The 114,787-nt window shown below is 38.1% G+C and overlaps 4 protein-coding genes across 4 annotated transcripts; 2 read left to right on the top strand and 2 right to left on the bottom strand.

Annotated features, from left to right (window-relative positions):
- Positions 1-21,803: 21,803 nt before the first annotated feature.
- LOC108672767 lies at positions 21,804-41,970 on the top strand. Its single transcript, XM_047880698.1, has 8 exons — positions 21,804-22,167; positions 23,173-23,305; positions 24,051-25,919; positions 26,335-26,426; positions 31,748-31,896; positions 37,322-37,443; positions 37,876-38,030; positions 38,540-41,970. Exons 1-8 carry the CDS (start codon positions 22,089-22,091, stop codon positions 40,555-40,557), a joined length of 4,617 nt encoding a protein of 1,538 aa, XP_047736654.1. The 5' UTR covers positions 21,804-22,088; the 3' UTR covers positions 40,558-41,970.
- Positions 41,971-44,861: 2,891 nt separating this feature from the next.
- LOC108672777 (dolichol-phosphate mannosyltransferase subunit 3) lies at positions 44,862-47,809 on the bottom strand. Its single transcript, XM_018160507.2, has 2 exons — positions 47,676-47,809; positions 44,862-46,765 (listed from the first exon to the last, which is right to left on the bottom strand). The coding sequence occupies exons 1-2, from the start codon at positions 47,748-47,750 to the stop codon at positions 46,556-46,558; spliced, it is 285 nt and encodes a 94-aa protein (XP_018015996.1). The 5' UTR covers positions 47,751-47,809; the 3' UTR covers positions 44,862-46,555.
- Positions 47,810-51,341: 3,532 nt separating this feature from the next.
- Positions 51,342-72,139, top strand: LOC108672768 (egalitarian protein homolog). The gene is made up of 8 exons (XM_047880697.1): positions 51,342-52,982; positions 65,305-65,385; positions 65,867-65,986; positions 66,365-66,489; positions 66,891-67,088; positions 67,270-67,371; positions 68,135-68,276; positions 69,124-72,139. The coding sequence occupies exons 1-8, from the start codon at positions 51,435-51,437 to the stop codon at positions 69,580-69,582; spliced, it is 2,775 nt and encodes a 924-aa protein (XP_047736653.1). The 5' UTR covers positions 51,342-51,434; the 3' UTR covers positions 69,583-72,139.
- Positions 72,140-72,281: 142 nt separating this feature from the next.
- LOC108672769 (unc-112-related protein-like) lies at positions 72,282-108,960 on the bottom strand. Its single transcript, XM_018160500.2, has 13 exons — positions 108,473-108,960; positions 85,047-85,283; positions 84,724-84,842; positions 84,144-84,254; positions 83,120-83,328; positions 82,604-82,814; positions 81,821-82,008; positions 80,987-81,215; positions 79,425-79,586; positions 77,274-77,309; positions 76,132-76,368; positions 75,316-75,405; positions 72,282-75,017 (listed from the first exon to the last, which is right to left on the bottom strand). The coding sequence occupies exons 1-13, from the start codon at positions 108,678-108,680 to the stop codon at positions 74,907-74,909; spliced, it is 2,148 nt and encodes a 715-aa protein (XP_018015989.1). The 5' UTR covers positions 108,681-108,960; the 3' UTR covers positions 72,282-74,906.
- Positions 108,961-114,787: the final 5,827 nt, after the last annotated feature.

The following is a 114,787-nucleotide window of genomic DNA, read 5'->3' on the forward strand; positions in this document are numbered from 1 at the left end:
CAAAATTTTCACCTCTGACCTGAACTTGAAATTAGTGTTTTCCGTTGCTGACTGTTCGATTACCTCTGCTATAGCGAGTTGTACGAGTCATCGACATCGGGTTTTCGCTTCTTACCGATCTGCTGTACTGTCATCTCATTTGATGATTTTTACCTTATGAAGGAGGCAACGTACGATAAATTGCGCTCATTCGCCCGGAAATATCGCCATTGTTACTGCTGAAGGAAAGGAAATAGCACCAGATCATCGCTCTCATTACCGTAGTGCCGTTGCCAGCCGCAGGAGGTGTACTGGACACGAGAAAAGCAGTAACTTCGTCATCATCATCAGTGTATGTTGCCGCTGGCCATAAATAAAAGTTTTCCTCTTGTACGAATAAAAGCGAGGTGCCTGCCTGGGCGTAGAGCTTTTCTACTTCGCGAAAAAGAAATGAATAGAAAAGAAGTGTGATATCGGTGATGATACCAGAGATATTTTGGCGTGAGCATAAACACTCGCTAGAATTTTGGAGGCCGAAGAAATCTTCCTTGGCGCTGCAGATTCAATTTTGTCCAATATAACGACATAAAATAGAGAATTTATATATAATTGTATAATTATATTATTTAACTAAATATATAATATAAAACTGTCACCAACCTAAATTATATAATTTATGAAATTCGATTTTATTGCGAAACTATTTCATTTAAAGATACGCTGTAATTGCATATTAGTTGCACATTTTTAAGTTGGATGTAGCAAAAAGAACTAGTAAACAACTTCCCCGTGATGTCGTCTGCTAAAGTGGAGCTAGTGTGCGTATAGTGCAGCACCGCTACATTGTGATCGAGTGTTGAGTGCACCACCCGCACGGCGTTACGTGTATAGCGGGACGCTCGTGCTGACCGCACTGGAGGCCGCCACGGAGCATCCTGTGCTCGGGGTAACAACCCATGGTAGAAATTAATACTTGTATATTAAAATATCATGGTTAATGAATTTATTTTTAAACTTTATCAACATAATTGATACAAGAATCTGGTACAAATTATTCGCTCCACTTACTGTTTTCATGCATCGGTTACAAATATAGGGTGATCAATATGTACCCGTATACTTGTACGTAAATTCCACCGACTGTCTTTAGTAACACATGTAAAATCAAGTGGGACGATTAATGGAGATTCAGTTCTGAGAACGTTAACCCCATATGTTATCCATTAGTTCAAGTGGTGCTATATAAGCGCGTGGAAAGAGAACTAATTCACGAATCGGATGCCGGGGCATTCAACGCTTTGCGAATTTCTTCACTAGATTTCTCTGCATTGACTAGCTCAACAATTGCTTTTCATCTAATTAACAATGTAAGTTAAGTTTACGTTTTTGAATGTGTAAAGATCCGTTATAACGTTTAAGAAATGTTACATTTGAAAAATGATCAAAATATCGTTTTTGATTAAATGTAAGAATAAATAATGGTAACCTGTGGATGGAATTGATCAATTGAAATACTCGTAGATACGTAGTCAGTTCAGGCCTGATCATGGGCTTCTCTTTCCAGAGTTTCCGTATAATTGTTAGTTTTTCTCGCCGCAAAAATCAAGATAATCTTTCTCCAATGAGATTAATCGATAATAAGTAAATTTAAAATCGTCAGATGGGTTGGATTTAATCTTGTTTGAGCGTTTTCTAATTAATAGCGTCATTCAGCCTTAATACAAATAGCGTCATGTGAAGCTGAGACCAGGACAAGAGATATGCCTGCCTGAATGGAATATCTGGTAAGGTAATCATTTGTTGACTTTGGGCTGGAATGGATCACTTTATGTGAGCATTACACTAGTTTGCTTGAGGATGAGTTAATTTGTGATGCCTATTTGAAGAGCATAAGTGCTTATGAAATGCGGTCCACATTAAATAAAATTTCAATCGCACTAATATTTTTTCAGATTTTTTTTCTGCATTGGGTTGTTTGTTTGCTAACAAACTGCATGTCGACAACAAATAACTGTTTCTGATAAAAGCTTTTTATAATGAGCTCAACAGTGAGCAATGTTTGCATAATGTCATTTTTGACTTGTTCACTCAGTTGAAAATCTCCATAAGCGGTATATCTTAATTCAATTTATCATACACGTATGTTGTATAAATTTATATTGTTGATCAACTGAAGTTCTGAACGTGTTTCAAAGTAGAAAAATAGTGATGCTGAGCTGTGTGAAATGAAAACCATTAATAAAAATTAACTAATCATAATTTATGATCCCCTACTTGTTTCAGTATTTGCAAATTATTAGCCTGCATGAGCTTTAAATTTGTGATGTACTTAACGGATTGCATCTTTCAATTCTAAATCCGTAAAAAGTAAAAATAGACATAAGTACATTTAAAAACCAAGTGTAATATCCACCATTACTTCGATTATTCTTTAAGTTATAAAAGTTAAAACAATATGATCAAGGTATATTGTGATTTGTGGACCATTGAAATTATAGAGCGTATATATGATGACTTCAAAAAATCCATCCCAAGAAACCGTGACCAATCGGGATTTATTGGAATTGATCTGGAGACAAAGACGGCCATCCTCCAGGGTACCGACGCGCTAATGAAGCCAATCAACTTTCTTTAGATCTAGTTTTTTTTATTCTACTACATTTTCATCTCCGAGACGCTCGGGGGAAAGCAATCTGGCCAATCAAGTGAGTTGTTCGGCAGATAACTTTCATACATTTGCGGTGCCGCCAGCCTCACTTCCCACAACAAAACGCCGCGTGAGAAAACTTCACCCTTCTTTTTATTTAGGAATTGAGGTTAAATGCGGGCTGAAAACAAGCGGGAAGGAACCACTTGTTAACTAGATCGCGAAATTATACAGAGGCAATTTCTTAGCAGCCTAAATTTTCGGTTGATATTTTTTCGGCTACGGTATCAAAACTTCCAAACTCATTCTCTGCATAAATCAAGGTCCTTTAGAAACAAGCGGGCGTGCGGAATTTGTTTTTTCCATTGTTCTGGAGAATTGTACCATCATTTCACTCGACTTTCTTTAGTTTTGCGTTTTGTCAAGACCCTAAAGCGGATTTTCTTGAAACGTAATGGTCTCTGAGGCGTTTGCTCTTACAAACGCCGCAGCTTTTGTAGCTGTTATGCTCAGATTCAAATAGAACCATTCGTGAATTGAATTAATAAATTTTTGTTTTCTGGTTGACCTAGATGAATCTTCTTTTCATAGTTCACCTGTCTCGCATATTAAGTTCTCTTCACGCATATTAGACTCATTGAAAACGTGTCACTTATATTATTCCTTTGTATTCATTAATACAGAGAGTTAGGTTTTTGTGAACATGTCGCCGACCAGAGTTTAAATAGTATAGGTACTGTCTAGGCCTGACGTCGTGCTTCAGAAATTTCTCTGTGTTTATTTCTGTATATATTTAATTAGCCACAATACCGATCGCCTACTAACTTTATTCGTGCCTATAAAGTGTCAATAAATAAAGACATGGCAATCTTCCTGCTAATTAAATCGCTTTAATTTTAGGCGTTGACTGTTGACAAGTGAGCGTAGAACTTAGTTTCTAGTAAATAAAATTCTAAATGGAAATTTATTGATGGGTGTATTTTTAACTGAATTTTTCAATATAGTCCTCGATTAATGCATATTCAAAAATCTTCAAACCAATTATTTATTTCTTTGTAAAATAAACGCTCAGTTAATGCAAGTGACTAATAAGTATACACTCAATATAATATCAGTTAAAGGAAATTCTTTTTAATTAAAATATTTTTAGGGCCTTATTATATGAAGTCATGTTTTTTTATTCAATAGTGAGCTGGTGTTCATAAATGGGGTGATTTGTGAACGTTGTTCGCTAAAAGTTCACAGCTAACCCCTTATTGCAGCCTCTAGCTTATTGAACGGTTATGAGATTGTTCGCATAATTGCTAAAGAAGATAAACAGTGAACACAGTCCGAACGGGAAGCTTGAACCGAGTTTTTCTTGGTGTGAAGCCGCGTTGGATAATAACGAGACTGTCGGCGGAGACGAGGTGAGCCCTGGCCAATTAAGTTCATCATACACTTATTGTAAGCTGCTTCCAGTTGGCCATGATTTCTCAGGATTATAAAAGACCGTGAATAAGATACTTCTAGCAAATATTTTGCGTCCATTAACGGCTGATTAAAGTCGTACTGAATTGTTACGGCCCAAGCAATTGCTTAAAATTTCAAACAACTGTAAATTAAAATTCTGAAGGTTATTTTTCGATAACGCCGAGTAATTTCTCGGGCACTAATGTAGAACGCTTCCAACTCCACGGATGAAAATAAAACTCGTGAAGATAATCGTTTATAATTACTGGCTAAGTATCTCAATTCTGCTCTCTATTCTCTTTGTGTCGCTTAATAGTTCCCGAGGCTCCGGTATCATGAATTGCGTTTAGATGAGTTAATTGGGCGTGCGCTGGATTTGAACTCATTGTCTACCGATGCTCGACGGCACAACAGCATCTCTTGAGAGGCGTTCTCGGGACTCGCTAATCAGTCTTGCGTTTAATGTTATTGCAATTCTGTAACAGTAACTGCGCTTAATGAAATTAATTTCATGATGGCAGCGTTTTTTTTATCATGCCTGATTTGTGATATGATCGATGTCTGTGTTCAGAAATTGGTGTTGCACTGCAGAGTTGAATGGGATTATTGTTATAAAACTGGGACTACTTTCTTTCATCGTTTCATACTGTATATAGCAGGTTCTCTATTATCGTAGCATATCATTAACAACGGCAGGTTTATTCCATTGGCTTTTACGATACTGTTCAAGTTTGGGTCAACTGAAATAAATCTTGAATAATTTGTATCTAAATATTTTATCTGAACTCATAAAAATGTATTTTCTTTAAGGTAAGATATTGCGTTAATGATGTACCACTATGTTTTAAAGGTAACTATTTACATTATACAGGGTTATTCACGGAAAATTTCAGTTTTTTATTTCGCGTCCAGCAGCCAGATGTTGTAGGAAAAGGGCGGGAGTATTTCGTATGAAAAGCAAGGTCATGAAGTTTAATGTCCCACTTAGTCAGTTGCCACTATACGTTGCAAAAGTGAGTAGCGTGCTTTTGCTTTCGCGATGTACTTTTCTAGTGGCCGTTCCATTATCTCAACGAGCATTCCGTACTCGGTTCCGTATTTGTCTTTCAGGTCAGGGGAACACATTTAGGGCAAGATATCTTGAATCAATTGTTTACGATGGCTGTCCAAGGACCATACCTCATTTGGAGAACAAGATACGCCGTTTAAGCCATCGCCTACATACCTAGCTGTCAATATTCTTCAGTGAGTTGTAAGGAACTTGAAAAATCGACTAACTGAATGCATTGACAATGGGGGCCATCATGTGTCCGATGTCATCTTCAAAACTAAGTGGTACAAAAATTAATGTAATGTTTTTTTCAAAAAAATTTATGTTGTACTGATATCTTTACTGTTTCTTTTTTATTAATTTTTCAAATAAGCCAGTTTCCATGACTCATCCCTTTAGTTTATAGCAACGCATTTTAAACGATCGTCTACGAAACCCGTCTGTTTATTGTACATCAAATAAGTAAATTGCATTGAGAAACATTAAATGTATTACAAATGCAGGTACGAGCAATTTCAGTAAGTACAAATTATACAATTGAAGGCCAGAAGAAATCTGTCACAAAGCGCAGAAAATAATACGTTATGAGCTCCAAAAAGACGCAATAATACGTTATAAGCTCCAAAAAAGGCGCAATAATACGATATGAGCTACAAAAAAGACGCAATAATACGTTAAAAGCTTCAAAAAAGACGAAATAATACGTTATAAGCTCCAAAAACACGCAATAATACGTTATAAGCTCCAAAAAAGGCGCAATAATACGATATGAGCTCCAAAAAAAGACGCAATAATACGTTAAAAGCTCCAAAAAAGACGCAATAATACGTTATAAGCTCCAAAACAAGCGAAGTAATACGCTATGAGCTCCAAAAAAGACATAATAATACGTTATAAGCTCCAAAAAAAGACGCAATAACGGAGCCGAGGTAATACGTTATGAGCTCCAAAAAAGACGCGATAACGGAGTCGAGGTGACGAGGGTGTGGACCGTCTCTGCCGTAAACATCGTACTCGTGCTATCACGCGCTCAGCCGTTACTTGGATTTATAGAACTCGTGAAACCTTCACCGCTGCTCCCCTTGTGAATTTGCAGTCCCGCGCTGCCATGCTTCGAGCTGGAAACTGTACCGGTGCATAATGGCCTTTGTCAAGAATAATTAATTGGCTCCTTTGAACATTAATTGTTCTAGATTGAAGATTTACGTGACGTATGATGTAATATCGACGATATGTTGAGGTTAAAATGCATATCATAGTATAAGTTCCAGAATTTAGAGGATGCTCTAGATGCGGTTGAACGAGTAATTTTTTTATTAAACCTCTTAAATGTTTTAAAACTGTTATACCATGATAGCGAGATTTATTCATTCATGTTCGATATGCATTTGAATTCAAGTCTGTTGTCATTCCAGATTGCTCAGCTTCACAGAAAAAGATTTCTAATTATATTCCCATGAATTTGGCACATGATATAACATAATTCACGAGTCTATCCATCGACTAAATTCTCATAGTCTCGGGTGTTATATGCATCAATCCCGGCGTTCTGACGGCTACACATGAGCGTCTGTTTTTTTTTTTTTGTGACAGGTTGACGGCTGTGGAAAAACATGAGCGTTCCGCTGCTGTGATAATTCCTAAGAGAATTGATACCGCGTAGATATTTCCTCTCGTTGCGAAGGCGTGAATGGTTGTTGTATATGTTTCAAGGAATATAAGAGTTTGTGTCTGTTCGCAGCTACAGTCTTGAATGACGTTGTTGTATCGGAATCGTAGCGGTATGGATGACTTGACGTATCGCGAGGCCGTTATTTCGCGACCCGTTGCCCAACGGATGGAGCCGTTGCGGAGATAGCTGCAGACCATACCGGCGTGACGGTCACCACAGTAGAACAACCTTTTGGCGCGAATTTTAGATTCCTATAATATAGGCTGACGTCGCACTAACATAAGCCTACCGAGTGGCGCCGCAACAGTTACTAGTCCCACAAGTGTCAACCCTTTCGATACCCTCGGCCATTCCGAACAATTAAAAACTCGCTCCCACGGTAAAAAAAATCGCTTCCAGTATCCCAACTTTGCGGTCAAGTCACATCCTATCACTATAAATGCTCAACATCGCACGGGCCTTCTTCACCACTTGATATAAGCTATGTTTAATGAACTGAATTTAGAATTACTCACCTAGTACTCTTTATTCAGTCTCGCCATACTTTGCATTGATATATGAATAATATACTGTTATCGAAGCTCAACTTGAATTTGTATCACTGAATGGAGTTTTGATGCCACTTGAGTAGGTACATTTGATGATGTCAAGGTAGATTAGTGAAATCTAAGATTGAGAAATATCATACATAAATTTTTCCTTTTTTATTTTGTTTCATTATTTTGTTCATCTTGTTCTCATGAAATGTTAATGCAACTATTAATATCTAAGCTCCCTCAACCATAGCTGGAAGACTGCATAAGTGCTAATTCATAATATTCGTTGTTTAGGAAGTGCAATTTTCCTCGCCTCGCTCATTGTTATTCACGCTTCGGTTACCTGCGGCATGAAAGCTTCTATGTAAAGTTCCGCGAAAATTTAATCCTTCGAGCTTTATTTACTTGCTGCGCGGCTATGAAATTCACTTTGCACATTACGGATGAACAAAAGAGCTCCTGCGAATTTGGGCTCGCTTTTTAAATCAAATTTAGCATCAACGATTAATGATTTAAAAACTATTGTGATCATCGCTTGAAGTTTTCATTTCTGATTAATAATTATCAATCAGACCATATTTTATAATTTTTTTCTCATTTTTCGAGTAAATATTGTTAATTCGATAATTTTGACAAGTTGTCTTACTGTCTTTCAAGTAGGTTTTAAAGATAACATACTTTCTGGTGAATATTTACCAACCAAAAACATCATCGTATACTGGGAAAATGTTGTTTCACCGTGAGCACACTCTTGCAAGTTCCTAAAATTTAGTGGGATACATTGATATATAAACGAAAACAATTTACTATCCCATTAATTGGAATCCTAGCACAACCAGAGTTATCTGTGCCTTTTGATCCTTTCAAGTCAAAAGTGGATATTGTGTTATCGAAAACATTTATCATTTGTCAACATTTTAAAAATACACGATAGGTGTCTGTTTATCAGGCTCGGCCTCCGTTCTTTAGACGTTTTGAATCTGGTACGTTCTACATGAAATAAATACAAGTTTGCAGACAAATCTAGTGTGTTCAACGCAAAATTATCCGATTTCAGTCCTCACGAATTCCGGTTTCACTTCATTCAAAGACGCACCGGGGGCTTTGCACGAGGTACGCTGTAGGTTTTTGGTTCCAAGGTTTAGGTTTCAAACTTTGTGCCGATACTCTCAGCCTCGCTCATTGTTATTCACGCTTCGGTTACCTGCGGCATGAAAGCTTCTATGTAAAGTTCCCCGAAAATTTAATCCTTCGAGCTTTATTTACTCGCTGCGCGGCTATGAAATTCACTTTGCACATTACGGATGAACAAAAGAGCTCCTGCGAATTTGGGCTCGCTTCTTAAATTAAATTTAGCATAAATAATTAATGATTTAAAAACTATTGTGGTCATCGCTTGAAGTTTTCAGTTCTGATTAATAATTATAAATCAGACCATATTTTGCCATTTTTTTCTATCATTTTTCGAGTATTTATTGTTAATTCGAAAATTTTGATAAGTTCCCTTACTGTCTTTTAAATCGGTTTTAAAGTTGACATCATTTCTGTTGAATATGTACCAACCAAAAACATCGCCGTATACTGGGAAAATGTTGTTTCACCGTGAGCACACTCTTGCAAGTTCCTTCAATTTAGTGGGATACATTAATATATAAACGAAAACGATTTACTATCCCATTGTCCATTGATTGGAATCCTAGCACAACCACAAGAATCCTAGCACAAGCATTGGAATCCTAGCACAAGAGTTATCTGTGCCTTTTGATCCTTTCAAGTCAAAAGTGGATATTGTGTTATCGAAAACTTTTCTCATTTGTCAACATTTTAGAAATGCATGATAGGTGTCTGTTTATCAGGCTCAGCCTCCGTTCTTTAGACGTTTGAATCCGCTACGTTCTACATAAAATAAATACAAGTTTGCAGACGAATCTAGTTGAACGCAGAATTATCCGATTTCAGTCCTCGCAAATCCCGGCTACACTTCATTCAAAGACGCACCGGGGGCTTTGCGCGAGGTACGCTGTAGGTTTTTGGTTCCAGGGTTTAGGTTTCAAACTTTGTGCCGATACTCTCAGGTCCTTTGTCTTGCCAATTTCAAAGGCGACAAAGCAGGGCTACACTGCAGAATTTTATGCCTGAAAATTCGCTTAGAAATTCTGTTTGTAAAAAAGTTTACTCGGGTAACATTTGCCCGCCAGCGGATTTCTGTGGATGCGCAATCTTAAGCTTTTTTCATTAAATTATGAAACTGAATAATTTAGTTGTCTTGAGCATCATGTATTATATTTTATTGGGAGTAAGTTGAATTTTTCATACATATTTCATACTATGTAATTGTACGCAAATTCAATGAAGAATATTTTCTCAGATAAGAAATATTATGTGCGGTATTTTATTTCATGCCGCATTTTAATCATGTTATTGTAAGCAAACAATTATGTTTCTTTGAAATTATAATTCAATTTTGTTACGGCACTGTCAATTTCTGTGTAATGTTTTGGTATTTATTATATTATGAAAATATTTCAATGCTATAGATCGAGTGAAAATATAAATTTTGCGACGACGCAATGCTGCGAGATCGAGTAGCAAGCTTGGCACTGTATGTCGTTATTATTTTACGGTGCGAAAAGCCCGGAATATTTCATTTAACGCGTTTTGAAGGCTTCAAAACTCGAAACTTTTTGATAGATTCACGTGTTTTTTATGGGCTAAGTCTTTCATCTTTTATCAGTTTTACTAATTTTGTACGATAAATTAGGTCTCGCGAGCGCTTAAGATACTTTTGTTTCTGACTCTCATGCGAATTTTTTCGATGTTTACCTTCCTTCACTGTCGTGTGCTCAGCACTCTAAAATTTTAGCGAAAATGGAATTTGAAATCAAGGACTTCGTGAGTGGAGAAAACTTTTATTTTCGCCAGTCTGGTGTTGAATTAAGGTAGAATTTATTTTGGCTAAAATTCTCCCATAGAGATACAGCCAAGATAATTTACATGCAATCAGAGGCGCATTTTCTATGCTCTTTGATGCACGGCGCTCGAAAATTGTATTGGAAAAATGTCCAAAATTTACCACTACTCTCTTTAATATACGAGTAGTAAATTATCAAAGAGCCTCGATATTTCTTTCTAGTGATAACGAAATTGCTTATTGAATGCAGTGATAATAATACCGAAACATTTACATAAATGCTTTTGCACTATACAAAGCCAAAACCATCTAATCATCGGGTCGCATTTTGAACGCTGGACTGGGGATCTCTGTCATGTTGGAGGCTTGATTCAATCCTGTTTAGTATATCCATTCTAGTTTATATTTATGATCATTTGGTGGTGCTGCTTGACCATTTTCTCCATAGCGTCGTTTTTAAGTTTCATTAAATCTCGCATTCTCCTCAAAGCTGCACTCAATTTTTAGGAAACATGACGTCATCATACAAAACCGAGGTCATTAAATATGACAAAACCGGGTCTAGTGTGCAGAAATGCTCGACGAACTGACATAATAATCAATAATTAGCTTCAGGATTTTTTTTTAAACCTAGGAATTTTATCCATTAATTTTGACGATTATCTGAAAATTTAACGGCTTAGTCAATATACTCGAAAATGATACCAAAGTTACAATGTGTTTTAATTCACATGACCCAAAGTCTTCAAAATTTCTGTTTTAGATCATCGCCCTGGTCCTGAATTTTCAATGTAGACGTCCGAACTTTATAATGAGCTCTCCATCATTCGTGCGCAGTCGTTACTGATCTGACAAATTCTTTCTGCTTCCCACATTTTTTATTTTATTCTCTTAATTTTTCCCGCATCCTCCTCCATTTCCATGCAATCATATTTTCAGGGTTGCTCTTAATTTTTTCAGCGCAACTGGCACAATAATTGCAAGCAAACAAAGCCGGCAGCTACTGACGCTCTGCGCATTTGAATATCAAAAGATTCGCGCGACTTTTGTGGTGTCGCTTCTGCTGCCGCCGTCCAATTTGCGAATTCGATATTCCCTCCTGTTTTCTTCTTTCTTTTTCCGTTTTGAAACATTTTTTAAACACCATAAAAATTTCACGTATTAAAATGAGTCATCGTGACTCTAGAAAATTGATGATAATGTTGATTTGTCTCCTATAGCTGAACAACTTTGATGGTATCAAATATACACTGATCGAAAAAATGAGATACTGAAGAAAAAATTATTTATTTAATAGCACTTTTCGCCTTTATAGCCGAAAATTGTTGACATTGAGTTATTTTCAAGCGAATGAAGCCTCAAACTGTTAGAAAAGCACTGCTCTGACGTGCGTAATCGTTGCCTTGCAGGTACCAGACTGACACGTACGCTTTTTCACGAGGGTAAAAATTTTCTTACAAAAGCCTCTTTTCGGAAGTGATCGTCGTTGATGACACTCGACCAGCAATCTCTAGACTGAAAAATTCATTCTTTTTGTAATAGTCGGTCGCAAATCAACTTGCAGATAAGCCCTTATTTAACGTTATATGATATCACAGTTAGTGTTACTTCATGAAGAATACATTTTGTCTTATTTTCGAAAACGGAATTGAGTCATTTGTAAAATTTAGTATCATATAAAGTGGCAATGATGTTCTGCGGATATGCGTTAATTTTACTTGTAATTCTTAGATGAGCTACGAGCTACTAGCAAGACTAATCGCATTTATATAGCGATAAAGAATTAAATTAAAAATAGTAGGTATTCAATATCAAGTGTCACCTCGTACAGGTGAGACGTCCCCATAGAATGGAATCTTCGGCAGGCAATCGACCGTTAATTAGGTATGCACGCAGGCTTTGTGTTCACTTCTTTTTATCCAATTCTTTGAGACTTAATTAGGGCCTAAAGCCTTCGTTTACGCTTGATTTAAGAGATGCCACCCGCATAACGGACAAAAATGCGCACGTGAGATCCTGTATCGTTAAGGACTGTTATTGAGTTGGTGTTAGAAGAGCAGGCCGCCCAAGCCCGTCATTTAATTATACACAAAAGCAGCATGTTCGTCGACCGCGCCGCTATGATTCGTTCTCCTTTGAATCTGTGATATCGATGGTAAGCAGTTATACTCGTATTAGCAAACTATTTCAATTTTTCCTATATTATCATTGTCATTTTTGCGATAATAAATTATTATTTTTTCATTTATTTCGCACCATTCCAAGATATGCCGACTACTAATCTTCAATAACTAAACTTGTATCTTTTATTTTAAAAATTTTATCGCCTGTGATTTTTTTTTGCCAACAAATTTATCATTGCCGATGAGGAACCTCCCAAAAAATAAAATCAACCTTAAAACTTATTTTGGGTGAAGCAAAGTTCAACTTTGATTAGATTTAAATGACAAGACAAAAGTTGTCCTAAATTTTTTGACATAATCAAGCATGTACTCGGGAAATAATGTTAACATTGACTCCGATGGCCGGTGTTTGACTTCATATCCATAGAAAATGAAGTTGCGAAAAAATTGAGTTTTTCTTATCCGCTTTTTCTTGTGTTGCCGTAATAAATTATGCGCACATACTGTATGTGCTAGTTCAGGTTCTACGAGAAGAATTGTAACTTTATTGCAAAAGGAATACAAGAACAAGAAAATTATTTTGAATTTCTTGTGTCAAAAAGGAAGACAAATATTTTACTCCCGATAAAAATAATATGATATTTTCTGTTGATTCTTCTCAATACTTCTAGACCTTCATCAAAATCCAATGGCGTTTACCGGTGACAAAATTAAAACTTATCAAAACTTGCTTCTTGTTACGGTTGACAAGAAAATATGGCCAGCACTCAACAAATTCTCTGTTGTTTCGGTCAAAGTTTGTGAGTGGGACCGAGCTCCTAACTTGTTCAGTTAAGCTACGATAGTCAATAGCTTCATCAAAAATGAATGCTTGTTTGGGTTTGAATGTGGCGCCAATCATGTTTTCGAATCAATGTTGCTCTTCATCCGATAGCTTCTCCATTTTATTTATATCATTTTTAGAAAAGAATGCCAGGAAATTATTTAATGAGAAATCGGCAATCTCGGTGCACTGCATTCTACTTTGAGAATTATTTAGATCTGCTAAATAATCCGTGTGATGACGCTTCATTGCAGTATTTCACATTGCGCTTTTTAAATTATATTCAAACCACGCAGACCGCGTTTTTTTAACCATAAATCTATCCTCCAAGTTTTGATCGACTTGCACTCGAGTGTTATAGGAAGGATGGAACAGACGAGCCAAACCACGATCACTGATGGTAATTTGATGGTAATTGAAGACAGTTCCTGTACACTTTGATATCGTTCAACTACCAGAAGTGGATAGCAGGAGTAGATGCAGTGATACCGATTAGAAGGGGTTGAATGAAAGCAAGTTAAATATTCTGAAAACGCCATTAATGTGGCATGATATCATCACATTATTTGTACAGACCACTGGCCAGGCCTGCAACTTTTCATCCTATAGCCAATAAAGAGAAGCTCAAGCTGGGTCGCATAATGCGGGAACGTTGAGTCTCGATGCTCCTTTTAATAGTCCTTGCTATTAAAAGGGCTATTAAAAATAAGGTAACCAACCACTCTAGCTGATAAGGTCTCTTTCTTATTATTATAAACACATATATATTGTGAATAAAAATTATGTCCTGTGATAAAAAGAAACATAGTTTTAAAAAATAACAGTAAAACTAAAACCATATTAAAACAGTATTTTTTCAAATATATGGTTTATATAATAAAACTTTTGTTGCAGCCATTTGCGTGTGTTCGAAGCCAAAATCGAGAGTAGCATTTGATTAATGTAGTTACTCGCCTGAATTGAAACGATGTTGCAACAGAGCCGCCATATCAATTCCAGTAATTTACGCTCTCGAAAGTGGACACATCGTCTGTGTCGCTTTTTTGTATTTTTTTACGAGATTAAATTGTAAATTCAGCGTATCTCGGGTATGGCAACCGCTCTTATTTTTCTCGGCAAAGAGAAAAATAAGAGTGAGAAAAATATTTTTATAAAATAATATTTTATAAAAATAAGAGAAAAATATTATTTTTATATGCCGGCCCCTAATTATTGATCATCATTGTTCTAAATTTATCTGCCGCCAAGCAAGAGTTTGCCTTTCCTAATTCATTGCAGACTTCCCACAGGGACCCCATTATTATAACTTCAACGGGTGCCTCTTGACGGCCGTCGCTGCCCCTGAAATATCGGGCACTTGTATGGCTGCGCAAAATCAGAACGTGGCCAGCAAGCATGATGACATGAAGGAAACTGTTGAAATGTTTATTAATTACTTTCAGTATATTTATTGTTTTAGGTATGCAGCATATTATATACGTATTTATCGTGAACAGTGAAAGAGTGTAAATTGTATAAATTGCTTAGGCAAGCCTTTTATTTTAGCTGGACTGCTGTACACCAAAGCACTATCGAAAGGTAAAGGAAACCCATTTTATATCACTTGTCAACATTAATCATAAATGTATTTACGAAGATGACGAGTTATAATTATTAATAACTCCTCGAGGGCAGTGTACAGATTTAAAATAGAGCACATTGTTTTCAATAGGTTTCCCACATAGGTTGATTTTTAACTGTAAGGACAAATCTCTCTATGGCTCCTACGTGGGAGTTTGTTATTTGGTACTTATTAACTTGTCGTGTATTTGCTAAGAAAATGCTTGTTTATCAAGCTTTCATTTCTCCTTTGTTGAGGGACGGTAGCAGTATCATAGGTTATGTGAGCGAATCGATTTGAAGTCGTCCTGCCTCAACTTAATTAGCATATTCCATGCATATGGGATCAAAGCTCCTAACTCCTTATTGGTTTCATGCTTGAAATGATTATCGAATTTAGATGTTGTTGTTATGATCGAATTTTTGTTATGTTAATTTAGATAAAAATTCACGGTGGTACGCAATTGCCTTTTGTCTCCAAGCTACAGCTGAGAAAACAGAAGACTGGTGATCTTCACTCTTTATTAATTTAAATGAGATGAACCTTTGTACATAGAATTTGTAAGGTCCATGCTAAATTAATACATAATTTTGTTCCCTATTAGTATGCCCTATTTAGTTTTTAATTCGAAATTACCTTAGGACATGAACTCTTTTGTTTGGTGTATACTTATGTAATATTTATAATAATATAATATTGGAGTATGCAATATTTGTGTTTATGCGTACGGTACATTCTGTTTACTCGTAATTTCCTTTCGTCAAATCTATTTTCATGTAATTTTACAACCAGTTTTGAATTAAGTGAACAATGTAAACTAAATTGATTCACAGAGAGCTAAGTAAACAGCGCTGGGGGTTTACTTTAGGTCTCGGACGCAGTCACTTGTTTACTTTCCAGGAAGAGAATAATATATACTGGAGCCTTCACTCAGAAAACTTAGTGCGATTTTGTCCAGATAGCGATGTATTTGTTCCCTTGCCGAGGTCATCCTGGCCCTGTATGGCCGGGCAAAAAGTGCGTATCAGTGCTACGTACAAAAAGTGTATTTGAACAGATACGATCCATTGATTTTTTTAGTGCTGGCCTCGACCGATGGAAGTTCCTCCGGTAACTCATCCTTCAACTTTGAAGGATTCTGCAAATATTCTTAAGCCTTTATCACATTAATTGTTCAGGACTCAGAACGAAATCTAAATGAAAGCTAGAGTGTAGCTTTCAAAATTATTACATGCAACTGCAGGAGCTACACATTGTCGAAAATTTATTGTTATGTGCAATGAACCGAATTTCTTAATTGATGCTCCTGAGTTCAGCAACTGACTGATAGACGTTCGTATTTACGTTGTAAATTATCTACAGAAGGTCTAATTCCTGCACTGTTGTTATAACTTTCATTATTAGTTGACTCATGTACTCCTACTGCTGGAAAAAAAATTTCCAGGGCAGTTGCTGATATTTGCTTTCTGTACCCAATTTCGAGTCGTAACGCAATACTCATTAATGATTATCTACCATGTTCACTGCCTTATCCAAAAGAAATGCTGTAGTTCTTCAGAAAATGCAAAAACATAGGAGAAACTTTCTTGCTGCTGATAGCAGTTACCCTTGTTCTGACATCACCATTGTGCAGTGAGGTAAAATATCTTGCCATTACAATTCATCTCAAGCTAAATGGTCATTAAACAAGTCTTCGAGCCAAAAACATTGAGCAGTGCTTTGGAATAAAATGCCTTCTACACTTACGGCTATACTGCCCCTCACAAACTCACTTCATGAGGTGCACTGCATGGTGATTCATCAAATCCATCCACTACCCTTATCATTGTGCACTGTGCAGTGCCGTATTATATCTGACTACTACACTGCACCTTACAAACACCGCACACGGGATGGTGTTTCAATAGGTTATGTTCAGTGCTGTATAATATCTGGCTACTACACTGCACCTTACAAACATCGCACACGGGATGGTGTTTCAATAGGTTATGTTCAGTGCTGTATAATATCTGGCTACTACACTGCACATTATAAACACCGCACACGGATCGAGTTGTAACCCTAAAAGTCTTCGACGCTGAGCATGCAGGCGGCAGGAAATTTCTCAGCGCGCGCGGCAATTTTAAGGCGCACCTGCGACTTGAGATTAAGATTAACCACCAACGCGCTCCTATAATAACCCATCACAAACGTTAAACTATAAGCGAGGGAAAGTATTACGTAGTGGCAGATAATGGACTTTAAAGCATGTCATATGATGATACCAAGTTTGTGCCGCTAGTTATTGCATGTGACAAACTATAAGGCAGTCTAGATGCTATAAATCTCTAGCCAATTCTTTACGATTGATGAATACATCTAGCGTCCTCTACAAATTAGTGGAGAATAATTGTTTATATTTATTTTTGGGAAGCTATTTTACGAGCATGAAGCTTTCTTATTCATGAAGTTGCAGCTCAAATGTTTCTGTAAAGACTTCTTTTTGACAAATTTTTAACTTCATCATGTATATACACATTCATTCTGTCTAAAAGTTATCAATTGTTTCACTTGAATTATATTTAACAGCATCGCTAGCCGTCTCACTAAATAACCATTTATTTAAATTCAGTACATAATCGATTTTATTGCTGAACTTTTTCGGAACAAGAGAACTTTTTCGGAACAAAAATTATTTATTTCCGGGTCGCCTGGAATGTATTTTATCGCACCGCTAGTACGAAGCGAAGAAGAACAGCGCGCCTCAAAATTACAGTGCGCCGCCCTGCTCGGAGGACGTAACGTTTCTTTACGACTTGCACGAGAACTAAGACTGCTCTAATGGGCAGCAACGTAACGTTTCTTTACGACTTGCACGAGAACTAAGACTGCTCTAATAGGCAGCACTTAGGATGAAACAACTTATAAATATGATTGGAGAGCTGCCGAGGAAACTTCTTTACACTGTCGCCTCAAGTCTGGCTGATAAGAGTAAAAAGTTTTTTCCTGATTGGATTTACTCCCACAACTGAACTGTAAGTTTTATTCGATTTTTTGACTTGCATTTGATTATTTATGCATCATGGAGAAATGGAAATAAATTGATGCTGTCACGCTCATGACGCATGATATTTGATCGACCGCAATTTAATGGCAAATGTTTTACCGATGCACTTTGATTTAACTTGAATATAACATGAAAGCTTAGGCCTTGCAGTTTATATTCAATGTTGCTAAATTAATTCCATCTTGCGGCTTTGTGACTTTGATAAACTGCGACAAGATTGACTTTGATGGTTAATTTTAAAGTATTTAATATTTCGAATTGATGAGACTAGATTTTTACACCTGCCACTTTCTAGTATTGTCGCGATTGAAATGTCAGAAACAGTGCACTCACGAAGTGCGAATCATCTTTTCATGATTAATGAATAATGTTCAATAATTTTCGGGAATCCATAAGCCTTGCTCGCCTCGAATGCGCGTCGTGGATAAACGCATGGGCAGCGTTGTCCGTACGTTGACAAATGCCGCGAGTTTAGGTTTAAGCGCTCAGCAGTCATGCGGGCTTCCTCCAAAGATTTCTCACCCCGGCCAGAGTTACGACAGAAGTTGAGACTCGTAGCAGTGACGCATGCCGGGCTTGGTTTTCCAGCTAATTTTGCACCATGATTTGCTTTTTAAAATTAAACTTGCATTGTGTCATTCATTGCATTGTGCATACCAGGCATAAGTTATATATATCATCCTGCTGAGGAAATAATGACCGAAATTTGACGTTTCTTAAAGACTTGTTGTGTTTTGGTTTATTAATGGTAAAAAGAGCAATGCGTTGTTTGGAAATTAGAATACATTGAGCGGAAGGACATCTTAATTAGGGCATTGGTGATCGCTCGTCTCTCATTGCCTCATTAATGATAACTGCACTGCCTCATTGAAAGTTGATCTCGACGTTCAATTTAGTCTCTTCTTACAAAAAACCTTGATTGAATTTCCCCCTTCAGACACAATCCAGCGCTCAAAATACGTGACCGTGAAGCACAATCGCAATCCGTTTACTTTGTGTCTCAATCTCTGTGGTACGGAAAACAAAATAGCTTGACAGCTTCTCCGATTTGTCTTCTGAAGAAGTCATGTCGAATCTCTTCCTTCACTGAAAAACATTTAGTTGAGTATCGAGCAGTGTCCTCATTCAAAATTCAATTTGAGAATCGGGGAAAGTTGGCAGCTCTGATCAAATAGACGTCGAGCACTCGCGATGAAACAGAACCAAGCAAGTTATTCCTGAAAATATTGCCGTATGAGAGTCAAAATCTTTCTGGCATTTAATTGGAGTCTTGTGATTGAAGCCCGAGATACAAACGTTGCTAAACTCTATCTGGGGTTCTTAAAGCCATTTTAGATTCATGTTAGCAGTGTTGGATCCTTCTTTTATTTAGCTCAAGTTTTGGAAACAATTTCAGCAATGTCTGACATCCGAATTTTGACAATGTGTGAAACGTCAATCTTTGCAAGTAGAGCTCGCGGTATGAAGTTAAGATGAAGCAATATTATATATGATATTGAAAGCAAGATTTCAGAAGTTATTTGTTAGAACTGCAGTTTCGAGTCTCCGAAGTTAGTAGCCTTCCAGCGATGTAAGTTGTGAAGTTTTTTCCTCGTATCTTCGAAAAGAAAATTGTTTCCTACTAATTTTATGTATGGTATTATAGATAATTAATTTCCGTTTCAACTTTCAAATACATTTTTTTTCAAAGTCGGGATGCTTCCAATAAGTTGAAGGTCAAATTCTTCGCAAGGACTTGCAGCGCTTGCTTTTTGGGCCCGCGTTCGGTTGGTTAACTTGAGCAAAATTTCCGGACTCTCATTCCCACTCACCGGAACTTTTTTAACGGCTGTGCGGGTGACAGCTGCCGGCACAGCTGACGCTGGTAACTGTTCTCATCTGAGCTCGCGGGTTATTATTGCATCGTTAGCAAATAAATTGAATCCTGATTGAATACACTCTCATGTTGATAATTTTGTTTTCAGTGCCATATTCAGATTTTCCCATTTATTTGCAAAATCTGAAAGACTGAAATTCAGAAACTATTCACGCAGATATCTAGTTGCGTAACTAATAAGCGAAACGCAGTTGTTGAATCTTCGTCAGAATAACGATCAAAATTAATTATCAAAGCCATTTTCATCTGTTCTACAGCTATCTGTTCTCTCAAGCAATTATAGCCGATAATTTGATAATTATATTCTTAATAGTGACCGCTACGAGCATTGGAATAACGATTTTTATTCAGTGCCATCCCACTAATTCCGCAAACCATAGGACCTGCACACGAGACGCGGTATAGGCCTCCCTTTCCTATATGAGCAATAAAAACTGGCGTGAAAAACTCTCACCGGAAAGAACGGTTTCAGGGAGCATGAAAGATCCGCTCGCGCGCACACAGATGCTCTTGCACCAGACTGAGAACTGAAATAACTTGCGTGGTCTTCGTTGAGTTTTGGTCGTGAGAAAAGCTATTAAATTGTGAGGTTGATGAATTAATTCGTAGCCTTTGTGTTCGAGAATATATTTCAAGCTTATTGACAGCTACTATCATGGAAGTAATTTTTGTTATCTTAATATCGTTGTACTCCTCATTCCTGTCGAGTTATACACAATAGTATTACTGTATGTAAAATGAAGCCGAAATGCGCAGTCAGCGTTCACAATAAGTGCACGAACAAAAGAAATCGGTAGAAAGTATTTGGACCGAAATTAATGATCAAATAAATATTTCGCTAATAAATAATATACGATAATATAAATAAAATTCTACGTCACAAACCGGACCTCATCAGACTACAATTAATAGAATCAATTCGAATCGTGTGCAATAATCCACATACAAACACCTTATCAACTGGATCTCAATGTCCTTTGAAGCTTTGCAGCAATATACCTGCTTACACGTACTAGACTGTACAAAAACCTTGCTCTTTCTTCATTCACTACGTCAATTTAGTCTTTCATCTGCAGATATCCTAAAGCTATTCGCCTACGTAGCTGTTTTTATTTTTACATCTTGAAGAGGATCTGCGATTTTATAGGCCTCTCCCGTCGCCTGAGTTAATAGGCCTCTTATTTGGAGAAATTTTTCTCGTTGACTCTTCCATTGTACCAATTATTAGACAGCTGGAGAAACTACTCGTAAACTGTATAGCAGTTTCAAATAATAATGACATTATTTTTAATTAAACTTGTCTGAATGAAAACGCTACCTTAAGAATCCGAATAAATTAAATAATGTACATACTATAATAAAGAATAATATGTTTACATTTCATTTACTGCCGTAATTAGGAATTCAAATTGAGTTGAGCGCATGCAATATGGCGTTCAGTTGCATTGCCTTGCGATTTTGAAGACAAACAAAAGCCGAGCAGTTATACCGAGTGTCTGGCGTCGGTGAGCACAGCCTGCGTGCAGAGAATAACTTCTTTGTCCTGCTGTTTATCTGAGCGAGAACTGATGTGTACGGGTTCCCGTGACTTTTTTAATTTGTGTTAGGTTGTTATGCTTTTTTTTTCTTTTACGCTAAAAAATCAAGTCGCGGGTAATCTTACTGTATGTATTGATAAGCTATACTACACTATAACTTTATATAATTTTCATTTTTATTTATGTAAATATTATAATTATATAAAACTTGTTCTTAAGAAAAAATCACGCAAATTATCTTTTGGTCAGAAATTCTCTTTCGTCATTTGTTGATTCATCAACCTACTGAAATTTTGTGTCTGACATGCAATGTTTTATTTTCAGAGTCTGCGTAAGCCGACTAAACTGTTTTAGCTCATGCCTCCTAAGTGTTTTAAGCTAAATTTTACTGGAGTAAAAGATTACGTTTAATAGTCTTCAATCTTAATTAAAATGACGCAGGTGTAAACAATTAACAAACTTTGGTAAAAATCTAACAAGGAACTAGGAAAATTGAGTGACGTTCAATAATTTTTTCAGTGAATGAATGGAATTTTTTAAAATGAAAAATTAAATGTGATTCATTGTGAATCATCTGTTCAGTTCAGTACATCTTCAATATTAATTCATCTAAAATAATACGTGTATAAGGATACTTACCCTAGATCCTCCATTGAAACACAGTGTACTTGGAACGTATAAAACTCTAGAAATTTGTTGAATCGTAACGACCCGAGAATTAAAGCAAGCTAGGCTATCGAATTAATCAATTATTATTGTATTATATTAAAATAACCAATAATTATCAGACATTCTGAAGTATCTTGCGCCAAAGTGATTTTGAAACTTCCGGACATGCTTCACGTGGAGCGACTCTTCATCCTCCCGCTGCTGCTTCCTGTCATGTTGGACGCCTTTGGTGCTACCTATCCTGGTGGGTACAGCTAACATAATACGCTTGATATTCTCATTTTTGTAATATTATTATTAGTCTGTTATAAAATCATTGAAATATAAATTTAAGAAAAATGAAAAAGTGTACAAGAATAATACCGTGAATGGGATGATGGTTGCGTGCAATAATTACATAATAGGTTTGCGTCATTCAAGCAAACTTAAAACATTGTGCATGAACTCTCGTCGTACCTCTACACAATATGTCCCGACTTTATCCGTCGACTGTTCTCCCGCAACAGTACCGTAATGCACAGTTTGAGCCTGCAGATCTCGGGCTGATTGGCTTTGCGGCTGCAGCAGCTCTTGATAATCTGCTGAGCTCAGCAGCTGTTGTTCATTTATTGCTGCCCTTATTCCTGCTGCTGCTAATTAACTCTCGTTAATTGATGCCCTGCATCGCATTGCATTTCATTAAATGTTATTTGATACGGATTTATCCAACTCTGAACCCTCTTTAAGAGAAGCGGTTGTGCGAAACCTCGCTGCAACGCAGGCTTTGTACATACATTGAGGCCGGGTTCGCAACAAACTGCCGGGCATATGCCTGTCACGATCCAGTATAATATTCTTAAATGCATTTCTTTTGAAGCATTCACACCAGCCGTTCAAGGCACCTGCCATGCCCATGGTGTGAATGCTTCTATAGAAATTATTAAAGAATATTGTACTGGACTGTTACTGGCTGATGCTTGGCACGTGCCCGGCAGTATGGTATGAACTTAGTGCTCGTGTAATAATGAAGTATGTTGCTGTGATGATTGTTAGTATACTAGCTGATGTCAGTCAGAGCTGATGTTCAATGACATGAAGTTCCTCGTTAAGTGATGATGTTGTAGTGCTATACGTGGATGATGGTTATGGAATGACCCTCATATTTTCATAATTTACGACGTACAATTGCGTTTTTTTCAACCCTCGCAACCGACGCTGATGGTTTAATTATGTACAACGATACTTATGTGATACTATTTTTAATTCTCAGGAAGCTTCTACGGGATGCTGCTACGTCTGGGCCAAGCCCGGGACCGTAAGCTGGCCCGCACGGCGCCCTCTCCCGCTCGTATCTGGGCCTACCACGACCCTCACTTCTCTGGCCACGACTCGGTTTACGACAGGTGAGGCAGCGGCTCAGCGCTACAGATCATTTAATATTCATTCTGATGTCTAATTACATTGAAAATGGAACCCTTTTTCACATCTGTATGTTAGAACTGTATTTATTAAGCGCAAATCTATGCGCGAGAATAGACGAATTTAACGCCCACGAAAGTCATAAGCGTGTTAGAGACGTTGCGCTGCACTAAAAAAGGTTTGTTCATATTGTCAAAATTTCTAGGTCATAGGTTCTAGGTCAAAATTTTCTGATACGCACTTTTGCCGAGCCAAGCTGAGAGATGTCCCACACCAGAATAGAAAGCGCATCGCTACTCGGACAAAGTCACACTCATTTTTCTCGGTAGAGAGCGTCGTCATAGCTTTAGGTCACTGAGCCCAAATATTGGCAGGCCTGATGGGCGTCAGGCAATTCAGCGATCATCCCTCGGCTACCAAAATGAGCGGGTGATTTAATTTTCTTGTGACTTTGTCCGGTGAAATGTTGCGCCCAGACATTTAGTGTATTTTGTGGTAATAATTTGTGACTTTGTTAGTTAAGTTTGATTGCTGTAATCGAATGACATGACCGTTCAGAAATTGGCTTATGACATCTTCACTTACTGATTTATGTGTGACTACCGATAACTGCTAAGAATCTCAGCATTATTATTCGAGCCAACGCAGGATTATTACCATGTCCATCATTTTTTCAGTGTGATGTTATTCTCTGGCTCCGGATGTCAAAGATGTAATTGGTTTTTTCAGAGCCACAGAAGAAGCGCGCGGCATGTCACCAAAAAAACACCAGGCTCCGACCATCCACAAGCCTGCTCGTCTTCGTTACAATTCTAAGAGTGATGCCGTCTACTCGCAGAAAAACAAGCCCATCGTTGCCTCTTCGATAAAGTCGGTTAATGGAGGCCATCATGTTATTGGGACGAATTTTAAGGACCTGCCCGAAATATTAATGAAGCCTGTCTACAAAAATTCTTCTGCCACCTTCGGAGCTGATGCGAATCATTTTTCTGACAACTTTTTAAATTATACCAATGTTGGAGAAAGCGGCGCTAACGTTGGAGGAAACTCTGTAGATGTTTTAGGGAGCGGAGGCAATGTTGCAGGAACCGCAGCTAATATTGGGGGAAGCGGTGCCAATGTTGTAGAAATCGGAGCCCAAGTTGGAGGAACCGAAGTCAAAGTTGGAGAAACCGGAGCCAAAGTTGGAGGAACGGACGTCAAAGTTGGTGGAACCGAAGTCAAAGTTGGAGGAACCGAAGGCAAAATTGGAGGAAGCAAAGTCAAAGTTGGTGGAACCGAAGTCAAAGTTGGAGGAACCGTAGCCAATTTTGGATACAGCGGTGAGGATAATGCTGAACGTTGGAACAATGCAGCGTCGTCGCCCGCAATGCGGCTCAGCCTCGATAACGTGGCAGCAAATGGGTTGGGTTTGGCCCTGAATAAGGACTTGATATCATCAACTTCTTCTTTCACTGTACCAAACAAATCGACGTTGGAGAGAGCTGACTTGATGTCAACCATTTCCAGGCCCCCTGTAATCTTTGAAGCAATTCCTGCCACAGGAATTGCTTCTCAAAAATCAGGAAATTTTTCAACGAATGTAAAACCTTCGGACATTTCATTTTCTGTGCCTGAATTCCCTATCAACATCTCTAAGCGGCAAAATCAAAAGGAAGAGAAAATAAAATTCTCAAACCAGCTGATGCACGACCGCCGAGAAGTGCCAATTTTTCATCCCCTTCGACCAACTTTAAGTCCCTCCGATATACAAAAACGAAATGAATTCTATGAGAAATTCAAGCAAGAACAAGCTATTCAACTCAAACAAGCAACCGATGAAGCACAAATGAAAGTTACCTCGAGCAGCAGCGTGCCTGTAGGCGACCAAGACGATACGAGTGCAGAATTGCAAGTTGCAAAAACTAACATCATCAACGAACAAATAAATCAAAATAATTCCCGGAACTTAGAGAATCAAATTCTGAAAAAGAGGTTGAAAATAAATGATGATAATTTTGTTCGTAATGACGTAGAGAATGGCGAATCAGATGAATACGACCAGCTAATGTACTTGCAGGAACTGAAAGAAAATCAAAAGCAGCTCATCGAAATTAAAAACAAAACTTTTCACTTCTCGCACAGCGGAAGCATTAATAAGACTCTAGTGAATAAAGATTCAACTAACAAGCATGGTAATATCAACCATGAAGTTTATGGGCCTATTATAAACAAAGATCCATCAGAATCCTTGAGCATCCACTCCAATGCGTTTGAACGTGACGTTGATAGCCTTTCCGAAGACACATCGACCAACATTAAAACTTTACGCCGGCAGAACTTGCACGTTCCCCAGAGCTTCATAAATTCTGTCCCGATTACCAAGAAGGAAGTTCCAAATCGTCCTAACACAAACTCGCATTTAGTTTCTCCAACTGACGGTATTGACAAGGAATCGTGGATTCAACGTAAGCAGCTGCAATCTTTGAGCGCGTTGCAGCAAGACTCGCTGCAACAGTTGGTGCTGCATCGGCAGCGCATTGCTTTGCAGCATTTGCAGCGTAATGGTCAACCCCAAGACGATGGCGTGTTGCCCATCAAACCCTTCCTCAAGGGCAGGTCAGCCGGAATTATGCATTAGGTTTCCTTTTTCCCTGCTGCCCGACTCTCCAGGGGCGGAGTACGCAAACTTTTTGATGAATTACCTATGCTTATTCTTTGAACTATTAACGGAGCTTTTTCGATATTGGTTCATAATATTTTTGAGAGAGCTCTAATAAATAATGTTTTACTAATATGTTATTAAATTATTATTATTCGGTAAAATATTTATTATTTTCATTATATTTTTGAGATTAATTATGAAGTTGCCACAGCGCGCTCATGTTCTTAATATTTTGTATCTCGTTTAGTGTCAATTATTTCCATCGGTCAAGAGTTTTCATCTAATAGTTAATATCTAGATCAATATTAATCATTAGCAGTTTGTATAAATTGCCGACGTTGTACTGAATACTGAGCTTCCTGTCTGCAGTTGGTACAGACGAGCAGAAGACGCTGAGCAGACCAACCCTCTACCTGGCGACGACATTACGGACAACTCGGTGGATCTCCCTGATACGAACGGTGGGTGTACCTTGCTTCTTAATTTGAATTTACTATTCGAATTCTAATTTAGTATTCAGATTCGAATTCGAATTTAGTATTCAAATTCGAATTTAATATTCGAATTTAATATTCGAGTTCAAATTTAATTAATTGTCGCAATCCAAATTACAATAATCAAACTTGCAAACCGCCATAAATCCCCATTGTTTTTACCTCATTGTTCCGCTTGATTTTCCGTGTTACACGAAAAATGTCAAAAAGGTTACATTTTCAGGTACCTACTATTTTTCTAGCTCTAACGATGCCGTAAATTATTTGAGCGTCTCGAGCTTTTTCGATATTGGTTCATAATATTTTTAAGCGAGCTCTAATAAATAATGTTTTACTAATATGTTATTAAATTATTATTATTCGGTAAAATATTTATTATTTTCATTATATTTTTGAGATTAATTATGAAGTTGCCACAGCGCGCTCATGTTCTTAATATTTTGTATCTCGTTTAGTGTCAATTATTTCCATCGGTCAAGAGTTTTCATCTAATAGTTAATATCTAGATTAATATTAATCATTAGTAGTTTGTATAAATTGCCGACGTTGTACTGAATACTGAGCTTCCTGTCTGCAGTTGGTACAGACGAGCAGAAGACGCTGAGCAGACTAACCCTCTACCTGGCGACGACATTACGGACAACTCGGTGGATCTCCCTGATACGAACGGTGGGTGTACCTTGCTTCTTAATTTGAATTTACTATTCGAATTCTAATTTAGTATTCAGATTCGAATTCGAATTTAGTATTCAAATTCGAATTTAATATTCGAATTTAATATTCGAGTTCAAATTTAATTAATTGTCGCAATCCAAATTACAATAATCAAACTTGCAAACCGCCATAAATCCCCATTGTTTTTACCTCATTGTTCCGCTTGATTTTCCGTGTTACACGAAAAATGTCAAAAAGGTTACATTTTCAGGTACCTACTATTTTTCTAGCTCTAACGATGCCGTAAATTATTTGAGCGTCTCGTGTGCTATTGTTTCTACACAAAAAAATGTATCTCCAATTCCAGTTAAGTTGCAAACAATTATTCCTGTGTCTCCAGGATACCATTATTCCTATGCTCAAGCTGTGCTGGAGGTACAGCATCCCAGAAATTTTCGACGCTCGTTTGTCACTTTGGTCTCCTCTAGCGAAGGGTAAAAATTGAGATCTGTGGAAGCGGGTGAGGTGGTGCTGTCGTAATTCAATTTGTTTGGGGGCTTCCAGCTCGTGTGTTGTGACGATAAATTGCGTCGTGTACAACCAAGGATTGTGGTTCCTTTCGTAAATAGTGTGTGATTTGTATCTTTTGCATTGGACCTAGAAATTTTATTATTCTGGGGGTTGATTTCATCAAACCTGTACATTGTATTTAAAATGAATATTATTCTAGCAATTCAATTAGGTTAAATTCAAATGCGGCAGTTGAGCTAAAATATGGCTTAATGAAGACAGTATCTAAATGTAATTCAGCTATTAAAGTTTTTAATTTATTTTTCTATTGGAAATATCAATGAAATTCCGTTTTTTAAAAGTTCTTATCTGGCTGAACACGAAGAGCTAATTTTAAGAGGGGTAATCGTGTGTGATAAACTGTGGGTTGTTGATCGATTGACCACCGAATAATCTGCCCATGCTTTCCTATTGCTTAATTGATTTACGCTAAAAACAGTACTGTATAGAGGATGAATTGCACCGCAGCCATCAGTCTTTGTGTAAACTCGCATCACGAGGCAATTAACCAAATAATCTGCGCTAAAAAACTACTGTATAGAGGATGATTTTCACCGAAGCCATCAGTCTTGGGGGTGTAAACTCGCATCACGAGGCCCTGAAGTCTGCTTCTTGGGAGTTGGTCTTCTGATCTGCTCGTTATGAGGTTTTTATGAGTATTGGATCGCAGCAAAGATCGGCTCCAAATTACACATCACGGCGTCCGCACGTACTTGACGGAGGCATTCATGTAGACCTATTTCACTCTTTGCCTCACTGCAATTTTTTTCAGGACGAAATCTCCGGAAGATGTACTCGATTGCAAATTACATAGCACAGAATTATAGTAAAATAAACCTGCTGTTCTATTGACAAGTCAGGTTCATCGGATAGCTGCGTTTTTATTTTTAGTTTGTATATGTACATTTTGTTTTAGCCGTATTTTGTAGCGCGAACTGTTTTTTTAACTGCTGCTATCCTATCACGGCTGCTACAAAATGCCTCCCGTTCTACAGCTGCCTTATACCACTGACTAGATGTACTCCAGCTATAGCGATGCTTGTGTTTAGGTGTAATGTGCACGTATCGAGTTAACAAGTTTATTGCAGTCTCTATTGGTGTATCAGCTAGCACCGTACGCTGCCCCGCATTGCAAGCGTCCCTGTCAAAGCGACTCTCAGAATGCAATCAGCGATTCCCTTTAATGCCTTTACTTGTCAGCGACGACATCTCTCTCCCTACAGTCTCTTGCCTGAGCTTCCTGCCATAGTCTTTTTATTGCTTCTTGCAGGACTTACAAATAACTTATTATTGCGCTCGTGAGATCTTCTGGCTTCCGGAAAGTTATCTTTGATTTTACCAACCGGATTTGATACCGAATTATTTGCATGTTGACATTCTTTGTTCATGTTTAAGGTTGTTCTTTGAGTAATTACCCTGCGATCGATTTCTCCGGCGGTAGTGTTTTGTTTCTGAAATATTACACTAAGCTACTTAGCATAGATTTTTTATACCGGCACATAATTTAAATTATAGAATTTTCATTTTTTTCTCAAGATGTAAACAAACATTTCAAAGTAGTTGACGAGAAACTCTCAATTGAACGAGAAACTGAATTCAACGATACCAGACTGGTGAATGAATTTCAGCTTATTTTATACATGCGACACTTTGTGAGGCTGCAAGTATAGATAAAAAAGTCGAGTCTTGCTGGCTCAGTAAGCTTCTTTATCCTAATTCACTCGAGTGTTCTCCCTGGAGCCTCTGGTCAATGTCAATTTCAAGCTATAGTTTTCCGTTTCTATTTGCTTATTTGCTGTGGAGCCAGAACTTACTGGGAAAAATTGCAAATTTGTCTCGCTGGCGGAGAGCGAATGGCTTGGCGTATGAGAGGGCAACCGCTTATGTAATTTTTCCAGTTCTTTTTGCATCGCAAGCACAGTACATGAAGTCGACGTCTCTAATTCGATTATAGGGATCAAAAATGACGTGAAAATATTAACGTGAAAAAGAATTGCCAGCAGTGAAAAACCAGTGATCATATTAATATTTTTTAATCAAGACATCCCCATACGCTGAAAAGTTACGAATAGCTTTCATTTTTAGATATTGTCATTTTATAGCTTTCTTTTCCATTTATTCCATTATCAATGGAATAATAATTAATTCCATTATTCAATAATTAATCATTATTCCATTATTAAATCAATGCAGGGAGAGACTGAATAATAATGCGTTGTTGTGCTAGTGTTTAAATTGAAGTATATAATATAGATTTATGACTCAAAGTTTTTGCTTCATCATGCGTTTTCTTGAATAATTCATCTGACTGCAGCTGAGCTTCAGAATGAATCATTTCGTATTCACTGCGAAAGGATGGACGGCTTCTTTCGACGTGTGCGCTTCCTCGTTTCTTTGTGTTAAAGTTCACGAAAGATTTTCATTGCTTAACTTTAGACCATTAAAATCGTAGCGAAGTTTTTTCTAGCGTTGCTTTCTGAGTGCACAGAACAGAGTTCCCCCTAAAGACTCCGTACAATATTTAAACAAACCTGGCTGCCCAGACTTGTTCTTCATAGACAGTAAAAATAACAGCGAAGGAACATTCACTAAAAAGATTTCGGCAACCGTCTAGAATAAACACACTCTGATATTAGCGCATAACGATGCCTTTACAATTGTTTGTGACACACACGTTCATTTCGACCTGTATAGGACATGCTTGGAGGGATCTGTAAATGTTTTAATTCACATCATGGTCGGATGGCTCTGCGTGTCTGCTGACGCACGTATTGTTCTCGTTCATGGCTCAAGCGACGATGTTCTACTTTGAAAGAACAGTTAACACCTAGGGAATTAGACGAGAAGTTCTGTTAGCCTGTGGCGGCAAAATTGATTGATCTCAATACAGATGAGCTATAACAATGATATTTCAATTATTGAATATAATAATATATTATAATAATAATAATACCTTGTCAAAATTTTGTCATTTATTTAGAAGTCCAGGAAATGTACAGGAAAATGCAAATGATAGACTTCCAATATAATCATTAGTGTACGTTCTAATAGCAACTAACTATTGCGATTCGCATGTCGCTGATTCTTAACATCGTACAACATTCACAGCTTGTGCGTCAAATTTCGCAACTCACTGCTCCAATTTTGCTGTGCTTAACCGCCCGGCCTCCTTGCCGATTCTGACCAGAAACTGACGCACAGAGCTGGGATCGAACCCGCACCTCTCTGCTACAATCTATAGTACTCTGAACTGCAGTGGTGGGCACAGCTAACCTAAAAGCTAGCTTCGATAACCGCTAATCCGCTAACTGAAAAGTTAGCTTCGATAACGCTAAACCGATAAATCACCAAAAAATGTAGCGGAATTTAGTCTGCTGACGCACGTATTGTTCTCGTTCGTGGCTCAAGCGACGATGTTCTACTTTGAATGAACAGTTAACACCTAGGGAATTAGACGAGAAGTTTGGTAGCCTGTGGCGGCACAATTGTTGATTGATTTCAATATAGATGAGCTAAAACAATGATATTTTAATTATTGAATATAATTATATGATATAAATAATAATACCTTGTCGAAATTTTGTATCGGGAAACGTACAGGAAAATGCAAATTATAGTGTTCTAATATTATCATTAGTGTACGGTCTGAAAGCAACGAACTATCGCGATTAAACGGCGTTCATATAATAATAATAATAATGGTGGTTTCGGCGTTTATTAGACCGTAGGCCTGTCACTGATTCTTAACATCTCCGAACATTCACAGCTTGTTGCGGTCTCGAACTCGCAACTCACTGCTCCAATTTTGCTTTGTTTAACCGCCCGGCCTCCTCGCCGACTCTGACCAGAAACTGGCGCACAGAGCTGGGATCAAACCCGCGCCTCTCTGGTCCTATCTATAGTAACCACTGGGTCTCCCTCCTCAAATCCTGCATTGCATTCTAAAGAATTCATAAATTCAATAATTAAATATTAGAATACTAGTTTTTATTAATCCATAAAAACATTAATTTGATTAATACACAATTATAAATTTTATTCCGAATCCCCTATATGACCCGCAGAGTGTGGAGGACAGTTCCTATTCGAGTTGGACCCCGTCAAGTTCTCGGCGCACCCCCACGAGCGCGCCTTCTTTAGGAGCCTCCACACTCCGGGCTACGGCTCCAGGCGCCCTTACCAGGCCGGCCTCGTCTGCTCCTGGACCGTCCAGGTAATTACTAAATTTCAACGGTATCGTTATTTACTTGCTGTCTGTCTATTCATCTGTTGTTATTATTATTAAACGGCCGGCCTCGTCTGCTCCTGGACCGTCCAGGTAATTACTTGGTCTTCAATTGCATCGTTATTTACTTGTTGTCTTTCAATTCATCTGTTGTTGTTGTTATTATTATTATTATTATTATTATTATTATTATTATTATTAAATGACTGGCCTCGTGTGCTCCTGGACCGTCCAGGTAATTACTTGGTCTTCAACGGCACCGTTATTCACTTGTTTCTTTTATTTTGCTTGTCTCCTGTTGTTTTTATTAATATTGTCAGGCCGGCATCGTCTGCTTCTGGTCTGTCCAAGTAATCAATAAGTCTTCAATTACGTTACTATTTATTTGTTGTCGTTCAATTCATCTATTATTATTGATATTATTGTTGTTATTATTATCGTTATTATTATTGTTGTTATTATTATCAGGCCGGCCTCGTCTGCTCCATAGTTATCCAGGTAATCTCGTTTCCGTGCTTTATTATTTATTCAAATATCATTGCACAATGACAAAACAATATTGAAATCCTAACAAAGAAGTGACACAAGGTTCCCAGTGAATGCCCATGCATGTAAGCAGATGAGCTTTGCATGTATATCTTGTGGCTATATGGAAAATATGCTCATTTTTGTAGAGAGATGTCTTAAGTGTCGACATTTCTGCAGTATTCCATTAACACAGCGACTCTTAATTCAATCTTTAGTGCGCCTGCAAACTGTGCTAAGATTTGTAATTGAGTATTATTAGCTCTTTACGTCGTAAATCTTCTGAGTGCAGAGTGAACCGATATTTTCTTTTGACTTAATTGATTGTCTTGCATTTTTTAATGAAGCACTGAAAGAAAAGTGAATAATTGAACTAAAATTGACGCATCTTGACAGTTGCGAGTTTTTTTCTAGCGATGAATTGCAGCGAGTGGCAATTATGAAAATTTCTCCTTCTATTTTTGCCGTTGAATAGCCATAAAACTTGAAGCATCTGCTTTCGTCTAACTCATTACACAAGTTTTAATATCCTGACGGATACTTTCTCTTGGAAAGAACCGTTGAACATGCACTGCTTTCGAAATGTGATATTGAACTCGTCTCGCTTTCTTGAGCTTGCCGCCAGCCACACATTTAAAGATGAAAGACTTTTATGCTTAATCAACACGGCTTTTTTCCTAATTACTCAATAATATCCCATTTAAAAGAAAAGTAATGAATAATGAAGTAATAATAAATTTTTTAAATGAAAAGTAAGTTAGTTCTCAAACATTTTTCAGGCAAAGGTGATCATGAAAATTGTTACCATCTATCGTTGACCCAATTTAAAATTACAGAATAATATTGGCACGAAATAAACGAAGTCTAGGTTTCAATATCTTAGATCATGCATTAGGTATGCAAGTCGGCCATTAGTGGCGTGAAAGCCTGCGCGGCACTATATCACTTATTCTGCAGCTCTATTATAAATGGAGAAGCTGTAGGCAGCTTGAGTGAAAACTCTGCTGGGAATAACCTGGTCTGAAGAAGGTCTCGTCAGCGCTTACCTGACTGTCGTAACGAAACATTTCTGTCGGAAATTTCGGCCTTGAACTTTTTCCCTTATTAATGCAAGTGAATGGCAGGAAACCGTGTAAAATATACATGATGTGTGAATGAATAATAATTACGCGAGAGTGCATTCATGTCAGGCTTATAACCATATTTGAAGAGTTCATTTTGAATAATAATTGACATAAAATGAAGAGTGAATACTTTGCTGATCATTCTTGGATGATAAAAGCTGTAAATGTCAATAGCGACCGTGCTGGAAAATTAAATGCAAATGTTACATTTCCTGGGTTTAACTATAAGGAGTCTATCTCTGATCTCCGCTTTCAATTTTTCCGACGATTTTTATATTGATTTATCTTCACGTTCGCCTCCCATCAGTTGGAATTGTATGGGGTTTTCTGGTGGAAACTTGAGGCTTCTCAACGTTGCTTTGGACGTACGAGTAATTGACGTGGGGGTAGCTCCATTGTTTGCTAGCTTCTAAAGATTCTTTGCCTCAAAAAGTTGATGGTCTGCTTCAGGGGTTGGAAGTTGCCTCCCATGTTGACGGAGTTTGTTATAAAGTTCACTTAGAACTAAAATGTGCGCCTGTGGTATTGATACGTGAATGACACGCGGCTTCCTTTATGCTTCTGCGTTATGCCCGAACTCCGCGCCAGCCATCGATACAATACTCCTGGTTTGTGGATGTAATGGTCAGCCAGTGATGCATCCTCTGAGGGCTGTTTCTGTTTAATTCGACCATTTTTTAATACCGACGCCACACGAGAGGTCAAAACTTGAGGCTGCTTAGAAAAGTCTCTTGATGCCATTATTCAAACAGCGGGAATAACGCGCGGCTTCCTTGAGGCTTCTGCGTTATGCCTGAATGCTGCGCCAGCCATCGATACAAAACTCCTGCAGTTTGTGGATGTAATGGTCAGCCAATGATGCATCTTCTGACCAGGCAATACTGTTTCTGTTTAATTCGACCATTTATTAATACCGACGCCACACGAGAGGTAAAAACTAGAGGCTGCTTAGAAATGTCTCTTGATGCCATTATGCAAACTCTGATTCTGTTGCAACCTGAACTGAGTTCTATCTAGCTGTAAAATAGTTTATTTCAGTAATTTTCTCGTATTTGAGACGCACGCATGTCTGCTTATCGTTCGCCAAATTAACTCCTGAGCTTGTTTGTGTTTATCGTGTAAGCAAGCGTATAATAGTCATAATATAATATAATAGAATATAATATAATAATTATCGTGTAAGCAAGCTCAGTACACTCGCATCTTAGTCGTAGCGACTAGGCCTTACTTGTTTATACATGATATTCACATTCGGCTGCAATTGCATCTTGTTATTTCTGAAATCGACTTCATTTAATCGTGTGTATTTCCCGACACTTAGCTGGATGAATAACGAGAGAAATTACTGCAGAAACTAGTCTCATCAAGTCGCTGAATGATTAATTACGTTATCCTCAGTCAAACGAATAATACGTAAATGCACAGTTGAATTCGTCGAAAATTTGTTCGCCTAAATTGTATGGAGTTTTCCACTTCAAATTATTCGAATTAATCCCGAAAGCGAATTTTTGCGACTTTTGCTCGCATCGCACCCTAATTGAGGAAAAAACGACCCGGCGCTCGTCTTTTACAACCAGAGTCTGTTTCCATCCTTTGATTCAATAGACTTCGTTAAAAGCAATGAAAAGACTTCTTCAATAGTTTTTTTCAACAACATTAATTATATTGCCTGACTCGTCCCGACGGGTTTTATTATAATCAATCTTTAACAAAACTTGCTTAAGAGAAGAAATTCTGCCAGCCTATACTAATATTATAATCAATCTTATACGTATTTTTCAAAGCTTGTGTTCGTTTGCGTGTTATAGGTCGGATGCTAGGAGTATATGAAATTTATAATCAATTATTTATATTATACGATCCTTTTGGGGATATAATAAATTTTGCCTCAAAAAAGTCTTGAATAGCGTATCTATATACGATAAGTGTATATACGCTATAATTATAGCGTATACGCTATAATTGTCGAGCGCGTATCCACGATACTTGTTGCATTGCTATATTATCATCCAAATTTTATTTGTAGACGTTCAATTTTGTGACATTGATAAATTAAGAGTTTATATTTATAAATTGAAATTTAATATTTATTTTGGGAATTGCACGTTTTTTCGTGAATTATAAAAATTTAATTTTCCACTATATTTAAAAAACAGGACTGTGAAAAAAGTTTCGTGCTAAATGTTGGTTTGAGCCTTTATTACTTTAATTGCGGTACATTAATTTCAAAATTAATAACTGTATTCGGGATGATGGATTAGCGAGGAGAGGATTTTGAATATCGGGATTCTCACATTATAAAGATAATTTATCTTGGCCAAGTCCGGACTGACCTGCTAGTATAATATTTACGAGAGTCTAATGTTTTATTTTGAAGTCTCACTCCGGAATTCTTTATACCATCGTCGTTATACATGCTTTCATGAAAATTAAATAAAGTCGTAATTTATTAGGAACTCACCCCGAAGGATGGTACATAATTTTTTCATGCAATTTTCCTCCATTTCCACAAATCTGTCATAGTTTTTTTCAGAAATTCATTTATATTTATTGGAATTTTTCGTATATTTACAATACTTTCTTTACATTTTCCATTTTCTGCAATTTTCGAAACATTTCACCAGCATTTTTCCAACTTTATCATCATTTCCTTATAAAGGAATTGTTCTCATGCGTCACAAGATAAATTTAAATGAACAACTTAAACTAGTTTGCGCTGTAAATAGTTTATAACGTACAATGCGGATTTGCTTCTGGGAAACATTATTTAAAATTAAGTTGATTGCGAACTTGATTGTGGCAGTATTTATTAAACTCCCCAATATAAATCTTATTTATGCTCTAGTGCAGCTATTAAATTATTAAAACCACAAACACAATTCTCACGTCCAGTTGCAACCCTCTTATCAGTTTTCACGATGCACGTCTAGATATTTGAATATATTTTAACAATAATACCTCGCGAATGTTCATTTATACATAGCATGATGCGCTTCTATCCTTTGATGTTCATTCGCGCTCTGTTTTTAATCGTACTTCAAAGGCTCGGATTTTAAGCAAACTGGAAACTCAAAAAGGGAATCCGGGTCTGTTTGCACTGCGGATTGCGCTGGGGAGGTACGGAATCAAAGACTTGAAGAATCAAGGACTGTGACTGTAGATAAAAAGGTGTTGGAGATGCAGGGCAGTGGTTGGAAATATCTCAGGGTATTCATAAAGAGACAGAGTGAAGAAAACACCTTTTGAGCAGAAGGAAAGTTGTATGTTATCGCCGTTGTTAACCGAGAATAATTTAAGCCTGAATGGTTACGAACTTATGACATCGTTTGTACATTTTGAGCCACTAATCAAAATGAGGAAATTAGGTGATGTATATTTCCATTGCCCATTGGTGGTCACGCGATCGACGCTCCAGAAGAGTAATTGCAACGCGTAAAATTGGGAGGTTTTCGCTCAGATTAACGGCTGATCGATATGGTTTAGGCCTTGGGGTGAATAAATTTTAAATAAAACAGGAATTGTAAACTCGACATTAGATAAGACTTGCTGCACAAGATAAGACTAGGGCACAAAATTCGGTCCAGATATAGAATAAGTTTGTAGCTACCATGCTTGATAAGAAGGTGAGTAGCGGTTTTTAATTCAAACTCACCTTCGCTTTAGCTCCATTTGGTCCCAGGAAAAAGTTTTCTCAAAATATTTTTACCTTGTTCACACTTTCATTTTCATTCATTGAATTTAACTTGAGCTATTTTTTTATTTAGATCGGGCCTAGCTGCGAGTATGGCATGCTGGTCTACTCCCTCGCCCCGAGCTTCATCAGGCGCTCCCACGCCTGTTCTGAAGACCATCTAGACGTGGTCTATAACGGAGACAGAGTGAGCAGGTAATGTCTTCATATAGGGTCGGTTGCTCTGAAGACCATCTAGACGTGGTCTATAACGGAGACAAGAGTGAGCAGGTAATGTCTTCATATAGGATCGGTTGTAATTTGAGTTACATATTGGTCGGTTATGACTTGGGTCACTTATCAGTTTTTTATGATTAGGGTTACGTAGTAGTGTACAGGCCGCTTATTTGGGCATAATCCTAAGGAACCGATACCGGCTTCTACAATAAATCACGTCAATTTAATATGAACAAGGCACAAAAAGGAAAAGAATCAGCGACAGGCCACATCAGGCCTCTACTTCAGCGCTGACATCACTATGTTATGTTATGTCATGTTATGTTATGATCGGCCAGGTATTAGGATTATCCGTATATTGTTCTATAAAGCGACAATATTACGTTCGTTAACAATATTTCTGGGACGTAGGTACTGCGGCCCCTTGTCACGTCAGCAGAAGGTGTCGGGGGCACAAATATGGTCGACGTCAGTCCCGAAGAACCTGACGCTGGTCTTCAGGTCCGCCCCTCGCAGGAGGAAGATAAGCTCCGAACACAACTGGGGGGTCGGCGTCGATGTCGCTGGTGACTAAATAAACTAAATAGTTAGATTTATTAAGTTTTTACCCAATATGTGCTGCAATATTCTTCACGTTATGAAGCTACATTCATAACGCCTACATTGCATGAACGAAGGATTTTAGAACTTAGCAGGCAAAATACTAACATTAGTTGCGGGCTCTTGCTTTAAAGCCCGCGTATTAAAATTTCAGCAATGTTCAACTCTATTCACATTAAGTCTATTTCAATAGGAGGGTATATTTCTATACCCTTTAATTCGCAATATTTTTGTTATCAGACCCTAAAAAATTGCGACGTTTTGTTAAAGGATAAGATCGAACCAAAGAAATTTTCTTAACGCATTAATTACGTCACGCATAAAAACGTAACGTAAAACGTCACGTATATGTTCCTGGTGAAAGTATAGTGAAATAGACGAATTTGTGTCTAGAGCGGTAACCTCCGTAAAGGATGATTGTGTAAATTTATCTCTGCATTGACGGGATCATATAATTTAATCGTTCTATTTTCAGCTTTTTGCTGGGGATATTCCGACGCCTTCAAGAAGCAGCTGGCGGCCTTGAAAGAAACTAACTACATAATTACACCGACTTCAACTTCAAAACCAATATTGACGACAGGTTTGATCTCCGCCACCGATAATTTCACGGAAGAAGTACCTACAGCAACAAAAGCCGAAAATGTAGCAATCGAAGAATCTAAATTACCTGAGGCTATTTTGAATGTTCAATTCACTGATGACTTTGACTTCTCTACAGCGAGTTCTACATCGCCAACTACACCCTCTACAAAACAAACCTCTACACAAGTTACGCCACTTGTCGTTTTATCGGAAGACCCCAACGCTGAAACAACTCACCAGAATCCAGGTGACTCAACAGATTCTATTGAAGCTTCGAAGGTATCGTTAACAACTTCTAGTTCGCTTACAACAACATCAGCAAGCACTGGAGTTTCTAAGGAGCCGAACATTGTCGAAAATCTAGCCAACAGTTCAGGTCATCATAAAGCTCCTACACCGCCAAAAGTGACGGATGCAGTCGTCACTATTCTGGAGACGGCACCGCAAGCATCCCACATATCACACACTATTCAGGCTCACACAGTCCCCATCGATAAAATTCAACACATACCCATTCATGTGTTCGAAAACCAAACTCCTTTGCCACATTCCTCTATGGACTTAGCTACTGCAGCTGACTTATTCGACACGACTTACGTCAATATCAACACGAATTTCGTACAATTCCCACCATCGACGAATACTTCGATCAAGACTGGATCCATCGATAATAATCAACCTATCCATTTTGGCAGTGAAGCTACGACTGAGTCGACAAACGTGATTAAGATCACCGTCGATTACTCTCATGGTGATAAGGTCCCAATCAAAGAACTGGCCGCTGATTCGTTTTCGACGGCAATCGACTTGACGACCCTGAGTAGCGTGTTAGAGGTAGAGGGGAACACTCTGCCTGAAATTTCAGATGTTCTAAATCAAAATGAAAATTATAATGTAAAGGGTGAGCAGGATGAGACAATCAACTTTGAGTCTGGCACTCATATTGTTGCAGCAGTTCCCACGGTATTCACGATGAAAACAAAGGTAAATGCGACTTCCTACTTGGCAGAAGATCTTGCTAGTACCGGCCTTGGTTCCACAGTAACGTCAACTGATGAGTTGGATTTAATATCAACATCTCAGAGCGGAGGCTCTCTACTCGCTACGCCGAATTCGCCTGATTCCATAATTAATTCATCTAACGAAGTTGCTCAATATGATGCTGTTGTTATTGAGGGACAAGGCCCAGGTACCGAGGCTTCGACTTCTCACCACACTGAGTCATCGGAATCAATGGCCACCGTGCCCGAATATTCGAAGCACACTTATGCGAATATTAATGATACTAAAGCAACTGCAGCAAAAACTCCGACGAGGATCGTATCAGTAATTGTGCCAACTGAGCAATTCTTTGACGCTCAGCACCACACACATGCGTCAACTGTCCCGGTAGTGAAAGAAAATGCACCACAAATTCACAAAATCACCACCGTTTTTACAGCGAACGCTTTAAATGTCCCTAAAAACCCTGATGAAGGTATCGTTCATAACGAAGTAACTAATGCCATAGAGAGATTTGAAGGTGTCACTCCTGAGGTCAACAATGAAGATAAACTTGATTCGTATGAATTCGGTGCGCAGATTTCAAATATATCGGAATTAATCCATGTAGGCACATCTCAGACAAGCGTTGTGAACTCTGACCTTGACCCTGACCTCGAACTGAACAAAACTACCGAAACAACCGCTGACCATCTCGAGATAATCGACGCAACTAGAAAAACTGATGTCGAGAACAGCGCGGAAGCAATCAAAATAAAAAATCACGATACTATCCCAATCAGAGTGAGTAACAAGAGAGTAAACAGGAGGGATCCTGATCGCGTATTGCGCGGCACCATGCACGGCAGAGGTCCTTTGCCGGGGCTCCTTTTCGACAGTCACAGGTTTCGTCGATTCCCGTGGTGAGACGAAACGATAAATGCCCCATGAATATAAGATTCATTCATGTTTTATTTTATTGCTAATGCATTCTGAAGTAGGACGAGATGACTGTTTATAGATCAGCCTTACCTGCTTACTTTATTTTACGTATTCTGAGAAAGCCTCTTTCGTACTACTACTGGAGCGATGAATGCCTGGAATTTTATTTGGGAATTGTACGATCAATGTCAAGAAAATAGTTTAAGATTCCCTGCGTAATTCTCATCTAATTTTTGGCTCACCTATGCGAAGACAGGCATCTGCCATACGAACTCTGTAATCATTAAATCTCGGAACAGAAGTTTGCATTCAAAATAGTGCATTCCTATCAAAATGAGGGTATTTGAGGCTTATAAAGAAATGTGTGTCCGACAATCTGGGTTGAAAGACTCCTTGCTGTATGTATGTCAGCGCTGATGAAAGTTATGCCGACTCATTGGATGATTCGCTTAATTATACTTAATTATAATTATTCTCCATGCAAAGACTTCATTCCGAGGTTTTAGTATACAGTTCTCTTATTATAAGCTGACAGCCAATTAAAACTCAATGTGCTGGATTTGTTTAGGAATTTTATGATTAAATTACTGTTACGAATTTTATGAATAAATTCTGTTTGTTAGCATAGATTATTTTTAGAGGCAACATAAACTCGACGATTTGGGGTTTTGCTTCGAACATTTACGGAAGCTATATTTCATATAGGAAATACTCCGAGAAAATTGTTGTAACAAACTATTTTTCATGATAGTAACGTTTAAAAAAATACGATGGAAATTTTCATAATTATATTTTCAGTTTCATCGTCATTTGTTTTGCTTTAATTATTCCATGGAAACGATAAGATTTGAAGATTCCGTGGTAACATTAATAGATCCCTAGAAATTTGATTGAGAATAATTTAATTCACGCGCTTATTAATATGTAAATTCCTTCTAAACTTGTACAATATCCCCAAGGGACGCAGATGTTATCGTCTAGATTTTGGATCTTGCAAAGCAAGAGCATCTGCTGCATTATTGAACTGTCGTATTTTCAAACATCAAGCAAGGATAGTTCTGGAGCCAATGTCTCCTCAGAATTATTTAGAGCAAATACTCGAGAATTTCGACGTCTCACGAGAATTTGATCAGGTATTTATTCGATCATATCGTCGTTATGTTGTATGTCCTTGTGAAGTGTATATAGCGTTCTCGCTTCAGTCGTGGACACGATAATAATAGTTAATTATTGTGGAAAATAGGATTTATTTCTTAAGTTAGAAAAACTTTTATCCAGATCTGTATGAACATTTAACGACATCAAAGATGCTTACACAAGATCTTTAATTAAATTTAAAAAAGTTTCATTTCCAGATTTAATAAAAAAGTTTAATTTGGAAATGGTCTGGGTTATGTATAAGAGAATTCCCTGCGTAATTCTCATCTAATTTTTGGCTCACCTATGCGAAGACAGGCATCTGCCATACGAACTCTGTAATCATTAAATCTCGGAACAGAAGTTTGCATTCAAAATAGTGCATTCCTATCAAAATGAGGGTATTTGAGGCTTATAAAGAAATGTGTGTCCGACAATCTGGGTTGAAAGACTCCTTGCTGTATGTATGTCAGCGCTGATGAAAGTTATGCCGACTCATTGGATGATTCGCTTAATTATACTTAATTATAATTATTCTCCATGCAAAGACTTCATTCCGAGGTTTTAGTATACAGTTCTCTTATTATAAGCTGACAGCCAATTAAAACTCAATGTGCTGGATTTGTTTAGGAATTTTATGATTAAATTACTGTTACGAATTTTATGAATAAATTCTGTTTGTTAGCATAGATTATTTTTAGAGGCAACATAAACTCGACGATTTGGGGTTTCGCTTCGAACATTTACGGAAGCTATATTTCATATAGGAAATACTCCGAGAAAATTGTTGTAACAAACTATTTTTCATGATAGTAACGTTTAAAAAAATACGATGGAAATTTTCATAATTATATTTTCAGTTTCATCGTCATTTGTTTTGCTTTAATTATTCTATGGAAACGATAAGATTTGAAGATTCCGTGGTAACATTAATAGATCCCTAGAAATTTGATTGAGAATAATTTAATTCACGCGCTTATTAATATGTAAATTCCTTCTAAACTTGTACAATATCCCCAAGGGACGCAGATGTTATCGTCTAGATTTTGGATCTTGCAAAGCAAGAGCATCTGCTGCATTATTGAACTGTCGTATTTTCAAACATCAAGCAAGGATAGTTCTGGAGCCAATGTCTCCTCAGAATTATTTATAGCAAATACTCGAGAATTTCGACGTCTCACGAGAATTTGATCAGGTATTTATTCGATCATATCGTCGTTATGTTGTATGTCCTTGTGAAGTGTATATAGCGTTCTCGCTTCAGTCGTGGACACGATAATAATAGTTAATTATTGTGGAAAATAGGATTTATTTCTTAAGTTAGAAAAACTTTTATCCAGATCTGTATGAACATTTAACGACATCAAAGATGCTTACACAAGATCTTTAATTAAATTTAAAAAAGTTTCATTTCCAGATTTAATAAAAAAGTTTAATTTGGAAATGGTCTGGGTTATGTATAAGAGTACGGTATATATAGTCTGGGCTTTGTATAACAGTATATAATACTTATACATGTATAAATGTATAAGTTTTCTTTGTTGTATAGTTCGTATTAGAAATTTTTCGACGGAGCTGAGTAATCTGATAAAATTATTCTATCGACATTTTTGGACGTAAAATGTTGCGTTATCTTGTTATGTTATAAAGGCACCGCTCCGCATTGCAATAATACTTCGGGCATGGAAAACTTATCAAGTGTACGGAATGTTCTTTGTTTGCCAATAGATGTGCATTTTGTAGGCATTATATTCCTTAAGTATAGCAGTGCAACTTAGTTTTATTATTTGAAATAAATTGTTAAGTATTCACTGTAGCTAGCTTACTCTTATTAATCATATTAAGGACGTGATTTTCTCCTCTCACTGCCAAGCTACTCCTCCATTCCTTGGAATTTCTCGTTCAAAACTTGTTTTCTGTCTTACATTTTTCGTTCATATTTATTACTGTCAATTTCATCCACTTTCAACCTCAGCTTCCCTGGATGCAGGTAATTGGCCAATTTTTATTTAGTCCTTTAAATTAATGAGCAAGTCATCGATCAATAATTAGCGTGGCACTATAAAGCGCAAGCAATGAATTATTAGCAGGACTTATTATCCGCTAAATTATTTGATAAATGTGCAGCTGATATCGCCTGCCTAGTAATTTGTTGAGATGAAAAAATAGTCAAACATCAAGTCCACATCCTGTCAACTCTCCGAAACATCGCCGGACCTGAAGCCAACATTAATGTTAGTCCCGCCTACATGTAACTTACGATTTCCGAAAAAATCTACCACGAATCACGGTCACAGTGCTGTTGTTACCCAAACGTTAGCCTCGGCATTCTTCATATTTATTTTTCTCTGCTGTATGTATATACTTTGTTACTAGCTACTCTAGGAAATTATTATCTATTAGTCTATTACCGATATATGTGCTTGAGTGGCGTTCTATTATGAAATATGTATGCAACAATGAGGTAATATAGTCGGTGATTCGTAATTTAAGTCAAGACGCATAATTTCTTGCATAGAGGTCATTATTGTTCTTCTCGGTATCTTTCACTTCCGTTTCGCCTTTTCATTCAATAACACCTATTCATAATTGCAATTTGATTAAAATTTTGTTCAACGATGAAGCAAATCATTACATTTCATGAACAAGATATTAGCTCGAGTTTCGCATCGATATAAACATTAATTACTATTACGAACAATGTAGTTTTTATTGCTATCCACTTTGAGCTTTCAAACTAATAAATCTGAAACACGTCTGACTGTCTTTGTGATTTCAATAATTAAATATAGCCATCAATAATTATACCGCTTCTCATTAAAACGTACCATGCATCATTACCTAAATAAATTACTGATCAATTCTGAGCAATATCCTGCACCGAATCTATCCATGAACGATGGCCAATTTTGTGATGGCAAGACTACAGTTGTCCCCTGAGGTACAAAATAAATTTGTTACAGAAAAATGACTGCACTAACTTCGCCAGGTCTCGCCTTCAATCAGTTGGTCAAGTGGCTCGTAGAATATCCCAATGAATTAGCTGAGAGACACGTAAAATGTAACCTTTCCTTCATTAATCATAAGCCACTAAAAATTCCCAAGTTAAATAATCCTACGTAATTCTACGTAGTGCAAAAAAAATTTAGACCGACCTTGGATGAAAATTTATTTCGGCCTTTGAGCTCAAGAGGATATAAAAACCCTTGATAAAAAATATATCTTTATGAGAACTAAATGGAAGCTCTGGAAACATTTTTTTCAATGTAAGAGTGATATACGAATAGTGTAAGCGCCCAGATAGCGACAACGAATTTTCAGTGGATTAGTCCTGCTGTATTTTTCATTTAATTTTAAGGAAAACAATCCAGCATAGCTGCGAAATTAATATTAAAAATATGATTTATATTCGACCAAAAAGGCATCAGTGCCTCAAGTGCGCGTTCAGATCAACAAAATACTTTCAATATTGCAGCACATTCAACACTTTCCGGGGTGCCATAGACTAAAAATGCGATTTCCCATAATTCGATGGTAAATTCTCATAAAAAAAATAGAAAACTGCATGGCTTGCTTGCTTTCCTGCCAAAGGTTAGCCTATGACACAGCAGTCACTATACATGCCATCAGTATAATCTAATTATCGGTCAGTATTACACATGCGAGCAATATCACCAAAATATACTCGAAACATAGTCGGTTGGAACCCCCAGATCTAAAGCCACGCTAGATAAATGTGAGCAATTGGCTGGTGATTTAGCCCATAACCCTGGATGAAATTATCCTTGTTCGTCCTTTTAATTAAATGAACGAGTTAAATAAAATCCAATGGTACGATTCTATTTGAGGCAACATAGAATTTTGACCTCGCCAATTTTGAACGCTCTACTGAAATATTAATGAACAATATTGATGAAACAATAAAAACTTGCACTGCACACATTTTTAAAGAAAATTGAATCAGTTCAAACGTTTCAGTGAACTGTATTAGAACAAACTATTGACCCGCACGACATAAAAAATAATTATTACAAATATAGCGAAGCTATAAAATATACACCATTCTTATCTATCCCGAGCTACCGAGCTAAAGCAATTAAGTTACTAACAACATCACGTCGCATTCCTACACAACTGCTCACCAGAGCCCTCCTGCAGGCATTTACATGGAATATTTAATTGATAAATTAATAATTGTCCATGAAAAAGCATATTATAAAATTGAAGTAATTTCTCCCAATTATAATATACATGAGGAGATGGAGCAGCTGGTCTTACATAAATAAGCCTGGAAATTGTCAGAAATCAAGATTGATTTGATATTAACAATATGTAAATGTAGTGCAGAAAGATAAAAAAATAAAAATTGAAATAAAAATTCTTGCCTAACTGAAATTGAAAATAAAAGTAAGCAATATTTCAAATGAGTGATTGTTTATTGTGAGCCAAGCCAGAATTCAAGCAATCAGGTAAATGATTCAGGATTCAATTGCAGCTATAGAAAAAAATGTCAATCATGTACTAATGAGCACCCAACAAAATAATGAACGACCCCAGGAGTTTGCAATTTAGCTAATGACAAATTTACAAAAAAAAAAACTTATTCAAAACCAACCAAATTACTAATGAAAAAATATTTGCCATATTAATGGTGATTAAAAACTTGATATACTGGTATCTAATATCTATATATCCTTTTTTCCAGTTAATCACCAACACAATGTGTTTTGGTGGTAAATTTTTTATATTTTCTACTTCTTTTGAAAATATAAGAAATTTTCATTCATTATATCCTATGTAACAAGATACATACTGTCAAAAAACTTTGTTCAAGTTAATTTTAATGTTAGCTGTCAAATTTGAAGCCCTTCCTTTTGAGGTCTTCTTTTGCCTCTTCTATTTGCTGCTTAAGCTCTTCTGCAGCATCTTGACAATCATTGAAGTTGTAGACTCTGAAGGCAATAATACCTACAGATATAAAACCAAAAGCAGCTACCAGCAGCAACGGCAACAAAAGAATTTGGGCGTAGAACTCACGGGTGAAGCCACTCTCAAACTGCACAAAGCACAAGATTTTACATTATTTGGCTACAGAGTTTCACTTGGTCAAACTAGACTATCTTCGCTAGCCTATGGTCATTAACTCAAAAATCCCAATTATATAAGTTTTATTGAATGTACATGGCTTATGTTCATGGCTTAAGTAGGAGCAAACTCAAATCATGTAACAAATAGTTTGACAAATTTAAGTGATGAAAGAAATTGATTGAGACAAGAACAAAAATTTATGGGAAGCCTTTTCTTCCTTTACCAGAACATTGAGAAAGAAGAACCTTCATATGTAAACAAAAGAAGAAAATTCCCTGCTTGTGACAAGTGCATCTCCTGAATCAAATCAAAATAACAGAAGAATCAAAATCAAAATATCCGAGACCTTTCTACTCATCTAGGCAAGCATCTCATCAGCTTTTTGTACTTTGAATTGGCATTCACTGATAATAAAAAAAACTATTGCTGGCCAGATATTAGCATCCACATAGAATAGCATGTCTATTTGCAATCACAAATTGTGACCAAATGGAATTGAGAGTCCAAAGTTTCTGTGTACAACAATCCATCTCAACCATAAGTTCATAACTCAATGATGCTTGTTAATAATGGCATGAAAAAAATTCACTACATAAAATTGTTATTTCTAATGTCTACTTGCATCACCTAAACCTTGGTGTCTTTGGGATAGTGTCAATGACCCTTTATGTGCATATAATAATGTGCCATACCTAATGGTCTCATAAAAAATAAATCTAAGGAAAAATTTTATCGTCATTAAAAATTTTTATTGTATGGACAAATAAATTGTCATGTTTGCCTTAGAACTAGGTCAATATATAAGAATTAGGATTTTAAAAATGTACAACAATAATACTTAGAGTTAGAATGAAAGAATTACAAATAACTAAACTTACTTTTTTTGTCACAATAGCCAACCAGGGAACTAGAAAAAGAGTTCCAGTCATTACCCACTCAACAAGCTTCGTCATTGTGATGGTATTGTAATTTGGAAGCAGAAGAGAGGTGGGAGAGATTGTGTGCCAACTCTGCTATTCTGTAAATTGAAAAAAATAATGTATTAAACAAACATTTGCAGTTATTGTAGAATGAGCACATTTTATATATATCAGTATTTTAATATTTTTATGAATAGTTAATAGTAGTGTTCCATGAATAGACAAGGACAAATGTTACCAGTTTGTCAAGGTTTTCCAAAAGCGAGGTCTGAGATCAATTTTTACACAAGATGAGTAATTTATCACAACAATTTTGATTTTTGAGCACACTATAAAATCTGATTCAAATGCATGCACATTTTACATTTACTACTTGGCTAATTTTTAGCAAAGCACAGGCATGGAAAATATCCATTTTCCAAGCTGCAATTTTTGGAGCAACTAGTCCTAGATTCTTGCTAGATGAATCATCTCCTATCTAATTTGTAACAAAAGTGCATAATCAAACCACAAGATTTGATTTTGCTTCTTAGCCACAACTCACAACAAAGAACATTGAGAAAGAAGAACCTTCATATGTAAACAAAAGAAGAAAATTCCCTGCTTGTGACAAGTGCATCTCCTGAATCAAATCAAAATAACAGATGAATCAAAATCGAAATATCCAAGACCTTTCTATTCATCTAGGCAAGCATTTCATCAGCTTTTTGTACTTTGAATTGGCATTCTCTGCGAATCAATAAAACTATTGCTGACCAGATATTAGCATCCACATAAAATAGCATGTCTATTTGTAATCATGAATTGAGACCAAACAGAATTGAGAGTCCAAGGTTACTGTGTAACATGATCCATCTTGACCATAAGTTCATAACTCTATGTTGAGTGGTAATAATGGCATGAAAAGCATCCACTACATAAAATTGTTTTTCTAATGTCAATTTGCATCACCTAAACCTTAGTGTCTTTGGGATAGTGCAAATGACCTGTTATGTGCAATGCTTTACACTCTCAAAAAAAAAAAATAATAATAAATTTCATTTCATATTTTTCTTACATGGACAAATAAATTGTTATTTTTACCTTAGAACTAGGTCAATATAGATGAATTATGAATTTCAAAATGTGCAACAATAATACTTAGAGTTAGAAATGAAATAAATACAAAAACTAAACTTACTTTTTTTGTGACAATAGCCAACCAGGGAACTAGAAAAAGAGTTCCAGTCATTACCCACTCAACAAGCTTTGTCATTGTGATGGTATTGTAATTTGGAAGCAGAAGAGAGGTGGGAGAGATTGTGTGCCAACTCTGCTATTCTGTAAATTGAAAAAAATAATGTATTAAACAAACATTTGCAGTTATTGTAGAATGAGCACATTTTATATATATCAGTATTTTAATATTTTTATGAATAGTTTATAGTAGTGTTCCATGAATAGACAAGGACAAATGTTACCAGTTTGTCAAGGTTTTCCAAAAGCGAGGTCTGAGATCAATTTTTACACAAGATGAGTAATTTATCACAACAATTTTGATTTTTGAGCACACTATAAAATCTGATTCAAATGCATGCACATTTTACATTTACTACTTGGCTAATTTTTAGCAAAGCACAGGCATGGAAAATATCCATTTTCCAAGCTGCAATTTTTGGAGCAACTAGTCCAAGATTTTTGCCAGATGAATCCTCTCCTATCTAATTAGTAACAAAAGTGCACAATCAAGCCACAAGATTTGATTTTGCTTCTTAGCCACAACTCACAACAGTTATTAATAGGTATTAGGTTTAGGTAGGAATCCTTCAATCTCAACATAGCACAGGCCACAGAATGACAAAATTAATTCTGTTGACCTAAGTACCACATGCCAAGATTAAAAACATTTGCTTATTGATTACAACTTTCAAAAACTGTGTATTTTTTATAATGCTCCTAGCAAACTTTGCATGCCCAATAGATTTTTATTGATTTTTTTTGTAGTTGTTCGTGTCAAAGAGTTATCTTTTATCAACAAACTGCAGCATGGAAATAAATATCAAATGCTTAAATATATTATGAAAAGAAGATTATTTCTTTTCTTGAAAATTTGAGGGTATCTTATGAATGTATACAGTATAGAATAAAATATACCAGGTTTGCCCTTTTTGCCAGTTTTGGCCTTTGGCAGTGAGTTTGTGGCTCAAAAATTGTGTTCCACGGTTTAGAACATTAATTCATATTTCATTGCCTTGAAGATGAAGTTGAGGCTTGAAGTCAAAATACTTTATCTAGTTATTAATGCAATAATTATCAAGTATTGCCTCGAGTCCAGACCTAGGCTGGTAGGGGTAGGCCCTAGTATCTGCCTGGCACTGGGGGATAGATACGTTCCACACTTGCTTGAAGTCAGGCATGGAATATATCTACTTGGCGAGCCATGACTGAATTTTTTGAGCTGTGGTTTCATGGATTTGCCAGCCGTGATTCCATTTCTTCAAGCCGTGATTCCATTTCACCGAGCTGTGAATTCCATATCTGGGCCATGAAAAGCCATTTACGAGGCATGAATTTATTTACAAAGTCCATGCACGTGTTACCCCAAATATCTAATTTTACCCTAAAACAGTCAAATGGCAAAGATAAAATTTGTCCTTACTGTAAGTTGAGCATGTGTTAATGCAGTCTGACCACTTTGACATGACCGCAACAATGTGCGATCTTCAAGAAAATGTTTAGTTGATTTGTTTACATTATGATGTTTATGTTTTTTTTTCTGCAGGATATTTTGGCAGGAACGGTAAAGCAATGCGGATTGCGGAAGTTGAAAATTTTATGAAGTGACAAGTTTGTGAAGTGCAAACTGCAATTTTTCAATCAAACAAAAATTTATGACATTCAAGCCGCGAGATTTCATACCTACTGAAATCCTATATGCATAGTGACAAACCAGAGATTTTTTAGAATCAGTTCATTTTTAATCTCCTCATTTACTCAAGATTTAAACCAATTTCTTATGTATGATAATGCTGAGACATGAAATTGAATCCATGGAAAAATGTGTCAATGATACACACATGAGAAACAAACAAAGTTAGTTTTACTTACGAGAGTACCGCCGAGAACTTGAAGTTTGGTAAATTCAACAATGTTGTAAAGAAAGTTGCTGGAGTGGAACCCAGCAGATCGCTTCCTACGGTCCTACGCTAGATTCAATTCAAAGCCGATTGTTGACACGTCGCGACTGTCAGGGGCATGGTGTTTACTGAAGAATTTTCAAGGTAACATGCAATTTCTAGTCTTGACATAAAAAATTTTCATTACTCTGCAATAATTTCAAAGGTATTCAAGTTTAATTGGTTACGTGGGATAATTATATATATATAGTATGCAAACGTTTTATGTTTAAAGGTTTTTTTGCGAAGGGTAATCATCAGTTCAGTGTGCATTTATCGGTTAACTATAAAATAAATACTTGTGCTTATTAAAAATCCAGATGAATGTGATGATAAATGATTCTGTTAATAAAATTTGCATCTTCTAAATTAAATAAGCATGTTACCTGAGAAACATAAATGTAGCCGAAACATCTAACCTGCAACTGAATTGAACTGATGGCATTCAGACTTCAGTAGAAACTAAGCCGTGCTGGTGGGTGGGTGTGCGCTTGGAATGCTGTAGGTGGTTTGCAAAAATTCGTGTATTTTTGTAAGGTGTTTTTTATTTGAATACTTTTCGATGAATCTGGATTCAAAAGATTACGACCATGTCAAGAATCTTACCCTTTTGTTCTTCCTTGACCGTCTTATGGACAAAGGGGAGCCACGAACCCTGCACGACCTCAGCTGTCAATTTGGTACTAGAGGTTTTACTAAAGAAATGCGGCAGATAGCTGGAGGTTCCCAATCAGGTCTCCGAAAGTTTATGGAACAATATCCGTCCTTGTTCACAATCGATGGTGACTACGTCACAGTTACAAACTATAGCAATGGTGTCCATAACCCAAGTGATCCCGTAGCACGTTTAGCCGGTCGCGATTATGCACAAGAGGCAGTTGACTACTTCATTGGAAAGCTTCGTCAGTATGGGCCTGGCACGGAAGTCCCCATCAAGAGCCTTCTGGGACACAGGTCTCAAGCCTCGCCTGAAGTGCGTCATGTATCAGGCCAACACAGTAAAGAATTCAAAGAATTTCTCATGAAATATCCTGATGTGTTTGTCATTAGGGAGGAAAATATCATACTTAAAGAGTATGAAGGTGCCACACCTCAACCATTTAAGGAGCTTGAACAGCCCCAGGTGGACCCCAGATTGATGCAGCAAGTTATGCAATATTGTGCAGCTGCTCTGCTTCAAGGGCCTCTCTATGTGGAGGCATTGTTTGATGGTCTTGCTTCTGCTTGCCCTTCCAATGTATGGCCTAAAATTTGTCGCACACCCAGTGACCTCTGTACATTTCTGAAAATGCATGGTAATACATTCAGTGTACAAAGCAATTGTGTCCACTTATTGCAACCCCCTAAATCTTTGTTTGATGCAATGGAGCCATTCACAGACCCAACACTGAGTTCTCCTTCTCCAACGTCTTTGCCATCCGTGACATGTTCTCCTCGAATAATGTCTTCAAATGAAGCTTCTTCTCCACCAGTTAGTAACAATCTTCCTCCTGCCATGAGTGAGTCTTTGCCTCCTTCTGTGAATGGCAATTTTGGCCCACCATCATTGCAAAGGCAAAAGAGTTCTCTTACTCTAAAGGAAACTCTAAATGCAGTGAACAAAGGAAAAGATAATTCAAAGAATAATAATGATTGCACCTCACCCAGTCCACCTCCAGGAAATGATGAAGATGCAACTTACACAAATGGAGGCTTGAAAAGTAAACAGAAGAGTCACACTCTGAAAGCTCGTTTGGGAACAATACTCCGTAAAACCATTGCTGATAATGAACGAGAAAGGAGTGGCAATGCCAATGCTTTACTACCCACACCGTCCCTGATAGATCCTGCTAACATGACAGAAGAACAGTGCAGCCAGAGACTGCTGCAGAATACTGAAGTGGTTGTCTCTGTGCGACGTTGTCGGCAAATCACCAACTGGATTTTGGCAACACGCAAACCTGTGGCCCTGGATGGAGAAGGGGTTAACTTGGGTCCTTCTGGGCCAATGACACTTCTTCAGCTTGGTGTTTATACTGGACAAATTTACATCTTTGACCTGCAAGTGGAAAGCCAATTAATGAGTCAAGGAGGATTGAAACAAGTTCTAGAGTCATCTGAGGTTATTAAGGTAAATTTAGCTAATTAGTGATTAAATCATGGTGAATTAGTCTGTGTTGCAAGGCATCTTTTAGAAATCATTATATCTTGTGTTGTTGAAAGGTGATGTCTTTTCTATTTTAATGGGGGTTAATATTTTATGCAATTCAAGGTGCAAATACAATTCAAAATTCACTTTTTAATTCCATGATAATCCCTAGAAGGGAGAATTATGCTGTAACACTATACCATTGTCTTGTTGACATCTTATCAGTTATATAGGTACACTTCATGAAGATAAAAGTCAAGTGCTCATAAAGACTCTGTTCTATACAGCTTCTTATAACGATCTTTATCTGATAAAGTACTCTGTGCATATTTATAATGAATACAATAATAATAATTTAAAATGTTTTTGCATAATCGTTATACAGATCATATGTAAATTAAACTTCTATTTGTTTCAATGTTATTTACGGATTAAAATATGGCTTGCTAAATCGTCCCGTCACATTTCTCTACTCTGTCTTGATACGAATTGCTGTCGTGTGACTAGTGTCTCATATTAGATTTATGAACTATAACTGGAACGAAGTGAATACAGCTTGCACGTTCCATCTGCATTCTGCAAGCCTTTTGACCTTGGGCTAAGTGTGACCTGAATGTCTTGACAGAGTTCGTCAATACGACGACTAGCGTGCGGGGTAACTAGGAATCTTGTAGCACCTCTGCGCCAGCTGAGCACGTGTTTCGTGTAGTCGTACTGTTAATCGAAAGACACAAAATAATGCTGAAGCGCTGCCAACGTACGCACAAGATGTGCACTTATTTAGATGTTGAGCGCTGCCGACATTTTAGATGCGAGCGCTGCCGAAATTTCTCAGGTTTTAATTTCAAACAATTACTTTCCTAGTGCTGGACAAATTTATAGATAATTTACATAGAAATTATTTGCCAAAATATGACTATAGGTTCTCGAAGGTAGTGTTAGGCTAAATTAGCTAACATTTTATTTCTGCATTTATTTTTTTCAAATATCGTCTGATTTTATTCATTTGTAGCGCACGATTTACACAAAGTTTTGTGCTTAAACATTGCATATCACACTTTTTCTCGAAATTACATAAATCTACGTTCAATGAGTACTTACACTTTCTTAAAGTATATTAAATTGACCAAAGCCGCTGCTGCTACTGAACACCCCACACGCATATCGTCATATGACCTTGACAGAAAACCAGTTACAAGATCGACTTGTGGTTCCCGGCTGCAAGCATTGAACTCAAATCGTCCTCTAATCTTAAGGTAAACACCGCTGAGTTATTTGGGCTGTACTTTCATCACGTCTAGTAGGGTTGTAGTGGGTGAGAAACCTCGTTCAGAGGAAACAAGGACCCTTAGGGGGCAAAGGGAGAATTTCCGCTCTATCTTCATCGCACCGCAGCTGTCTGGATAACACGGCGGCACCGTGGCGTTTTGATTACGAGTCGTTAAGTTCGTTCGCGCTAAACGCGTTTCCGATCTTTTTTATGCTGGAAACAATGGCGTCCGTGGATGTTCCTCTCACATCCAACGTCGGTACCCAAACCATGTAAACACAAGCGACGACTAGGACAGTGACTTGGACGTTCACATTTATCCTTTTTAGAGCGAAATTAATGCTATCAGTACAATCGTCTTATGAGATTTTAGTTACTTAACATCATATGTGGACGTTATATGACGCCACATTGAGCATAGATTCATATGACTTATGAGCAATGTTTTGCATATTTTGCTCTGGTTCAATCGCATCTTTAATTGTGGTTTCATTGATACGTTTGACTGATTCATCTGAAACTCTTCAATTTATATAGATGCAGTGTATGTATATACTATACCTACTGTGTTTTGTATAATTCTGGGTGAAATTACGTTCATCCAGGGATCGCTGGGTGAATATGACGGGTGAATATCTAATTCTTAGACAATATTCATTTTAAAAATTGTAATTGAGATTGTCTTGAGAATGTACGAGGCATCCAGCACCGCATTAGTCACGATTTTCAGTTTAACTTTATTCGTAATGAAATCGCCTTTCACGTTCAAGAAGCAGTCTGTTCTTCAATTCATTGCTGTCTCTTAACAAGTCTATCACTATCAGGTTGCCAATGCGTATGGTGTGTTGTGAATGGCCCGTATTGAATTAATATGCCATCGTATGGTGCAACACTTCACATTCTTGAAACGTATCATACCTGCGGCGTGTCAAAGGCACATATACGATGTTGGCCAACTGATATTTACAAGGACGTTGTGGTAAGGGCTTATGGTTGAACTATAGACATTATGTACCGTAGCTACGAAGACATTGTTAACCCTATACATCGGTAGGAAGAAAAATAAATACGAATCGTTACGGAAAAAACTCGATGAAATTCATATCAACATTCTTTTTTAGCGCATTTTCTCAATTATGGAAATGAGGCGCTATTGTGCTCGCCATGCCTGTCCGTCTGTCTGTCTGTCCGTCCGTGGCTTCACGTTTTCGTCGACGAGAAAATGCGCTCATTGTCACTCACTGCAGTGAGTACGGAGTTATATTTTTTATGAATATTGAGTCGTAGCGTTGCACTGTTTCTTGAGATTATCCTAGCGTCATGCACATCGCAACGTTGAGAGTATTTTTTTAGGTATCATTCTAATTACTAAACTTATTGCTCTTCATTACCCCTAGTAACTCAGCCTGAACTTTTTTATACTTTAGTTTACTAAAGACTAAACTTTTTAATTCTTGAATTCACTAAATGCACTTCCTGTGCGCAAAATTAAAATCAGCATTAAGGATCATTTTGCATCAGTTAAGAATACTCAAGGAATTTAAAAGCAAAGAAAACGCCAAGAAAATTCACCATATCGATATTGAAAACGTTTCGGAGTCCAGCTCCATCATCAGTTCGACTAAAACTAAAATGAATAAAATCACTTCAAAAGTCAAAATTCAAAGACAGACATAAAGCCTAAACAAGACCTATCATTATATCGAAATAAACAGGACTAGTTATGAACAACTTAGTCCTAGGGGTACGACAAGAATATAAAATCCTAGCGATTTACTATTTCCAGATTAAATGAGCTAAACGCATTATTGAGACATGGTTTTCGCTTGAAGATAAGTAGAGACTCCAAAATTCTCAAATCCGAGCAGCCAGAAGTGGAACCGAGTATCCTGAAATCACTCTCACTCTTCATTACCCCTAGTAACTCAGCCTGAACTTTTTTATACTTTAGTTTACTAAAGACAAAACTTTTTGATTCTTGAATTCACTAAATGCACTTCCTGTGCGCAAAATTAAAATCAGCATTAAGGATCATTTTGCATCAGTTAAGAATACCTACCTGAGATGTATCATCTCTTTCTCCTTCTTAATCTCTTGGAAGTGCGTAGTACAGTAAACATTTTTTTTGTCGTTGATCGTCAACATTCCAATTTTTTGTGATATCAACGATGACCGGACTTGGCCACCTGCCTGCCTGCACGAGGCTGACCAAATTCTTGTGCATGTGTCGTGCCTAAATATGTCAGTTTTTTTGTTTAGCTTTTTAGCACATTTTCTCATTTATGGAAAAAATTGCACTATTGTGCTCGACATGTCCGTCTGTCTGTCCGTCCGTGACTTCACGTTTTCGTCGACGAGAAAATGCGCGCTCTGTCACTCACTGCAGTGAGTAGTGAGTTATATTTTTTCTTAATCTACGAAATTTGCGTGTGTACGCGAGTCAAAAGACATTTTCGTGTACGGCTCTCTGTATATCTATCACAACTTGAAAATATGGCAGAGCTGGCGGTCGTTTAGTAGACGAGTGTTGGCATTGCTTCCCACGTAGATATACAAGCATCTTTGCGCTGGGATGGTAGCTCATTCATCGTTACTTTTGTATGCATATATAGTATACGTACGGAAGTTAAAGCCTTTCTTTTGATTCTTTCGAATATTGCGCAAGTTTAGTTGAATGTATTTTTATTGACACACAACTGTGTTCACACTCATTTTCTCCACGCAATTTAGAAAACGTTTGACATAAAATGAATGTGATACGTAGTTTTCATACATTTAGATTTAAACCTTTTCCATCCTATACTATTTTAAGATCACTTTTCTATTCCTATTCCCATTTAACTGCTAGTCTGTTCATCTCAGCAGCAATTTTCCGGAGCTAAACTGGCCCCGTTTAATCACGTTTATCCCATGTCGCGTCTGGCTGCTGCCCTGAGCTGGATCACCCCAGTCACGGGATGGAAGTAGCTGATCGAGCTATCAGAGTTTATTTCAGTCTTCGAGAAACAACTATCAGCAGTTTATTTTAGTCTTCCAGAAAGAAACTATCAGCAGTTTATTTCAGGCTTCAAAAAGAAGCTATCAGCAGTTTATTTCAGGCTTCAAGAAAGAGCTATCAGCAGTTTATTTCAGGCTGCAAAAAAGAGCTATCAGCAGTTTATTTCAGGCTGCAGGAAAGAGCTATCAGCAGTTCATTTCAGGCTTCAAGAAGGAGCTATCAGCAGTTTATTTCAGGCACCCAACGACGCCGGCAAGTGAGTTGCCTGGTCATTTGTGCGAGTTTTGCCCGGCTTCTTGCAGCCGACATTACTTTGTTAGTTTATTCCTTAATTCCAAGCATGCTTGCTTTATTCGCAACCAAATAAATTAATTTGTTGCAGTACTGACTTTTTTGTGGCTCACAAAATGTATAAATGTTGCGACTTCCTTGATTTCTAAGAAACTTCTCACATTATTTCTGTAGAGATGATTCGAATACCGTACTGTCGACGATTAGATTGCTTATATATTAAGTAGGGTTTACGTCCCCATCACAATCAAACTTATGTTATGTTTTACACGGTTTCAATCACTTTTCCAAGTAGAAAATTTAATACTTTTAAAAATTTCGTTGTTGTTGCTGTTGTAAACTTGATAGGTTTCCCGATAGTCATATGAAATTCAACCTGGTTTGAATTGCCTATTTTTATGAAGTCAAGTTTCTTTTATACAAATGCTCACGCGAATATGAATCAACTAATCATGCTAATGCTCAGGAATAGTCAATGGAATATATGTTTCTGTAATGATGAGCCATTGTTTATCATCGGCTTTTAGTTATTTTGTGACCAGACACGAACAAGGATGCGAGGGACGATGTCAAATCAGGCACGATGGCCTCTATAACATAGGCCTTTAGTGGCGCGTATCCATGCTACGTTTGCACGCCATCGTCCACAGCTTGCGTCGTCCATTATACCAATGTTTTCCTAACCCTGCCTGAGCTTGCCGTAAATATAAACTTTCTTTCCATACTTTGGTGTTCAGTTATATATGTATATTATATTATTATTTTCTTTTATTTAGACGGATGAAATGACTAGAGCTAATTTAATTCTAGCTTCTATGTTTGAAGCCACTATAACGATATCATGTCACTCGTTTTTACTCAGAATTTCAAAGTCAATAAAATTATAATACATTTCACAATATCTGCTCAGAAAACAATATGGACCCCAGCTACAATATCCGTTAAAAGATTCTATAATACGAGAATGAACAATCAATTAGCACAATCGAAAGTCACTGGAGACATTAAAATTTAGAATTGATCATTAAATGACATGGTATCAAGCAAGCTTATTTATGTTAAATTTTAAGTGAATAACAGCTATTGGCGGCTTTCAAACTATTCTAATTCAAAATAATTTCTTCATTGATGCATGGAGCTAAGCTCCGAAATGTTTTCTAGAAAGATATAGTGAATTTTTGGGGCATTGTCTCTGTTAGCAAACTCTGTCAAGTAGCGATTAAAGCAGTCGAATAACTTTAGAATACCGTATATACTTTTTTAAAGTGTTAATTTTCAATTTCTTATGCCATAAATTGTACATTAATTTGTTCATGTACAGAAATTATTACTGATTGATGTAAGTTTTTCTTAATATTTGGGATTCAGTAAATCGCAGGGATTTGTTTGCGTGACGGTCGAGCTCTCACCGGGCCTCTCATTCTTGCGAGCACTTCACTGCTGGCCTGGTTGTGCTATAATAAACAGAAAAGGAAGCTTAACTTTACCCGCTTTGTGACTCGCTTTGGGCTTGCGGATGCTGTAATAGCTTGCGTCTACGGTTTAATTCGTAATATATCAAGTACCGTACGCGTTCGATTCACTATCATTTGAGAATATATGTTTCAAAATGATTGCTGGTCCATACAAATTTTAATAGATGAGTGTTAATTATTGTCTAATTGCTTCGATTTGAAAAGCAAGTTAAAGTTGATTACAATTCATTACCCCCGAAAAAAAACCAAAATGCCTAAAAACCAAAAATAACCCAACGTTCAAGGACAACCAAAGTTCGATTACGAATGGGACCAACGGTTTCAAATTAACTAGAAAGGCAAAATAGGCCGCCCGGAACTCAGTGGCCCCGGAAAGTTGGTTTCGGCGACAAGCACTGCGGCATGGTTGCCTGATTCGGAATAGAACGATCATCGTCAGGATTACCCTTTATATCCTAAAGAAGCTCAGAGCGGGTAGCATGTTCGATACTGGCAATCTATAGCCCCTGCGTGTGACCCCTCGCGTGCCTTGTTTTCCCGCGTGTGTTGCCCACAATGGTGGGTGTTTAATGCAAGTCTCGGATCAAAGGGAACAGTCCTCTAATAGTCAGTCCTTGGCCGAACTCTAGGTGGCTGGTATCACGGATATTTAGTTGATATATATTTATTATTTTCAACTGCTAAATAGCACTGATATCTTGGAAAACAGCGAAATAATTCGGTGTCTATCGTCGTCTTCATCGTTCAAATCTCAGTTCGTTTCTTAATGTTCTAATCTGTAAACCACTGCGGTCCTTGGCTATTAAATTCCTTGCAGTTCCGCGTGCATCTTTTTTTCTATCGTTAGTTGCAACTATTACGCCCTAACTTATTTAATATTGCAATCTTCTATTTAGTCTGTTATAGTTTATAGGCTGTAGTAAAATGAGTTTCATCTATTTTTCTCGACGACCGAAACGGTTTTTTTTACTCGATTGCCAGGCGTTGCGTGGGACAGAGCCTCTGGAAACAGTTCTGACCCGAGTCACGATTAGCCGCGACAAAAATGTTCCCAGAATTTTATGTTGCATCTGAGTTAACCTAAATCATCGTTATTTAACAACTCCTCATTAGATATGATCTCTGTAAACAAGTCCCATAATTCTGTGAAAATAGGCTCGGTTGATGCAGGCGACATCAGTGACTATATAATCAATCACAGTTTGTGATAATCAAGTTCCATACATGTGACAGTGAGAATGACTAGTCATCCTGTACTAGTGCCGACGGTAAACAGATCCTGGCTGACGGTCGATGGCTCTGCTCTACACATTCGTGCCCCGAAATAAATTGAGATAGGCTTCATATATTCGACCTGTAAACTCGACGCATGTTCTGCTCTCTATGTGGCTCGTACGCTGCACTGCTGCCAAACTCATCTTTCAAGTCATCACCTCTCGTGTAGATGCACGTATTTGTTACGTAGGTAATAAGCATAAATATCGTATGCTTCATTTTAATCGGTTCGTTTTGCCTGCAATCAAGTCTAAAACTGCAGGTGTGATTTAGTCTTCTTGAAATCTTGTTTATATTAATCTATCAACTGATTTTTCCCATATGCATGATGTCTTTCGTGTGTTATGTTATTCCTTCCGGTAGTATTTAAAATGCGTCAAATGATTCATACATTGATGTACTATGTTTACAAGTCGACTCCAGTCTGAAGTTTCATTTTCTGTGTTCCTGCAATTGCCCCTATTATTCTGTCGTGTGCTGATTGCTTGCGGCGTTAAAATTTGATCGTGCTGGAATTTCTCACAGCCTTCACGGAGTGTCCGGCTGCCATGTACAGCCGTGCTCCAGTTTTTTCTGCTGTATAGTGGAGACCCTCTCAGCCTATGTTAGTATTCTTAGAACGTATAGACTGTGTCGAAGAACTGGCGTCTCCATCACTAAGCTTATGTATTAATTTGGGGCTAGGTCTATTTTTACAGAGCATGTCAGTGTCAACACAGTCTACGTACGTATTTATCTGTGGCTATACGTCTGTACTAACTGAACCTATGTGTGTATTCGCTGACTTCGTCTGAATTTACTGCGAGAATGAATGCATTCATTTAGGCTACATCTGTATCTACAGAGCGAGTATCCGTATCTACCGAGACTTTTTTGTATTTAGTGTCAGTGTCGGTATTTACCGCGGCTAAATCAGAATTCACATAAAACAGTTCAAAGTCATGGCAGAGTCACTTTATACATCTGTATCTGCAGAGCCTACGTCTGCCGTTCCGTCTAGATTATGGTTTGCATTTTCCATTTAACGGTAATGCATTTTTCTGATAGTTATTTTCGTTTAAACCCTGAACTATTGTCATTAAATTGCTCATTGTCTCAGAAATTATATCAGTCGGTTTTCAACCTCTGTTTATAGAGAAATTAACAAGTTTTTATGTGAGATTTGTTATGTTAAATTTTCGTCGTATGATTAGAAAAATATACCTTTTAATCTGAATTAGAGTTAGCCAAATTTCATGAATTATTCCGTTCTGTCTAACCTTTCATGCGTGCATTTTGTGTTAAATATGGCGGCAGGAGAAGTGGCCGGAAGGAAGTTAGTGGAGCAGCGGTGGTGGCGAAGTCATTGTGGATGGAATTTGCTGCCGCAGCTGCTGTGGTTAACAGCTGCTGTGTGTCTTTCCCCGCACAAGCTCATTAATGAAAAGATATTTACGAGTGAAACTAAAACCAATTTAAAGTTGTATTAAACAGCCCCAGTGAGAATATTGAAATTTCAACAGCATGTTTTTGCCTCAGCCTACTCAACGGCAATGTGAACATTTTAGTTAAATGATTACTGATTAGACTTTTTTGTGTCACAATTCTACCATTAATTGTGTAATAATTGATTGTCCACTTTTATCTGCGTTTGACATCATTGTTGTTATTGTACATATAAGTCTACCGCCTCGCGCTCGCTGTGTCGTCACCGAGACTTGTTTGTTATTTGTCACTAAGAGCCTTTCAGTGTTGCCATCCTTGGCTCTCTATCTGGCGCTTAGCATTCTCCTATTGTGGTAACAGGAACGAGCGTGAGTCCTTTGACTGTAGCGCTTCTGGTCAGACTGTCCTATGGAGTGCGCACGAATACGTCTACAACTCGGTCGTTAATTTGATTTAATTGTCGGGCAATTTTATGTGGGGAAATACGCAATTAAGGTCTTCCAGATTTTTTCGTTGAATCAGGCCTTTGATAGAAAAGAAATTATATTAGGATCTCACAAGTTCTTGATCCTCGGTTTATTGGTCCGCGTTCAGAATTAACAAGTTTTTCCTCGCGGACATGAACTTTGAGATGACCTTGCACCTCACAGGCGTCGTGCATTGTTTCTGCAAGCTGCTTTAATTACAACGCTTTCTTCCGTTAGCGATTCGTATGTTGCTCGACAACTGCTTTCGTCATACTCGACTACTTTGCGTTGCTAGTATATTCAGGTGATGTCTGGTCCTTACCTACTTCATTTCACCGGACCTAATTAAAGTAAAAGCAGTAGAATTTGTTTCAATTCCTTTATACTATTAATTTGATGCTGCCATATTACTTTACTTGTTCAATCTTACCATGATTTTAAACCCTGATCATTACCTATGCTAAAACACATTTACAACGCATTTTCCTTTCATGGAGTCTGTGTCGTTTCTAATGAATTAGTACGTATTCTTCTTATTTTTTACATCGATTGAGCGCTTGTTCGAGACGTACGTTTCGTGTGTTTAGATATCAAGCACTGAACTGGTCTCCCTGTCAAGTCGCTTGAAAACGTTCGTTTGCAAACTGTTCTGCATTTATTTGTTACAACTTTTTACATCGAGTTGTAGTATCCTACAATTTTTCTTTCATCGAGTTGTAATATACTACATTTTTTTATCGAGTTGTAATATCCGGTCTGGGAACATATGCTCTTCCTCGCGTTGGACTCTCCTTTTTTTTAATTACGGGGTGACAAGAACAGCATGTAACCTGTCCCATGTACTTACGCACCTTTTGCGAATATATATTTACATAAATGGACTACCTGCTTTACTATTAGAACAATACGTAGCTTAGAAGATGCGCATAAATATCTTGATTTTTCTATAAAAATAAGGATTGTTTGTTTACCGTCGTAATAGATGTAAGCCACTAGGTCTAGTAAAACATCAGTCTTGAATTTATGCAGCATAATATTGTAGGTAATGTTTGTAACGTGTTACTTGTGTCTTAATAACGACATCTTTTATATAGTGTTCTGACAGTTATTTCCAGGGGAACCTATTTTATTGAGAATTAGTTGCTAGAAATAATAAGGCTCCCAGTAGAACTACGTGCAATAAAATAGGTTCCCCTAGGGTCGGTAACTATGGATAGTATCACGTCAAAGTATATGGCTTGCTTGCTGCTCAGCTTTCTGGCCTCTGGACGCGGTGTGGCTTACCATTAATTTGAATGCTGTACAGTGTACACCTCATCTAACGGGATGTCGTGGGTGTCTGAGTTGGACTTTCTAGTTAGCTGCTTGGCCTGTTTTGTGGATACCTTGCTGTAGTGTTGAGCCGTCAACCTGATGAATTGACCAGAATATTTGTTAATGCTTGTTTGATGGACATTGACGTCTTTGCCACTTTTTATCTAAGAAAATTAATATTTTAATTAATTTGGAACCACACTATTGGAATTTGCTCATGTCCTTCCATGTTTACTGACCTTAGAAACAGTGTATTATTATTATTATTATTACCATGCTGATCTTAAAAATGGTGTATTATTTCCTCCATTCTCATAATCCCATAAATATAGTAAAGTAATAATTAATCATTAGAAATATCAGCACTTAACGCTAAATCATGTGTGTAGTTGTGGTTTACATGCATTATCCCGTTGTTCCGGGCTTCACTAGAACTCTCCTGCATCCACATTTCATGATCAATGTGTAGGTACTGTCCAATGTGTGAAAGTAAACGTGCTAAAACTGACTTCTGTTTCAGAGAATGTTGAGTCGTGAATACTTCTACTGCCTAAATTTGCATTTACCTGTTTCTCATGTACTAAATTTCAGGCACAGTTAAGTAGACGGCTAATTCCGAAATAAAGTCTGACCTCACACTTTTGATGCATTATTTCTCAAGACTGAGTTACTTTCTGGAAGCTACTTTAAGACATCACACTCATTCGAGTTTATACCTTCATTAAGACCAATTACACTATTAGAAAACGGTGAAAAAACGGTCACACTGGCGTTCTAATGGCCGGTCGCCCCGTGAAAATAAACTGTTTCGCCGTTTTTATCAGACGTTTTACGGATTTCTAGTGTTAAATTTGAATAAAAACGGCGACACGGTGTTCCTTTTTACGTGCCGACCGGCCACTGAGACGCCGGTAATACCGTTAACGGTAATTTTTCTAACAGTGTATGTACAAGGAATAGGTATTTCTTGACATGGAAATTTGCGTATTGTGTGATTGTGCTTTGTCTACAATTTGATAATTTTTATAGTCGGTGATTCAGTGTTGAACCTATTGTTGCTTTCTGCATAACTTATAGCAACATCCGTGTTCTGTCGAGTGAGTGTCGACATCATGTGAAGAAGTCGTCAGCCTGAGAGAGCCCCTGCAAGTTGCTGCGAGCGGCCGGAGGCGGTTGTGCCCGCGGCTTACGGTCCGCACGGAAGCTACCATCATGTCGGCAGATTTCACGCGGCTGAAGCTTCGTCATAGATTTGTGACGTTATTCATCGCGACCATTTGTTTCCTCAATATTCATCGCTTTTTAAGCAGGCTCTACTGGGTGTTTTTTAATAAGCTCTATTTGAATTGGGTGGTCTTACATAGGTAATAGGTATACTGACATCATGCTACGAAAACAACACCTACCTCGAAATAGAATTTATATTTTTGTTTATCAAAGGTCTTCTCAAGTCAATCACAGGCTAAGCTAGAACGGCAGGTTGTGTTTAACCTATTTTTCCTTTTCGAAGAAGCATTCTACATTTCTGCGAAAATTCCTGTCACAAATAACTGGTGTAAGGCGTGCTGCGTCCAACTAACACGAATTCATCGCAGGGACAAAAAAATGACGCAAGATACCAGAAATTAAACAAAATTAAAACTCAATTTGCCAATATAAGCATAAAGTGTCGCCTGTGACGGTATCACCACTAGCTTGCCAACGTTGAGTACTTCTATATTTCTAGATGTAACATTTGATTGTAGTAACAAGAAGTTACATTGTAATAACTTTTATTAATGATGTGCAGGTGACCCATGATTGTCGTGGAGATGCGGGAGCTCTGTACAACCAGCACGGTGTTACTCTCGCCAACGTCTTCGATACTCAGGTGAGAGCTGTTGCTAAAAACTATAAAATTCATCATTCATCCTTTATTATTTATATACATTTACTTCATTAATACGAGAAGAGGTTATTCTCGTACGTAATTGTTAGTGCGTCGAACATTTTGGAGTAATACTGGTGTTGAATTTGATATTCAGCTTAACCATTTGTCCAATTCCAGTCAAAACACTAAGGTATAAGTAAAATTTTTAAATGATCATATATACACCGTCTAATATGTTAAAAGTGAACGTGCGCAAACGGGCTTCTATTTCAGAGAACTCTTAGCCGTGAATTTTTCTTCTCGCAGTGTATACGTATACCGTATCTACGTTTACAGTACTAAATTTCAGGCAAAATAAAGCAGACGGCAAATTATAAATAAATTCTGTCTTCTAAATTTTTGTACTTTAATGCTGAAGACGTTTAAACACATTCAATATATTTTAATTTAGATTTTATTGTATGTATTTTGCGCATTGCAGGCGGCGTATTCCATCTTGCAAATGCAGGAGACTGGCAAGCCTGTGTTCAAGGTGAAGTGCATCTCCCTGAATCATCTTTGCTCCTTGTACAACGCTCCCGTCAACCCTCGCAAGGACCAGGTGAGTTGAAAATTATATTCACCTTCTTTTATGGCCACCTGAGCAGGCTTATTTTGCCGGTAATTTGCTAATGCAGTCATTTACCGCAGTACAAATACAAAAACCAGTTCTTTTCGCGGGACCCAATTTTTTTCTTCACGTATGCCTCCTTTTTATTTGGGAATGTACACATATTTTTCATACTTATTGTTTTCTACGGATTAGAATAAAACCTTCCACCTTCACCTCATATTCATGGCTCTAAGTTGGTACCAATAAGATATAACGTCTATAATGCATGTCCTCTCTCCGTGTATCCTGTTTGATAATTTAAATTATACGCACTGTTCACAATTCTTCATTCATTTTTAATGGTTAAACAATGAATGTTTCCTGCAGATGAAGAAGATCTACCGCCGTGACCAGCGCTTCTGGTCCCGCCGGCCACTGACGCAAGAAATGATCTTATACGCAGCGTACGANAGAGTATATATTTTGACCACAAAATATATATCCGAACATCGGTCATTCCAGATTTGTAGAAATTATTACTCCATTTATGACTATAAAACGCAGAACCGTTCAATCTGTTGACACTTTAATAAAGCTTTAATTGCACAACGATGTATAACATATATTATTTTCGCCTTCATATAAATAGTTATTGAGTGTGGAAACTCATGCTCGAGAGTTTAATTTAGTTTCTGTTCTGGAAACTTTCAAGCAACTGGAGCTTATCACGACTTTCTCGAGTCTTGTTTCACGCTGTATTTTTATTACAATAACAATTCTGTCCCAGAACTCTGTGTAAAATAATTCCGATTCTTCGAGTAATTTTCAGTGCTCATGTTTCCCCATCAGGCAATTTTGTGCCTCTCAAAATTCATTTAGACAACGAAATTCATTCAGAATTCATTTTTTGCAGACGTCTGGAGCCGAATCTGATTGAGCTGTTCGCTGAGCTGTGCGAGGAGCAGGTCTTCTGGACCATCTGGCCGGAGGAGGTGAAGGAGACGAAGCGTCGTAGGAAAATGGAAACCGAAATAGAGGAACTCAAGACACGCCTTGCCAACACGCAGGCCAAGAGCATCGTACTTTCCAACAGGGAGATCAGGCTACTCAGGTACATTGTTTCTTTGCAGGATATTGAGTAGGAAATGATAATGTTTATTCGCAAAATGCTTAAAAATGAATCGAATTTATTTTCTCGATGCTAATTTATACTAGACCTTCTAAGGAATGCAATATAATTATATATAATAATAAATATTAAGGAATAGAATATTTTTATAATTCTTTTTCAGGTATCTAGAGCTCAGTGATGAGGAGAGGGAAAAATTGGAGGGCTCGTCTAAAGTCGTCAAGAAACTCGAACGTCTCCAAAACAAGGACAGCAACAACCTCAGGTTGTTTATTATTATCGTGTTTTCTTTATCTATTCGGGAGGAGCGCAGATTACAGATCTATACAGACGACAAAATTGCACATGCATCTCTATGAAAGAGGAGTATTTTGAGGCCGTTACTTTCGAATAAACTCCCAGCTCTCTTTTACTTCTTCTCTGTTTTTGCTGTGGAATGGTGAATTTAATATCTTATACTACGGTTCATGAATTCTGTGATTTTTAACAATATGTAATTCATTGTTACCTTGATCAATTATTTCCTTGGCGATTTTTTCCCTGGAATAAATTTCATGCGTTGGAATTTTTCTTATCATCACTATTTCAAATACCGACCACTTCTTTCGATGTCAGATACACACTTTAGCATTAATTTAATTTTAGCATCAATTTTACACGAGCGTCAGATACACACTTTAGCTCAACAAAATTTATGAGGATCGAACGTTTTCTCATGGTTCTCGAAGGATAAATGACCAATTTGTTTGTGCATTGTGTCCAGTTTTTACTTTATTAGTTTCTATGTCTAGTTTAGAATATGAATCCAAAACATATGTTTCATTTGAATGTGCTGAATTTTTTAGGTTTATTTAAACTAGGATGTTAATGACCTTACCTTATGATGAGATTGGGACTTCCTAGTCCCCGGTCACGGTGATGCGCTACCTTCGTCGTCTCGTCGTCCTACGTCTCCGAGTCGTCGCTAGGCAGGTCACCCCGCCCTCGGGTCCCGTGCTAATGCCTGCTACATTATATGTTCTCCACAGGGACAACTCTCCCGACAAAGAGGACGAGGACGACACGGAGTTCCCCAGCATCAGCAGTCTCGGGTCGGGAGGCTCAAGTGGTTCAGGCGGAGTCTTCTCTCCGCGCTCTGAACCTCCTTCCCTCTCTGAGCCCCTCAAGCAGGTACAACGCTTTCACTTTTCATCATTTAACAACAATTTATATAACCTAATTCATAACTGAATAAGAATAGCTTAGCAATATCGACGCTGAGGAATAGGTCGAATTGGCCTGTCGCCGATTCTTACAATGTTCTTAACTTGTCTCTTACAGATCTGAGAACTGGCCTTTTGACCAGATCTATTTAGATAATTTAGATTGATGTGGAATTTTCGCGCTATTTTTCCTTAACAATTTAGAAAATCAAATTTATAGCTAAATGAATGAATGAGAATGAAAGTAATTCCGCTCAGGTTCCTCAATCCCATGACTTATTTTATTTTTTCTTAATGAATTCTTTTATTTTTGATTAAACGTTTGAGGTAAATGCGTCTAGTCATCGCGTAAATTCTGCTTTTACTCTGACCGAAAAACGTGTGAATCGATGTTACTTCTAATTGTAAGTTAAGTTATTAATGTGCTTCTCCTGATCATCTAATACCTTCTTTCATGTATTTGCAAGGTTTTGATTATAATTATTGGAAAACTCCTATGGCTCGAAGTGTAGAGTTCTGAAAATATCGCGTTGCTCTCTTGTTGCTTGCGAATGTTTTTCCGCAAATGATTTTGTAAACAACGAAATGAATCACAGTCGTAAGAAGCTGGGTCGCCAAAGAAGGTAGATTGTGGGACATTTATTTTTTCTCTCAAGACGCTGGTACGTGCATCTAAACTACGTATGAATAATAATATAATACTCGACAGCAATCTATCTCATTGAATGCCCAAGTGATTTCTGGAAAGTATTTCGTGCTGTTCAGATTTCACGTGTTCTTCTTGACTCTTTGTAACGTTCAGTTTCTCGCTACAGGAACCGACGTCACTGACGGACAGCATGGTGATGGTCGAACACGTGCTTAATGACCAGACGATGGACAGACTCGAAAAAATCGGCCGTTTGGAGTCCATCTTGTCGGCTGCGACTTTGGACAGTGACCCTGGGGGCGACTGCGGCCTCCAACTCCGGGGGCCTAGTGCCGCTGCCTCGCCAGTACCACCTTCGACGTATGGGGATTTAATTATTAATGACAGGGACTGTTCATCGTCGGCACAACGATGCTGCAGCTGCAATTGTCACTCGACTGTGTCACGGTCCGTTGTCACGTCACCGGTCTACTCTCCTGCCATGAGCCCGTCACACTCGCTTCACAATTACTCCCCGCGGAAAGGGGGGAAGGTGGACTCGCACTGCCAGACCCTCAGCACTGGGGATATCGTTATCACTAAGGTCTATTTTCCTGATGGTGATAACTCTAAGGACTCAAGTTAACTTTTTCTTGTAATCTCAGGGTCGCATATGTTCTTATTTCCGTGTGGACGGGTGAAATCTTCGCTGTTCACCCAATCTCTTAGTAAAATTTTTTAGAGAAATCAGTGATTTGCCGTATTTCTTATCATGTTCTGTACCTAGTACGTTGTATGGCTTCGTTCTATTTGCTTAAACTAAACAATGCTTAATTTATGTCCTTGACAAAATCAGCGGACATTTTTGTCTCGTTATGAATTCTCGGCAATTTTTGCTGAGTGGAACAATTATTTTAGCGTAGTTGTAAGACGTCACATTTTTTAGAAACTCGATCTATACTTTTCGACCTGACAATCCAACTTTTCTTTTTTCAAGACAGTTTTGAATAGTTTTCTTTCTTTTTTCTTATTGAAGTCTTTTCTATGCGGTGATCATTGTTATCTTTTTTGTAAGTCTAAAGACTTTCAGGCAATAGTTGCGTCCATAATCTCAGCAGGATAGAATGTAGTTTAGCTTTTCGGATGCAGAATAACTGATCTTGTTTCTCTATGGGATACCATGGACAATAGCATATTTATAAGTGCTCTGACAATCACATTTGCCGCGTGTTGTTACCCAATCTGTCCTTGTTGAGCCTGTCAAATGCTTTGGCGGGCAATAGCTGTAGTGCAATGCCGTGTCTGTGATAGCCGCATTAGCGTTCAACTTCTTAGATTTGTTCATCTTCACGTTTCTGTCATATATTCACTCATGCTTTTCCTGTAGCAAATTTTGTCTCTCCTCCTTAATTGCTTTATTCTGGAATGCTCTTAATCCTATAAGGTTTACTTTACACCAAAATTGGATTATTGTGTCCCATAGTATTTTTTTAAAACCGTCACCGTCAATAGAATTTTGACGTGTATTGGATTTTAACTTTTTAGTTAATTTTTTGAATGAAAATTTATCAAAACTTATTTTAGTGATTGAAGCAACTTATTTAGATACTTTGTGCTTCTTCATGCTCTAATCATTTTGTGATTTTCATGTAGTGGCACAAACTCAAATATTAATGTAATGGTCGGTCACTCTTGATCATCACAAGCGTCGCCGCTCACTCACTACGCTGCTGCTCACGTACGAAATATCAACTACAACGAATGTTTTGCCTGCACGGCGCCTTACCTATATTATATGTTTTAATCTTGGCGTTCCTCATCCTTCGCTCCTGAAATAAAGTGTCTTCTTCACTCCGGCCATTTAGAACTAATAGCTGTGTAGCCTGTATTGTAACCTTTATAGTGTAGCTTTCTCTTAGATGACCTTTACGCATTTGCTGATCTAGGCTGGAAAATATCTTGATTTTCTCGCTGTTTTTATAGTGTTCGTACTTTCATAGATGCGTGGTTTTTCGCACCCTCCCTCATTTGTCACCGAGCCTCTGTTATGTGAAGTATAACTCACATCTGTTGTACTCCTGTGAGACATCGTCGATAAATCTGGCAATACTGAGTCGATAAATATGGCATCGCCTAATATGGCAATACTAAGAACAGTTGAATTTTGTAAAGCATCGACTGACATCACTTCCTCAGATGAAGTTTTTCGTCCAGTTGAGATATTTTCGTACCATATACAACACTTGAAAATTTTTTTTTGAAATGACCCATTGTGATCACCTACCTACATTTGGTCGCTTCGTTCGGTCACGTTTCTGCATCGAAAAGAAGTGTCGAGATTACCTGGTGGTTATTTATAAGACTGCTTCTCTCATTGTGTAAATTTTAAGGCGTTTTCTATACTCGGCCTATGCTGCCACGCAATTTCGTGTTCGATCACCTAAGACCGCATAATGAATTGATCGCTGTTAACTCAACGAATTACACCTTAGAAGATTCTGCTCGTAGTATTAAGAAATTAAGAGTTCATCGTCCAATATATTGTAGTAATCTCTCGTTTAAGTGATATTTTTCTTACGTCATTAGATGATCGCTTTTGTATGGCTTGCAAACTTTTCGTCCCTTTTACTTACCTATGCGGCTATGCGTTCTTGTCAGAACGCAGATTAGAAACCTAGCTCTTGCATTTTTCCTTGTCTTTTCAGCATCTTGCTGCACGTGGCATAACATTGCTCGTGAAGCTTCGCCCGGATATATAGATTTTTTTACTCCAGATGTAATGGTTGTGCCCTCGGTATCGATGTACTTGATTAATTTTCAGTGTTTCTCGAAGTTTGAAAATCTAGGATCATGAACAGTATGCCTTGTAATTGAGTTTTCCAGGCATGGATTCGGAAGTCATTTTTAACAGTAAAGTACACTTATAGAATAGGTTTTAACTCTTGCAATAGCGTTACTGTTGAACCCGCATTGCCGTTTCGTAATCTTAACTCGTAGGTTACAGTTTTAGAAAATATGATATATTGGCCTCTCACGTACTTCATTTTATTTATATTTTTAAGCTATATATTGAGATCCGCGATAGCTTATATCTTGTGACTAATCAAGCAAAAATTGTGTTGATTATTCATCGAACTTATGTACAATTGTACAGCTTGGTGTGTAAGTTGTACATATGTTTAACCAAGTACACGGATAATACTTAACTCTTGCTTTGCATTGCACCCAGTGAACAATGACGAGTTAAATTCGATAAATATTACAGTGAATAATCCAACTTTCGAACGATATCATTGGTTTAGATGAAATGCTGGAAACATCTTGATATCAATGAAACAATTGTGAGTCTGTAATTAATAGTTTACTTATATGACACGGTCAACATTAAGTAGATTTTGAGGTTTAACAAGAACGATGCTAGTTGTAACACGTCACATAGATCACCATCGATGAGGCTTAGCAGTAATATATCATACGCGTGCAATGTAATGAACCCGGTTACTCTTGCTTTGATTTTCTGGACAATTCTCATGGTTCTACCTCAAATCTGAAGACGGATAAATGCTTCCACAAACGTGAAGAACGAAAGATGCGTTAGCTGTGCGCTGCCAACTTTCTTTTTGCCCGTATATACAAAGATGTGGGAAGGTTGATTCAGGTCTGCTTAGAAATCAAACAATTTTTTTGATATTCAAATTGACTCATATTGTTACGGAAACATCTAAATTAAAACGAATTCCGGCAATTCATCAAATCGTATCATACTCCGTGTTATCCATATTTTGCTCGAGGCAAAAATTAAAGTCCCGACCGACCGACCGACACGACGAATAAAATAATTAGATAAATTTTCAGAGTTCAGGAGTTTGGTTTACTTCGCGGCATCTGACATTAACACATCTTAAAATATTATTTCTAACTACTTTAGTTAAAGACACCCTCGTTACGACACGAAGAAATTACAGAATAGGGAAGCACTTGTTTGAGACCAAACTTCGCGCAGAGTTAAATGCCGACTGAGCTCATGCGGGGCGCCATAGCCTCATGAATGAGTTGTCGAGAGCAGCTCGTGTTTCTCTTTAAAAGCAATAAAACGGTAACGGTTCCTCCCTTTTCCTAAGCTGAATGTAAGATAAGTAGGGACAAAAACCATAGCGTCCTAGTAAGTAGAAAAAATACAGCATAAATAAAGCGGCTGGGAGAAATCACGTCACAAGGCATCTCGGAATTACAGCTTTCAACTACGATCCTCATGACATCGCATGTGCAACTCAGATGAGAGGTCTGGAAATGCCCTAAGTCATATATAAGCAAGATTAATTGCACATCAATATAAGTTGAAAAAATTGGTGGCAAATGATACATCCCTTTTTGTGTTTGTATTGTTGTCTACCTAGAATGTAGATCGAGAATTATTGTATACAAAAAATTTATTAATACAATTAAAGGTAGAACAGAACAACCGCGATGAAGAAGATGAGCAAGAAAACAAATTCCAAACAAACATTATTTGGATCGTGAAAATATATGCAATACGAATAATGGCCAATGTTAGAATCAACAACAAGCAAATAGCAGATAAAAGAAGCACTTCTGTATGTTATTTACATTATTTACACAACTACAAATACCAGCACGGTTTTGAGTGCATGAACGTCGAATTGGGCTAAAAAGAGTACTTGGAACCCACACTCGCATGACGTACGAAAATTCATCAAATTAGCACGAGATTAAAATAATAAACAAACGACTGCGGTTTTACAAGCTATTCATTTGAAGTGACTAATCAGAGGCACAGGCATAACATTTAATGGCATGATTTTTAGAGTACGAAAATTGCACATGCAATATTTGCTACAACTTTTCACCCATCGGAATATCATTTAAATAGATTTTACAAGGATGAAGATCCAACAACTGTAGAGAGTCGTTCACTACGGTCTCCAGGATTATTCTGACTGCTATCAAAGTGGAGACCAGAACACAAAAAACTGAGCATCCGAAAGATGAATCAGGATTGTTGGACAGGCTACGGTAAATATTTTATAAACATCATTCTAAAAGTACCCCTAAAATGGAAGTAGCACGAGTCGTGAAGAATTGAAATGTTGGCACGAACATTGAGGCACTGATGCAAAGGCAGTACGGTACGTTTTAGGACGACACTATTGAAAACCTTAATACATATTAAATTCTCATAAAATTTAACATTAAAGTACGACTTCTTGTTTCGTTTAGGCGCACGATTCTGAAACCTGAATTGTAAAAGCGTACAGAATTGTATTGTGGGTAAACAGAAGTAAGCATTAATTCATATTTCAGCCTTAATAGAAGTCAAGTGTTCATAAATAAATTTGCCACAAGGACACTGAGCAGCTCGCAAAATTTGCAGAGCATTTAAGGATTTGAGTAGACTTTCAAAAACAAGAAACCAATGTTATAACTATATTATTAAACCACGCAAACGAATGGCTTCACTTTGTCGTTTTAATTACTCTTACCTTAGCCTATAAAGCGCATTTACAAAAGCTCACAGTTCGATTATTAAAACGCACAAATATTTTTAAGCATTTCAAGAGTTGCTAATAAATTGTGACCGAAGCAAAATAATATATTTCACATGTAATGATCTTTTCGCTGCATATTCAGAATCAAACAGTATCCACACTCAAATTTTAGTTCTGAGCAGAACACAGAAATATTTAACACAAAATAAATGACCGTAAGTTTTCCGAATACAACAAATGAGCAGAAATAAAAAAAAATAAAAATTGATTAATAATAAGTTTTAGTAGATAATTTAACCGGAGTTTGCCCATAAAATTGAATGGAATTTAAATCTGAGTACGCGTATCAGTGTTTGGGAATCCATTCCAATTTCAGGCACGAACGTACTTATGAATAAGAGGAAGAACTTTTCGGCTCAAACATTTGAGGTTTTAAAATAAAAGATGGTGGACAGCTGTGGGCTCAGGCCCAGCCGCCCGTCAGTTTGTGGAAGAGTTCGTCGTCCAAAGTTTGGTTGGCGTCTTTGGTGCGCATCGACAGGAAGATGTAGCCGCCGATGAACTCGTGCACCACCTGCACACAAATTCACCAATCAGGCTCAAAAGTTCACCAATCAGGCTCACAAGTTCACTAATTAGGTTCACAAGTTCACTAATCAGGCTCACTAGTTAACTACATATATGAGCCCTGCCCTGTGTGTTAAGTTAATAATTGTTTAGTCTGTTTTAATGATCACTTAAATTTGAAGTCTTACTGGATGAACTTGGGACCTGCTCACCTCGTACGGTTTTAATTTCTCCTTTGTTAAGGAATGCTATAAAATGATCACGTATATCACCAGATGAACTTTCATAATTTCACACTCACTCACCTTGCACTCGGCAGTGAGGCAGGAGAAGGTCAGGCTCTCGGACTCGGTCTGGATCATCATGTGCTTGGTGCCCCAATTCACATTCCAGGCCTGAGTTGAAATGATTCATCAGAACTTTCATACAAAAAAAAAAAAAAAAACTTTACGTAGTATTTTTTAATATTGTCGCAATTAAAATCAACTTATAATAAATATGAGAGCCAGTCATTTCAGAGTCTAGAAAACTAATAATTCTAAATTTTTCTTGACATTTCAATGATACGACTGGCACATCTGTTACCAAAACAAAATCGATTCACATTATTTATGTTGATGTAAAGAGTTAGAAGTAGTATGAAGTAATAACTTTCTAGCATAAATCATCAGATAGAGAGTTCATTTTGCTTCAATTTACTAGTCAAGAGCAAAGTGTTTCTGAAGATGATCTTGAATGGACATTGGGGTTTTGATTTCAAACTCATCCATGCTTGAAAATGTTGAAATTTTTAGTTCATTAGTCACTGTTGGAATTTTATTGAAAAAAGCCTCGTCGAGAAACTTTTAATACAAAAGAAAATCAGTCCACAAACTTTGATGGTGTTGTAATGATTGGAAAAGGAGACATTTTTAGTTCATCATCCATTTTTGGGTTTTGATAGAAAAAGCCTGGTCGAGAAAATTTATACCTAATAAATTGATTGCAGTCCATAAACTTTGATGGTCTTGTAATGATTGGAAAAGGAGACATTTTTAGTTCATCATCCATTGTTGAGTTTTGATAGAAAAAGCCTGGTCGAAATACTTTTAAACCAAATAAAATAATTGCAGTGTACAAACTTTGATGGTGTTGTAACGTATGGTCTTAAGGTGGTCGCTGGTAGCGAGATCCATCTTCATGATCCTGTTGAAGGCGACACCGAGTAGCTCCTCCTTCTTGTGCCCCATGTGCTTGACCAGGAACAGAGTGACGCCGAAGTCAGGCAGCGCCTGCCAACATCGGATGAACTGCAACTTGGCCTCCATCAGCCCCAGGTCTTTGAAGTTGCCGTGAGCCTCCAAGATACGCGTAGAGCCCTGCGAACGAGAGCAACATGGCATGGTTAGTATAGATCGGTATTTAAACCTCGAATTAACCTGCTAACAAGAACAATATGATTAGTATTGATAAATGAAGTTCGTTTTTAAGCCTCTAATTAACCTAAAAAATAGAGCAACATGGTTAGTAGGTATTATTATATAAAGTTCCTACCTAAGCCTCAAATTAACCTGCAAACAAGAGCAACATGGTTAGTATAGCTTTATAACGTTCGTATTTAAGCCTCAAATTAATCTGCTAACATGAGCAACATGGTCAGTATTGCCTTATGAAGTTCGTATTCAAGCCTCACATGAACGAAAATGAAGCAATAACCAAGAAATCGTAAACTCGCTCTAGATTAAATTCAAACACTGAAAAATTACAGGCCGGAAAATATCCCTTCAGCAGGCAAGGTGAAACATCGTGCGTTGGCTACCAATTAGCATTAATTGGCTACCAATTTAGCTGGCTTATTTTCATACAAAATCAATGAAAAACACAAATTATAATTGATAAAAACGGAAAAGTTCGGTAAACTTGGTTATTGTGACCGAAAAATTATCCAGATGAACATTTTTGGAAATTTTATCAAGCACACGAAAGGAATTTTAAAAATTACAGAAAGGCAATTTGACCAAATACACAAGGGCAATTTACCAACTACAGAAAGGTAATTTTACCAAATAATCCACAGAGGTAATTTACCAACTACAGAAAGGCAATTCAAATACACAGGGGCAATTTACCAACTACCAATTACACTAAGGCGAGTAAATTGATGAAAACAAAAAAGAACCCAAGACATCTTATGCACCCCGAGTAGACATCAGTTCTTGCCAGCAAATAAACAGAATATTTAGGAAGAACGTAATCGGCAAATCTCACGGGGCACGCCCGTTACCAGAGGTTCAGAAGGAGCGCCAGCGCACCAGCCGCCCTAAGGCACGCCGATAGAGAAGAGAACTTCAGTCAAGCGAGAGACATCAGGAAATAATATTTACTATAGAACGGGTTTCATGAATAGAAAGTGAAGCAAGAAATGAAAGTTTTTATTTGCGGACTGGGAATACGAGAATAAATTTGAAGGTGTTTGGAGCTATGAAGGTTAAGTGAGGTCTTCAGTCAACTTCAGTCAAGCGAGAGACATCAGGATATAATATTTACTCTAGAACGAGTTCGTGAATAGAAAGTGAAGCAAGAAATGAAAGTTTCCATATGCAGACTGAGAATGCGAGAATAAATTTGAAGGTGTTTTGAGCTACTATGAAGGTTAAATGAGGTTATGAAGGTTAAGCGAGAATAAATAAAACGCTTTTAAAAATGATTGAGTGCCTCGGACTGCCTCAACATTCATGGTTCCGTTTCACTCAAGAATTGATTACGCTCATAACACTGATTAATTTTTGCGCGTTTTCATTTTGGAATGACCAACCTACAAATATATTTATATATATGCTTGCTGGACATTTTCTTCGACCAGAGGACACAGCTACATAGAGTTGCAGCTCAAGTAGAAACAAGTCGACATCGATACAGAGAGTGAGAAAGAAACAGAGAAAACGAGTAATGCAAAGCTTCAAATTAACCAAGTTTCGAAGAATAATAACAGTTTGTGAAAAAACGTGCAGAAAATGAATGAGCGAAAAATAAACGAGCGATGACGATTATCATTCACAAAAAGCTCAGTTTTGAACTATATCCTCGGCGGAATATATCCATACAGTAAAACAGGGCAAAATGAGATGTGTGCGAATAAAAGACTTGATAAGATTAACACGTAAATGAAACTACCTATTCAATACTAAATTATTGAATTTTTAGAGTAATGTGTGTAAGATGAGGAGGAAGTGAATTAATGAATTTAGAATAACAGCACTATAATAAAAGAATTCAAAGCTTAATGCTTGAATTTTTTAGACGAATCTAAGGACTGTGATCGATGACACACGCCAAATAATGGTGAATAATTTTGGGCATAATTTTTAATTGAAGAAAAACAATGACTTCATCAATGAAACGCACGGCCGAGTAAAGAATTCAACAAACAAAGTTACAAGATTTTTGTTGTAGCAAAGATAACGGATATGAAATGATATGAAATCAACCAACAGATCTATGGATCAAGTGGAGATAATTGTCAGCATTTGAGTGAAGAGATTCATTTGAAAATAGACTAAAGTTGATCCAGGCGAAGAACGCGAAGTTGCATTTCGTATTCTTTCAGTAAGCGGATGCTTGCAGAAAAAAAATCAAGAAGCACAAATCAAGAAGACTTGTAACGATGAACACAGGAAGAATCATAGAACATAGGCCAATGTTTCTCCTGTTGTATTGTCTAACAATCAGCTGAAAAATTACAGCCTTCATTTACTCTCAATGTAAAAAATATTGTAAAATGAACCAATGAAATTGTCCGGACAAAATTCCGGCCAATACAATGAAATGTACAGACAAAATTGCCCTATTAATAATTACAAACGTAGAATTTACATGTTACCAAATAACATCATAACACAATTTTACGTTTCTAGACATTTTTAATTAAAGCTTATGCAGAGCTTCAAGCCTGGATTTTCCTGGAGAAGCGCTGGTTGGCAAAAATGTGCATTTAAATAAATGGTTACAGAACAACAGCGTCACTTCTTAACTGAAATTAAATGCATGAACACTAAAATTAAAAATTATATAGATCCTGCAGGTTCACACACCTTGCTCCGAATTTTCCTTGAGAAGCACACACTAACTCACCAAAAAATGACTTATTATATACGTATGTTATCTGTATATTCTAAAATGAAATCTCATGAAGAGAGAGCAGAACCTGCACATACCTTGCCCCGAATTTTCCTTGAGAAGCGCGACTGACTCAGAAAAAATGACAATATTATACATGTTATCTGTATATTCTTAAATGAAAACTCATGCAGAGCCTGCACACACATTGCCCCGAATTTTCCTTGAGAAGCGCGGAGTGACTCACAAAAATATGACATTATACCTATATCTTATCTGTATATTCTAAAATGAAAACTCATGCAGTTCCTGCACACACCTTGCCCCGAATTTTCCTCGAGAAGCGCGGACTGACGAATTCCTCGACGTTGATGTCAGCGAGGTGCTGCTCGGGCGACATGACGGCGGGCGCCCTGGGTTGCTGCAGGGACAGGAAGGCCTGGATGCCGCGCACCTCAGCCTGGAAGTGAGTCATGGTGGTAAACAAGGGATTTAAAAAAAAAACATTTCATTTCTAATTTTATGACCTAGCACAGGATTTTCTTCGTTGTCCTATGAATGTTAATATTATAATATAGCAGTATAGTTGTGTCGGCTGTGGAAGTGTGCCATGGTTGTAAAGAAGGGATTTTTAAAAAAACAGTTTGTTTCTAATTTTATTACCTACCACGGGATTTTATTCATTATCTTATGTATTTTAATATTATTATATAGTAGTATAATTGCGTCAGCGCTGAAGAAATAGGCCCATGGTCTGTTGCCAATTCTTGCACAGTTCGCGACTTGTTTTTAGTATACTTATCTAAAAACCGGCCCTTAGACCAGATCTTTCAAAACCGATGTTGGTTTGAAATATCTACTGGACTTTTTTCAGGTCCGTAAGGTGCTAGGTATTTCAAAACTGGACATATTCGACCGACTTCATAACCTTGTTTTATAGTCTGTTTTTGAACTCATTCATACTAGGAGCGTCAACGACGTCATGTGGGAGGATGGTATCCACGATGTATCTTACAGGTCAACTTAAAAAACCCAACAGAGAATGTCAAGAAGAATGTTTCTTGTTCACCACAATACCTGGTATGATTCACTATACCTGGTATGAGGCACTATACCTGGTATGAGGCACTATACCTGGTGTGAGGCACTATACCTGGTATGAGGCACTATACCTGGTATGAGGAAACTAAATAAATAATAAAATGAAATAAATTTTATTTGGAATAAATTCAATGACTTTCAACCCCATTATTTCGTTAAGAAAGGCTCAGTTTCCAGATAAAACAGATTTTATTAACAATAAATACAACATTTTAAACACGATGGACCAACCTCTTGCGTCATGTGTCAGCCTCGAAATATCTTGTATAATAGAGGCAATTTGTATCTAAAATGTATTAAGCATTTTATATTAGAATAATCAGGGTTTTTCAACATCAAATTACTCGAGGTACACTGACATCAGCAAATCATCCCCATTTTTAGTATGCGTTTCGGACGTAGCAGTCCCAGGTCACGCTGGAGCCACTTACCCTAACAAGATTCGGGGACCACCTAGGCTTCGGCCGAATAGTCACTACACTCGGCGCAAAGTTATTCTGGGTCTGCTGGGCCACCCGATCGAAATTAGTTTCTGGTTAGAATGCCATTTCCAACTTTATAGTCGCCTGAGAGTAGGCGAAGGGTTGGCCGAGCAGAGTCACAACAATTAAGCTAGCAAGCTGCCCAGAGATTGTCATTCAAACCCTGAGCGGCAGCCATTCAAACCTAGCGAAGCTAATTTACGTGCTCCCCGAGCCCTAGGCGGCACCTAATGCAGAGTCACACCGGTGACCGGCCTCTATGTTTGTTAGGGAAGTTACCCACGGCCCAGCAACTCACATCGCTGAAGCGCAGCAGGTATTCCGTGACGCCGTGCTGGGCAGACGGCACCTCAAGCCTGATACCGAAGCGGCCGGTGGAGATATGCACGTCCGGAGTGGCCACGCAGCTGGGCAAGTCTATCACTTCCACGGGGTCAACCTCTTCATTGTTACGGTAGTAGGAGAGGCGCAGGTCGCGGCATACGAAATACTGCTCCTTGAAACTGCGCAGTGTGAACCGTCGTGGTCTGCAATAAACGGGAATTGTAAGTGAAACAGGGCGCATGTGAACCTTCGTGGTCTGCAACAAATGGGAATTGTTAGTGAAACAGAAGCATGTGAACCGTCGTGGTCTGCAACAACCATGAAACATCTGTTCAACCGATTCCTTTGATAAATTGGTTGCAATGCGTATAAAGTTCTCCCGTCTTTATTTTAGTTCTTTCAGTGCCCCAAATGCAGTGTAGTCAAGAAAAAATTAAAAGTTGATACCCTAAATATATTGATTAAAACATCAATTGATAGAAAAGGAATTAGCGAAAGTACCTAATCAGAATTTGGCATTATTCTATCTCACTAGGAAACTTTACCTCAAACGCGCAGAAATTCAACAAAAGAACACATTTTAGAAGTCATGAATTTTTTTACTTTATACTGATTATAGTGCCACCCAGATGCAAACCTAATTATGATTTCAAAAAAAAACCTTCGTAAAATTATCAAGAACTATACCTTTAAAATTTATTGACAAGAAGAAAGCGTCCATAGAATCATCCATCGTAAGGTTAGGTATGCGTTGACAGAAAATAAAACTCAGTTAAATAGTTATTCTGTACAGCTAAGCGAGTCTCACTTCATGAACTTGATGAATCCTTTGAGCTCAGGTACGTGCAGGATGTCGGAGCTGGTGGGGATGTTGGGGGTGATGTGGTTGCCACCTTCCAGGCTCACTTGCAGGTCGTTGAGTGCGCGCTCGATGTCGTCGTCAGCGCTCATCTGTTGCTTCGTCTGCGGCTGTTTCGCCTGCAGCTTTATTTGGTACTGAAATAAAATTTTAATGCTCAGAGACAAAGAAAAGCGCGGTGTTTAAAAAAAGTGAAGCATAGAGTACAATAAGAGAAAATCCACGGAAGAATGTACAACTACACAGTCAGTATTAAACGAAGACTGCGAGAGGAAGGAGATTGCTCCTAATTAATAAATGATATAATAGCCAAACAAAGTGAGAGTAAACTTGCGGACGGAATTACAAACTAAACATTCTAGTAGTTATTGGAATTTTTAGCCCTCTTGATCCTCTAACACAACTATGAATATAAATAAGAGCCAAGACACTCAAGACGCACAATACTAAGATTGACGAAGACAAGTGCCGATAGATTAGTAGGAGACAAGACATGATAACAAAAGAAAACGGCACGGCAGGTAGTTAACAAAGAGCAGCGAACATGAGCGTCACTTCTTACCTGAAGAGCAGCGAACATGAGCGTCACTTCTTACCTGAAGAGCAGCGAACATGAGCATCTCCTCTTACCTGAAGAGCAGCGAACATGAGCATCTCTTCTTACCTGAAGAGCAGCGAACATGAGCATCTCCTCTTACCTGAAGAGCAGCGAACATATGCGTCATTTCTTACCTGAAGAGCAGCGAACATGAGCATCTCCTCTTCAGTGCAGTCAATCTCTTCATTGAGGATCTGGTAGCGGGCCTGGTTGTAGATGAGGTTGATGCGAGCAGCGTCATATTTTGGGTTGAGGTCGTAGAAAGCATAGAACTTAAAACGCAGCATCAGCGTATGGCCTTCCTTCACTCCTTGCTCCATGATCGATAGAGATGAGTCCAACCACCTAAACAGATTATGAATGCTTGAATGAGAAAGCAGTGATACACACAAACATAGTGAAAAAACGAGAGATGAAGGCCAACGTCTTCAAACACGAAACATCAATAAACGCACTTTTGAAAAGTGGTAACATTTGTCGTTATGTGCAATACGTACTAATACAACTGACAGTATATACTGGAAATACACAACTGGAATCTTTATACACAGGAATCTATATACACAATATATACACAACTGGAATCTTTACAAGGTTTAAAACAACAGCAAAACTTATCATAAAACAGTATGAACATTGCATGAACTAACCCCACGTTCATCCTGGCCTTCTCAAGAAGCGACTTAGGTCTGGGTAATTTAGCACGAGCTCCCTCAGGCGACAAGAGGGAGTTGCTGAGGGAGGCGTTAAGCTTGTCACTCGCGTCGAGGCTGTCGGCGTTAGCAACGTTCACGGTCTTGGTGAAGGACTGATCCAGGGAGCTGTTCATGGAGCTGTTCGGGTGCCGCCATGTTCCTGACTGTAGGCATCATACATCAAGGAGATAAGAATCTTTCAAAAGAATCAGGACAAGAATCTTTCGGAAGAATCAGGACAAGAATCTTTCGGAAGAATCAGGATAAGAATCTTTCTAAATATTAGGATCATAGATGAATGAGCTATCATGACAAGAATCGTTCTAAACAGATAGGCATGATACATGAAGGAGCCATCAGGACAAGAAACATTCGAAGACAAGAATCGAAGTTTAAAAGTGCACTAACGTAGTTTCCTATTTTAATTTTTTATTATTAATCAAGTGGAAATAAAACTAAGACTTTAAATTGCTGAACTAATAAGGACGTTCTAAACGACTACGCAGGATATCAAAATTCACAGAAAGATAAAGTCACGCATAAATTTAATTCTAGAACGGCGATCAAAATTGAAAAATGACACCATTCTGTAATTAACGTCAAACAATGCATCAAAGGAGACGCCTACCCTTCTTTTATAATAATAGCAAGCACACAGAACCTAACAATTGAAACTGCTGAACTCATGAAAGATCATAGGAAGTGACTTTAATGCACTTTATCGCTATTAATAATTACGCAATTGATTTACGCTATTAGCTTCACTATTAGTTAAACGCTGTTAATCACACCAATGTAATTGCAAATGCATTTTAGCTATTATTCTGAAATGTGTATAGATATACATTCTTCTAGCATCCAAACCGCATAAAATATTAATAATGTTAGGCTGTAATAACATTAATAATGTTATAACATTAATAACAATATAATAATAATAACATTAATAATGTTATTAATGTTAGTGCAAATGACTGACGGGAGTGCCAGCAGAGTGAGTGGATCGTTCCAAGGAGCCGTTGCTGACGTTGTGGCTCTTGTTGCTGCTGATGCTCTTGTTGGCCACGAATGTGTTGGTGTCCGGGGGCAGCTGAGCAAACGTCAGTAGAAATATTAACGGAGTGACAGTAACAATATTGGAATCAAAATCATTTTGAGAAAAAGTCACTTAAAGTGATGAGAACATCTGAATGCTTAAAATGCAAGAAATAAAGAAATGAATTACAGCACGAAAGTGCCACACCCTTTGACAGTGACGTAACCAGGCAGTCCCTCTATCATGACGTAACCAGACCAGTCCCTCTATTATGACGTAACCAGACCAGTCCCTCTATCATGACGTAACCAGACCAGTCCCTCTATCATGACGTAACCAGGCCAGTCCCTCTATCATGACGTAACAAGGCCAGTCCCTCTATCATGACGCAACCAGGCCAGTCCCTCTATCATGACGTAACCAGGCAGTCCCTCTATCATGACGTAACCAGGCAGTCCCTCTATCATGATGCCACAATAATGTAACGATCATTAGGTTGTATCAAAATTCATTATGTGCCCACCTGTCCATTGGGAACTTTGGCCTGCTGCTGTTTCTTGAGCTGTCTCTCGGCGTAGTTGTACTTCAGGTCGTCGGCGGTGATTGGCTTGCAGAACGATAGCTCTTCGGGATGTCGGATACCTGCGTGAAATTAGTACTTCAGTACTTCTGCTATGATTATTATATTATTCTTTGGCAACTAGCAATAGATCAGTATCATTATCATTAAATTTTAAGGGGAAAACTAAACAATAAAAATCATTTTATAACTTATGTACACTGAAACACAGCACACAAATGATTTAAACATAGGCCAAATTATGATATTGCAAGTGTAAAACCCACCCATTTGTTTGCAGAGGTCGACAACAGTGTTAAAAGTTTTCATACTAAAGTCTACTTTAAAGTCCATCTCTCTGAGGTCAGGCAGCTGCACCCTGAGAATCTTGTGCATGGGCGTGAATTCGAGCTCAGCTGAAGCGGTCACCCCACACTGGTCCAGCGTAGAGCGCGTGTGCGTCAGCCACGAATTCTTCTCCGGCCACCACAGTGCGTGGTCCGACCAGTCCATCGCCACATCGTCTGCAAACGCCAAACAGTAATTATAAGTTAATTGCTAACAGGATGCTATGTTCTCTCTGGCCACCACAAGGAGTGGTTCAAACAGTTTATCACCTCGTCTTCTGTAAACAACAGTCATCCGTATTGTGGAAGTGACATGTATATTTTACTTGTCTTACATGAGAAAAAATTAAATATGTCTGAAACAATTTGCTTTGAAATAATTATTCATAAAACATTTACTTAAGAAAAAAATGCGTGTTCCAAAGTTGCATTTTCTAAACAGAATGGTACCAAAGAAGATCAGAATAATATTATACACTTACAAATTAAAGACTTAACAACTGCGTAAACATATTGGTCAAACAGTACCGACGAAGGTTGCGCAAGTCAAGTGAGTGCGTCGATATGTACATACGCTGTCATATGCAACCACAACGAGTCAGTACCAACTTTGCCAGTTTAAAAGAAACTTTGCCAGTTTTGCAGTTTGAAATAGCTTATCATTTCGACAGCTAATTTAATCTACATTTTGTCGGGCGCTTGAAATTCCCGGAACTTCGTAGTAAAAAAGGCGCAAACCTTATGAATATGATATATTTCATCACTTTTACGTACACTACGGTAGCTCTCTGCTTATGGGAAGGTGTAACAGATCTGAGAGAGCTCCGAAAAAGTCACGATAATGCCTCGTTCAGACCAATCAGCTGATGTTGAGCAAGGGCAAGTATTGCTGAAGCAAACCAAGAAACTTGAACTTTCTATCACGGCTTTGACCAACACTCAACGTAAAGTACGGCTCCTCAATTGCATGTCTGAGGTACACCCGGCAGAATCCTTTCCTGCCCAACCGAACTGTCAGTCAAATAAATGTAAAGCATTTGGAGGATTAACAGGTGTTTGAACTAACTCACTGAAAGCTGGCTAACAAAACATGAATACTATTTTTAATACTATTTATTAAAAAACGATTGGATCAAACTACATGGCAAAGGTTTGACATAGAAGATGGAGAGTAGCACGAGAGAGACTGATAGAGCAGGCAGTGCCCAACCATTAGCTCAAGAGACAGAGAGCTGTTCAGAGGGCACTAGAAGCGATAGCAAGCGTCTGCCATCTGCGAGTCTGGGTAATTTGCTTTGGCAGTTACTTTTATAGGTTAATAAATCTATGTTTTACAAACAAATTCTATAAATATTTGCTGACATTATATGCAGTGTAACAAAACAGGCATATATGCCATTCCTTTAAAGGGCAACGTAGTTACATGGTGCAACAATATCCTTCTTCAATTTGAAGCAGGATAATTTATGAGCAATATAAACAACGTTTATACAGTTGTGTGTAGTACAGGAAACTCTCGGGAGGTAGCAGAACATAAACGCAACTAAGATTATCACGAATATTGTACTCTGAATTAGAGAGTGATGCAAAACTATTCGTAATTTTGGCAAAATGTATGATATCGAAAAAAACGTAATGTTTTACCCCCTGGTCAAAATATCGAGAAGCAAATACGCAGTGAAGGGGGCAGATAAGCCGGCCATTGACATTATTTTGCACAAGTTTTCGAGAACCGTTTTAAGGATGGGCATCATTAAATCGAAGTTTTATTTATATCACTATGTGAACAGGAGCTATTTTTAGCGCATTTTCTCATTTCTGGAAAAAAGTCGCTTTTTTGCTCGTCATGTCCGTCCGTCTGTCTGTCTGTGATTTCACGTTTTCGTCAATTTTGAGAAAATGCGCTCTCTGTCACTCACTGCAGCGAGTACTAAGTTATATTTTTTAAACCTCTTCTCTTAACCTTGGAGTGCACGCACCTTTGAATTACACATTCATTTAATCAATTTAGAGACTAAGCCATGTTACTTATGTTTACAACACCGATAGCAGACTGCATGACTGTCTAGAAATAAATGATGTAACTAGCTTTAAGAGCTGAAAGTGGCGCTAGAGCTAGCGAGGGAGCTAGACGAGGGCGCTAGAGCTAGAGAGGGAGCTAAATTAAGATGGCGCTAGAGCTAGCAAGGGAGCTAAAAGAGGGCGCTAGAGCTATAGATGGACCTAGAAAAGAAGCTAGAAGATGGTGCTAGAGCTAGAGAGGGAGCTAGAAAAGGAGCCAGAAGATGGTGCTAGAGCTAGAGAGGGAGCTGCTAGAAGAGGGCGCTTGGGCTAGTAAATGAGCATAGAAGAGGGCACTAGAGCTGGAGAAGGAGAGACCAGCTGTGGAGTTAGACCAGGAGAAACTTTCTCGTCCCACGCACGAAGGTCGCCATCTGTGCACCAGCTAACACAAGGTCAAGATCTTGGACTAGGTGAAGCATTGGCAATTAAAACATCTGCTGGGCTATCATCAGGTGATCACCCTATTAGGCTGTTGATATGGCATGTTGCAGCCGAACAATTGAAGCAATTGATGCGTCTCGAGCATTTCGTATCAATTATGGGCTGAAAATTAGCCAAGTTATCGATCTCTTAAACGACTCGGACATTACTTTATATAATGTTAGTGAAATTCTGCTAGCTGTTACTTAGAAAAAGAGCGATTAAAAGGTTTAATTTGGCAACATTGAATACGTCATGTGTTAAGATTCTTTGAACACAATAAATAACTGCTTAAATAATAATAATAACCGCAATGAATAATGAACAACTGGTTTACGAAGTGGAACAAATACATAAGCGCATATAAATACATATAAAAATACATAATACATATAAATACATATAAATACATAATATATAAGTGGAACAAATACATCTGGAACAAATACATAAGCGCTGCCTCAACCCACGGATGAAAAATCTTAAACTGCAATGAAAGCGTAGACAGTTGTACAACATTTGAGTATAAAAATAAATTAGCATAATCATGAAACAGCGGCAAGATAACTTTCAAAATTAGGAAAAAAATATTAAGTAAGTTTATTGTATACCGACTACCCATGCAAACGTTATAACTTTGGTACCGTACTAGAATTATGTGAAAAAATTATTCAGAAGTTCATTAAACTTCTGTTTTAAACGTTACAGAATTTTATTTTGTTGTACATGGAAAATCGGTTTATGATTAATTTTTAATAGAGTACTTTAATCCAAAAGTGTTGCGATGCGGATGATACCCTGTACCCCTGTTATAATATAACATCATTATATGCCCTTACAAATTTAATAATGGCGGTCAAATAATAGTTATTATAGTAGGTGATTTTTCGTAGTTTTGTTTCATCCTTGAACGATTATTGAACGATTTCATCGCTCATTCTGTATCCCAAAAATTTATCAGCATTCGAATTTCGAACTTTGATCGTATTAATTACAGCAAAAAAGTACTTTTCGTGTGTTCAACCCCGTTTATTGTATCGTAATGCCTAGTAGGGTCACATGGACCAAGCATTTACTATTAATTAATTGGCAAGCGAGTCAGGAACATGAATTTGAATAATCATACTTAGATGACTTGTCCTCTGCAGTACCTAACGTGCTCATCAATTCTTCATGTAAAATTAATGAAAGTTTTCGATAAAGTTTCGATTCGAAAGTTTCGATTCGATATTATTCGTATCTAAAGGTCAAGTAAAGAAAGTAACCATCGGGAAACGAAGGGTTAACTTGAAAACTAAGAAGGCTCAATTATTTAAAGATAACTGAACGATTTCGATATTCGTATATAAATATCAGGTAAAGAGAGTAACCGCCAGGAAACGAAGGTTTAACTTGAAAACTACAAAGGCATAATTATTTAAAGATAGATGAACGATTTCGATGTTATTCGTATCAAAAGGTCAAGTAAATAGAGTAATCGTCAAGAAACGACGATACGTTAACTTACTAACCCTCTTCTAAATCACATCTGTTTAGGTAAAGATCCATCTCATGGCCGCCAACAAGCGAATGAAGCAGCAACAACAAGCGAATGAAGCAGCAACAACAAGCGAATGAAGCAGCAACAACAAGCGAATGAAGCAGCAACAACAAGCGAATGAAGCAGCAACAACAAGGCACCAAGTAACAAGAAGAATAGGTCTGCTATATACGCCCCTACGTACAATGCGTGTAGTGGGCGACACCTGAGCTAGTTGACAGCCATGTGTGTATGCCGCGTACTCTCTCCCACGCTCGTGCCCACGGCACACTCGGCTTTATAAACAACTAATGCCACACATTCGATACTATATTCGTATCTAAAGGTCAAGTAAAGAAAGTAACCATCGGGAAACTTGAAAACTACGAAGGCTCAATTACTTAAAGATAGCTGAACGATTTCAATGTTATTCGTATCTAAAGGTCGTATTCGTATCTTCACGGCACACTCTGCCTTATAAACTACAACTATAATGCCACACATCTTTAATTATCAATACTGCACTATTAATGAGCATTCGTCCGAGATTAGCTAGACCCATAAGAGGCTTGCTATAAAATAAGATAATATATACATATAAAAGTACCTTATTTACATGATTTGGTACTTATGTCGATCCAAATTTTATCACTCAATGCGTCTTTTAACTTGATAATGAATGATTGGAAACATTCGAAACCTCGTTAACGAAATAAAAATGTCCATCGGTACCCTAATTTTCGATTTACCAGTGCAAATGAAAAATATTGTTCGATATGTTGAAAAAAACTAATAAGAAAATTGTTAATAAAACAAATTTTTTGGTCTTCAATGAAACCTGCTTAAAAGAACATATAAAAGATATATTCGCATTAATTCGGGATTATATATTCACCACTTCGGGAATAAACAAAGGTGGCGAAACTGTAGAACAACTTTTGATCACGACAATTAATCAAACAGTATATCATACGACGAAATATCCCGTCAATGCTCAGTTCGGCAAGTGTGGGAGCAGTTTAAACGCGTTGTCGACATAATAGTGGCTACAAACACGCTCATCGTCCATCATGGCTATTATATTGCCGTCTCTGAGTCTACATCACCAATTACTGTGTCAGGAAAAATCTGAAAATGTATTCTCCATTTTTGTGATGAAAAATTTTCCTGAAGTGGGTATCAAAATAAAGCTATGTGACAATAGCAATAACTAAATAACTAGTAATGGTACATATGTCGTGTCATTTGTATATGAACTACTAAAGAAAAGTATCATAATTCAAACCAATGCATAATCTAGGCGATTAATATTGGAAATAAGAAGAAATTATTCGCTCACTTAATAGAGAGATCTAAAATTTGATATCCGAAGATGAGAAAATTTAATATTAATACAATAATAACGTTCGCAATAATAATCCTAATCGACTAATAATCAAGATTTCCTGACAAAGCTGAAGAATTTTCTCGTTCAGTTACGTGAACAGATAAGTCGACTCCAAATGAAATGCGAAGCAGTAAATATGAAATGTCAGGATGAGGAGAAAAGCAGGGAACTTGAGTTGCAGGAAGCTGAAGTTAGAGGAAGCTGAAGTTGGAGGAAGCTGAAGCTAGAGGAAGCTGGAATTGGAGGAAGCTGGAATTGGAGGAAGCTGGAACTGGAGGAAGCTGGAGTTGGAGGAAGCTGAAGTTATAAGGCTGATGAGCAGTGAACAGTTTAGGAGACGACCGCGGCATGTAAAGCGCCCAGAATGTGGACAAGCAGTAGCGGGCACGAGCAGCAGGTGTCGGCAGTGTGCGTGCAGAGAGAGCGCTTGCCCTAATACGGCTCACACGGGGGAGTGAGCAGCACACATGTGTGGGATGATGCGCCGCTATATAGTGACGCTCACTGCGTCCTACGTACGACAGGTACTACACGCCTCTTCCTACTGTTGTCCTACGTGCGGCAGGTACTACACGCCTCTTCCTACTGTTGTCCTACGTACGGCAGGTACTACACGCCTCTTCCTACTGTTGTCCTACGTGCGGCAGGTTCTGCACGCCGCAGGTACTTTCAAGTGTCGTCTGTAAAGCATAAACCAATCCTTCTTCATAAAAGTAATTGAAAGAGATTAAGATATTGATATGCATGCAAGTTGATGTGCAATTGCAACTTATTTGCAATTTACAACGCAAGCCAGACGTACTATTTGTATCGCTTGGTAAAGGCGGAAAGTTGCTCTAGCTGCGCCATGCCTTATTGTATGTGAAAGTAGAAATTTGTAATGACATTTCGTTGCTGAAAATGCGACGGTCTAGTTACAGGTGCAGGCCTATAGTTATCGGAGACAACATCCGTTGCATCACGATTACGAAACCATCAGCAACGGACACGTCGAGCTCAAACCAAATTAACACACGAACGAAACATAACGAAACATTTCGCACAATTCAGCAATTTGCAGTAACGCCAAGTCACGTACGTCATTCGGATGTGGTACGGGTGTCAGGAATTACTCGTGGGTGACGACGCGCTACCGGATGCCGTCATGAATCAATAACTCATGACTCATCAAAAAATATCCAGGCAATCTAATAAAGCTATCAGCACACCGCACTATCGCTGTGTGCACACATAGATACACTTAAGATTTGCAGGAAACAAATATTTTATTTTGAGTCGTGCTGCGCATTTTTTGGTGAAAGAAATTAAAACAAGTTCATCACGAGGCAGGATTAACTCGGTCCAGAAGCGACGGTCAATGATATAGAATTGAAGCGTAATTGAAACAAATAAATTATTGGGTTGGAATGAGGTATAAAATCAAATTAACTTATTTCATGGAACGTTTATAATGACTAACTATATACACAGGATACAACGAAATATTGCATTATTATGCAAGTTTTAATCATCTAAAACATTTACAATCTTCCAGATTTTGCACTGCAAAAGTTTCCAATGATGCACATGTATAAGAAAAAGTTTTTAAAAACACCACACGTATTAAATTTAAACGTAGACAAAATTATGATAACTACATAGATAACGTGGTAATTTCTTTTAGTGACATTCATCCGAGTTTGGCATAATATATCTGAACTGAAGAGAGCCAATAGTATCTTGAATGAAGCCGAGTTATACTCGCTCACCACACATCTGATTCTTGCCATCAGAACAAACCCGGCACGCAAGTCTTTTTAAAGTCTTGTTTGTCTTGTTCTTCATGTGGTAGTAAAAAATTAATTGATATTTGTTTTTTATTTCAACTGAGGTGCGAAAAAATACATGTGCTACTTGCATTAATAAAAACCGTGCATCTAACTGGGATAAGATTAAATTTTGTATTTTATTCATTGTGTTATTGGTGCCGAGCTGTAAATGAAGCCTTCACTTCTCGTATGGGCATGACATACATCATACATGTTAGTCCTACATTATATAGGACCACTAAACTGAACGCAGTTAGATGCCGCAAAATAGCTTTATGCAAGAATTATCTTGAAGATTGTGGTTCGCAAACTGTAGGTACAAGTTACCTCATGAATGGAGGTAATTTACGGTTTATAAAGTGTGGGAGTGTAATATCTCTATAGTATATGATTCTAGCAGACATATCTATTATGAGATTAAATTCCTACAGGGTAATTTTAAAATTATGGGGTGTTTAATATCTTTAGTGTTTGAATCTAGCAAGATAAATGTTTGTGAACATATTAAAAGGAAAGGTACTCGTGCCTGCTGTTATATGGTTATTTTGGTAAAAGTGAAAAAAGGTACCACTGTCCTTGGTCATGCAGTTGATGTAAGGCGCATGCACAGGAGCAGGGAGTGTGCTAGCGTCGTCGGCAAGGAGTTGCCGATACATGGCAATGAATTGAGGATAGGTCGTTGCGAGGCGTGCACGATACGAGTGTGTATATATGGCCACGTCATAGTGAGACTATGCAGGTGCAGGCTCCGCAGCCGATAAAGCCGGTGCCTGCGTAGCACCTGTGTGGGAGAGCCTAATGGAGCTATTGAGCCGGCCAGCAGCATCCCTGGTGAAGTGGTGATCCCACACGAGGGCGGCCAGCAGCCTGGTGATCCCACACGAGGGCGGCCAGCAGCCAGGTGATCCCACACGAGGGCGGCCAGCAGCCTGGTGATCCCACACGAGGGCGGCCAGCAGCCTGGTGATCCCACACGAGAGCAATGTTCCGCACTCACTACTAGCGCACGGGCACGGGCGTTGCAAATAATGAGCAAAAATACGCAGACATGAAATACGTATACATACCGCGCGTCAGTGAGTCCGGATATATGCACGCCGGGGCGCGCGAGCTCAGTACCTGAATTTCAAAGCATTTAGCCATAAACCCCGAGCAATGCTCGATTAAACAGCAACTAATCATTGATAGTTCTCAAAACTGATGTAATAGATGTGAAAAACAGGAAAAATTTGTTGACAACCTTACACAACGATTGAGTGCAGTAGAATAGCAGCAGCCTTAAATACATATATTTCCTGCCGAATTATTTGAATCCAGATCGTGGTAATAATTAGCTTCTAACGAATGGTCCAAATAAAGGAGGCCCTACTGCGATGTGTGGTTAATGAAGGAAGATAAATGCAGGGGCTGATGGGGAGGGGGGGCAGCGCCCCAGCTCTATGTGTGGCCACGCAGACTCAGCAGAGCAGCGATTGCCATGCTCAGGCACGGATTTCAACTCAAACGCGGATTTGAGATAAATACTGAAATATACAACACGTGTTTTCAACTGACAATGGAAGCAAGTAATATCATGAATACACCAAGAATCATTTTAACATTAGAAATCAAACAATTCCTACTAGATCTTTTAAATATCATTGAATCGAATAATTCTGTCAATAATTTGTTTCCGTACGTAATTATTCGGATGACAGAGGACACGAGGCATTATTGGCGTTTTTTAATTACTGTGCAATTACTCATTGATTAGTTCTCTATCGTCAGAGAAGAAAGATTATAATAAATGCCGGACAGCTGTTTCTATTAAACGCCAACAATTACCCAGTGATAGAGCAAAAATTAATCCTATTACGAGGCAATGATGACGCACAATATTCTTCTAATGGCACTGCAGATCGATTACGGCATTAATGCTCTGAAGCAGACGCCGGCTGCTTCAATTGTTGGGGTGAGCTGAACTTGAACTTTTTGGCGGGCCTCAGAGTTCCCTGCCAGTGTCGTACTATCAAAAGTAGTAAAAGAGTTCGTAAATCTGTCAGCCAATAACTGATGGCTTTTCAAGCTGAATCCACCAATCACAGACGATAATGATCCCACACGCTTACCCATTATCACACGCTTATGATCCCCATTGAAGTACCTAAGCAAGTTTTGATATGCGACCCGTGAAGCATAGCGGGTATGGCATGTCAGTGCGTTGATCTCGAACTAAGGCTGACTTAAAATATGTTTAATCTCTCAGTACGAAACAGAGCTATTGAATGCCCGCGGTCGGTTCAGCGCATTTACAACAGCAGTTTTTTTACAATAAACCAAGAAATGTAGGTGTACTTATTTACCTCGTAACTCTAACATCTAAATGAACAGTTGATATTTTTAATGTAAAGAGGAACCTACACTCATGAGTCATCTTACTAGATGTTTTCACACCTGATCGACTTGGTCTTCAACTCAGTGCACCCAATTAAGTCGATTTGGACTCAACCACGTGTACTTTGGCTCTGGCTCGCCAGAGCGGAGGATTTGTCCATTGAGGCAATTGCACAACTAGGCAATTGCCTATAGTGACTGCACAACTGCAAACATGACTGCACAACTAGGCAATAACTAGGCAATTGCCTATAGTGACTGCACAACTGCAAACATGACTGCACAACTAGGCAATTAAGTGACCAAGGCTGCAGTCATCCCCACAAGCTCTTCCTCAACACATAGTCACGATAAATGATCGACGTGTGTGTATATTGTATACATACGTCCTGGTAATATCTTACACTACACAGCACGGCACACAAGATCAGTTATTTTGTGTTCAAGACAAGGAAAAACAAGTAAACTACATGCATGTTTTCTTAGAAAGCATGGCTCCGCGCATCCCCCTGCTCCGTTGGAACCTTTTTAACTGTTCACTATTTTATAGTCGCATCAATGTTTCCGTCACAAGAGTTTTCTGACACGGGCGCTTTAATGACATAATGAAAGCAGTATTCAGTAGAAAAATAGACGATGAGTTTAATGTATGGAGCTGCATTTTTAGCAGCTTCAGTCTAGCATATAACACAGCTTCAGTCTAGCAGTCTATATTGGAGTATGAGATCGTATCGACGTGCAGCACGCCAGTAAACTAAGAAACTAAATACAAGGAATTTCTTCTTTGGTCGTGGATAAGAAGATATTCTTTATCCGGTATCGGAGAGACCAAAATTGAGCTTGTGATTTGGGGCCTTTTATGTAGGTATGTTTTTTCTTTTCCGTTGCTATAAAAATATAAAAATTATCCCAGGCGAACATATACCAAACTTTACATGGTTGCAACAAAAAAAAATTATTATTGCACCATGTGCATTCATTTACCCATAGTCGAGTGGCAACAAGGACTTTAGCCACCCATGATACATATCTCTTAAATATCTTTACATATCTCTCTTGGCGTGGTCATGTCGAACACAAACTTGACTTTCAATAACTCGGATGCCGAAACTAAAGGAGTTCATACATGACAACATCAACGTGTAGGAAACATTTGGATTCATCGTCGACAGTTCTACTTCTCAAAACTCCTCAATTTGTACAAATCTACACATTCATTATATTCCAAGCGGAGGAACTCGCTGACAATCGAATCACCGTAAGTTCGTTTCTTTTTATTTGTTATGTATAGAAATTAGTTTCACTTTAAATCCATGCGTGAGTCAAAGATTTCGACAATATGTTAAATAGTAAGGCAACATCTCAAGTTGAACACGGGGCACTCCTTATTTGAGTGTGAACATACACACTGCACAGCAGTGAAATACGTAAGCACAGCAGTGAAGTACGTAAGCACAGCAGTGAAGTACGTGAGCACAGCAGTGAAGTACGTGAGCACAGCAGTGAAGTACGTAAGTACAGCAGTGAAGTACGTAAGCACAGCAGTGAAGTACGTAAGCACAGCAGTGAAGTAAGTAAGCACAGCAGTGAAGTACGTAAGCACAGCAGTGAAGTACGTAAGCACAGCAATGAAGTACGTAAGCACAGCAGTGAAGTACGTAAGCACAGCAGTGAAGTACGTAAGCACAGCAATGAAGTACGTAAGCACAGCAGTGAAGTACGCAAGCAAGCAGAGTGCGGTGCAAACGCAAGACACAGTGCAGAGCATTGAAGCAAGTAGACACAGCGCGGAAGGGTAGGAAGGCACACACAGTTAGGAGAGAGAGTTAGGGTGGTCAAGGCAGTCAGCCATCCCTTAATTGATACAAGACTATACATGCAGCACATCCATACGTTATCCTGGCCATGGCTTTTATTCAATTACATTACCAGTTCAACAAGAAACCATTCTCTTCATTATTGGCTGTATTGTAAAGTCATGCGGAAACCTCAAAACCGGTAATTTTCATGCGCAAGTGCATCACCTCCAAAAGACATTTGAATGATCATAATGAGCCTCAAGTACTGAACTGCTCTACATCCCTTGCTTTGAAACATTTCCTTTGGTTATAGTCGTCTTAAAGATAAGTTATGCATCCGATGACTAGCGAGTTCCTATAAAGTGAAAGATAAAAATCAAGCCAGTATCGTAGGAAAGAAGTATAATATTCAGTGTTCAATTTTATCATCAGCGCAGAATTTCTTGATTAATCACGCCGATGACCAAACTCTCCTACAACTGAAATTATTTGTCTAGATGAGCAATTTCAGTAAGGAATGTTTTTTTATTTATTACACAAGAAATGTACGCTGTACCATTCAGAGTTAATTGAGAAAATTAAATAAATTATATTTATTTGTACAAGGGAACAAAGCAAACTCAGGATTTTGCATTACGCGCATGTGTTCGAAAATAAAAAGAATCCGTTGTATCTTTCCTCATTTGCATTTACTGCATCATGGCGAGCACCCAGGATTAGACGACGAAAATACCGTTCATAGTTGAAATACGTGTGGTTTCCTCTGTTTAAACATGCTTTTGCTGGTTACATTAAAGTTAGACTTATAAAATAGATAGCAAATAAAAATATAACAAATATACTAGAACTAAATTTTTTAGGTGCACCGGGGTTGGTATCTTCATACAAAATCGATAACTCCAGACTTAGTGCTCGGCATGTATGACCTGCAACCTCAGCTGACCTGTAACAACTTGACCGTAGCTTTTACCCACTGGCTGAATGAAGAATTAAAATGTTAAAAAATATTAAATCAATGTTTTGCTCTCTAGCAACGTCGTATTAGGAGAATTACTATTCATTATTTATTTATTCATTCTGCAAAATAAACATGTAACTAAAATTTTCAAAGTTTTTGGTAACATTTTTTAGTAGATAATTTTCCCGTTAAAATAAAACATTTTACATATTAACGCAAGGAGATAAGATCTGAAAATAATAGTCTAGAGAGAATGATGTGACCTATAACATCAAACATGCATAATGAAATTGAACATGTACAATTACATCGTGCATGTATGATAAATCGTATACATGTCAAATTACATCGTATACGTCTCAAATAAACATCGTACATGTCTGATAACATTGTACATGTCTGCTTACACAGTACGTACATGAATGATTAAATAGCACGGTCTTTAACATCATACTGTTGGATGTAATCGCAAATAACGATCAGAAGACTTTGTCAGGTTTGTGATGCAATCTTGCTACCGAAGCTGATGACAGTTTAATGAAGAGACGAGACATATATAGAACCAAACAGAACTAGCAGACTATTGAAACTTAATTTTAGACGGTGCCAGTACTAGGGAGGACCAAGTGCACCATTTTACTGTAGACAGTTTACGCAGGTAGGATGTAGATCTTGGCAGCGTTCTCTCTACAGCAGTAGGCAGTAGCAGCTCTGCAGCGCGGCCGATGCTTAGTACACCAAAACACACCTACGTACATCGCGAAATAGAACATTGATCATTTATCAATGAAAAGCATATTTTATTAAATATATGAAATAGACAACTCAATTTAGTGGCACTGAGTTATGATCTGTGTCTCGAGTTGGCTAACCGCGGTACAAGCTAATCAAAGTAATATTAGAAATCCATAATTAAAAAATACAACTAATAAATTAAACACCTTCTCAATGCCGGTCTCATCGAGATCACATTTTTTGAAATTACGTCAAAAGAGTGAGATTTTACTTTAAAAGCTGAAGAAGGTGCACGTAGACGCACTATAGACTGTATAAACCTATTCTCGCTCAAACCCCAAATGCTGGGCCATAGAAACACGGAGCTCATAAAGATCAGGTAGAGTCGTGCCCAGCGCCCGCCAACCTGAAGCGAAGTTGTGGTGCTAGAAGAGATAATCAGGGCGGCTATCGTGGCAGAGCTCGTAACGATATGAAGCTTTACCCTCTACACCTAGAAGACCGTGGCGTAGCACGCGTACGGTAAGAGAGGAGAAATATCGCAGCACACGTGCAACATGCGGCGAGAAATATCGTAGCACATGTGCAACATGCGGCGAGAAATATCGCAACACACGAACATCTGCTGATTTTACACGGCTTTTTGGAAGGAGCAGCACCGGCGTGGAACATCGCTAATATATACCAGGAGTATTTTTCAAAACGGTATTAAATTATCTGGATTATAGTGCAAGATAACCGTGATAAACTGGCTATCATGTGGTCTAGATTGATATGGCTGGTTCAGGACCACGCCCTGCAGCCCAGTGAACGCGGTAACAAATGATAGTTCTTTTCAGTATACCGTCACTCAGCCACGCGGCTGCGACGTCTCAGTGAGGCATTGAAACATTCATCAGTGATATAAGATGTAATTATATTGCACATACTTCACGTCAACTAATAATACTTGAAACGACACGGTAAATGCTTTCTTGATGTTGCATGTACAAAAGCCAGCCGCAGCACGCCAGCACAGGTTTTAGAGAGGCTCCTCCAAGCCAGTGGCAGCACGGAGCACGGGTCTCAAGCCAGTGGCAGCACGGAGCACGGGTCTCAAGCCAGTGGCAGCACGGAGCACGGGTCTCAAGCCAGTGGCAGCACGGAGCACGGGTCTCAAGCCAGTGGCAGCACGGAGCACGGGTCTCAAGCCAGTGGCAGCACGGAGCACGGGTCTCAAGCCAGTGGCAGCACGGAGCACGGGTCTCAAACCAGTGGCAGCACGCCAGCAACCTATGGGCCGAAGCGTGGCAGGCTGCCACACTTGCTCGCCCCCATTCGATGGCAGATGGCGGGCAATATATTTCCCCACATGGGTGTCCAATATGGACCGTAAATTTCAGCTCCCTACACAGCCTTCGGTGTTCTCCCTATATTTGCGTTACATGAACCCAAGCCAGAAACATAACGTGCACAACATCCTGTTTTCTCTCTACATAATCGTGAAACGCGTCGTCTAATCCTATACATTATAGACGATTTCTACACAATCTGCTGCGTTCTTCCTACATTTGCCTGACATACACGCACCTAACGCACACCTTGTCCTCCACACATTTGCGTGACATGCGCCTATATAACGCACACTTTGTCGTCCTGCACACATTTTCGTGACACGCACCCAACAAACACCTTCTTGTTCTCCGCACATTTGCGTGACACGCACCAGAACCACAATATATGACACCGCGTGCGCTAGAATGCATGTCTCATCCTAATACATCGCCATCCATACAGAATGAGTTGACATGGGGCGGTATTGCACACACTGCATTGGCGCACATTAAGCACCATGACATTCACCGTCATGGTATATAGAAACATCACTAAAGCTAGCACTAATCGGTCTAGTTCGATTTATGAACTGGATTTTACATTAATTCAGTCGATTGAGGCAGGTAACATGTGATTGAACCTATGTAGCATGCAACTTTTTCAACATAGTGTAGGCATTTTATACTGGCTTCAACAGAATGTTTAGACGAGACGAGATTAGGGTTTAGAGAGAGCCGTCATGACTAATTAAACAGAGTGACTGAGTCAGAATTGACCCGAATATAGGCCTACCATGCACCCGGCTAACCCAGACAAGTCTAAAGAAGTAGGGATAAACAGGTAAAGCGAAGGCACGCAAAGTAACTCAAAAACATGCGCTTACACCTGAACAAATACAGCCAGCCTACAGGGTCGACCGCAGAGCCAGCGTCTTACACCAAGGGAAGGCTCCACTTGTAGGACGGTCTGGTATCCCTAGATACTCAGAACAATGAGCGAGACTTTGCCCAAATAGCGAATCACTTTTAGCATTTTGTGGGTCAAATAGCACCAGTTTGGCCCGGCAAAAAGGGCTTGTCTTAACTCATGATGCGGCCGAGAAAGTGTGACTCTGTTTGGACCATTTTAACAATTTGGACCAAACTTTGGACGATAAGGTCCATTTCTTTTTCTCCGCGTAAATGACATAAAGGACAGCATGCACGAAGTGCATTTCAACGTTTATCGAATATGCAGAGGCATCGTCTTAATAATGAAGACAAGGCGCGTAGGTAGTTAATGGTATTATTAATGACTGCTGAGTTAAAATGGTCATATGAACTTTTGTGTCAAAATTGACTTCACTCAATAACGCGTATCTAATTGACTCAAAGGGAACCTAAATAATAAAAACAAACAATTATTTCTAACCAGTACAATGTATCAAATGAACAAAAGACAGGATAAAATGAGGCACGAGGTCTGCGAGGGAGAGATCGAGGGATGTGAGGGAGAGCAGATCAAGACAGCGAGAGAGAAGCTAATAATAGAAAGCATGAGCAATACACAGACGACACTCCCTGAATAGCGAGCGAGGAACTTACGTTCAGCACTCGCCCCACTCGTAGAATATGGGTCCTTTTTATAACCACGAGCTAGGTACCATGAAATTGCTGTGGTGTGATGTAGTAGACATAAATGTTGTGCTGCGATGTAGCAGACATGAATGCCGTACAGTGATGTAGCAGACATAAATCCTGTACTGTGATGTTAGTTAGTTAGTTTAGTGACCCTATGATTACTAGCGCTTCAGCTGCTAAGCTATCTCGCGCCGAGGACTGTGATGTAGTAGACATGAATACTGTACGGTGATGAAGACATGAATGCCGTACGGTGATGCAGCAGACATAAACCCTGTACTGTGATGTAGTAGACATGAATGCTGTACTGTGAAGTAGTAGACATGAATACTGTACGGTGCTGTAGACATGAATGCTGTACTGTGATGTAGACATGAATGCTGTACTGTGATGTAGACATGAATGCCGTACGGTGATGTAGCAGACATAAATCCTGTACTGTGATTTAGTAGACATGAATGCTGTACGGTGATGTAGACATGAATGCTGTACGGTGACGTAGTAGACATGAATGATGTACGGTGATGTAGTAGACATGAATGATGTACGGTGATGTAGTAGACATGAATGATGTACGGTGATGGAGACATGAATGCTGTACTGTGATGTGGTAGACATCAATGCTGTACGGTGATGTAGTATAGACATGAATGCTGCACGGTGATGTAGACATGAAAGCTGTACGGTGATGTAGACATGATTGCTGTATGTTGATGTAGTAGACATGAATGCTGCACTGTGATGTAGACATAAATGCTGTATTGTGATGTACTAGCAGAAATAAATGCTGTATTGTGATGTAGCAGAAATAAATGCTGTACGGCGATGTAGCAGTCATATGTAAATGCTGTGACATAGCAGACATAAATGTCTGCTATGAGGCAGCAGACATAAATGCTGTACTGTGAGGCAGCAGACATAAATGCTGTGAAGTAGCAGACATAATTGCTGTACTATGATGTATCGAACAAGAAGGCTATACGGCAATGTAGCAGATATAAATGCTGTGAAGACAGTGAAGTAGCAGACATAAATGTTGTGCTGTGAATCAGCAAACATAAATGCTATGCTGTGAAGCAGCAGACATAAATGTTGTGCTGTGAAGTTAGTAACCACTGTATTACTACGGTTTTCTATAGTAACCCACATGAGAAAGAAGTCAGTCAACTAACTGCAGATAGAATTGATACCTACAACATATAGAGGCTTAGAGGTACAGTGAGGATAACTTAGTAACACAAACAGTGGGGCATACACAGCAACAGACTGAAGACATAGTAAGACAAACCCAGCAGCAGACTAAAAGCATTGTAGGAAGAATATAAAATAATAGATTAAAGACACAGCAAGAAAATCTGAAGAAAGGACAGAAATCAGTCGAACAAACACCAACTGAACTGCCTAGCGATCAATACACAAGACACAAAACGAACCGAAGCATAAATCCCAGGACAAGATGAAGCAAGACAGCAAAGCCATGAGCGGCATTGAAGCCGTGGGACGTCGCTACAGCGATAGGACCCCAAGCAGTGTAGGCGATACAGCCAGCGCTGTAGGGCCTTAGAAAGACATGCAGTCTAATGCGAGGCATCGCTCGGGGGCGCCCGTATAGGTACACTTAAGGCTCGGCTTGTGCCACGTAACCAACTGTAAAACTAAGAAAACTGCCCACCATATCTTAGCTTCAAAATCACGGCTCTCACATAGAAGTTTTTTGTACACAAGAGGGCGCTCCCACATATACATAAGGCATAGCTTGTGCCCTGTACACTTCATGTAACAAACTGTAAAACTAAGAAAACTAGTGACCATTTTGTAGCGTCAAAATCACGGCTCTCACATCGAAGTTTTTTGTACACAAGAGGGCACTCCCGCATATATACAAGGCATGGCTTGTGCCCTGTACACTTCATGTAACAAACAGTAAAACTAAGAAAACTGGTGACCATTTTGTAGCTTCAAAACAACGGCTTTCACGTTAAAGGTTTTCTGTACGCAGAAGCTGGACATGAAAAACACACATCATTGACCTCTGACTTGACGACAGAGCTCTACCACGAGGATAATCTCAAGTACAGTGAACCAAATAATAATACAAACCTTAGAGTTTCACTCCATCGTTTAGAAACCGTTAACGCAAATTTTAGGATTCAGTTCTACAGAATCAAAGAAGTTAGTGCAACAGCTTCCCTTTCATCATAACTATAACTCTAGGACCGCTGAAATCGAAACAAGAATGGGACTTTTGCGTAGTACGGGCATCTAGATCAGCAATAACAGCTTCGTACTGCAGTAGCAAGTAGCAACATCCATGCAGCAGTAGCAACATTCCATGCAGCAGTTAGCAGCATTCCATGCAGCAGTAGCAGCATTCCATGCAGCAGTAGCAGCATTCCATGCAGCAGTAGCAGCATTTCATGCAGCAGTATCAGCATTCCATGCAGCAGCAGCGGCAGCACTCCATGCAGCAATACCATCATTCAATACAGCAGCAGTCGCTACTGTTGCGCAAAAATCACGGCAGTCATCATCAATGCTGAGAACCTTTAATAAAGAGCAAATCATCGTCATCTCTCCAACGCATACAAATAGAAAATAGACCTAAATATAAAATAAATCTAGAAGAGGCGTGGTCATCACCTTAGTAAAGAACTAAACAAACGACTGTCAGAAGACAAGGCCTGCGCTGTGCGGAGAAAGAGCGGCCTTATCTGCACATAATATCCTGCGCGAGTTGCAGATGTATGCTGCGCACGCTGCGTGTACGTCATGGATACACATGCAGCTGCATACACAGCTTCAGCACTCATGCTGCAGATATATGCAGTCACTGCATACACATTGCTGCAGCTGTATCAATGTTTCAGCTGTAAGTACGCAGCAGCTGTAAGCATGCTGCAGCTGTAATAGTGTTGCAGCTGTACGTGCGCAGCAGTTACAAACATGCTGCCGCACGCATGCTGCAGCTGTAATAGTGTTGCAGCTGTACGTGCGCAGCAGTTACAAACATGCTGCCGCACGCATGCTGCAGCTGTAATAGTGTTGCAGCTGTACGTGCGCAGACGCTACAAGCATGCTGCAGGTGTACGTGCGCAGCAGCTACAAGCATGCTGCAGCTGAAAGAGGTCTGCAGCTGTACATGCAGTGCAGCTGTGTATATCAATATACCATACCCCCTGAAGCTGACGCAGCAACATCACCCAACAACAACACGCAGCAGGTTTGCATCAGCAGAAGGCATGCAGTCGCAGGCTTGTTGACACGCTAGGCATGCTACCACGCTGCACTCACCTGCCACCTGCCAACTATACCGTCTTATGTGTACGTCCTTTCAATATATATAACACACTCAGAGAAATTAGTTAGAATTTTTCCACATTACGATGCCCATTTCAACTGCCGTCTTATATGTACGTCGCTTCATTATATAACACACTAAGAGAAATTAGTTAAAATTTGTCCAAATTACGATGCCCATTTTGCCCTTGCGTGGCTCTTGCTGACCTAGTTTCGCTCGGTAAAATGGTGTATCATGGCTTAGTACTATTTGAAAAAGCAGATCTATCTTTTTATTATTATTGCATGTTCGTTCAAACGCGCGTAAATGAAGCCATTCGGCTTATGTCTGTCATGAACATTTGAGTACGATATCTGATATGCACTTTTTGCGCTCGTGATAATAGAATATTGTAAACGTGTCATCAACATTCAAATAAATAATTTACCCCCCATTACGCTCGTGTTAATGGAATATTTTATAAAACACATAAGTATAGACTATAGATATATACCTACTAATTTCATCTACTTCAGCACAAGATTTCAATAAAAAATTGTGGTAAACATCATCAATCATAATTCTCATGATCTGTTGGCAGCAACTAAGTCGCTACACAAATTCTGATATTCTATTGATACTAAATTAATCCAATACAATTCAGAAAAACAATACAATAACTCGAATACAATTATAAGAATCACAATTCACAATATAGTCATAACAGAAACTATTTTGCAAGTAAGCAAACAAGAGAAAGGAATGTGATAAATACGCGGAAATATAAAAGAATTCTGTCTTCGTTGACAGTGATACTGTTTCATGCGGTTGATGAGGTACGTGCAGGTGATGAATTGATAGCGTGACGAGCTTATCTTTTATCATAAAGGCTTATCACTTGAGCCGCGCTGACAGATCAGTCAATAATACAGGCTTCCATTATTATGTGAATGAAACCATAGATAAAAAATACTACCCAGCGACATCGCAAAGTCATCACCAATAAATATTATATGCTTGCACTTTTAGGATAACAATAAAGCTGCTGAAATATTTTAGACAAGCCAATCCGTGTCACAGTACGTTTGATAAAAAATGTCATTAATTTGCAGCAGAAAGAAATCTTGCTATACAAGCCTCTAGGCCTTACATCTAACTCAACATCTACATGTCTCTTCTACATCAACATCTACCTATCTCTTCTTCACCAACATCAACACACCTCCTCTACATCACATCAACATATACCGTCTACAAGTAAATATATGCAGCATCCTTTATCCATTCATTTACGGGCATCACCCCTGTACTCAAGCGCAACCCATGCATTCACGATTAAGTCATGAATGAATTTACACGACATGTATTTAATTAAATAGATTTTCGATTTACCAACGCCAACAAAAAGAAATTTATTATTCATCAATTTATCGAGAGAAAAACGTGAAATACATCGATAAAACGCCTTCTCCAAACAAACTCATTTACACAAAAGTGCAGTTATATAGCTCCTCACCGCACCCCAAAATGGTGCAGGGCACATCATTGATTGTAACGAGAACAGCTCTGAGAGAAAAAAGCACCGGCATCTGAAATTCAAATAACGTTGATAAAACGTTGTTTCAACGAAATAAAATCCTAATTAATGTTATTTCGACGTAATTTGCTTGGAAGCTTTGCTTTTGCCCGCGTGTATAGGCTGAGGCTAGCAGGTTGAGTACACAATGTCCCGGAGAAAGATTGAGATGCCCAAGCGAGCAATTCGATTGCCGGGTCATTTTTAACCTGCGTACGTAAAGTTATTCAATATTTATATTAATTTGCTGATTATAAGCAACTTTTTGATTCGAATTTATGTAGATGAGATTGTGTTCTTCATATAGTTAAGCTGATTCGATGATAATTTCAACCGTTAACGTTTTGTTACTAAGATTAACGTTACATGACAGGCATGATGGCAAAAACAAAATTTTACACACAACATTTCGAACGAAGAGAGAGAAAAAATTAATGTTTGCATCACTAGAAGCCATGCGTCGTTGCTGGAAAAATGCGGGGTAAAAAATCCCATACAGCGATGTTTTGTAACGGTTCTCATGATCACTAACATGAACGTTAAACATCATTTAGTTGTCTTTTAATTAAAAATTGCACCACCTAATTGAAAATAGTTGTCTTGTAATTGAGGATGGTAATTATATTAACATTAATATAGTCAAAACAATTGTGAATTCAATCCAATGGAACGTTTACATGACATTATTCGATAATTATTCCATAAATATTTAATATTCTGTTCGAAGTATCGCTTTGACGCGATACTTCCATTATATTACATTTATCGGCTCACAAGCCAAATAATTAATAATGATAGTATTCGAGTACCAACGCTTGTTGTTCTTGCTATTTAATGCAGACTTTCATTATATTACATTTATCGGCTCACAAGCCAAATAATAAATAATTGTAGTATTCGAGTACCAACGCTTGTTGTTCTTGCTATTTAATGCAGACTTCCGTTATATTAAATTTATCAGCTCAAAAGCCAAATAATAAATAATTGTAGTATTCGAGTACCAACGCTTGTTGTTCCTGCTATTTAATGCAGACTTCTGTCCTAACTTTCAGTATTTATCCAACATAGGTCGGACCTGTTCGTAAGTTCAGAATTTTTAGTTAATTGTAAATGTATTACTTTTCATTATCATGAGTTGGCAAACATGATTCATTAAATAATAGTTGACAAACATTAGATGACATTTTTCATTGATAAGATCGTTCGAAGTTTCGTCTGCTTTGAAGTAAAAAGAACGTCGTGGAGCAGCTGCAGTAGGAGCCCTCGCCCGGGGCAATGTCGTTTGCCCTCGAATGGAATGTGGCAGAGAAGGGGAGGAGGGTAGGGGGGGCAAGGGGTATGAATGGGTGATTAGCGTAGGGTAGGATGGGGTATGATGGGGGTAAGATGGTGGTAAGGGAGGGTTAGCGTAGGGTAGGATGGGGTATGTTGGTGGTGAGGTGGGGTAAGGGAGGGTTAGGGAGGGGTAGGGTATGGTGGGGTTAAGAAGGGGCAAGGGAGGGTAGGGTGGAGCAAGCTAGGGTAGGGTGTGAGGGCAAATAAGTCAGGTACCTATACAAGAATGAGGCTACGGAAATCAAACAGAACGTACACGTGAAAGCCAGTCATGTGTCAAGGTTCAGTGTAAAGAGTGGCGAAAATCTTGAGGCGATGGCAATTTATTTCCTTAGGCATTGTTTTATCTGCAGCCGAACTCGGTTCAAAATTGTGCTTACCTAAATTAAATATTCCACGACCTTGACTAGATTTATTGATTGGCCATAAATCTTTCATACAATTTTAAACTTGCAACAAAACCGCGCTCATTTTGCCGTGGTGCAGCAATGACATTTAACATTACTGAAAATTCGTAGGAGAGTCATAATAATAATTACTGAAGGCCTGAGGTCTAGAAGATAGACATATCAAAAAAAATTCGAACTCGAAAATCAAGATAAAAATTCCAAATTAAAGTGAAAGGATTAACAATGACGCTAAACTGATTCGAACACTCAGTGAACAACGGTTGTCACTCGGCGAGCACTCCCGACAAGTGACAAGTTACCGAAATGGTCGGACAGTAAAATGGTAATGGTGATCCCAATAAGTATCTTGTTACCTATACAACGTTCCAACACGTTTCACATGTCGGTAAATTCTAAACAAGCCATGCAGCTAAGCCTTTCATTGAGTGATTATAAATAACATAGAAGTATTATTTACAATTTGCCTAAGAAATCATATGTGTACATAGGCTTCGAACTGCAAGCGACACTATACGTATCAAATTCATGCTGGTTTATATTTTGGTGTAGTTTGGCGAAAGTTGTTCTTCAATGCAGGTTTCAATGAAGACCTGAGAGTATTTCTTATTGACAATTTTCTTATTGTTTTTCTCTACTCGGCGAATTAGTCTTTTGATAGGAATCAAAAACTCAAAGTTTATATTTTGGGAAGAACTTAACACATACTTAGTATTTAGTATTAGTATTTCATTATTCATTAGTATCATTTAGTATTAGTATTTCATTAACATACCGAGCTCTTCGACGAGCCGTAGCATGACTCCGCCAATATGCAGGTCGCTCTTTACCCTCAGCACGCGTTCCATCAACAAGTCTGTGATGAACACACGTAGCTCCCAGGACCCATCACCGATAGTGAAGCCTGTGGAGGGCGTGGGTGTGGAGGACCCAGAGATGTTGTTGAACGAGTGGTTCGCGTTTCCGTTGTTGGTGGGGAACATTTTCGAAGAGTTTCAATAACACTACGATGGCAGTACAATTTTACATATATTAAAGGCGCACTGTTAAGAACACTTAGATATCAAAAACATTCACTCAATATAAGCATGGGCCGATTATATAAAGTTCTACACTAATAAGAAATTCAAAGTCACTGAGCACTGTAGAGTAGAGATTCAACTCCTTTCTTTCATCTTTATACAAACCAACTAAAGATTAGTCAGAAATAAAATCTTCTTTCCATTGTATAACTTCAATATATTAATCTAATTTCCATAAAAAATCTGTGGGGAAGAGTCTCTGTATTATAATTTGCATACAATTATACACTGCATACAAGCAGCAGTACCTATGGAAAAAGAAATTTTATTTTCTATCACTAATAATTTATACGGTACCTACCTAATATTATTGTCAAGCACAATTTTTGTATAACGTGTGACAAATTATCAGCCTATGCATTTTCCAAACAATCATGACACACACAGCAAATGATACCCTCAATCATGGCAGGCAAAACTTGGATTACATCAACTTGTCCAGCTTCAATGGGGAAAAAGTTATAAATATGCTAATTAATGTTTGGAACTCAGAACATTAATGTAGCAGGCAACACAAAATTGAGAACTTTAATAATTTAAATTTAAACTCGAAAACATGCATACATCATAGAATAAATGAATTGAAGAATCTTCCCAATGATAATAAAAGTTTAAACATATTGAAGATGATTGTTGTTGTTGTAATTCCCTATCAGAGTATTGGCAACTAAGTAGGGGGGATCATAGGTTAGTTCTTCAGGGCACTCAGGCCACAGGACACAGTCTATGATCATCACCAGCCAACTGCCTAATTTCTCATCTTAAATATGGAGAAAAGCAGGCAAATTTTTGCAAATGATTTTAGAAAATCATCTGTAAATTGATCAATTGTACCCATGATTCTTTGGAAAATTCTGCCTGATTTTCCAGATTGGACTTATGGGAGGTTTGTGCCACATTTTACAGTTTGGCACTAGGGACCAGTGGTGGGAAAATGCTAGCCAAATATCATACATAAGAAATTGGCTTAAATTTTGAGTAGACGAGGAAATTATTAAAAATGAACCGATTATACAAAATCTCTGGCTCATCACTATGATTGCTAGGATATTTCCATTTCCCAATAAAAGTCTAATAGAGTATTATTGCACCTTATGAAAATTAATAGAATTGCAACAATATTACAATAAGTTCATGTTATTACTTAAACCTCCAACAGGCTCTAAGATATGTTGCTTTTGCCCTTTCTATTATACAGTGGTGGGCACAGTTCCGCTAATCCGCTAACCGCTAATTAGCAAAGCTAACTTTTTCCTTTTCGGATTAGCTGTTCAGCTAACTTTGAAAACCTTTAGCGGAACAATTAGCTTCCGCTAAATTTAGTTCCGCTAACTGGAAGTCCGCTAAAAATGTTTAAAAATCTCTGATTTAATGCTAAGTATCGTAAGCCGTGTGCCACGCCCACACCTATACTGCAGTCCTCTGGTGGACGCAATGCTGGCAGGCATCATGAAAAGGTTTGGGCCCCTCCTAGAAGACAAGGAGTGCCAGCTGGCAGCGGCCTTCCACCCTAAGTTTCGCCTGTTCTGGCTGGAAAAGCATAATCACAGCCATCTCAGCAGGGTACAGAAGGCCATGGAGACCGCCATGGAGACAGCTCTGAGGGAGACCGTTGAGGAGGGCAGCAGCACCACCAGCAATGACGAAAATTATTTGATAATTTTTAAGTTAGGAATCATAGGCATATTATTAATAATTATCATAAGCATGATAATATGCATTTGTGGTCAAAGAAAAAAAAAACGGAGCTAATTAAGCTAATTTAAATTTCAAGTGGCACATTAAATGATTAAATAGTCATAACACTTGACACAAGTATGACAATGGATTTAGTTATTTGATAATTTGGTCACAATGACAGATCACAGATGAATGGATAATCATATTTGGAGGAGTGGGGTAGGGTATGGTGGAGTATAAGAAGGGGTAAGGGAGGGTAGGGTAGGGGGGCAAATAAGTCAGATATCCAAGAATGAGGCTACGGAAATCAAACAGAATGTACACGTGATACCCGGTCAATTTATTTCAACCTCATTCCTGCTGTGAGAAGATGATGTATGTAATCACAGAAATCCTAAATTCCTAAGGTGGATTTTAAAAGTCAATATTATAAATTTATCTAGGTACATATTTATTTATATATCCAAAAAAAAACAAAAATTAGTACCATATATTACCTATCATAATCAGGAGTGTATTATTTGATAAAAATCATACTCAAGTAATTGAAAACCTTCATAGAAGGCAAGTTGCTGAAAAAAATCATACATTCCACTCATCACAATCACGGCAATGAGCAATCATCATCATGCAATGTTTGCAAATTGCATGCATTAGACACTAAAAATAAGTTCAAAAATCCCTACTTCTAAAAGACCACACTTCTAAACAGGCCAGTGATTTGAGATTGATTGGACAGGTAGAAGTGGGTTAAATATTGATTATAAGATTTGTAGCTGACAGACAAACAAGAATTGAAGTTAAATAGAAGTGTGATAAGATAAAAGTACCTAGTATTAATTATAATATATAAATATTCCAATCTCAGTGATTACTCTTGTTCGTGATATACATGCGTAAAGAGTCAGTCAAATATTTTTAATTTTGTCTATCTCTTTACTAGTTCTATATACATAGATGAGAGAACTTCTATTAAGTTCTATAATTGTAATGAAGACATGGCATAGAATAGTGTAAATGTGATAAGCGACCTCTCACAGTCAGACTCTCAGTCTCAGTCGTAAAGCGAAATACCAACATCCATAGAATCAAGAACCACCGAATCTAGAAAGTTTTTGTCTTGAAAATTTTTTTGCAGGCGATTGTTCGTTACACAACAAATGTCTAGAAATTTACTTTAAAATACCCATCATATCTTGACAACATTGGCAAACAAAAAAAATGCACAGAAAAATCTCTTCCGTGCAGCGACACACACAACCTTCTACAATCATAGCCAACAGCGCACTGCCTTTCTTCTCAGTCTGAGTCCCTTGCTAGATGGAGCCAAGAGAAAAGGCCAATTTACTAACAAAAAAGGTCAAAATCGACCTTTTTAAAAATTTATATGACAATTTTTAAAGGCAAATTTACATCACAGAAAAGGCAATTTCAAATTAATAAGAAATTTCAAATTAAATGTAGTTCAAACCATTTGAAGTGCACATATTAACATTTACTGTAAAGCTTTCAGACAACAGAAATTACATCAAGTTCACTAAATTTACGTTTTGAATTACCGTCAATGCCACAACGCCACATAAGTTGCCAGCCGAAAACGAATTGCACAATACTCGCCGGTCGTAAATAAAAACCGTATACTAGTAATAACTCATAACTACAATTTCTAGGATTCGATTGCCACCTAACTATAAAGCTTTTCTTCCACGGTATAAAGTCTTGGCTCTGTTTTATTAATCCAATATGTATAGTTTCGTTTGAAAGCCGGTAGAATCGGGTAGATGACCTCACGTATTCGTTGCTCATCTACAAGGAAAAATTAGATAGTATATGACGGTAAAGTTATTAGGAAGTAACCTACCTATAAGTGATTAAGGCGAAGTTTGTGGCATTGACGGTAGAATATGGAACATGAAAATCAATTTATTGCAAGCCCATTTCTGCTGTAGGAAGATGATGTAGTCACAGAAATAATAAGGTGAATTTTAAAATTCTTTATCATAAAATTACCAAATCTAATAAACGCCAAAAAAGTAGTATTTTGCCTAACAAACTTGAAGCGGATTATTTTATATAAATCGAACCCAAGTAATTGAATACCTTCATAGAAGGCAATTTGATGAAAAAAATCATTTATCATGATGACACGTCATCATGACTAACCAAAAAACAATTCTACTTTAAGATAATATTTGCTATTAAATAAATTTCCAGGAGCGCAGAATGGATTAAGAGAAGTCAAAGTGAAATTTTGTGGTGCCTCACGCTAAAAAGCTGAATGTATCTAGAAACAGAGCTATCCTCAGACATCACTGATGAATAATTTTAACACTCATCAGAAGGAAACGCTATACAGTATACTCGACTATATGCGCTATCAGCTTAGCCATCGAGGGTTATTAATACGAGTATGAGTATGCAACTACATATAATCCTATGTTTAGGATTCCTAAACTAGGGCACGTAACATGTAACTCAAAACCTGATGAGAAATGACCAGTATCATCTTTGTCTGCAGAAGCGTATTGGTCTATAGGCGCCTAAGCTATATATATCATAGTTAGTGTTCAATATTCTTCTCAAGTGTTCAGTAGTAGCTCGTCAGGAAGCAGACTGATTGTTAATGTGAATGTTATATAGGGTCCGTCTTATTTATGGCTACGTATGTAATTTGTTACTTCTCAAATGAGATGAACCTGTGCATTATATTTCATTGGACGAGCTAGTAGCCAAGAATTACCCAAACAATTCTCAGACATATTCATTCAATATGACCACCCTTATTTTTAATGACGGCCTAAAATCTACGCGGGAAAGCTTCACAGGAGACACGCAGCATTTCTAGAAGGATCAAGTCCCATTCTCGTGTCAATTTAGACTTCAAACTATCCAAAGAATCATGAGGTGTTCTGCAGACCCTACTCTCTAAAAAAGCCCACACAGAAGAGTCGAGAAGATTCAAATCAGGACTTCTTGAACGAGGGCCATTCAATTTTGCTAATGAATGCTGGGATGTGATCCTGAATCCAGTTTTGGGTCATGTTTGAGCCATGTGATGGGGCAGAGTCTTGTTGAAAAGTCCATGGTGAGCCGTTGCAGTGTTTACGGGCCCAAGGTAACAACACAGCTTCCAATTGTGCTTCATCGCACAATGAAGAAGCAAGTAATTTCCACTGACCATGCATCAGGTCATCAGCGAAGAAACATCAAGCTTAAATGGCTGATTGCAGGTAGTAAGTCTGCCTGATTGGGCGCTAATACCTTCGTCGGTGCTGCGCCGTATCTTAACCAAGTATATAAGTCTGCCTGATTGAGAAAACCATGAACTGGAGCGCAATTTGAGCCTCAGCCAATAGGAAGACTTATTCCGTGACAACACGGACAACATGAATAATTCAGAGCATTTTCCCGTGGTGTGTGTAGAATTCACAGGCCAGTGAACACCTATTCTTCTTCATCTCATTGTAATGTAGCAAGCGACTTCATCAGAATGAACTTCAGATAACGGCCATAACCAAATTAGCCTTGTATGCCTGATTTATATTTTCGAATAAGCTATCAATGGTGCTATGAAGCACAAATCCAGAATACAAAATACTGCGTTTGAAATGATCCTAAATTTGCTCTAAATAGATGTAAGAGGCTTTCCAAACTCGTGCATGCAGGCAGTGATGTCCAACATATAAACTCGCGGATGATTGTTTATATAAGAGTTAGCCCTGCAATAATACAGATGGATGATGTAATCAGTAAACATGGATAGGATTTAGCCAATCACAGCCAATTTGTAATATAATATATTAAAAATTGATGTGTCGTAATTTATTGTTCTTGTGAGAATGTATACTTTTGGGGTGTTACTGGGTGACTGCGCGTTAGGGAATATGTATAAAAATGCGTTAATTAAGAGTCCTCAGACCGAAGCACGAAATAATGGTCATGAGTGCAAAGCTTAGGTTGGTGCTTGATATGCAGGCTTTGATACCTGATTAATATCGAGACCCGCGCTTTATTTAAAGTTAAATAGCATAGCACGAAATCATGCTTTAGAATTGTAAATACAATTCTGCATAACTACTGTACGTATGCAAGTCATAGATTTGTTGCTATGTATCAATCAATGTCTAAATTCTGTTCTACAGTTGTCTTTCTTGCCTGTTCAAAGAATCGAAACAGTGAGTTAACATTTGAACGTTTGAAAATTCTCCCAAATGGCTGAAATTAACTCTGGCGCTCAAGATTACAGTAGAAGATTGCATGAACGGTCCCAAGTCTTATTCCTCGTTACAGGAGCACCATGCTAGGAGAGCAAGATTAAAAAACATGAT

The sequence above is a fragment of the Hyalella azteca genome, unplaced genomic scaffold (assembly GCF_000764305.2).
Source record: "Hyalella azteca isolate HAZT.00-mixed unplaced genomic scaffold, Hazt_2.0.2 contig5945, whole genome shotgun sequence".
NCBI lineage: Eukaryota > Metazoa > Arthropoda > Malacostraca > Amphipoda > Hyalellidae > Hyalella > Hyalella azteca.

What these genes read in the sequence shown, in the direction of transcription:
- LOC108672767 (XM_047880698.1), top strand. Translation starts at nt 22,089, where the DNA reads ATGCTTCACGTGGAGCGACTCTTCATCCTCCCGCTGCTGCTTCCTGTC. An exon ending in CTTTGGTGCTACCTATCCTG is followed by an intron (nt 22,168 to 23,172) that starts GTGGGTACAGCT and finishes TTTAATTCTCAG; the next exon opens with GAAGCTTCTACGGGATGCTG. An exon ending in TCTGCTCCTGGACCGTCCAG is followed by an intron (nt 31,897 to 37,321) that starts GTAATTACTAAA and finishes TTTTTTATTTAG; the next exon opens with ATCGGGCCTAGCTGCGAGTA.
- LOC108672777 (XM_018160507.2), bottom strand. Translation starts at nt 47,750, where the DNA reads ATGACGAAGCTTGTTGAGTGGGTAATGACTGGAACTCTTTTTCTAGTT. An exon ending in TGGCTATTGTGACAAAAAAA is followed by an intron (nt 46,766 to 47,675) that starts GTAAGTTTAGTT and finishes TGCTTTGTGCAG; the next exon opens with TTTGAGAGTGGCTTCACCCG.
- LOC108672769 (XM_018160500.2), bottom strand. Translation starts at nt 108,680, where the DNA reads ATGTTCCCCACCAACAACGGAAACGCGAACCACTCGTTCAACAACATC. An exon ending in CGACCTCTGCAAACAAATGG is followed by an intron (nt 84,843 to 85,046) that starts GTGGGTTTTACA and finishes AATTTCACGCAG; the next exon opens with GTATCCGACATCCCGAAGAG. An exon ending in CTCACTCTGCTGGCACTCCC is followed by an intron (nt 83,329 to 84,143) that starts GTCAGTCATTTG and finishes TGATGCCTACAG; the next exon opens with TCAGGAACATGGCGGCACCC.